The sequence below is a fragment of the Musca domestica genome, unplaced genomic scaffold (assembly GCF_030504385.1).
Source record: "Musca domestica strain aabys unplaced genomic scaffold, Musca_domestica.polishedcontigs.V.1.1 2, whole genome shotgun sequence".
NCBI classification, from domain to species: Eukaryota; Metazoa; Arthropoda; class Insecta; order Diptera; family Muscidae; genus Musca; species Musca domestica.
The window spans coordinates 23155765-23290882 of NW_026712249.1; the positions used below are offsets into that span (position 1 = coordinate 23155765).

General features: G+C 35.6%; 8 protein-coding genes across 15 annotated transcripts; 1 reads left to right on the forward strand and 7 right to left on the reverse strand.

Moving 5' to 3' along the window:
• Positions 1 to 4944: 4944 nt before the first annotated feature.
• Positions 4945 to 19635, reverse strand: LOC101901626 (serine protease Hayan). 2 transcript variants are annotated; one of them, XM_005180871.4, is made up of 8 exons: positions 19505 to 19635; positions 19189 to 19311; positions 15756 to 16017; positions 12773 to 13071; positions 12418 to 12710; positions 5610 to 5793; positions 5342 to 5545; positions 4945 to 5287 (listed from the first exon to the last, which is right to left on the reverse strand). In XM_005180871.4, exons 2-8 carry the CDS (start codon positions 19307 to 19309, stop codon positions 5139 to 5141), a joined length of 1512 nt encoding a protein of 503 aa, XP_005180928.2. In that variant the 5' UTR covers positions 19310 to 19311; positions 19505 to 19635; the 3' UTR covers positions 4945 to 5138. The 2 variants fall into 2 exon arrangements, with proteins under 2 accessions (XP_005180928.2, XP_058977978.1); XM_059121995.1 differs by having other exon boundaries at positions 19189 to 19317; positions 19505 to 19629.
• A 4190-nt stretch (positions 19636 to 23825) lies between these two features.
• On the reverse strand, positions 23826 to 50168 carry LOC101901013 (serine protease Hayan-like). 5 transcript variants are annotated; one of them, XM_059121994.1, is made up of 9 exons: positions 49909 to 50147; positions 41515 to 41822; positions 41134 to 41359; positions 33421 to 35136; positions 33136 to 33194; positions 32764 to 33062; positions 24319 to 24496; positions 24051 to 24251; positions 23826 to 23981 (listed from the first exon to the last, which is right to left on the reverse strand). In XM_059121994.1, the coding sequence occupies exons 2-9, from the start codon at positions 41645 to 41647 to the stop codon at positions 23842 to 23844; spliced, it is 2952 nt and encodes a 983-aa protein (XP_058977977.1). In that variant the 5' UTR covers positions 41648 to 41822; positions 49909 to 50147; the 3' UTR covers positions 23826 to 23841. The 5 variants fall into 5 exon arrangements, with proteins under 5 accessions (XP_058977977.1, XP_058977973.1, XP_058977972.1 ...); XM_059121990.1 differs by lacking the exons at positions 23826 to 23981; positions 24051 to 24251; positions 24319 to 24496 and adding exons at positions 27994 to 28164; positions 28234 to 28437; positions 28499 to 28682 and having other exon boundaries at positions 50021 to 50168; XM_059121989.1 differs by lacking the exons at positions 23826 to 23981; positions 24051 to 24251; positions 24319 to 24496 and adding exons at positions 27994 to 28164; positions 28234 to 28437; positions 28499 to 28682 and having other exon boundaries at positions 49909 to 50133.
• A 20809-nt stretch (positions 50169 to 70977) lies between these two features.
• LOC101900839 (uncharacterized) lies at positions 70978 to 71631 on the forward strand. The gene is made up of 2 exons (XM_005180866.4): positions 70978 to 71186; positions 71251 to 71631. The coding sequence occupies exons 1-2, from the start codon at positions 71024 to 71026 to the stop codon at positions 71526 to 71528; spliced, it is 441 nt and encodes a 146-aa protein (XP_005180923.2). The 5' UTR covers positions 70978 to 71023; the 3' UTR covers positions 71529 to 71631.
• Positions 71632 to 75527: 3896 nt separating this feature from the next.
• LOC105261655 (uncharacterized) lies at positions 75528 to 76097 on the reverse strand. The gene is made up of 2 exons (XM_011293112.3): positions 75913 to 76097; positions 75528 to 75852 (listed from the first exon to the last, which is right to left on the reverse strand). Exons 1-2 carry the CDS (start codon positions 76070 to 76072, stop codon positions 75590 to 75592), a joined length of 423 nt encoding a protein of 140 aa, XP_011291414.2. The 5' UTR covers positions 76073 to 76097; the 3' UTR covers positions 75528 to 75589.
• A 315-nt stretch (positions 76098 to 76412) lies between these two features.
• On the reverse strand, positions 76413 to 78218 carry LOC131802220 (uncharacterized). The gene is made up of 2 exons (XM_059121997.1): positions 76992 to 78218; positions 76413 to 76621 (listed from the first exon to the last, which is right to left on the reverse strand). Exon 1 carries the CDS (start codon positions 77955 to 77957, stop codon positions 77010 to 77012), a length of 948 nt encoding a protein of 315 aa, XP_058977980.1. The 5' UTR covers positions 77958 to 78218; the 3' UTR covers positions 76413 to 76621; positions 76992 to 77009.
• Positions 78219 to 92227: 14009 nt separating this feature from the next.
• Positions 92228 to 95555, reverse strand: LOC101900659 (autophagy-related protein 9A). The gene has a single exon (XM_005180865.4). The coding sequence runs from the start codon at positions 95355 to 95357 to the stop codon at positions 92913 to 92915; it is 2445 nt and encodes an 814-aa protein (XP_005180922.2). The 5' UTR covers positions 95358 to 95555; the 3' UTR covers positions 92228 to 92912.
• Positions 95556 to 103992: 8437 nt separating this feature from the next.
• On the reverse strand, positions 103993 to 111375 carry LOC101900485 (uncharacterized). Its single transcript, XM_005180864.4, has 2 exons — positions 111051 to 111375; positions 103993 to 104561 (listed from the first exon to the last, which is right to left on the reverse strand). The coding sequence occupies exons 1-2, from the start codon at positions 111271 to 111273 to the stop codon at positions 104305 to 104307; spliced, it is 480 nt and encodes a 159-aa protein (XP_005180921.2). The 5' UTR covers positions 111274 to 111375; the 3' UTR covers positions 103993 to 104304.
• A 14032-nt stretch (positions 111376 to 125407) lies between these two features.
• On the reverse strand, positions 125408 to 131743 carry LOC101900192 (N-acetylgalactosaminyltransferase 7). 3 transcript variants are annotated; one of them, XM_059122001.1, is made up of 5 exons: positions 131449 to 131743; positions 131106 to 131385; positions 130524 to 131000; positions 129111 to 130326; positions 125408 to 125619 (listed from the first exon to the last, which is right to left on the reverse strand). In XM_059122001.1, exons 2-4 carry the CDS (start codon positions 131305 to 131307, stop codon positions 129233 to 129235), a joined length of 1773 nt encoding a protein of 590 aa, XP_058977984.1. In that variant the 5' UTR covers positions 131308 to 131385; positions 131449 to 131743; the 3' UTR covers positions 125408 to 125619; positions 129111 to 129232. The 3 variants fall into 3 exon arrangements, with proteins under 3 accessions (XP_058977984.1, XP_058977983.1, XP_058977982.1); XM_059122000.1 differs by having other exon boundaries at positions 131442 to 131743; XM_059121999.1 differs by having other exon boundaries at positions 131106 to 131743.
• Positions 131744 to 135118: the final 3375 nt, after the last annotated feature.

Genomic DNA, 135118 nt, shown 5'->3' on the forward strand with positions numbered 1-135118 from the left:
TATTTTTTTCATAATTCATACTAAGAGATTTGTTCGAAACATTGTATATATTATCACCTGGAGTTGTTGGTATACCTTTGAATTATTATTATCAGCCATAGTTCTTCTGTATATTTCTTTGTTTCTATGTCAGCTTATTGCTTTGCTTCTTATCTCGATTCTTATTTCCGCTGAATTTTTATCGTTTCTTGTCTGTTGCCCAAGTTTTCTTTTCGTATCATAGATTTCTATGTCCATCCATAAGGATCTGTGAGAAAAATTTCCCGATTGGCATCTATTATTACTTTGTCTACCCTACACCATACATCGGTTTTTTTCGACTTCCAAAAAGTCGATAGTCGATTTTTTGAAAACTTACAATAATCGATTGTTAAAAAATCGAAACCTCTTTACATCTTTCCCTTAGCTCCTAAGTACCAGGTTCTGTACTTTCCCCATTTCAGGAAATTTCCCTTGCACTAGCCGTTCATTATACGTATCTAAAAGTAGTTGTGGTCATTTGAGCGCAATCTCCTTCATTACCTAGTTTGGTATGCCGTCTGGACCAAGTATTTTTACCGAACTTAATATTTATGTTGCCACAACGAGATCTTCTCTCGTGAAGAGTGGTATACTCGTGTATGTCTTGCTTCTTCTTCCACACGGGCATAACTGGAGAAAAGAGTTCCAACAATGGGCCTTTCTTTGTTTTAGTTCATCGGCGGTATTGGGTTTTCCCAGTCAGCATTTTTTGAAATTTTCAATCATATTCGAGTCTTTTTTGACCCGGTTGCGCGATTAAAAGGCTGGAATATGAGCGCATTTTCTGATCATAAAAGACTCATTTGTCGGGAGAAAAACGTGACCTCCCGCGGCTCTTCTAAATAAATCGCATATGAATCTTCCTCTAGATTAGTTAAGAGTCTTTTTCGACCATTTTCTGATCATTCTACAAGTCTTTTTCGAGTCGTTTTCTAATCATTTATTGCGCCAAAACGCTTAATTTTTGAATCTTTTTCGAGTCTTTTTTAAGTCATTTTCTGGACATTTATGAGTCTTAAGTGAGTAATTTATTAGTCTTTTAAGTGTCATATATTACTCATATGTATATTCATTTCGGAGTCTTTTTTGAGTCCCCTTTGTCTTAATTTCGAGTCATTTATGAGTCTTATATGAGTGTTTACGATTCTACGAATCACGTACGTGATTTCTAAATATTCGGATGTATCGTACAAAAAAAGAATTTGATTATATATGTTCATATAAAAAATTATTTTAAACAATTCAGCTTTTATGATTATAATTTGTACTGTTATTTCAATGAATGCGATTGTAAAAAATATAGTAAAAAATTAAATAAGAAAAAATAAAAAAAAAATGAAATCAAAAAATTAAAAATCAGGAACAATCAGGAACAATGCAATCGTGCCGTTTTCTTTTTGTAACGCGGTCTCAAGCGTGAACAAAATGTGTTTGTAGGATAGTGTTCATATCCTTCTCGTTGCTTGAGTATTTGAGATGACAAATATGACAAATAAAATATGTGCAAGCCTGTCCATTTACCAACTTACTTTTGATTACTGTAACTAAATAACACTTCTGCACTCAGATTTACCCTGCACCAATTCATGTTTGTAGACATTTTCTTCATTTTTCTCATATTGTTTTCCTTTATTTTTGCAAAATTAAATTTTCTGCCTCTTATTTACCATCGTTTTTATTTTAGCCTTTTCTATTTCTGTAATTTAACTTGCTGACATTCTTTATAAAAACCAGTAGAGAAAGTCTTAAAGTTGGGCGGGGCCGACTTTATGATACCCTACACCACTTTGCTAATTTAGTAGAGCTGCGCATAACAATTAAAAGTTTTTACGGGACAATTTAATCATACACGCCATGATTATAATTATAATTTAAAATTCAAAGAACTAAATATACCGAAGCATTTGTATCTTTTAAATTCGGACTTGTATTGCCCATTTGGTGCACAATTAATTTGAAATCGGACAAAAATATATATTGGAGCTATATCCAAATCGGAATCGATCTCGATAAAATTTGGCAAAGATATTTCTGAGCTGTATTTGCTGTATTTCCCAAAATATTGTTGTTACAGAGTGCATATTACGGCGGTGGTTAACAAATATATCTGAACCGATCTTTACCAAATTTGGCATACTAGCTTCTAGACTCAATTCGGTCGTATGTGCCAAATTTCATCCAATTTGGGCAAATATAAGACGTTTGTTGCACAATAAAAGGTAAATCGGACGAAGTTATATATGGGAGCTATATCCAAATCTGAACCGATCTTCATAAAATTTAGCAAATGTATTTCTGAGCTGTATTTGATATATTTCCCCAAATATTGTTGTTGCATAGTGCATATTACGGCGGCGGTGGACAAAAATAACAAATCGGATGAACAATATATATGGGAGCTATAGCTATATCTGAACCGATTTCGATCAAATTTGGCTTACATATTTTCAGGCCTAATTTGGATGTATATGCAAAATTCCATACAATTCGTACTGATATTACACGTTTGGTGCACAATAAAAGGCAAATCGGACGAAGATATATATGGGAGCTATATCTAAATTTTGACCGATTATCTCCAATTTCAATAGGGTTCGTCCTTGGGCCAAACAAAAGATCTTTGCAAAATTTCATCTGGATCGGGCAATAAATGCGACCTGTACTTTGTTTACAAAAATACATGGACAGACGGACGGACGGACATGCATAAATCGACTCAGAATGTGATTCTATGCAGATCATCAAAAGGAACTATGGGTCTATCTCGTTTCCTTTTGGCTGTTACAAACAAATGCACAAAGACATAATACCCTGACCACCTTGTGGTGTAGGATACAATTAATAAATAAAGAGATTAACGTACACTTTTCATATTTTTCACTTTTCAATATTATACACTTTTGCTGTTGACGCCTCCACGCTCTTTTTATAAATGAACAATAATTCAACTTTTTGATAGTCAGCCCAGAAACAAAATGATCCTTGCATAACAAAACAAGCAGCATTTATGCACTTATCTGTGCAAAATATCATCAAAAAATACATAATTTTGATCACTTTTCAAACAGCTGCAAGATCTGTTTAAGACTAATCATTTTTCAATCTCTAGATGATTGTTATACGATAATAAATAAAGGAAAAATTGTCACATTTTGCACAACTCAATGATTGATTTGCGATTCTGCTAAATGTTGTTGTTGTTGTATATTAAACTGATCTCTTTTTACTCATTAGAGAGAGTCAGTTTCGAGTCGCTTTTCGTTTATACAAGTCAGTTAATCATTTTTTGGCCACCAAAAGGACTCGAAGAAGACTCCCCAAAGTGATTTTTTCAAAAACAATCTTCCAAATGCTAGCTGGGTTGTGACTTAACTTACCGATAACGGTGTTAAAAAACGTGCCGAAACGCTTCCCACATTTGCCTTTGATTTTCATGGAGATTTTTTTTCTATGTTCTTGGCTTCAGGCTTACAGGTTTCTTTCATTTATAGCGTCGTTTTGTTCTTGTGTACCGCTTCTCTTTTTTGAGACCCTCTCATCTGGCTATAATCTATACATCATTTAAAAGTATTCTTCGACAAATATTGCATACTTGACCCATCTTGTTTTGCTCAGAGGGCAAGGTACTAATTTTAGTTTTATTTATTTATAAACACTGTTAGGGAATATTGTGAGTCAGAGAGATGAATACAAATTTAAACGTGAACATTTTTGTTTATTTCTTTTTATGTGATCGTCAAACTGCACAACCAACGGACAACGGAAAGACACATGTGAGGCACACCTTCAGCATGAATAATAAACGCCAACAGTTATTAACACACTCTCTCTCTCTCTGGCTTAGGTCTGCAGAGAGCCCATTAATGCCGACTTTAATGATAAGAAGTTTGCTCCCAATGTCAGCACATTACGCATTTAAAGAGACTTAAGATTTAGTCAGTTAGGCGAAGTAATGCCGAGAGGTTGTCTTTTGCATAGATAAAAAATCGACCGATCACATATTTATCGATTTGGGTAACGATGAAAATGCTCTTCTGTTTGTTTTGTGTACTCTTCGCGTCCATTCCGTTATCGGAGGCAATTAAGTATAGTAGGTATTTGTTTGATTTTTAATATTTAATAATTTTTGTTAATTTTGTTTTATTTTTTCTTATTTTGTTTTTAATTTCCCTTTAAGAAAATGACGATTGTGTGACCATGATGTCTCCCGGTCTTTGCAAACCATGGAGTGAGTGCCCTCTCATAAAGGAATTAATTGAATTGACAATTTATAACGTTCGCGAAATTGACCATTGTGGCTTTGATACCAGGGAAGAGTTAATTTGTTGTCCCATAAGGATTCCTGCTCCCATGGAAAACGATCCAATTTTTTAATTTGTTTTTATTATATTAAACTACAGTCATTCACATATAAAGTGGGACACATTTAAATATTACTTAGTTGGCTAATATTATTCTAATTAATTTTTTTTTTTTTTGAATTTAATTTGTTTCAAAAATTTATTTACATTTTCTTCTTTACAATAAAACTTTTATTATTCTTTAAGCATTTTTTTACCATGTCCAACGAGGTTTTTTCTAACACTTTCTAATCAATCTGGTAACCTTATGATCACCTTCAAAGTGGGACATCCGCAATGTTTCTAAATTACCGTTATTTTTCATACGTCAACTACGCATAATGACATTAGACCAGTGCTTCTTGATATTTTGTTGTAATAAGTTATTAATTTTGCGAAGAAGCTTCATCGGCTGGCGTATTAGCAAAATAAGTTTCCAAATTTTCAGACAACTTTTTTTATTTTTGTTATTCTAATTATTTAATAATGTGTCCATTGAATTGTAACAAACATAGAAAACAAATAAATGATCTAATCTAATCTTAATATAATAAAAATATTTTTTTTAATTTAAAAATAATCCCTGCTTAATGTTAAACCTTTAATGGTCTGTTTCTGCATGACGATTTAAAGATGAACTCGAAAGAAAAACCCCCATTCCTTGTATGATTTTTCTTTATAAATTTTTTATTTAATTTAATATAAAAAATACTTAGGTTTTTCTTTAAGGATCCCTTTTGAATCGTCATACAGAAAAAGGTTTTTAAATATTCTAAATCACTTTGAACCTTCGCCACTATTGGGCCATACGATACTCTCTATAAAATCCAAATACGATGCCACTCTGGTGTAGAGACCTGGTGTTCTATTGCCACAACTGAAACCAGAGGATACCACAGCCACTATTTTATAGCATTTACGGATTTCTAGAAATCGGAAAATAATATATTAACTTTAAACATGGACATTTTAGGACTTACCATCCACATCTACAAATAACGGACCCCCCGAATCACCCTGACAGGCGTCTTTTTTCTTTTCCTTATCTTCGGCACATAGCTGGGTACTAACAATGCCTCGGCGGTTACGTGACACCAAACCGTATTTGACATAAACCGCATTGCATTCGTCAAGGGGTTTCACGAATAGGGGGATTTTCAGTAAAATGTTGGAAAATACATTACCTAGATTTTGGGGGAAACATTTAGATATAAAAAATGGTTATTAGGTCAAGTGGCGAAAACTTACTTCCCACAGCCACTGAACCCCAAGCGGATACCCAATGTTGTACATCTGGCCCGGGATCTGTGGGATCTGTATTCAAACATGCCGGATAGACGTACTCATTGAAGGTTACAGGTCTTTCCAATTCCAAGACAGCAATATCGTTGTAAGCTGACAATAGCGAATAGTCATCATGGATATGGACTTTCTAAAATAAACAATATTAAAAATAAAGGAATCATTCAAACCATAAGTCAGGAATTAAATGGGGTTATATGCACCACAAAAGACGACATAAAAATATTAATAATGCAAGTGGAAAAACCCGCTACAAAAACAAATAATTACGGGTAAAATCCAGTAGGTTATGAAAATAGAATTTAAAGCAGAAAACAAATGCATCGGCGTTTTGAAAGTTAACGTAAATGTTGGGTGGGGGTCAAATTTCCCTCTCTTCCACATCTATGTATATAAAAGAGTAGTGAAATAACTGATTGGAAGCTTTAAAAAGTCGTACTTGTATCTATTAAATGGTACTAAATTTGGTACAAAATGGAATTTGGATGAGCCGATGCTGCAGGAATTCTGAAATTTGGAATGTGGATCACTAATGGAGTGCAGGATAGACGCACCAAAGGGTTATTGGAAATTCGAACTTTACATTTGTAACTTTGTAACTCTTTGGTTAAAGGTGAATGGATGAACCTGGGATTTTAAAATTTTGTATTGGGATCCCTGTTCGTAATTGATTTGTAATAAAGAGTTGGTTTTGGAAATGTGTACTACAAATGCACGAAATGTACTAAATAGTGCTATATTTGGTACAATTTGGTATTGGGTGAAAATTGGTAGTAGGGTCGCTGTTTATATGTATATATAGAGGTGGTTTCGGGAATGTGTACCATAATTGTAGGAAAAGTACTGAATGGTACGATATTTGGTATTGAGGGAAAGAATAGAGATTAAATTCTGAAATTTTATATTTAAAATATTCATGGTATCTGTGTTTGAGATTTGGCGGTGGTTTGGAAATGCGTCATATATTTGTACGAAAGGTACTAAAGTTGGTATTTGGTGAAGGGGTAGATCTGGAATACCGAAGACCCTTTTGGTATCTGTAATTGAGATTTGTGTGTGGGTTTGAAAATGTGTACTATAATTGTTCGAAAAGTAATTGTAATTGGGTAATGGGATAGGGCTGGAATCGTAAAATTTGAGATATGGAGGTGGTTTTGGAAATGTATACTATAGTCGTTCGAAAAGCCCTGAATGGTACCATATTTAGCATCGGGTGAAGGGATGGAGATAAATTTATGATATTTGATATTTAGATTACTGATGGTAACTGTGTTTGGAATTTGGAGGTGTTTTGGAAATTTGTACTATATTTGTACGAAATGTATTAAATGGTACTAAGTTTGGGTTTGGGTGAAGGGAGAGCGCTGGAATCCTCAAATTTTATACTGAGCTCTCTTTTGTTATCTGGAATTGAGATTTGGAGGTGGTTTCGGAAATGTGTACTAAAAGTACTGAATGGCTCTGTATTTGATATTGGGTGAAAGAATGGAGATTAAATTCTGAAATTTGTTATTTAGATTATTCATGGTATCTGTGTTTGAGATTTGGCGGGCGTTTTGAAATGTGTACTACTATTATTGTACGAAAAGTACTAAAAAGTACCGCATTTAGAATTGTATAAAGGAATAGATGTTGAATCCCGAAAATATATAGTGCGCTACCTTTTGGTATATGGTTTTGAGTTATGAAACTGTTTTGCTAATTCGTACTAAAGTTGTACGAAAAGTACTAAATGTTACTATATTTGGTATTGAGCTTAAAATTTGTAATTGGAGTCCCTGATGGCATCAAGTTTTAAGATCTGGTTTTGCAATTGCGTGCGAAAAGTACTAAATGCAACTAATTTTCGATTACTGCTGATTTCTAGCATGGAGATATGTAGATTTTTTTGGAAATACACAATAAATGTTACTAAATTTGGTATTGGATTACGGAATGAAGCAGACATTTTGAAATTTAATATTGAGGACACTGATGGTTTCTAGGTTTTCTAGCGGCTGTGAAATAGTTCTGGACAGAAACTATTGGGCAATGGTTTTACTAATATCCTCCTCGAGAAACTTCAGATTGAAAGATTTTAAACACTTTTTGGTGTAAAAGACATTCACACATTTGAAGCATTTTCCTATTATTCTTGCCGAAAAAGGGAAAACTTGAATGTTATATAAAACCTTAAAAGTCTACAATTTTAGTACCATGAATGGAGTTTTGATAAAAAAAAAATCTCTAGCTTATCAAGTTGGCCAAAGTTCGGTCAGGCCGAACCTTTAATTCTACACCATTTTGAGGGAAAGCAAAAGTTTCAAATAATTCCGATAAATAATGTCGCAAAAATCATCAAAATACCGAGGATATACGAAGACGTGAACGTGCGTACATAATATTTTGTCATACCATTATATTGGGACCCATATGTAGACATGAACCTGTATATGCATATTCGAGCACGATATTTGAATCAATTTCGGCGAATAATATCATTAAAATCATCAAAATACCGAATATCGGGAGTAACCGTATATGGGGGCTATACGAAGACGTGGATCAGCATACACATATTTTGCCATAGGCTGTAGTACCCATTTCGAACTTTAAGTACGAAATTTGAAACAATTCGGGTAAAATAAGTCGTAAAAATCTTAAAAATTGAGGCTATGTGCAGACATGGACCCACAAAAATTAAACGATTCCGGTGAATATTGTCACGAAAATCATCAAAATACTGAAAATAGGAAGGCTAGGTTTGGGACCCAAAAATGTACATTGGCAACATTGCTTTATGTTTATATTTAGTCTATTTCTTAACGTCTTTGCAATCGGTTGTGAATTTCTTTTGTGGCAATTGTTTCGCGTTTTGAATTGTTTCGCGAGTATCGTTGAGTTTTTGATGTTAACAAACGCGTAGTGTAAAAAAGGTTAAATTAAAATATTTTGTGAATTTTGTCTTGAAAGGTTTAAGTGAAAAAATAAAAGAAAATCCCTTAGTTTCCGCCAAAATTGGATGCCGGCTTTCGTTGGTTATTTTATGTGTTTGTTTCTCTTACTCGCGAGAGAGCTAATTCGGTTTGCCTCCTCTGGTCCCACAAAAAATAATGATTGGCAACATTGTTTTCTTTGCCCTCAATTAGTTTGTTTCCTGTCTTCATTGCAATCGGTTGTGAATTTATTTTATGGCATTTGTTTCGCAAATTCGTGAGTGTTTCGGTTAATTTGTGGCAATAAGAAACGTGAAGTTTTAAAAAAAAGTTCAATTGGAACATTTTTCTGAATCGTATGTTCAAATAATCCATTTATATAATCAAAGAAAATTATTTTCTTTCGATCAAATTTGTTTGCATATTTTATGTGTTTGTGATTTTGTATGCCTCATTTCTCTTATTCGCGAGAGAGCTTAATCCATATGCTCTTCTCACAAAAAATTCAAATTGGCAACATTGTTTTATTTGCCCACAATTAGTTTGTTTCCTGTCTTCATTGCAATCGGCTGTGGTTTTCTTTCGTGGCAATTGTTTTACGAATTCGTGCAAGTTTCGATTAATTGTTGTGTCTAAGAAACGTGTCGTGTTAAGTAAAAATTAAATTGTAAAAGATAAATTAATTTAATTTTAAAATATTCCACGGAATTAATAATAAATATAATCTTTATTTTCGATCAAATTTGATGCCGGCTTTCATTGTCGATTTTATGTGTTTGTTTACGTTTTTGTTTTGCCCAATTCTCTTACTCACGAGAGAGGCAATTTGTGTTGTTCAGTTTGTCTCCGCTCGGTTGACGTCGACTTCGATGCACGTGTTTCCTTCTCTGCTACTGCTAAGTCGTTGTTTGTGTGTGGTTTGCGTAAAAAAAACAACGCCTTGTTGAATGGAGTGATGGTGTTTCAAAGCTAAGGTAAGTTGTGTTATTTTATAAACTGAGAAGACTGATGGCTTAGCTCTTGTTTGTTACAAAAATAACCGACTTTCATGATTTTTTATCCCCTCCACCATACATAGTCTGGAGAGTATATGAAGTTCACCATTCCGTTTGTATAATAATAATAATTTTAGACCACACAAAGAATATATATTTTTGATCAGCGTGAAATTCTAAGACGATTCTAGCCATGCCCTGTTGTAATCAAATCCAAAACGAGTTAAAATAGGATGCTAAAATTTTTTTGCACAGATCTGTTATTTGTAAAGTTCGAAGATGGGCTATATAGGTTCACGATGTCGAGTAACCCCCATATAACGGTACTCCTCGATATGCCACATTTTTCAATGGAATCGTTTGAAATTCTACGCAAGGATTTTATTGATGTACTTTACCCCCTTAAAGAAAATAGTCTATATAGGCCTAAGGTATCATAAAACCCCCATACAACGATACCCCCCGATATTCGATATTTTGATGAATTTAGCCACATTTTTCAATGGAATTGTTTCAAATTTCGTATTTAAAGTTTTTAATGGGTACTACAGCCTCTGACAAAAAATAACTTATGCAGGTCCACATGTTCGTATAGCCCCCATATAAGGATACCTCACGATATTCAGCAGTTTGATGACTTTGGCGACATTATTCACAAGAATTGTTTAGAATTTCGTATTTGAGGTTCAGAATATGTACTACAGCCTATGGCAAAAAATTATTTATGCAGGACCATATACAGGGTTAGATGAAAAAACGACAACCGAATTCAGACTGCTGTCATTTCTCAGCCACTCGTCCGACAGCGGATAAAATCATTCTAGTGAAAGCTGATTATATGGTTTACAAGCGTACAAAAGCACTTTGGTGAGAATTCTCCAGAAAAAAAGTTATTCGTGATGGAATTCAAGGGTGACAGTGCGATTTTTTTATATTTGGATGGAAAACCACAAGTGGCTTTCGTTAGAGCACTCTAGCCTTTAAATGGGAATAAATCTTTTGCATCTCGTACCATCGCTCATTTCCGTGACACTGGTAGCGTAGCCCGACGTCAATGAAGTGGACGGAAGAAAACAGCAACAAAAGCAGAAATGGTTCGAAAAGTAAAGAAGCGACTGGATCGAAGCCTGCAGAAACGTCGCTGTGACCAAAAAATGGCTCGTGAGCTGAACATATCGCAATATTCCATTCGGCAAATATTGAAAGATGAGCTCGGGGTAAAGCCATTGAAATTCCAAAAATTGAAGAACTTACGCCGCAGCAGAAAAAAAATAGACTCAAAAGAGCTAAAGAGTTGCTTCGTTTGGCCGAAAGTGGTGAACTGCCGAATTTGTGTTTCTCCGATGAGAAAACATTACTTGTCCAGCAATTTGTAAACAAAACAAAATGATCGTGTTCGTGTTTACTTGCAAAAGAGGTCAGCTGAAGATGTGCACCTTCGGTTGGCCAACAGAACTCAAGCGCCGGCAATACTGATGGTGTGGGCCACCATAAAAGCCGATGGTCGCTCTCCGCTCGTATTAATCGACCATGGCATCAGAATAAATGACGATTATTATCGCGAAAATATTCTGGAGTGCAATAAAGCCGTGGGCACGCAAACATTTTGGCCGCAGACCTTGGGCATACCAACAGGACTCAGCATGTGCCACCCAAGAATGGTTACAAAATGAGGTTCTCGCTTCATTTCCAGCGCACAATGGCCACTATTTTGTCTGGAGTATTTTGGAAAGCAATGTTGGCACTAAAAATACCAAAGTGTCGATCACCTCAAGAAAGCGCTTCGCCGGGAATGGGTCAAGATGCCGCAGAGCAACATTCGAGCAGCGTGTGACGGTTTCATTGGCCGTATAAAGGGCATAATTCGTGGCAAAGGTGACCAATTCGAACAAATCTAAACTTATTCTAAAACTTGATGCTATTCCCGACATTTTTTGCTTTCATTCAATATTCATTTGAGCGGTATTTTGCTACGAAATTTTTTTTAGTTATTTTTGAAGTTTCTTCCAACCTGGCTGTATTTTAATTTGTTTTCGATATCATAAAGGGAAAATCGGTTATGATTCTAAAAACTTTTTAATTTTTTCCCGTTTAAGAAGAGGTACCCAGAAGGATATATCCTAACGATATATCCTACCTTCACACCAGATCTTGTGTCAATAAAAATAATCGGATATGTGAAATTTGAAGACAATTGGATTCTTATTTCCCATTTCATGAGAGTTCTAATTATTCAAAATAGTGACCCGTTGTGAGAGGGGTTCCAGAAGGGGTGATCTGCAAAATTCCGTTTTCACACCAGAACTTGTGTTGGCTGAAATATTGGAATGTGCTAAATTTGAAGACAATCGAACTCTTATTTCACATTTTATAAGAGTTATAATTATTTCAAATTATGACCCTTTGTGTGGGAAGTACTTCATGGAGTGGGCCGATATATTCCATTTTCGCACCTGTCCTAGCACTGAAGTAAATATTGTGATTTTCAAAGTTTGCACAAAATGACAGACGGGCGGGCAGACACCCCTAGATCGACTCCAAATGTCCTGAAACGGATTTGGTCCAAAGAGACCTAGGGTCTTTGATGAGACACGTTTTGGCCGTACCAAGTGATATATACCCTATGGAGCCGGGAGCATATGGCTGAGGGTATAAAGAAAGTATTTTTAAAGGTCTAATGGCACGTTTTGGCCGTAACAATAGATATATACCCTATGGAGCCTGGACCAAATGGCTGAGGGAGAACGTGTTTTTAAAGGTCTCCCAGTCTATATGACAGGTATTGTAAGGAGCCTTTCATCCATTCCCCACAGAATACATTTTTGAAGATCTTCCGTATCTTACCTTAATATTCACTTTCACCGCCTGTTGCATTTCCTCGGGATTTGAGAAATTTGCCACACCGAGGAATACAAAATCCGGAACTATATCTGTTCTTGCAACGCAATGGGCTGCCGTCAAGACAAAACGGGATTCGATTAAACTGCCACCACAGAAGATGTTGAAACCACCACGACTGTCGTTACGGCTGTAACCGATGGCTGCCAAATGGGGAAACTCACCCAATTCGGCGGGTATGCCATTTAAAATGTGTTCAGACAGGCTGGGTTTACGGCCGGCCTGTAAGCGGCGACATGCTTAAATTAAAAACATACAAATCATAAAATAATAATATTGATAAAAAGCCAAGAGTATTCACCTCTAACGGCTGGCCTCTCTTTGGAGGATGCATCCTCTACGGGGACGACTAAACGTTCCATTTGCTTTTGTTGTTGCGATTTTTGTTTTTCACTCTGTAAAAGGCGTTCCCATAACATCTCCACGGAATCCGCTTTCTGTCTGGCATTTCCTGTATTCGAATTCAAACGATTTGGCATCGCTGTGTTAATTTGGTTTCTTTCAGTTGGCGTCTTGGAAGTGTTGGCAATATTTGTTGAAATCCTGATATTATGGCTAAAAGTAATTGTATCCGTTCTACCTTCCCTATGGCCTCGTTCTCTGTAATAATGAGTTGGAGGTTAATTGTGAATATGTATTTAGGAAAGAATGTATTTACGAAGAAATAATGATTTAAAATTGTTGAAGATTATGATACCCTACACCAATTTGCTAATTTAGTAGAGCTCCACATAACAATTAAAAGTTTTTGTGGGAGAATTCAATCATACACGCTATGATTATTATTATAATTTAAAGTTCAAAGGACTAAATATGCCGAAGCACTTGTATCTTTTAAATTCGGACTTGTATTGCCCATTTGGTGCACAATTAATTTGAAATCGGATAAAGATATATATGGGAGCTATATCCAAATCGGAACCGATCTCGATAAAATTTGGCAAAGATATTTCTGAGCTGTATTTGATATATTTTCCTGAATATCGTTGTTACGGAGTGCATATTACGGCTGTGGGTAACAAATACAAGAAATCGGATGAACATTATATATGGGAGCTATAACTATATCTGAACCGATCTTCACCAAATTTGACATACTAGCTTCTAGACTCAATTCGGTCGTAAGTGCCAAATTTCCTCCAATTTGGGCAAATATTAGACGTTTGGTGCACAATCAAAGGTAAATCGGACGAAGTTATATATGGGAGCTATATCCAAATCTGAACCGATCTCGATAAAATTTAGCAAAGGTATTTCTGAGCTGCATTTGATATATATACAATACCAAATATTGTTGTTACAGAGTGCATATTACGGCATCGGAGGACAAAAATAACAAATCGGATGAACAATATATATGGCAGCTATAGCTATATCTGAACCGATTTCGATCAAATTTGGCATACTTATTTTCAGGCCTAATTTGGTTGTATGTGCAAAATTTCATACTATTCGGGCTAATATTACACGTTTGGTGCACAATACAAGCAAATCGGACGAAGATATATATGGGAGCTATATCTAAATTTTGACCGATTATCTCCAATTTGAATAGGGTTCGTCCTTGCGCCAAACAAATGATTTGTGCAAAATTTCATCTGGATGGGGCAATAAATGCGAACTGTACTTTGTTTACAAAAATACATGGACAGACGGACTGACGGACGGACGGACATGCATAAATCGATTTAGAATGTGATTCTATGCAGATCATCAAAAGGAACTATGGGTCTATCTCGTTTCCTTTTGCCTGTTACAAACAAATGCACAAAGACATAATACCCTGACCACCTTGTGGTGTAGAGTATAAAAACTACGGGAAGTGTGGAAGATTTCTTCAATTTTATCCATTAAGTCTAAGTCAAAAAGAATACAGGGAGAGATAAAAAAAACAGCAACAAAGTCAGACGCCATAATTTTTACATCTTTCTTTTTAATTTTCTTGAATGAAAGCAAAAAATATCGGAAATGGCATTAAATTTTAGAATACGTTCGGATTTGTTCGAATTGTTCACTTTTGGCACGAATTATGTCCTTCAAACGGCCAATGAAACCGCCACACGCTGCCCGAATGTTGCTCTGCGATATTTTGGCCCATTCCCGGCGAACGCTTGCTTGAGGTGATCGACACTTTGATATTTAGTGCCAACCTTGCTTTCCAAAATACTCCAGACACAATAGTCCAACATATTGGTATCCGGAGATTTTGGTGGTGGCCATTGTGCGCTGGAAATGAAACGAGGAACCTCATTTTGTAAGCATTCTTGGGTGGCGCGTGCTGAGTGCGATTGTGCTGAGTCCTGTTTGAATGTCCAAGGTATGCGGCCAAAATGTTTTCGTGTCCAAAGCTTTAATACACCCTCCAGAATATTTTCGCGATAATATTCGGCATTTATTCTGATGCCACGGTCGATTAATACGAGCGAAGAGCGACCACCGGTTGTTATGGCAGCCCACACCATCACCATGGCCGGCGCTTGAGTTCTGGTGGCCAACCGAAGGTGCACATTTTCAGCTGACCTCTTTGGCAAGTAGTAAACACGATCATTTTGTTTGTTTACAAACTGCTGGACAACGAATGTTTTCTCATCGGAGCGGAGGAAACCAAATTCGGCAATTCACCACTTTCGGCCAAGCGAAGCAACTCTTTAGCTATTTTGAGCCTTTTTTCTTCCTGTTGGGGTGTAAGTTCTTGCACTTTTTGGAATTTCAAGGGCTTTACCCCGAGCTCATTTTTCAATATTTACAGAATGGAATATTGAGATATGTTTAGCTCACAAGCCATTTTTCGGCCACTGCGACGTTTCTGCGGGTTTCGATCCAGTCGCTTCTTTACTTTTCGAACCATTTCTGCTGATGTTGCTGTTTTCTTCCGTCCACTTCCTTGACGTCTGGCTCACGGGCCATACACGAACGACGGTACGAAACACAAAAGATTTATTCACATTAAAATGCTGGAGTGCTCTAACGATGGCCACTTGTGGTTTTCCAGTCACATATAAAGATATCACACCTATCACGCTTGAATTCCATCACGAATAACTTATTTTCTGGACAATTCTCACCAAAATACTGTTGTACGCTTGTAAACAATATAATGAACTGTCACTGAAATAATTTTAACCGCTGTCGGACGAGTGGCTTAGAAATGACAGCAGTATTAAATTGGTTGCAGTTTTTTCATCTCACCCTGTACACTTGTCGGCAAAACCGATTGATGCTTTTTAAATTATTTAAATTTATTTTATTTTAAATTTATTCTTAGTTTCGATAGACCTAGTTACCTATTTCCTTCCGTTGTTGATCTTAGTGTTGTTGTGGTTGTTGTCGTTGATGTTGGTGTTGTTGTTGTGGCTGGTACTTCCATGAAACGCATTTCAGTTCTAAGAATCGGGCAACAAATCAATTCCTCATAGATTCCAAAACCACATCTAACTACGTCATAGATTGTGTAGATTTTTTGTTGCCTCAGTGTTCGCATTATGGGGCAATCTGACCAAGTTTTACAAATACCGGTGGAATTTTTCGTTAGGCAGGGATCATTTTCTGAAGAAAAAAAAAGAAATATTGTCATAAGAACAGGGAGAAGAAAAAACCAATAAGGAAAAGTCACAAGTCGGGCAGGGCCGACTATGTGATATCTTACACCACTATGCATATTTAGTAGAGCTCCCGTAACAAATAGGTTTATTTGAAGTAGATCATACCACCTATCAATATTTGGCTTTAGAGGAGTTATAGTTTGGTTTAAGAGGGAACTACTATATGGGAGGCATATCCAATTCTGAATCGATTTTCACAAAATTTGACATAGAGATTTTTATCTTTTATACCAAATAGCATTGCTATGGAGGGCATAATATCACTTCGAGAAGGATTATATTAAAAAAATGTATATCGGAGCCAAGTGCCACCAAATGGAAATGTACGTCCCGAAATGCACTCCATTTGGGCTGATATTAGCCATTATTTGCACAATAAACCTGAAATCGCATTAAGGTTTTATATGGAAGCTATATCCAAATCTTCGCCCATCTCGACAAAATTTGGCAATGGTAATTCCAAGCTCTATAAGATATCTGGTACCACATATCACTGTTGCGAATGCATATTATGTATGTGAGGGACATTAAACTCCATATCCGATGAGACATATATATGGGAGCTATGGCTATATCTGAATCGATTTTCACCAAATTTGATGTACATGCTCCTAGACTGAATTCGGTCGGATGTACCAAAATTCAGGTAATTTGAACTGATATTAGTCTTTTGGCGCACAATTAACCCGAAATCGTTTGATGGTATATATGACAGCTATATCCAAATCTGAACCGAATAAAAAAATAATATTTGGCAGAGGTATTTCTGGTCTATATCTGATATCTGGAACCATATATCATTCTAGTGGAGTGAATATTACGAATGTGAGGGACTTAAAGACCAAATCGGATGAAACATGAGAAAACTGCCCCCAACTTCAGACTACTGTCATTTCCAAGTCACTCGTCCGACAGCTGTTAAAATTATTCCAGTGACAGTTCATTATATTGTTTACAAGCCTGCAAAAGCAAATTGTTTTGAATTTTCCAAAAAAAAGTTATTCGTGATGGAATTTAAGCGTGAAAGTGAGATTTCTTTATATTTGGGTGGAAAACCACAAGTGGCAATCGTTAGAGCACTCCAGCATTTAAATGTGAATAAACCTCTTGTGTCTCGGACCATCGCTCGATACCGTGATCCGATTTTCACCAAATTTGGTGTACTTGCTTCTAGACTAAATTATGTCGGATATACAAAAATTGTAGGTCATTTGGACTGATATTGGATTTTTGGCGCGCAAGTAACCCGAAATCGGTGGATGTTATATATGGGAGCTATATCCAAATCTGAACCGATCTTGAAAATTTGGCAGAGGTCTTTCTGGGATGTATCTGACATTTGGTACCAAATATCATTGTTCTAGAGTGCAAATTACGCTTACTTAAAACTCCAAATCGGATGAAACATATATATGGAAGCTATAGCTATATTTGAACCGATTTTCTCCAAATTTGATGTTTTTGCTTCTAGACTGAATTCGGTCGGATGTACCAAAATTCATGTTGTTTTGGCTGATATTGGCCATTTAGTGTACAATGAACCCGAAATCGGTTGAAGATATATATGGAAGCTATATCCAAATCTGAACCGATCTTGATAAAATTTGGCAGATGTATTTCTGGGCTGCATCTGATATCTGGTATAAAATATCATTCTAGTGGGGTGTATATTACGAATGTGAGGGACTTAAAGACCAAATGAAACATATACAGGGTGAGATGAAAAAAAAACTGCAACAAAGTCAAACGCCATAATTTTGAAATATTTTTTTAAATTTTATTAAATGAAAGCAAAAAATATCGGATATAGCATCAAATTTTAGAATTAGTTTAGATTTGTTCGAATTGGTCACCTTTAGCACGAATTATGGCCTTCAAACGGCCAATGAAACCGTCAAACGCTGCCTGAATGTTGTTCTGCGGTATTTTGGCCCATTCCCGGCGAAGCGCTTGCTTGAGGTGATCGACACTTTGGTATTATTTAGTGCCAACCTTGCTTTCCAAAATACTCCAGACACAATACGGATTGGTATCCGGAGATTTTGATGGCTATTGTGCGCTGGAAATGAAGCGAGTAACCTCATTTTCTAACCCTTCTTGAGTGGCACTTGCTGAGTGCGATGGTGCTGAGTCCTGTTGAAATGTCCAAGGTATGCGGCCAAAATGTTTGCGTGCCCAAAGCTTTAATGCACCCTCCAGAATATTTTCACGATAATATTTCGTATTAATTCTGATTCCACAGTCGATTAATATGAGCGGAAAGCGACCATCGGCTGTTATGGCGGCCCACACCATCACCATGGCCGGCGTTTGAGTTCTGGTGGCCAACCGAAGGTTCACATTTTCAGCTGACCTCTTTGACAAGTAAACATGATCAAACCTGTTGGACAACGATGTTTTCTCATCGGAGCGGAGAAAACCAAATTCGGCAGTTCACCACTTTCGGCTAAGCGAAGCAACTCTTTAGCTCTCTAGAGCCTATTTTCTTTTTGTTGCTGTGTAAGTTCTTGCACTTTTTGGAATTTCAGTGGCTTTACCCCGATTTGATCTTTCAGCTCACAAGCCATTTTTCGGCCACTGCGATGCGGGTTTCGATCAACCATTTCTGCTGATGTTGCTGTTTTTTTCCGTCCACTTCCTTGACGTCGGGCTACGCTACCACACAAAAGATTTATTCACATGTGTGCTCTAATGATAGCCACTTGTGGGTTTCCAGCCAAATATAAAAAATCTCACTATCACGCATGAATTCCGTCACGAATAACTTTTTTTTTACAAAATTCTCACCAAAAATGCTTTTGTACGCTTTTAAACAATATAATGAGCTTTCACTAGAATAGAAATGACTACAGTCTGAAGTTGGTTGCATTTTCTTCATCTCACCCTGTATCTAAATTTGAACCGATTTCCACCAATTTCAATAGGGTCCATCTTTGGGCCAAACAAATATTGTGTGAAAAATTTCATCGCAATCGAATAATAAATGGACTGGCATGCATAATTCGACTCAAAAAGTGATTCTATGAAGATTCTCAAATGTGACTATGGGTCTGTCTCGCTTCCTTCTCTATGTTGAAAACAAATGGTGTAGGTTATAAAACCACTGTGTACTTACCATATGCTGCTGCGCCACCGGGAATGTGTATATGCAGTATGATTATAGTACTCAGGATCAGGGAGGTCGAAACTGATAATATCCCTCGTCCAAAGCGAATACCTTGCATTTTTGTATACATTTCTACAACTAAACGAGACAAGCGGAGGTGTTCACAAAAAAAAAAAAATAAAAACATTAGCTGTAAACATTCAATTATTTACAGACAAGTGATTTGTTTTTATATATAAAAAAAATATATAAATAAATTTATATACACAAACGACCCGATCAAAACAAAAAATCCCAAACCAAAAAAACGTTGAAAATAAATTACGTTTGTTGTTATTTTTTTTTATTGGGATTTGTTTCTTGATTTATAACCGGCACTCATAGCTCGTAAGACGGAATACGAGTACGATCACCACCACCACTCTCAAACACGTCTCTCACTCAACTGACTCCGCCTGATGATTTCAACTTATACCGGCCGCATGCTGGGCAACACAAAATCTGTTGTTTACGTCCATTCAAATCTCACAGCTGAATCAGCGCTCAGCTGATGATCAGAGCTAGTATTTTAAAGCTGTCAAACAAAAACTAATTGGGAAAAGATAACCCAGAATCAGCAATGATATAATTTCTAAAAAAAATAAATATTTATAAATAAATAAAAATTATAATAAAGAATACAATGTATTTAGAAACAATCAAAAAAAGATCAAGGACTATTGACCTTTTTGGTCGTGGAAAAATGTGCTGAAATCTAGCCACTAGGTTTCTCTATGGTTACTTTTGCCATTCAAATTTCAGCTACATTGCTCCGTAAGAGTATAAAATAATGCAGATTTTTGTTTTTCTTGTTTCGCCGTGAACTATGTCGTTGCGAAGAAAATAAGGTTGCCAGCATTTTTCCCCCAACTGATAAGAGTTCCACGAAAAAAAAAGGAATCTCTCTATACTTTTACAACAAGTTGTAATGTTGAAAAAGACTTATTGTTATATTCTACCTCGCAATGAAGTCGTGGGATTCTGCTCTCTCAATATGACGTTACCAATGCGATCACTATCACTCTCCAAAAGAGAAGAGAAAAAAAAACGAACCAGTTTATTGGTGTTTATTTATGGGATCTTGCCATTATTGTTCTAAAAATACATGGGGAGATTTCCAGGTTATGCTCTAAATAGGAAATTATAAATGATTATCGGAAAACAAGCATTTTTCTACCGTTCGTCAAAAAATTACTTATGCAGGTTCACGCCTTCACATAGCCCTTATATATAACGGTACCTCCCAATATTCGGTATTTTTATGGTATTACAGACATTAGTACAGGGTGAAATAAGAAACTGCAACAAACAAACAAACGCCATAATTTTTACATTTTTATACCTCCACCATAGTATGAAGGGTGTATTAGGTTTGTCATTCCGTTTGTCGATTTTGCGATGTCCGCCCGTCTGTCCGTCTGTGGAAATCACTCTAGCTTCCGAAGAAATTGAAGTAGATTGATAAAATTTTGCTCAAATGTATATTATGTCTGCAGGACTTTTGGTATTGAAAATGGGCCATGTAGGTCCAAATTTTGGTATAGCCTTCATATAACGGTACCGCCCGATATTCGGTATTTTGATGATTTTAGCGACATTAGTCACCGGAATTGTTTCAAATGAGTTATTTGAAGTTCGAAATGGATACTACAGCCTATGATAGAAAATTCTCTGTGCAGGTCCACGTCTTCGTATAGCGCCCATATAACTGTACCTCCCGATATTCGGTGCTTTGTTAATTTTAGCGACATTATTCACCGGAATTCTCTCAAATTTGCTATTTTATGTTCCTAGTGGATACTACAGACAGAACATTGTCTGTGCAGGTTCACATCTTCATATAGTCCCCATATAACTGAATCTTCCGATATTCGGTACTTTTTTGATTTTAGACAGAAAATTGTCTGTGCACGTCCACCTCTTCGTAGAGCCCCATATAACGGTACCTCTCGATGTTCGGCATTTTAATGATTTTAAGAACATTTTTCACCAGAATTGTTCGAATCTGATATTTGAAGTTCGTAATGGATACTACAGCCTAAGACAGAAAATTGTCTGTGCAGGTCCACGTCTTCCTATAGCCCCCATATAACGGTACCTCCCGATATTCTATATTTTGATGATTTTTGCTACATTATTCACCGATTTTTTTTAAAGTTTCGCATTTGAATATTTTAATTACTTATGACAAAAGTTACCTATGCAGGTCCATGTCATCGTATAGACCCTAATGTAACAGCTACATTCGGTATTTTTAAGATCTTAACAGAATTTTTAACGGATTTTATTGTTTTTGAGAATTGCCAAATTCGTTCCAAATGGTGGAGGGTATTCAAGGTTCGGCCCGGCTTACAGCTTTTTACTTTTTTTTAAAGTTAATTGAGTGAAAGCAAAAATGTCGGAAATGGCATCAAATTTTAGAATAAGTTTAGATTTGTTTGAATTGGTCACCTTTGGCACGAATTATGGTCTCCAAACGGCCAATGAAACCATCACACGCTGCCTGAATGTTGCTCTGCGGTATTTTGGCCCATCTCCGGAGAAGCGCTTGCTTAAGGTGATCGACTCTTAGGTATTTTTTAGTGCCAACCTTACTTTCCGAAATACTCTAGATACAATAGTCCAAAGGATTGGTATCCGGAGATTTTGGTGGCCATTGTGAGCTGGAAATGAAGCGTGGAACCTCATTTTGTTACCATTCTTGGGTGGCGCGTGCTGAGTGCGATGGTGCTGAGTCCTATTGCAATGTTCAAGATCTCCGGCCAAAATGTTTGCGTGCCCTATGCTTTAATACTCCCTCCAGCATATTTTTGCAATAATATTCTGTATTTATTCTGATGCCACGGTCGATTAATACGGGCGGAGAGCGACCATCGGCTGTTATGGCGGCCCACACCGTTATCATGGCCAGCGCTTGAGTTCTGGTGGCCAACCGAAGGTGCACATTTTCAGCTGACCTCTTTGGCAAGTAGTAAACACGATCATTTAGTTTGTTTACAAACTGCTGGACAACGAATGTTTTCTCATCGGAGCGGAGAAAACCAAATTCGGCAGTTCACCACTTTCGGCCAAGCGAAGCAACTCTTTAGCTCTTTTGAGTCAATTTTCTTTCTGTTGCGGTGTAAGTTCTTGCACTTTTTGGAATTTCAATGGCTTTACCACGAGATCATTTTTCATTATTTGCCGAATGGAATATTGCGATATGTTCAGCTCACGAGCCATTTTTCGGCAACTGCGACGCGGGTTTCGATCAAGTCGTTTCTTTACTTTTCGAACCATTTCTGCTGATGTTGCTGTTTTCTTCCGTCCACTTCCTTGATGTCGTGCTACGCTACCATTATCACGATAACGAGCGATGGTCCGAGACACAGAAAAGATTTATTCAGAGGTCGAAAAATGAGCAAGGAGTGGCCCTTACATTATCGGGCCATGTTGAACGGATTTTTTTTTTCACAAAAATTGATAAGGAGGACATTGGTAACATTGGGGCCGAGGCTACATCATGGCCGAGATTTTCTACTATTAACCTCATGAAGTGTACTTTCAAATTCGAAAATAAACGGAACCATTTCGAAAAAAAAAATTTCCAAACCCTTTAAAATATTTTGCATAAACTCAGCTGGGGTGCGACTTTAACCCTAAAACCGGGTTTTCGTTTTTATTGATTTGTGGTCTATAGATAAGCCTTGGAGTTTCAGTGTATTCTAAGGCCAATTTTGTGAAGAATAATTCTATAAAGTATATTGATCTGATACCATCATATCTTAGGGGAGCTTTTGAAAGTTTTTTGAAAAGGCCCAAAAGACCCCTTTAATGGCTCGACTAAGTATTAATTTGTATTACCTATGCCTGTATTTGCCAGTAATATTACAGAAGATGCTGTAAACATAAAATGCCTGGTTTCCAAAGAAATCTGGAATGTTTTTAAATATTAAAAAAGGGGCTGGGTTACGTTCCGCAGTTAATTTTTTTTCCAAACGCCATATTTTTACCTCTTCTTTTAAAATCTACTCGGGTTTTCTTGTAATTTTGAAATGCTGAATTTTGTCCCAAAGTATATTTAGTATTTCGGTGGTTAGCATTGAATACATGAACTCGATACAGTATATCTTTCGGCGTTTCGGTGTAATCCCTAGATGATGGTGCCGCATTTGTCACATAACCTGTGAGGTGCTTGTTATTTATAATGCGTAAGAAAAGTTAAATAAATTAGGAGAAGCGAAGCAAGTGTGTAGTACTTAGTTGCAAACCACGTTTTTATTGAATTTTATTTATTATTTTTATTTATAATTGATACACGGGTGATTTTTCGGCAGATTTTTTTTTTCGAAATTTTCTAAAATTATTTTGGAAAAAATCTACACATGCCTTTGAGAGATTTCTCGTAACCTCATAAAGGGTATATATCATTTGTAGTCGATATAAGAGCCCTCGGTAAAAATAGTTTTGTGGCGTACTGCAAGTTCATTTCACGTGCAGACGCCGGATAATTCGGAGGTACATTTCAGTGTAAAATAAAAACAAAAATTTTAAAAATGTTTTTTGTATTTTGATCGACACTTGTATCACTTAAAAGTTAAATATAGTTTTTTTCGAGATTACTTCATTTCCTTTACATTTGATTTAATTGAAACCATTTGGCCACACAATACTTTCGATATAATCCAAATACGAAGCCACTCTTGTGTAAAGACCTGGAGTGTGGCTGGCACAATCTTCTCCGGCCGACACAACGCCAATCAAGCTATAATATTTTATGGTTACTAGAAAAAATAATGAAAACAAAATTATTAAAAAATTACAACTCCATAAAAAAATTCGGCGCCACTTACAATCCAGTGCCAAAATCAGTGGCCCTCCCGAATCACCCTTGCAGGAATCCTTCACTTGATTAGCATCATGAGCACACAACTGGGTATCTAGAATGCCCTCTCGAATGCCACGCAAATCATGATCCTGGAATGCCCTGCGACAAAGATGCAACGGAACAATCTCCAATACAGCGCTCAATAAAACCGAAGATGTTGTCTTGGCTATTCCAAAAAATGTAAAATAATGAAATTCCAATTTTTTTAAATTTCTTGATTTTAATCAACCTACTCTTAGAATCTGTAAAACCCCAACCGGTAACAAAGGCCGAACCCTGGGGATCCCTTTCATCGTTGTTCAAACATATAGGATATATGTTCTCCGTATAGGTCACCGGCCGTTGTAATTCTATTACGGCTATATCGTTGTATGTGCGCGATGATCTGTAATCGTTGTGGAGATGGACTTTCTGAAAATAAAAACAAAAACGAAAAAAAAAAATATAAAGAATGTAAAAAATAATCAATTTAACTGCCTTCTGTCAATGTTCGATTATTTGAATATATTTTGACTTCTGTTATGATTATTCAAATTGTTGACCCTCTATGGAGTAGGTTCCAAAGGAAAGGGAGTGTGAAATTTGATGCTAACATTCTTTGAGCGTTTTATATTTCAAAAATTTTGAATCCTATTTGGGGGATGTACCAGAAGAAATAGTCCGATCTATACTATCTTTATAACAGATCTAGGGTTGATGAAAATATTGAGATGTACCAGGTCTGAATGGATTCAGATGTTAATTTCGTGTCTTATGAGATTCATGGGGATTCAAAAATTTGACCCTTTGTGGGGGAGATACCAGAAGGAGTAGAGCGATATATCCCATCTGGATCTGGTGTTAGAGAAATAATGGGATGTGTGAAATGTGAAGAGAACCAGATGCTTATTTCGCATTTTAAAATCGTTTTGGTTGTTCAAAACTTTGACCCTTGGTGAGGGAGGTACCAGAAGAAGTGGTCGGATCTCTTTATAGCAGTCCATGTGTTAATGGAAATATTTAGATGTACCAAGTCTAAATGGAATCGGATGTTAATTTCGTGTTTTATGAGTTTCATGGAAATTGAATATTTTGACCCTTTGTGGGGGAGATACCAGAAGGAGTGGACCGATTTATTCCATCTTCACACCAGACCTTGGATTAATAAAAAAAATTGTGATGTGTGTAATTTGAAAACAATGTGGCACTTACATAAGAGTTATGATTATTCATAATTTTGACCCGTTGTGGGGGAGGTACTTGATGAAGTCGTTCGATATTGTCCCAACACTGGTGCAAATACAGTTTGAGATAAAAAAAACTGCAACAAAGTCAAACGCCATAATTTTTGCATTTGTTATTTAATTTTATTCAATGAAAGCAAAAAATGTCGGAAATAGCATCAAATTCTAGAATAAATTTAGATTTGTTCAAATTGGTCAACTTTGGCACGAATTATGGCCTTCAAACGGCCAATGAAACCGTCACACACTGCCCGAATGTTGCTCTGCGGTATTTTGGCCCGTTCCCGGTGAAGCGCTTGCTTGAGGTTTTCAATACTTTGGTATTTTTTAGTGCCAACCTTGCTTTCCGAAATACTCCATACACAATAGTCCAACGGATTGGTATCCGCAGATTTTGGTGGCCATTGTGCGCTGGAATTGAAGCGAGGAACCTCATTTTGTAACCATTCATGGATGACGTGTGCTGAGGGCGATGGTGCTTGGTCCTGTTGGAATGTCCAAGGTCTGCGGGCAAAATATTTGCGTGTCCGAGGCTTTAATACACCCTCCAGAATATTTTCGCTATAATATTCGGCATTTATTCTTATGCCACAGTCGATTAATACGAGCGGAGAGTGACCATCGGCAGTTATGGTGGCCCACACCATCACCATGTCCGGCGCTTGAGTTCTGGTGGCCAACCGAAGGTGCACATTTTCAGCTGTTTACAAACTGCTGGACAACGAATGTTTTCTCTTCGGAGCGGAGAAAACCAAATTCGGCAGTTCACCACTTTCGGCCAAGCGCAGCAACTCTTTAGCTCTTTTGAGTCTATTTTCTTTCTCTTGCTTTTTTGGAATTTTAATGGTTTTACACCGAGCTCACGATTGCGTTTAGCTCACGACCCATTTTTCGGCCACTGCGATGCGGGTTTCGATGAAGTCGCTTCTTTACTTTTCGAACCATTTCTGCTGATGTTGCTGTTTTTGTCCGTCCACTTCCCTGACCTCGGCCTACGCTACCAATAACACGGTAACGAGCGATAGTACGAGACACAAAAGATTTATTCACATTTTAATGCTGGAGTGCTCTAAGGATAGCCACTAGTGGTTTTTCCTGCCAAATATAAAGAAATCACACTATCACGCTTAAATTCCATCACGAATAAGTTTTTTTTTTTTTTTTCTGGAAAATTCTCTCCAAAATGCTTTTGTACGCTTGCAAACAATATAATGAACTGTCACTGGAATAATTTCAACATTTGTCGGACGAGTGGCTTAGAAATGACAGCAGTCTGAAGTTGCACTCTGTACAATTTAAGAATTTATTTCATAGAAAAAAAATCAACTGAGACTAATTTTAAATAGCAAAGGTCAATTCAGGCAATCTTATTAATCATCTATAAATTTAAAATAAGAATAAGTGTCAATTTTTATACCCTCACCTTGAAGTGGAGGATATATTCCGTTTGTAACATCACTAAATATTAATCGTAGACCCCACAAAGTATATATTCTTGTTCAGTATAAAATTCTAAGTCGATTTAGCGATGTCCGTCTGTCCTTCTGTCTTTCTGTTGAAACCACGATACAGCCCACAATCTTTGACGTAGAGTTTCAAAATTTGGTAGAACAATTTGTATTGTGTCTAGGATGCTTTGTATTAAAAACAAACCCGATATTCGGTATTTTGATGATTTTTGCCACATTTTCTACGGTTTTTTCTATTAGTTGGTATTTGTAGGTCATAATGGATTCTAGCTCCGGTGGCGAAACATTATATATATATAGGTCCGCGTTTTTGTATAGCCCCCATATAACGGTACCACCCGATTTTCGGTACCTTGATGATGTTCACCACATTTTTCCACGAATTTGTCCAAAAATTGGTATTTGTAGTTCATAATTGGTTCTAGCTCCGGCGGCTGACATTGAAAATTCAGACCCACATTTAACGATACCCACCGATACTCGGTATTTTGATAATCCTAGTCGCATTTAACCACGAAATTGTTTTAAATTTGGTATTTAAGAAGATTTGGTAAATGGCAACCTTGAAGTATAAAATTATCTATAGAGGTTCCCGTTATGGTATGGTTATTAGCGGAGAACGACGGTAATGTTTACCGGAGGGTAAGGCAGGGAATACCTAGGTTACGGAAAGACCAATCCTCATCAGTTCCTTTGTTTTTTGTCTGGGACATTCTCCCCAGAATTTATTTTAAAAATAACTTCTATGACAAAAAACATTTTTTTACCCAAGTGATGAGATCGTAAGATCAACAGAAGAGGAACCAAAGAATTAAATAAAACTAACAATCTTTTGGAAAGTCTTCTAAATCTTACAACCGCACTTATAAACATTTACATCTTTCTCCACTTGTTATGCTTTCGTTCTACCTGAACGAAGTAGCATAACCATGTTAGTTGGTTTTGTCTATTTTACCCAAACGGTCTTACAAGTATTTGTAGTTTAAAGTGGAACACCTTTAAATTCAGATATTTTTATATAAAAATATTTCCTTTACCCAAAGGTGGAGGGTATCAAAAGTTTGGCCCGGATAAACATAATGTTTTTATAATTGTTTTATTAAATTTTATTCAATTAAATATACAAGAAAATTATTATCACACTTAAATATTTTATTATTTCTTATTAAAAAATTAAGACTTAAATTCAATATTTATTTTTTTTAATTTTTATTACATATATATCTTTGGTACTAGACACATTTCCATCAGACACTACCATTGGGCCACACAATTTGTTCTATGTAATCCAAAAATGCTGCCACCCGGGTATATAGACCCGGTGTGGTGTTGGCGCAACCAAATCCAGCTGAGACCACACCGACTATTTTATAACTTTTCAGGGATTCTAGAGAAAATCAAAAAAATAAATATTTAACATTTTCTCACTTCAATTCCCTCTCTCTCCCTTTCTTACCATCCACAACCAATACCAATGGGCCACCCGAATCACCCTGACACGCATCCTTAATCAGATCCTTATCTTCGGCACACAGCTGGGTATCAATAATGCCATCTTGAATTTGTCGTGTCAAGCCATAGTCGACAAAACTGGCATTACATTTGTCAATGGGTGTGACAAACAGGGGGGCTTTGAGTAGAATATTTGAAAAGGCACGAGCTGAAAAGGAGATCATATAATTATTTAATAAAGTTCTCATAAAACCCTTACGAATACTTACTTGCTGTATTTATTGTCCCCCAGCCAGATACCCATAGTCGGATATCGGTTTTGGGGTCAGCAATATCCGAATACAAACATATGGGGTATATTAGTTCAGTAAATGCCACCGGCTGCTCCAATTCCAGCAGGGCAATATCATTGTAAGTACGGCGCTGTGAATACTCAGGGTGGATATGGACTTGCTGTAAAAGAGTGAGGAGATATTTTTGAGAAATTGATTCGTTTTTCTCATCGGAGGTTGTTTACCTTATGGAAGCAAACTCCATTGCGATGAAATTCGACGATTAAGCGTTAAATATGTAAAGTGCATGTGATGAATGTTCAACAAAGTGCTGCCAAGTTGCAATATGAAGTGAGTTGTAGTCAGTTGTGTTGCATACTTTTAGGGTGGTTTTTTTACATGCGGCGAATTAATGATGATTTCCTTCACAATCTTGGCACAAAAGTGTTGTTATTTTTTAATGTTTTAATTATTAATGTTTACATGGCACATATACAATCGAAAAGCGGTTATATGACGCATTTTTCGAATATATTTCAAACATTGATTCAAATTAGTACTCTTCAATTCACAAATTTATATGAGAAGGTATGGAATGAGTTTGTATATACATTTAATATTTTAATTCCAGATAGTAAGAGAAATCTTCAAATTTGAGGATTCCAATCCTATCCCTTCGCCCAATACCCACCATAATATGGAGGTTATATTAAGTTTGTCATTCCGTTTATAACACCTCGAAATAAACATTTCAGACCCCACAAAGTATATATATATATTGATCAGCAAGAAATTCTTTGTCGATGTCCGTCCGTCTATCCGTCTGTGGAAATCAAACTAGCTTCCGAACTAAATGAATAAGTTGATAAAATTTTACACAAATATATTCTATGACTGCAGGGGTTTGGTATTCAAAATGGGACATTTAGGTAAATGTTTTTGTATAGGCCCCATATAATGGTACCTATCTATTTTCGGTATTTTGGTGATTTAAGCGATAAAATTCACCAGAAAATGTTTGGTATTTGAAGTTCCTAATGGATACTACAGCCTATGACAGAAAATTGTCCGTGCAGGTCCACGTCTTCGAATAGGCCACATATAACGGCACCTCCCGATATTCGGTATTTTTATGATTTTAGCGACATTATTCACCTGAATAGTTTTTGACAGAAAATTGTCTGTGCAGGTCCACGTCTTATTTGAAATTTTAGGATTCCAAATCTACTGGTTCACTCAAAATTTACTAAGAAATTTTGAAACATATAGTACATATAGGTACGAATTTCCTAAACTACCTAAATTTTTCAGTCCTAGAATGCAATAGTAATTTTATTTATAAACTTCAGAATTCCAGCTCTATCGGTTCACCCAAATCGAAATTGTACCAAATTTAGTAGCATTTAGTACTTTTCGTACAAATTTCGAAAACTTCCTCCATATCTCAATCCTATATTCGGCCAGTAATGTTAATTTCAAATTTCAGGATTCCGGCTCCGTCTTTTCCTCCAAATTCAAATTGTACTAAATTTAGTACGTTTAGTGCTTTTCGTATACGTGAGTACACACCTCCAAAACTGCCTCCTTACATCGATCCTACTCCTCAGCCTTGATTTCCATTTCAAATTTAATGTTTTTAGCTCTAACCGTTCACATTGTTCCAAATGTAAAAGTTCTAGCTCTACCGAATACAAAGGGTACCATATTTAGTACCTTTTAATAATTTACGTACCTTTCAAGTATGAATTTCCAAAAAACCCAGGCAAATATCCTGGGAACTTTTGGTAATGAAAATGGCTCATATTGATCCTGGTTTTATTATGGCCCCGAAGTTCGTAATGGGTACTACATCCAAAAAAAATAAATAAATCCTGTAGGATTTATTTATAATGTAGCCAAATTAGTATTTATTTAGTATTTTGACGATTTTAACAACATTGTTCAACGGAAAAACTTCGAAGTTGGTATTTGGTGTTGACAATAGACACTTCCATCTCTGATAATAATTTATTTACACCGGTCCACATTTTCGTACATCCCCCATATAACTTTAACTTACGATATTCGGAATTATGACATGGGGATAGGGTAATACCGGTCAGACCCACTGTGTGAAAATTAGGATACCTAGGGATGGTCATCAAAGAAAATTTGAAGCTCATGAAACACGAATTAACATCAGATTCCATTCAGGCTTGACACATCTCAATATTTCTATAAACACTAGATCTGTTATGAAGATGATTGAGATCGGACCATTCCTTATGTTACCTCCCCCACAAAGGGTCAAAGTTTTGAATAACCAAAACGATCATAAAATCCGAATCCAGTTCTATTCAAATTACACACATCACAATATTTTTATTAACCCAAGGTCTGGTGTGAAATTGGGATATATCAGACCACTCCTTTTGGTACCTCCCCCGCAAAGGGTCAACATTTTGAGTTCATAAAACGTGAAATTAATATCCGAATTCATTCAAACTTGGTACATTTCAATTTTTCCATTAACACAAGATTAGTTATAATGATGGTAGAGATCGGACCATTTCTTCTGGTATCTCCCCCACATAGGGTTCAAGATTTTGAAAAACAAAACGCTCAAAGAAAGCGGAATAAGCATCCAAATCTCTTCAAATTTCACACATCCACATCCTGGTACATCACCCACAAAGGGTCACAATTTCCAATACTTATATCTCTCTTAACTTGCGAAACAAATCGGCGATTCTTTGCTATATCTAAATATTTCTCTCAACCAGAAACCTGAGATGAATATGAAATTTATGATTTCGCATAAAATTGGATATAAATGTTGGATTTCCTTCAAATTCTGCAACAATACCACCAATACCAATATTTATATCTGTATTAGATAAAGTATGAAAATGGAATACTTCGGTCCCTGATATCTGTTACCACATATCTCATATAAAATATAGGAAGTAGTCGATATAGTCAAAATCTGCCACGTTGTAATATTTTTATCAGTCTTAGGTCAGATACGAATCGGAATCAAGGCTGGAGGTATAAATCTGTCGGCAAATGATACTATTTTACTTGTTTTAGGTTACTTTGTGATGTAAACTTTCAAAACTCCGATACAATGACCTCTACCTTCGTAATCTGCTGAGTTTTTCCCATTTTTATACCCTACACCACAAGGTGGTCAGGGTATTATGTCTTTGTGCATTTGTTTGTAACAGGCAGAAGGAAACGAGATAGAGCTATAGTTCCTTTTGATGATCTGCATAGAATCACATTCTGAGTCGATTTATGCATGTCCGTCCGTCCGTCTGTCCAAGTATTTTTGTAAACAAAGTACAGTTCGCATTCATTGCCTGATCCAGATGCAATTTTGCACAGATCATTTGTTTGGCCCAAGAACAAAACCTATTGAAATTGAAGATAATCGCTCAAAATGTATATATATACCTTCGTCCGATTTGCCTTTTATTGTGCACCAAACATGTAATATCAGCCCGAATAGTATGGAATTTTGCACATACAACCAAATTAGGCCTGAAAATAAGTGTGCCAAATTTAATAGAAATCGGTTCAGATATAGCAATAGCTCCCATATATATTGTTCATCCGAATTGTTATTTTTGTCCTCCGCAGCCGTAATATGCACTCTGTAACAACAATATTTGGGGGAATATAGCAAATACAGCTCAGAAATACGTTTGCTAAATTTTATCGAGATCGGTTCAGATTTGGATATAGCTCCCATATATAAGTTCGTCCGATTTACTTTTTATTGTGCACTAAACGTCTAATATTTGTCCAAATGGGATTGAATTTGGCACATACGACCGAATTGAGTCTATATATATTGTTCATCCGGTTTGTTATATTTGTTACCCACAACCGTAAACATAAAGTCGGCCCCGCCCGACTTTAAGACTTTCTTTACTGTTTCTTTTTTCGTTACACTGTGTTATTAAAGAAAATAGATCTGTTGTTGAAAGCAAAAATCAGAAAGTCAACTTTTACACTTGATTACTCATATTTAAGAAAATCCAATATTATGTCTGAGAAATGTTAATTTTGTGCAATAATGGACGTTGTGGTATACAAAAAAATGGCATAACATGGGTTAGCTTTTCCAAATGAAATGTGTACATACACATATAAGTTCGTTAAAACAGTATGTACATTATATCTCAATATTTTCCTTATTTAATATGTTAATGATTTGTGAGATGTTATTTTTTCATTAGTTTACCTTATTTCATTAATTTTCCCCTTCTTCCACTTACCTTTATTCTCATCTCCACTGCATTGGCCATCTCCTCGGGATTTGTGAAATTCACCACACCCAGACGAACAATCGATGGTCTACGATCTCTGGATGCAACACAATGGGCTGCTGTCAAGACGAAACGGGCATCGATTAAACTACCACCACAGAGGATGTCATAGGGACCCTGGTCATCATCACCGATACGGCCATAACCGATGGCAGCCATGTGGGGGAATTCACCCAATTCAGCGGGTATGCCACCCAAGATGTGTTGGGACAAACTTGGCTTGAGGCCTTCCTGTATACGGCGACAAGCTAAAAGAGAGAGAGAGAGAGAGAGAGGAGTTTGAAATTCAATATTTCTAGGGACAAATTCATTTGTTCTTACCTCTCACTGCCGGCCTATCATTGGAATTAGGTCTCGGATTGGGATCGGGTGTTAGATTGCTATAAAAAAAGGGAAATCAAATAATTTGATGCAACCAATTGCATTTCAAAAGGATTTCGGGGGAAAAACAAGCGATAGTATGATTTGATATAGAGAGAAAGAGAGAGAGTGCATAATTTCATGAGAATAAACATAATTTTGAAAGGAAACAAATGGTTTCTAACTACAATGAAAGGAAGTTTTTTCTGTTGGGGGGGAGGAAGAGAAAAGGGGAATTTAAAGCACCTTATCGAATTATTGTCCTCGGCAAAAACAACTTCATCCTCTGGTGGTGGCCTAAATTCAAAAGGCTTAAAGGGATCCAATACTTGAGCGGGTGGCGTTTGAATGTTGGGTGATTGGGCGCCACTTGGTGGCAGCTGTACAAATCCAGAGTTGCCTTGTTGATTTGAGGTTCCTGGTCGTTCGGAGGGTCCTTGTGATCCTGTTTGTTGTGGTGTTTGTACAAATGCCGAGTTGCCCTGTTGATTTGGATTTCGGGGAAATTGTGAACCGCTCTGAACGGGATGTTGTGGAAATTGTACCAGCTGAGAATTCGTCTCAGTTTGTCCATTGGGGAATGAAACCTGATGAGTTGGCTGTCCCAGAATTGGGGTGGATGGCAGGGAATGAGAATCTTCCTGTTGTCCTGGTCTCAAAGGAAACAAAGGATGCTGTGGTGGCTCAACAATGGCCGGATTTTGATTCCCAAATATGGATTGTTGGCCTCCCTGCTGATTTGAGGTCATAGGTCTTGACCTGCCGTTTTGATTTCTCTGATTCTGCTGGTGTTTCTGCCACATTGTATCTATAAACTCGGCCTTAGCCTTGACAATATCCATGCCAGAATTGATGAGATTTTCATAGACTTTTTGTATGGGATTGAAGCTTGCCGATGGCTGGGTGGATGTGGTACTGGGCCGCGATTGAGGTTCCAGATTATTTTCCATCACATACGATTCCATTACGGGTATGGTATGGTGGGAAATTATCTGGGAGGGATCTATGATTTCTACTTGATCTGCAGGTGCAACCCACACAACTTGGGGACTGGATCCTGCTGCCACAAGATCGCCCTGTTCAATTGCGGGCTCAATAACAAAACCAGGATTGACAACCGGAACTGGAGCTACTCCAAATTGATTTGGAGAGTTCCAATTATTTCCAGGATTTGGATTATTTGGGAAGCCATTGAATTCATTTGGCCTTACGCCACCATTGTTATGGTCGGGAAACGAAAACCCCTGGCCACCAGATCTGCCAGTCCATCCATTATTGTTGGGGCCACGACCTCTGTTGCCCTGGCCTCTATTGCCACGATTACCGGGAGAATTTATAAAAGGATTGGAATTGGGAAAGTTTGCTATTTGGCCAAGCCCCGTATTTCCTTGGCCCCTATGTCCCTGGCCAAGACCAATATTACCCTGATTCCAATTAGCACCTTGGCCATTATTTTGGGGAAACGCAAAGGGTACATTTGGAAAATTCCCCTGATTCCCATTGTGACCATTGTTTGGGGGCATCACCAGGGCTCCATTTTGGAAATTTCCATTATGCGGATTTTCTGGACCATTTCCCGGATTAACATTCCACTGATCCACAACTTGTTCCTCCAATGGCTTGGCTGGAGCTTCATCCGAGTTTTGGTCAACAGATTTCTTTTTATTTTCCCGCTTTTCTGCCAACAATTTTGTCAAGTCTATATAGTCCACGGAACCATCTAATTTTTTATCTCCAACAATTATGGGCTTAACGGTAGTTGTGGTTGTTGTTGTCGTTGTGGGTTTTGTAGTTGTTATAAAATCGAGCCAAAAATCTGGCTTCTGTGTTGTGGTGCTTGTTGTTATTAAATCCAACCAAAAATCAGGCTTCTGAGTTGTTGTCGTGGTCGTCGACGTTGTTGTTGTTTTTTGTAATTTCTCCAAATCATCCAACCAAAAATCTCTTTGTGTTGTTGTTTCGCTAGACGACGATGTTTTGTGAAGATGATGATTTGTGGCATCATTTTAAAGCATAGTGGGGAATTGCACCGGAGGGATGGGTGGGAGCGGATGGGAAAGAAAAGAATCAATAGTTTTAAGTAAATACTACCATCTACCAGGTTAGTTTATAGAAAAAATAACATTTTGATGATATTAAACAAAATTTTGAAAATATGAAATCGAATGATTTGTAGCGTAGATATGGGAAATTTTGAGGCAGCATTTAACAAACACTTGAAAGGGAATTTCCTATGAGCTGGCAGTTTATAAAAGCTGTATAACTAGAAAACGACTATTTTTTAACAAAAAAATATTATTATAACAGTTATAATAATTTATAACAGTTGTATAACACTTAAAAAATCTCGTAAAAGAGAATCTCCGATGAGCTGATGTATAACTGGTTAAAGGAAGTTTTCTTGGCAATACATTAACATTATAACACTTGTAATCCATTTATAACAGTTGTATAACACTTATAAAATCTTATATAACATCTACAAAACCGTTGATAACACCTATTTTTCAAATAAAATCATTTTAGAACAGTTTACAAAGGGTATAACACTTGTATAACAGTTATAAAACTGTTATATTATCATAAATATTTCCCTCCAAATTTGCAGTTCAATGTTTTCTTGTCTTGGAGATGTTCGGATAACATCGTTCCTACCACCTGCCAATTAAAACAACAAAACCATCACTGAAATTTCCATCAATGGAAAGAAAAATTGAAAGGACTTCTCTCTATAGAAGACCTGCTAAAAGCTTCTCAATTTTCTATCTGTAGAAAACCATGAGAGGTAATTTCCGATAATACATAATTAACAATATAACAGTTGTAATGCATTTATAACAGTTGTATAACACTTATAAAATAGTTTATAACATCGACGTAACCGTTGATAACAGCTATTTTTCAAATAAAATCATTTTAGAACAGTTTTTAAGGAGTATAACACTTGTATAACAGTTAGAAAACTGTTATATTTTCATTAATATTTTTCTCCAAATTTGCAGTTCAATTTTTTCTTGTCTCGGAGATTTTCAGACACCCTTGTTCCTACCACCTGCCAATTAAAACACCACAACCCCACAGAAATTTCCATCAATGGAAACAAAAATTGAAACGACTTCCCTCTATAGAAGACCTGCTAAAAGCTTCTTAATTTCCTATCTGTAGAAAACCATGAGAGTTAATTTCCGATAAGCAATATTGATACAGTTAATGATAATTGTGTAATGTTTAACAATACAAAACCATTTTAACAGTTATAAAACATATCTAAGAGTTCTATAACACTTATAAAAACTTTATCGCAAAGGTTTCATTACGCATGCAAAACGAATCTGTAGAAGCTTGTCTATATTCAATAAAATTTGTGTAATAAAAAACCCGATGTTTTTCAAAGGGCTTCAGTACTAATTGGTATATGTATAACACTTGTATACAAGTTATATAGTACGTAGAACGTATAGCAAATTATTATATCTGATATATTACCATATAAAACGACTTTATAACAGTACATTTACTGTATAAAAGTTGTATAACAGTTATGAAAGTGTTATAATTTAGTTATAATATAAGTTATTAAATGTTGCAATTTTATTTTTTTAGGTATTCCATCTGGGAAAATCGATGTTTAAGATTGTAAGTACGTTTTTTAAAGAATTTGTAAAAATTATAACAGTTATAAATGCTTTATAATAGTTGTATAACACTTATAAACAACTACATAATCGTTAAAAATAGCTATTTTCCCATATAAAATCGTTTTAAAGCAGTTTACAAGGAGTATAACACCTATATAACAGTTATGAAACTGTAATTTTTGCATTATAAAGAACTAAAAAAAAAAAACATTGAAAAGAGCTATTTTCACCGTATAAAATAGTCGTATAACGTTAACAAGGAGTATAACACATGTATATACAGTTATAAAACTTTTACTTTTGCATTAACTTTTTTTCAAAATATCCAATTCAATCTATATCTGACTTTTCCTCAGGTCTAAGTCTAATAAATTTTAGATCCACGTATAACACTTGTATAATAGCCCTGTATAATGGAATAAAATCATTCCTAGGCAGTTTATAAAGCGTATAAAACTTGTATAACAGTTATGAAACTTCTTAAATTTCTTCAAATTTGAAATTAAATTTGTTTTTTTTTTAATGTTGAAAGTTGTTATCTATGTCTAGGAGAACTGTTAAAGGACGTCTTATCCACAGACACCCTGTTGGAAAGGGTACTATTGTCAAAGTGCCTTCGAAGATCTTCAATCTACACAAGATATGATGGAAGATCTTCCAAAATCTTTGAAGAACAGCTGAAAGATCTTCAATTCACGAAAGACCTGGTAATCACCCCATACAAGACCTGCTGATGGATAGTGTTTCCTTTTAAATAACCTTTCAGAGATTCAGTTGAGAGGTCTTCTATCCAAAGGAAATTAGGTGATCTGTTGGAAGCTCTTCAATCGATGGAAGACCAAAAAGACCTTTTTAATAAAAAAAATTGTTAGGAGCTCTTCTATCGATGGGAGAACTTTAGAAAGGTCTGCATTTGTTAGATTTGTTGAAAGTTTTTCTATCAATTGAAGATCTGTTAAAAGTCTGCACTTGAGGTACCAGAAGGTATTCACAGATATATATCATCTTTACAACAGATCTTGTATTAGCAAATAATTTCGCGTTTTATAAGCGGAGGTACAGGAAAGAGTGGACCCATCTTCTCAGCAGATTTTGCGTTTGTACAAAAAATGGGATGTCTGAAATACTAAGAGAACCGGATGCTTATTTTGGATTTTATAATCATTTTGGTTTTTCAAAATGTTGACCCTTTATGGGGAGGTACCTGAAGGAATGGTCCGATCTCTACCATCTTTCTAACAGATCTTATGTTAATAGAAATATTGAGATGTACCAAGTCAGAGTGGATTCTGATGTCAATTTCGTTTTTTGAGTTTCATGGATATTCGAAATTCTGACCCTTTGTGGGAGAGGTACTAGATAAAGCGGACCGATATTTTCCATTTTCGAAGCAGATCTTGTGTTAGTAGAAATAATGGTATGTGTGAAATATGAAGAGAACTGGATGCTTATTTCGGATTTTATAATAATTTTGGTTATTCAAAGCTTGGAGTGGACCGATGTTATCCATTTTTGCCCCTGATCTACCACCGATGGAAATATTAGGACTTGCAAAATTAGAGCAAAATCGGATAATCGTTTCTCCTTCTGTGCAGTAAAATATTTTCTTTGAAAATTTCGACCTTTTGTAGGGGAGGTACCGGCAAGAGTGGACCGATTTATTCCATCTTCACACCAGACCTTGAGTTTATCAAAACATTGGGATGTGTGTAATTTTAAGACAATCGGATTCTTACATCACATTTTATAAGAGTTATAATTATTCAAAATTTTGACCCTTTGTGGGGGAGATACTTGATGAAGTGGACCGATATTGTCCATTTTCGCACCTGACCTAGCACTGATGCAATTATTAGGATTTGCAAAGTTAGAACAAAATCGGATTATCTTTTCTCTTTCTGTGCAGTAAATTATTTTCTTTGAAAATGGTGATATTTTGTGTGGGAGGTACCACGAGGAGTGTTCCGATATTGCCCATCTCCGATATCGATCTAAGTTTGATAATAATATTACGATGTACCATGTTTGGACCAAATCTGATACTCCCTTCGAGGGTGGACAGACGGATCATTAGATCGACTCCAAATGCCCAGAAATGGATTTTGTCAAAAGAGACCTGTGGTCTAAAACCGTTATTTCGATGAGACACGTTTTAGCCGAGTCAAATTATACTGTCCATTATCCTACCAGACCAAAATCGGATGATCCTTTCTTATTCTATGACGTAAATTATTTTCTACGAAAATGCTAAAATTTGGTGGGGAAGTCGCCAAAGGGTGAATCGATATTGCCCATCTCCGAACTCAATCTAATTTTAATAATTATATTACAATGTACCAAGCTTGGATCAAATCGGATACTACCTTCGAGAGTTATCGTGAGCACCAGACAGATAGACGGACATCGTTAGATCGACCCCAAATGTCCTGAAACGGATTTGGTCCTAAGAGACCTATTTTCTAAAACCGTTATTTAAAGGCGGCACGTTTTGGTCGTATCAAATGATATATACCCTGGCTGAGGGTATAAAAAATATGTCAAAAGGTCATGAATTGAGGAAATATATTTTAAAAGTTGTTTTATCGTTTGAAAACCCCTTTCAAAAGCCTGCAATTAATAGAACGCTTATTAAAATCTCTTTTATCGACAGAAAACCCGTGGAAAAGCCTTCCATCTATAGAATATCTTGTTGAAATATTTTCAAGTCATCAACAGTATTGTTTCTATTAAAAAAAGGAAAGTCCTCCCTGTAAAGTAGATCCCTTAAAAGGACTTCTATGTAATGGCGACCTTCTAAAGGATTCACTTTTAATAAAAAACAAAACCTTGAATTTCTACAAAAAAATCCTACCAACCGGACGATTTTCCTTTCAAAAGAAGACGTCTCATAAGAGTCCGATTGACTTCAAATTTTGCAAATCTAAATATTTCTATCAATGCAAAATCTGTTATAAAGAATAGATAGGGAGGTACCACTCCTTTTGGTACCTCCTTCACACCGGGTCAATATTTTTAATAACCATGGAGCTTATAAAAAGTGAAATGAGCTTCCGATTACTTTCAAGCTCGGCGCATTTCAATATTTCTATCAACACAAGACATGGTGTGAATATGAAATACATCGGTCCACTACTTCTGGTACGAAAAAAGTATCCAATTCTTTTCAAATTTTGCACATCCCAACATTTTTACGATTGCAAGATCAGGCGTGAATATGAGATACCAACAGAACCCTCAATATTAAATTTCGGGATTCCAGCTCTATACACTCACTCAATACCAATTTTAGTAACATTTAGTCCATTTCGTATTTTTTACACTGAGGACTCTAGCCCCATACCTTCAATCATTACCGAATTTACTACCATTTAGTACTCTTTCGACAAAAATAGTAAGTATCTGCAAAACCACCACAAGAGACCTCAATATCAAATTTCTGTATTCCAGCCCTATTCCTTAACCCATTTTCAAATCTAGTAATTTTTTTATTTTTCGTATAATTTTAGTACTCCTTTGCAAAAACGTTCCATATCTCAATCCTAGATGCCAAAAGTTATCGCGATATAAAATTTCACGGTTTCAGCCATATTCCCTCACCTAATACCAAATTTAGTACTCTTCATGCAACGTACGCAACTACGGTTCACACACTTGGTACACATTTTCAAAAGCACCTTCATATATCAAACTAGCTTTCCAATCTTGATTTCCTACCCAATTTTCAAGTTGTACATCCATCGAATACATGAAAAAGGATTATTAAATTTCTATCCCTTCAAGTATTTGCTAAAAATATATGAATGTGTTAGTAACCCCAATACCTACAACACAAAATGGGGGGAGGGGGGTTGCATTTTATATTTCGTTGATAAAACAATTGCATTTACTAACCCATGTAAACTTCTTCCAGCCTTGCTCTTAAATAAAAAATCGGGACAACAAATAATTTCCTCATATATATCAAACCCACAGCGGATAACCTCTTCGACTCTATACTCGCCATGGTCTATTAAAATCTTAAGAATGGGGCAATCACCCCATCTTTTGCAAGTGCCAGATTCTGATTTGGTTTGGCAGCTATTTGAAAGTACAAAAAAAAAGACAATGCACTCAGAAAGCAATCGATTAAAAATGATGAGCAATTAAGAATTCAGTTTTTTCCGAATTTCAATTTCATTCCGCTTTCAAGTGTTTGTTAAATAAAAAAAAATCAAATAACAACCAATTTTAAATCAACAAATTATCTCCTTTTAACACAGCAATGTGGTGAATGGAGGAGAAGCATTTATCATCATCGTCATAATTCGCTTGGCATACTTACATATTTGGTCTGGGTGGCCTCAATGTGGTTGTTGTCGTCGTCGTTGTGGTTGATGTTTCATCGGCCACAAGTGGACAGCAGATCAATTCTTCGCGTATACCAAAACCACAGCTAACCACTTCTCGTTGAGTGTAAACATTACGCTGTATAAGGGTCTTGATGACGGGACAATCGGCCCAGGTTTTACAAATGCCGGGTGTATTCTTGGTCTCACAGGGATCATCTTCTTGAAAATGGACAATAACAAGGACATAACAAGAACATAAAAACACACACACACAAACACAATAAAACATTGTCCATTCCATTAGTAAAGAGATTTAGAAAGGGGAAGAGAGAGAGAGAAAGAGAAATTTAAGCAGAAAGAGAATTTCTACTTACCATATGCTGCCTGTGAGAGAGGTATCTGTTGCAACAGCATCACCATGGCGACAATTGTCAAGCTGATCTCCGTAGTCGTTGTTGTTTTCCGGCTATCATTTTCTTTGTCTTTACTTTTTGCCTTCGTCTGCATTTCTAATCAGATTCCTGCTAATCGGTCGGAGTCTGTCGATGTTGTAAATTGTTGTTGTTGCCCACCCGCTGCTTAGCTTTTTTAATTGATTACAAATTGATTCATATATGCTGGAAATTATGACGTTATTAGCGTTCGATGGGCAACTATGAGATTTGCGGAATTTTTCTTTGTTCTGTAATTCGTAGAAATATTGAAAATGTAATTATTGATAGGCAACATGAAGGAATTCTGAAAACAATAGAATTGCAAATAATACGATAAGGAAGAGGGAAACATAAGCGACTGTCGAATGCTCTAAAATCTAATAAAGGAAGCTGATTTAGCCCTATCCATCTGTTGTAATCATGCTAGAGTCAAAACGAATTAAGTTAGGAAGCTAAAATTGTGCAAAGATCAGTCTTTTGTCTGCAGGCAGGTCAAGTTCGAAGGTGAACTACATTGGACCATGATATCGTACATACCCCATGTAACCGAAACTCCCAATATTCGGTATTTGCATGATTTTATCGACATGTTTTATCGGAATTGTTTCAAATTTCGTATTTGAAGTTCATAATGGCTACTACAGCCTATGACAAAAAATTGCGTATGCAGGTTCACGTCTTTGTATAGCCCCCAGTATTTGATATTCTGATAATTTATGGATATTATTCACCGAAAGTTTTTAAAATTTCGTATTTGAAGCTAGTAATGGGTACTACAACCTTTGACGGAAAAAATTCTATGCAGGTCCACATATAACGGCACCTCCCTTTAATCGGTAATTTGATGATATTAACTAAATTTTTACCGAAATTGTTTCAAATTTCTTATTTGAAGTTGGTAATGGGTACGACAGACTATGAAAAAAAATTATTTATGCAGGACCACATCTTGGTATAGTCCCGGATTTTTTTTTTTTTTTTTTTTTTTTTTTTTGACATTTTTCATGTTCCTTCAAAATGGTGGAGGTTATTAAAAATTCGGCTCAGTCGAACTTTCCTGCTTCTTTAATTGTTCATTATAACCTCTACCATTTGGTTGCAGAGGGCATATATCATTTCATACGGCCAAAACGTGCCTCACCGAAATAATGGTTTTCTGCACTAGGTCGCTTCAGCACATTTTAAGTCCATCTAGGAGTGTCCTTCACTCCGTCTGGCTGGCTTGTGCGCACTATAACTCCCGAAGGGCACATTTGATTTGGTTCAAACATCGTACCTTGTAATATTATTATCAAATTTAGATTGAGTTCGGAGATGGCCTTTATCGGTTCACTTCTTCTGGAGTCTCTCCCACAGAAGGTGACAATTTTTACAGAAAATAATTTACCACATAGAACCAGAAAATATCATACAATTTCGGGCAAAGTTTGCAAATCCTAATATTTCTATCAGTACTTAGTCAGGTGCGGAAGTTGACAATATCGATCAAAGGATCAAAATTTTCAAAAATTACAACTCTTATAAAATGTAAAATAAGAGTCCGATTGACTTCAAATTTTGCAAATCTCAATATTTCAACCAAAGCAAAATCTGGTATAAACAATGGATAGATCGGATCACTCCTTTGAAGTACCTTCTTCACACCGGGTCAATATTTTGAATATCCATGGATCTTATAAAAAGCAAAATGCGGAAGCTCATTACCTGCAACCTCGGCGCATTTCGATATTTCTATCAACACATGATATAGTATGAAGATGAAATACATCGGGCCACTACTTCTGGTACCTCCCCCAAAACGGGTTCAACATTTTAAACTCTCTTCAAATTTTACACATAGTCGATATAGTGGATCATATTTTGACCCACTCCTTTGAAAAACCCCTAAAGAGCTTTACAAATATTTGTCGATGTAGTTTTATTACTTTTTGTTTAAAAATCTAATAATTTCGAAATTCGAATTTCAATCGATAACTCAAAATGCATTTTCTTAACACTGAATTCACTGAGTTGTGACACTCTTTGAGTAACTTTTTTTGTGTTTCCCAGTGTCACACAATTCCAATCTTTGTTCGCAACTCTCATGCCTAGCCAATGAAGGGACAGCTGAGAATGTTAACTGGACAACCTGTTCTTTGGTACAAAGCCCTTTCGCGAGACTCATAAAATATGCCACTTTATTCTGGTTGACAAAAAAAAAGAAGTGAAAGAAACACGTTTTTGGAGGCAAAAAACCTATCCTTTGTCCAACTAAAAGAATTCTTATCATTTTTTCTTAATTTACAAATCACAAAGAGGGGCGTATCGAATATTCTGCTTTTAAAAAGTTTGTTTTTACAACAAACTTTTGTGAATGTCTGTAAAACAAAGAACATTTTTTGTGTATAGGATGTAAATAAAAAATAAAAATTAACAACAAACAAAAAGTTATTAAGAACACTGAATTGAGCTACTTAAACCGGATTTATTTTTATGTTTTGTCTCTTCTTTTTTGCTTCATATTTTTTTAAACAAAACAATGAAACATATAGCCTACTTACTCAAAAATCAAAAATAAAATTCGATATCGAATATTTCTTTCTTTGGCATTATCTTAAAAAAATGAAGTCGTGAGAGGGATTTGGTAAAATTAGCAGTTAAAAAAGTAAACCCATAATTTTCACTCGAAATATATATACATTTCGATAATAAAGGGAAATTATTAAAAACCAGTAAAGAAAGTCTTAAAGTCGGGCGGGACCGACTTTATGATACCCTACACCACTTTGCTAATGTAGTAGAGCTCCGCATAGCAATTAAAAGTTTTTATGGGAGAATTCAATCATAAACCCTATGATTATAATTATAATTTAAAGTTCAAAAGACTAAATATGCCGAAGAATTTGTATCTTTTAAATTCGGATTTATATTGCCCATTTGGTGCACAATTAATTTTGAAATCGGATAAAGATATATATGGGAGCTATATCCACATCGGAACCGATCTCGACAAAATTTGGCAAAGATATTTCTGAATGTCGTTGTTACGGAGTGCATATTACGGCTGTGGGTAACAAATATAACAAATTGGATGAAGAATATATAAGGGAGCTATAGCTATATCTGAACCGATCTTCACCAAATTTGACACACTACCTTCTAGACTCAATTCGGGCGCATGTGCCAAATTCCATCCAATTTGGGCAAATATTAGACGTTTGGTGTACAATAAAAGGTAAATCGGACGAAGTTATATATGAGAGCTATATTCAAATCTGAACCGATCTCGATAAAATTTAGCAAAAGTATTTCTGAGCTGCATTTGATATATTTCCCCAAATATTGTTGTTACAGAGTGCATATTACGGCTGCGGAGGACAAAAATAACAAATCGGATGAACAATATATATGGGAGTTATAGCTATATCTGAACTGATTTCGATCAAATTTGGCATACTTATTTTTAGGCCTTAATTTGGTTGTATGTGCAAAATTCCATAATATTCGGGCTGATATTACACGTTTGGTGCACAATAAAAAGCAAATCGGACGAAATTATATATGGGAGCTATATCTAAATTTTGACCGATTATCTCCAATTTCAATAGGGTTCGTCCTTGGGCCAAACAAATGGTGTTTGCAAAATTTCATCTCAATCGGATAATAAATGCGACCTGCATTTTGTTCACAAGAATACATGGACAAACGGACGGACGAACGGACTGACATGCATAAATCAAGTCAGAAAGTGATTCTATGGAGATCCTCAAAGATGTAGGTTATAAAAAGCAAATTCATCATTTTCACTCGAATTATAAATATACCCTATTACACGTAGTGGAAAGGGTATTATGTATTTGTGCATTTGTAATATGAAGAAGGAAGCTAGTTGACCCCACACCTAAGATGGTTTCGAAATGCATTTCTGTGTATGTCCTTGTCGTGCAGTATAACTTTGAAAAAAAAACTAGGAATAATAATTGCAATCATAAGTCCGATTATTAATAGGTTATATCGTTTTTGGAAGAGGTACCAGAAGAAGTGGACCAACATATCTTCGTACAAAAAATGTTGACCTTTTTGGTGAGAGATACTAGGTATTGAGGTCCAAAATGATAAAAGTCTTATTAAAGGAATACCACAATCCTCAATGGCCATTCGATTGGTTCTATGTGAGATACGTGTGTGATTTTTGTTTTTTTTTTTTTTTTTTCATTTTTTTCCTATTGCAAAAATGGAACTTCACTTAATATTTTGAACTATTGTAAAGGAGGTACTAGAAAGCGATATACTTATATTTTCCTTTTTTACAAATGCTGTAAAATAGGCGAAAATACGGTTCGATGTTCTTAGTTTGATAAATGTTAGACATTTATTTTACGAGAGTTTTTATTTCTCAATATTTTAGCCGTTTGTGCACTATATACCAGAAATAGTGAACCGATATGTCCTATACTCACACTAGATCAGTAGTTGGAAGAAATATTGACTGTACGAAGTTTGAAGGAATTTTTTTTTCACATTTTATTAGAATTATAATTATTCAAAATGTTGAATTTTTTTGTGGTAGTGCCATCACACCAGGTCTTGTGCTGATAGAAATATCGGGACGTGCCAAATTTTAAAATAATCGCATGTATGAAGGAGTGATCCATTATACCCTATCTTCATCTAGAGTTGGTAGAAATATTAAGTTTTTCGAAATTTGAAGATAAAGTTATGATTATTCAAAACTTTGATCCTTTATGTGGGAGATACCAGAAGCAGTGGGTCGGTAATCATAATTTTCTCACCCAACTTAGACCTGATAAAAATATTGTTATATTCGAAATTAAACCGATATGATTAGTTCTCTGTGAAGTATTCAATTTTTACAGGTACCCCCACCGGAAGGGGAAGTTGTGGACCTATATTACACAACTTCAAACTTGATATAAGTTTGACGAATCGTATGCTCCTTTCAAAAGTTATCGTGCACAGCAGTCAGCCAGACAGAAACTTTTGCCGTGGGGGAGGTTCCAGAAAAAATGGTCCGATCTCTACCATCTCTATAGCAGATCTTGTGTTGATAGAAATATTGAGATGTACCAACTCTGGATGGAATTGAATGTTAATTACGCTTTTTATGAGCTTTATGGATATTCAAAATGTTGGCCCTTTGTGGGGGAGGTAACAGAAGGAGTGGACTGATATATCCCATCTTCAAATCAGATATTGTGTCAGTAGAAATAATGGGATGTGTGATATATGAAGAGAACTGGGTGCTTATTTTGAATTTTATGATCGTTTAGGTTCTTCAGAACTTTGACCCTTTGTGGGGGAGGTACCAAAAGTAATGGTCCGATCTCTATTATACTTATAACAAATCTTGTGTTGATAGAAATATTGAGATGTGCCAAGTCTGAATGGAATCGAATGCTAAATTCCGGTTTTATGATCTTCATGGATGTTGAAGATGTTGACCCCTTTTGTGGGGGAGGTACCAGAAGGAGTCGACTGATATATTCCATCTTCACATCAGACCATATTGCGATGTGTCTAATTTGAAGACAATCGGACTCTAATATCACAATTTATAAGAGTTATAATTATTCAAAATGTTGACCCTCTGTGGAGAACTTACTCGATGGAGTGGGGCGAGATTGTCCATTTTCGCACCAGACCTAGCATTGATAATACTAGCACTAATACTAGAATTTGCGAAGTTGGAGCAAAATTGTATTATCCTTTCACTTTCTGTGCAAGATATATATTTTTTTTGAAAATGTCGACCTTTTGTGGGGGAGGTACCAGAAGGAGTGGACCGATATTGTCCATGTTTGAGCTCGATCTAAGTTTGACAAAAATTTTACGATATAAAAACATTTTCCAAAACATACGATCCTTGATTTTGGGTCGTAAAAAATACTCCTTAAAATAACGGTTAAATTGAGGTTGAAGCTCTGTGGTTGTTTAAAAAAATAAAAATTCTCGATGCTGGTATGTGAGTTATTGAATTCCGCTATTAGTGTTCCTTTATTCTACCTCTGTCAGTGTTTTACATATTTCTCAAATCCAAGATTATTTCACCGTTTGACGTTTTCAGAAATCCTTTAAAATCTACTCCAAATTTTGTTATACCACATTCCGTTTGTAACTCCTCGAATTACTCATGTCAGACCCAACAAAGTATATATATATTCTTGATCAGCGTAAAATTCTAAGTTCATTTAGCGATGTCCGTCTGTTTGTCTGTCTGTCTGTCTGTTGTAATCACGTTATCTTTCGAACGATTTGAGATAGAAGGCTAAAATTTTGCACACATGTTTATTTTTCTCCCGATATTCGGTATTTTGATGATTTTAGCGACATTATTAACCGGAATTGTTTCAAATTTGGTATTTGAAGTTCGAAATGGATACTACAGCCTAACACAGAAAATTATGTGTGCAGGTCCATGTCTTCGGTATTCGGTATTTTAATGATTTAAGCTCTTATTATTCACCGGAATTGTTTCAAACTTGGTATTGGAAGTTCGTAATGGGAACTACAGTATGTGACAGAAAATTGTCTATGCAGGTCCAGGTCTTTGTATAGGCCCCATATATCAGTACCTCCCTATATTCGGTATTTTGACGATTTTGGGTACAATACCCACCGAAATTGTTGGAGATGTTGTATTTGAACTTCGCAATGGATGCTACAGCCTGTGACAGAAAATTGTCTATGCTGGTCCAGGTCTTCGCACAGCTCCCATATATATTGGTACCTCAATATATGCGATATTTTGATGATTTTCTCTACATTATTCACAGTTTATTTCAAGTTTCGAATTTGAATATGGTAATGGCTAATGGCCAACAATGCCTATGTAGGTCCACGTCGTATAGACCCCAATATAACGGCAATATTTGGTATTTTTAAAATTTTAACAGAATTTTTAAGTATTTTATTTTTTGAAAATTTCCAAATTCGTTCCAAATGGTGGAGGGTATTCAAAGTTCGCTCCGGCCGAACTTACTGCTTTTTAACTTGTTTGTAACTGAAAATTTCCTTAAAATCTACGATCAAAGCTATTAAAAAACAAGTAACAAAACAGCTAAGTTCGGCAGGGCCGATCTTTTAATACTTTCCACACTTTGGAAGCAATTTTAAAAATTTCAAAAAATTACGAAAAATGCCGTTATAAATTTATTCGGAGGCTATACGAAGACGTGGACCTGCATAAGTAATTTATTGGTCATAGGCTGTAGTACCAAATATTTGTAATATTTAATCATTAAATAAACGAACGATCGTGGAGACAGTTCATCTTCTTGGAAAATATAAAAAGTGCGATGTAATGACGTATGTATTCACTTGTTGGTTGGTTAAGAATGTCATTGCTTCTACCTACCGCCCCTTTAAGGGTTAATTAAGAAGAAGCCGTAAAACAAGTAACTTTTTTGTTGTTAAAATTAACTTGAACTGAAGTGTATGGTTTTGTTGAACTTTTTTCCGATCGTTTTATATTTGTCGTTTCACAATATCAATACTCGTGTTTTGTTAATAAATTGTATATTATTTATTCAAAATATTCTTTTGTTGGTTTTTTTTTTTTTCAATTCGAAAATACAAAACACAGATAAGACTTTAGTTGTTCTATATTCCGTTATTATTTAATTTCACTCAATATTGAAATCAATTTCATGTTTCAACAAGATCACTAGATTATCATGTCATTGGGATATTTTTTGTAATGCTCCAGATTTGTTTTTGTTTTTATTGAGAATTTTTAATTGACCGGATTTTTCGATGAGCTATTTTTTTTTCCCGTATTTCATTTCTAGACATATTTTTCGAAAAAAAAAAAAGAAAAGAACCTCGGCAGTTCGATTATCTATGAAATGGAAATACAAAAACCCCAATTGATCATCATCATCATCGCCACCGTCAACACTGCGGTCATTGTTGTTGGCATCACACACACACACACGCACACGACTGGCACTCACAACACACATGTTTATATATTCAAGAATCTTTGTGTGTATGTTTGTGTTGTTTGATTTTTTTCAACTTTTGTTGGTGGTCAATCAAAGCCACAACAAAAAAAATTTAAATTCAATAAAAATGTATTTTGTTTAAATAAAACAGCAATAATAACAACAACAACAACAACCAGAACATCAACAGAACAACCACTAACTATATAACAGCCTCCTCACAATTAAAGCTTCATCTTTGATAATATTTTGTTTTTTGTTGTTTTATAGAATTTTTTATATATTTTTTTGTGTTTTTTTTTTTTTGTTACAGACAAAGATGCTGTAGCCATGATGTTTAACAAAATAATTATAATTATTTTTTTTTTTTTTTTTTTCAATGAATAATTACTTTTTTCTTTGTTTTGGCAGGATTTTGTTTTGTTTTTTATTTATTTTCTTTTTTTTTATTGAAAAAAAAAAAACACGTATCATCAAAAAAAATATTCAATCGCCACGCATACCCTGCAGCAGTTATCTTGCCAATAAATGTTTGCCAAAATGTAACGTAAGTCCGACTCGCAACCGCAGCACAACCGCTCTGAAACACGTCTCTCAAACAACTGAAACTGAAACTGGCTGACAAAACTTCAAACCGAATGCCGGTCAATTTGATAGCCAATAGCGAGATCATTTGTTTACCTCCTCAATTCATAGCTCTGCGGTGAAGCACAGCTTTGAATTGCTTCTCAAACTCAAAGAGATGCCAGATTTTATTTTTCGCGACCGGAAATATGTGGAATAAAGGCAAGTTTAGGTTGAAATCATATTTATATACCCTCAGCCATATGGTTATTATTTTATATATCCAAATAATACGGTTTAGACTCTAGATCTCTTAGAACCAAATCGGTTTCGGAATATTTAGATTTGATCCAGGGGTGCTCATCCGTTCGTCTGTCTGGATGCAGCCCACGATAACTCTCGAAGCGAGTATACGATTACGTCCAAACGTGGTATATTATAATATTATTATCAAACTTAGATCGAGTTCGGGTAAAGGCAATATCGGTATATTTCTTCTGGTACATCCTCCACAAAAGGTAAACTTTTCCAAAAGAAAATTATTTACCTCTTAGAACAAGAAAGTATTATCCAATTTTGTGCAAACTTTGTAAATTCTAATTTTTTTATCTGGGCTATGTCAGATTTTAAAACGGACAACATTGGTCCACTCCATGAAGTAGCCACAAAGGGTCAACATTTTGAATAATTAAAATGTGAAATAAGAGTTCGATTGTCTTTAAATTTCTCACATCTCAATGTTTCTACCAACACAAGATCGGACATGAAGAACGGATCTCTGCTTCCTGTACCTACCCAAAAACGGGTCAACATTTTCAATAACCATGAAGCTTATAAAACGCAAAATGAACACCCGATTACTTTTAAAGTCATGACATCCCAATATTTCCTTCAACACAAGACCTTGTGTGAAGATGGGATACATCGGTCAAATCCTTCTAGTACTTCCCCCACAAGGGGGTTAACATTTTGAATAATATTTACTCTAATAAAAATTAGAAATAAGCCTCCGATTTTCTTCAAATTTAGGATATATCGGTCAACTCCTTCCGGTACCTCCCCCACAAAGGCTTTAAAATTGTGAATATCCATGAAGCCCATAAAACGCGATATTAACATACGATTCTATTCAGACTTGGTACATCTCAATATTTCCATCAACGCAAGATCTGTTATAAAGATGGTAGAGATCGGACCATTTCTTCTGGTACCTTCCACACAAAGGGTCAAAGTTTTGAATAACCAAAACGATCATAACATCCGAAATAAGCATCCAGTTCTCCTCATATTTCGCAAATCCCATTGTTTTTACTAACACAAGATCTGCTGTGATGATGGGATATATCGGTTCTCTTCTCATCCTACCTCCCCCAAGACGGGCTAAAATTTTGAATAACCATGAAGCCCATAAAACGCAAAATTAACAACCGATTCCTTTCAAACTCGTCACATCTCAATATTTCTTTCAACACAAGATCTGGTGTGAAAATGGTAGATATCGGTACGCTGCATCTGGGACCTCCCCACAAAGATTTTAAAATTTTGAATTTCCAAAACGCTCTTAAATTTTCAAATTTGTCATTTATCCGAAAATTTTCACCAATACAAGATCTAGTGTGGAGATGGAATTTTGGTCCACTCCTTCTGGTACCTTCCCACAAGGGGGTTAAAATTTTGAATACCTAAATGCATCTGACCATTTTCAAACTCGGCATACCCCGATATTTCTACTAACAAAGGATCTGATGTGAATATTGAATATGTGGGAACACACCCTCTGGTACCTCCCCCACAAGGGATTTAAAATTTTGAATAACCTAAACACTCATAAAATGCGAAATAAGCATCCGATTCTATTCAAATATCTCACATCCCAATATTTCTACTAACACAGAATCTGGTGTGAAGGTGAAATATATCGTTTCACTTCTTTTGGTACCTCCCCCACAAGGGGGTTAGAACATTAAATAACCTAAACGTTTATAAAATTCGTAATAAGCAACTGATTCTTTCTAAACTTCACACATTCCAATATTTCCACTAACAGAAGATCTTTTGTGAAAATGGGACACATCGGTACACTGCTTCTAGAACCTCCCTCCCCACAAAAATTCACAAATCAGCAATTCTTTTCATGTTTTTTCTAACTATTTCTCTCAATCAGAGACCTGATCCATCTGGTATCTCCCCTCAAAAGATGACATTTTAATTAGACAATGACATTCATATCAGGATTTCAACTTGACCCTTTCACCCAATACCAAATGATGTAACTTTTAGTACTTTCTGTGGAATTATAGTAAGATTTTTCAAACCCACCTCAAAATCTAAATGTTAGATACCAACAGAGATCTCAATATCAAATTTCGGGCTTCCACCCTTCACCCAATACCAAATTTAGTACGTATTTCCAAAACCACCTATTTATTGGAAACCTACCACCAACAGGGACCCCAATAAAAAAATATATTGTTTACAAGTGTACAAAAGCATTATAGTGAGAATTTTCCAGAAAAAATGTTATTCGTGATTATTCAAGCGTGATAGTGTGATTTCTTTATATTTGGCTGGAAAACCCCAATTGGCTATGGTTAGATCACTCCAGCATTTAAATGTGAATAACTCTTTTGTGTCTCGTACCATCGCTCGTTGCCATGATACTGGTAGCGTAGCTCGACGTCAAGGAAGTGGACGGAAGAAAGCATAAGCAGAAATGGTTCGGAACGTAAAGAAGCGACTTGATTGAAACCCGCATCGCAGTGGCTGAAAAATTGCTCGTGAGCTAAACATATCGCAATATTCCATTCCCCAAATATTGAAAAATGAGCTCGGGGTAAAGACATTGAAGTTCCAAAAAGTGCCAGAACTTACACCGCAACAGAAAGAAAATAGACTCAAAAGAGCTAAAAAATTGCTTCCCTTGCACAGTGGTCGCTGCCATTGGCCAAAATTCAAGAAATGAAAATCAGATATTTATTGTCAAATGTGTACAGATGAACTCTTAAGAGGTTTAACTTTTTAGAAAACATAATAATCTTGGCTTCATTCTAACGGGACACTTCGAAAATAGCATCAAAAAAGAGAAAATATAGTTAGTTGCTTTTTTCAGTGGAATCAGTAAAAAAAAAGAGTAAAAATAGATCTGTATTACAAAATTAAATACATTTTAAAATGACAATTCTTGGCATAATTATTGAAAAGCAAGGTATTGGCTTATTTTTAGTGCAGTAATTTGTGTGTTTAGTAGTTGTGTATAATATAGACGATGTGAGTGTTCTGAGTTGCCTTTAAGATTAATTTTGAAAATAAAATTGGATTTCAGTTAAAGTTTTAATTGTTTTCCCCCCTGAATCCTCCAATGTGATTTTTTTCACGCCATTAGTAATGGTCCTAAGATTCAAGAAGTGCTAATTTAACCTTCAGATTTTGTCAGATTTGTATGTTATGTCCAATATACTGAAGTGACTTCGCTCCAATTTTGTCAGTTCTATGGTGCTAGTGACATAGAATATGTATTTGTTGTTTGGGATTGATAAGGATATAATTGAGGGGTGTTCAATAATGTTGCCTTCTGGGTATAAAATGCCGAAAATTTTAAGGCCTTTGCACTGGAGACGGCTAAAGAGTTAACAAATAGATATCCATGGCACTATCTTTCACCCACAGCTAATAAAATTTTAATACATATAAATTTGTCATTGTATCGATTGGAGAATTATAGGAGGTGGCCGTGGAGTCTAGAAACAAAGATATAAAAATGTTTCGACTAAATCATACGCGAAAAAATTATTAATCATCTTCTTCTGAGCTGTCCCTTTTATAACGGGACAGCGAACGTTTCCAATCAATAAAAAATCTATATTATTAAAATCTGCATTTGATTTACTTGAATAACACTGAAATTTATAAATATCAATTAATAACTTTTATTTAATTTTATATTGAATTGTTTATTTTGTTTACAAAAAAAAATGTCTATTTTGTTTACAAAAAAATAATCAAATTTGGAATTTCGATTTATATAAATAATACTTCTATTTTTGGAGGTACCTTTACAGGGGGACCTACCTGAAATAAAAGTAACACTATTTTTTAGCTCTTTAGAACGTAAAATGTCAAATAACAGAACAATCTAGTGTAGAAATGTGACAAAAATTGGGCAAATAAGCCTTATTCGGGAGGTACGTTGTAAGGGGACCATGCCAAAACATGCATCGACCATATCCATTTTGTCACATTTTTAATTTTTATCCAATCAAGGTACCATAACCAAAGAATCATATTGATATCTGCACTGAAAGTATTTTTGGCCGCTGTTTCCATACAACCTCGACCACTGTGCCTTGGTGGAAAGTGGTGAAATGCCGAATTTGGTTTTCTCCGCTCCGATGGAAAAACATTCGTTGTCCAGCAGTTTGTAAACAAACAAAATGATCATGTTTACTTGCCAAGGAGGTAAGCTGAAAATGTGCACCTTCGGTTGGCCACCAGAATTCAAGCGCCGGCCATGGTGATGGTGTGGGCCGCCATAACACCCTATGGTCGCTTTCCGCTCGTACTGATCGGCCGTGGCATCACAATAAATGCCGAATATTATCGCGAAAATATTCTGCCTTGCGTGCCTTGGACATTTTGGACATTCCAACAGGACTCAGCACTTTCTCGCCCCATTTCCAGCGCACCACTAAAATCTCCGGATACCAACCCGTTGGACAGTTGTGTCTGGAGTATTTTGGAAAGCAAGGTTATCGATCACCTCAAGCAAGCACTTCACAGGGAATAGACCAAAATACCGCAGAGAAACATTCACGCAGCGTGTGACAGTTTCATTAGCCGTTTGAAGGTCATAATACGTGCCAAAGGTGACCAATTTGAACAAATCGAAACTTATTCTAAAATTAGATGCTATTTCCGACATTTTTTGCTTTCATTCAATAAAATTAAAAAAGAAATACAAATTATGGCGTTTGAGTTCTACTGCAGTTTTTTTATCTCGCCCTGAACAGTTAGCCTGAGATTTTCAGTGCCCCTTAAGCGTAAATTTTGCTTATTTATGTACCTTCTAAGATGGAAATGGGCCTCATCACTTATGATTATTTTTGATGAAAATTCATCTTCTTCTTTTGGTGGTGATTAAGAATGGCTTGAGTCCATTTTAGACGCAGCTAACAACTGAAGCACCATATGGACTTTGTACGGAAACATCTTTAAATCTCGTACCAAAATTCATGGTAAGGACCGGTGACTGATACCCATTATCGTGGCATGTCGTCTAGTCGATGTCGGCGGGGCTTCCATAACATCATCTGCTACAGCAGCAATATTCTCTACAGATACTCCGGATACTCCGGGATCTGCCACTCCTGCCAGCATCTTTTGTTGTGCCAGCCTCTTCGAGGCGATGGACTAAATGTTGCAGTGTTTCATCAGTAGGCATTAGACGGCCGAGAAATCTGCGACGAAATTCACGTTGAGTCAATGTCACCGACAGATTATTGGTCAAAAAAATAGTCACCAACATTCCACGTTCTGGAGCAGTGTAGCGTAAAATTGTTTATTAACGTGTATTTCGCATGTGTTTACTACAAAAATTTCAAATTTCAAAACAGAACTGACATTAAGGGCCAATCTTAAAATTTATAGCATTTTTATTTATTTAAATTTATAGCCACCTTGTAGAAACCGCCTAAAAGCTGATTTCTCTACAGAAGACCACTAAAGGGTAGTCAATCTATAGATAATCTCTAAAAAGTCTCCTAACTATGAACGACTTCTAAAAAGTATTCAAATCTTAAGGAACTGTATTGCCAGTTCATTACTTCGATGAAAAAAAAATACCCACATTAAATTATTGCAATCTGGCAATACTCTGCACTTCCCACAAAATGATGCAGTCATTAGCCAGTTCTCAGAGAATCATCGGCATGCATCATGCTCCATTCATCGATCAATATCTCACCAAACCGCAGTGGTCACTTAATAGCAAAAAAAAAAAACTAAAACCATACTCTTTAAAAATTTGCCGTTCATTTTGAGAGTAGACTAAATATAAAATTAAAATTTTCGGAAACTAATAAAATTATGTAAATTTTTCAATATTCTATTAAACAATTTTTGAAACTTTTAAATGCTCATATTTTGAATGACTTGCAACAAGCATTTTTTATTTGTGTCCAATATGTTAACTTCTTTCCTAAATCTGCACCTCTCCCATCATCTCGAAATTTTTTTATTTATTTATTTATTTTATTTTAATTTTTTATTTATTTTTGTTTTTTTTTTTTTTGCTAAATTTGAGCAGAATACTTATGTACGTCTCCGCTAAGCCATGTCCGGTTTTTACATTCGCTCAAACAATTACGTATGAGATACGTACGAATACGAAACGAATTATTGGCAAGTTAACGTCGTGACTATGTAATTAAGCTAAGCAAGCACACACAAGCGTACACATGTGCCATGTCGCGTAGTACATTTTTACTGGAATATATCAATACAATTTGTATTTTAATTTTGTCTTTTTTTTTGACGAAACACACATCGCCGCTAATTCATTCTGCATTGTTGCTAATTTTGTTCCTAAAATTCTTTATTATTATCAATACTACAATTGTCGGTATAAAAAGAAAAAAACCCCGACCGATATGACTCATTCGCCCTGACCACCACAAGAAGTCTACAACGCTTTGATGACGGATTTCCATTCATTCATTTACCTATCCATTCATCCCATCATATGTTTGTTATCCGCCAATTCGCCAAGTTCTGAAAAAAACTAATTCCCATTCACAATTTATTTAAACATTGCACGTACACATATGGTTTAATATCCTCCCGATTTGAGAACGTGATCTCATTTGAATTTGAGAACATTTAGAGCGACAAGAACAATGGCATGGAGCACACGACCCTAACAGAAAATATTGGTCGTGTGACAGACGGGGAATATTTTAAATGCGACAAAGCCCCTTATTGTTGCTATGAGGAACACATCTTCATAAAGACGTCATTTCAAGATCCTGAAAAGTTTCTTAAGTCTTCAATAGGGAGGTATAGAGGCTAGTCTTTACGAATGTGAGAAAGATACCGACAACCCATGCAAATTTCCAAAATTAAAAAAATTAAAAGAATTGGATACTCAATTAAGGCACACTTACCGATGGGCGTATGTCGAAACTACAACTCTGTTAATTCTAAGGGTTTTCTTAGTAAACCCGTTAAAAAACTAGTAAGGAAAAGTCAAAAGTCGGGCGGGGCCGACTATATGATACCCTAAACCATTATGCATATTTAGTAGAGCTCCCGTCACAAAAAGATTTATTTGAAGTAGATCATACAACCTATCAACATTTGGTTTTAGAGCAGTTATAGTTTGGTTTCAGAGGGAACTAATTTATGGGAGGATTATCCAATTCTGAATCGATTTTTACTAAATTTGACGGAGACATTTTTATCTTTTATACCAAATAGCATTGCTATATAGAGCATGATATCACTTCGTGAAGGATCGGAGCCGAGTTCCTCCAAATGGAAACGTACACTCTATTTGGGCTGATATAGCCATTATATGCACAAAAAACCTGAAAACGGATTAAATATATTTAGGAGCTCTATACAAATCTTAGCCGATCTCGATAATATTTGACAAAGGTATTTTCGAGCTCTATAAGAAATCTGGTACGATTTTCTCCAAATTTGATGTACCTACTTCTAGACTAAGTTCGGTCGGATGTACCAAATTTCAGGACTTTTGTGCAGATATTGGCCATTAGGTGCACAATAAACCCAAAGTCGTTTGAAGATATATATGGGAGCTATATCCAAATCTGAACCGATCTTGAAAAAATTTTGCAGAGGTATTTCTTGGCTGTATCTGATATCTGGAACCAAATAACATTCTTGTGGAGTGCATATTACGAATGTAAGGGATTTAAAACCCCAAATCGGATGAAACAAAGATATGGGAGAAATAGCTATATATAAACCAATTTTCCCCACATGCCTCAGGGATAAATTTCTTCGGAAGTGCCAAAATTTAGTTAATTTGGGCTGATATTAGCCATTTGGTGATATTGGCCGAAATCGGTTGAAAATATATGTAGGTGCTATTTCTAAATTTGAACCGATTCTCACCAATTTCAATAGAGTTCGTCCTTGGGCCAAACAAAAATTGTTTGGAAAATTTTATCTCAATCGGATAATATACGCGACCTGCATTTTGTTCACAAAACTACATGGACAGATGCATAAATCGACTCCGAAAGTGATTCTACGAAGATCCTCAAAAGTAACTATGGGTCTATCTCGTTTCCTTCTCCATGTTACAAACAAATGCACAAAGACATAATACCCTTACCACTATCCGGCGTGGGGTATAAAAATAGTTTACTGCACAAAAACTGAAAGGAAAATTCGATTTTGGTCCAACTTTGCAAATCCTCCACTCCACTCCATCAAACACGTCCCCCAATACGGTAAAAAATTTTGAATAATTATAACTTTTATAAAATGGGATGTAAGAGCCTGATTACACACATCCCATTATTTCTACTAACACAAGATCTCCTGTGAAGATGGCATAAATCAAAAGTGGATATCGTTAGAGCACTCCAGCATTTAATATGAATACATCTTTTGTGTATCGTACCATCGCTCGTTAACGTGATACTGGTAGCATAGCCCGACGTCAAGGAAGTGGACGGAAAAAAACAGCAACATCAGCAGAAATGGTTCGAAAAGTAAAGAAGCGACTTGATCAAAACCCGCGTAGCAGTGGCCGAAAAATGGCTAGTGAGCCGAACATATCGCAATATTCCATTAGGCAAATATTAAAAAGCTCGGGGTAAAGCCATTGAAATTCCAAAAAGTGCAAGAACTTACACCGCAAGAGAAAGAAAATAGACTCAGAAGAGCTAAAGAGTTGCTTCTCTTGGCCGCAAGAGGTGAGATGGCGAATTTGGTTTTCTCCGCTCCGAAGAGAAAACATTCGTTGTCCAGCAGTTTGTAAACAAACAAAATTATCGTGTTTACTTGCCAAAGAGGTCAGCTGCAAATGTGCACCTTCGGTTGGCCACCAGAACTCAAGCGCCGGCCATGGTGATAATGTGGGCGGCCATAACAGCCGATGGTCGCTCTCCACTCGTATAAATCGATCGTGGCATTAGAATAAATGCCGAATATTATTGCGAAAATATTCTGGAGGGTGTACTGAAGCCTTGGGTAGGCAAACATTTTGGCCGCAGGCCTGGGACTGTCCAATAGGACTCAGCACCATCGCACTCAGAACGCTCCACCCAAGAATGCTTACAAAATGAGGTTCCTGCGCACAATGGCCACCAAAATCTCTGGATACCAATCCGTTGGACTATCCGTTGTCTGGAGTATTTTGGAAAGCAAGACTGGCACTAAAACATACCAAAGTGTCGATCACCTCAAGCAAGCGCTTCGCCGGGAATGGGCCAAAATACCGCAAAGCAACATTCGGGAAGCGTGTGACGGTTTCATTGGCCGTTTGAAGGCCATAATTCGTGCCAAAGGTGACCAATTCGAATAAATCTAAACTTATTCTAAAATTTGATGCTATTTCCGACATTAAAAAACCAATCTGTCGCACTGTATTATTAATGTGAAATGTTGTCCGTATTTTTTTCCACCTTCGACTAAAAGTTTCCCCAGAATCCGACAGCGATCCTACCAAATATCACCAGGAATTTTGGCTATACTCTCCTGCTGGCTATCTTCTTCAGTGATGCAGCTGTTTTAATGTGGATATGGCTAGACTACTTGTGTTCGCATTTGATGAACCTTTTGTAGTAAATCGACTTTGTAGGCAAATATGGTTTAGGCTTTGACGTATTCGGAAACTTATATTTTATATTGTCAAAAAATATTTATCATTTTGAGTTAAGAAAAGAATTACTTTAAATTCACCAAAGAATACCTCCATTTACTTTATGATAACCTTACGCGATTTTTTTCTTTCCGTTGAGAAAGTTAAACCTCTTCCAAATACGATGCGTAACTCGTCCATTGACCCTTGAAATTATAATAATCTGCTGCACTGGCATTTGTATATTTATACCCTACAACACTATGTGTTGGGGGTATTATAAGTTTGATTGGGCCAAAAATTATGTAACACCTCGAAATATTGATTTCCCATATAGGAAAGTATATATGGATCTTCCTAGCTCGCCGAGCTGAGTCGATCTAGCTATGTATGTCCGTCCGTCCGTCTGTCCATGTTAATTTGTAATCACTCTACAGGTCGCAATTATGGCCCGATCTTCACGAAATTTAGAATGTAGGTGGGGCTTGGACCAGAATAGAACCCTATTGCTTTTGGAGATGATCACCAAATGTTTAGGGGTTGAAATGGACCAATTACTGAAAAAATGTCGGATTTTGCAGTAGCTATACAGGTCGCAATTATGGACCAATCGACGCGAAATTTCGCATGTAGCTAGAGTTTAGGGCGGGGAAGAAGCCTACTAATTTGGGTGGTTATCGGATAATATTTAGCGGGTAAAATAGACCATATCTTTTGTGTTGAAAAAAATCAAAATTTTTCATTAAACCGTGAATATTTTAAATCCCTGCGAAATCACAAAGCCATCACAAGGTTACTTCTGACTTTACATTGATGTTATTATCCAACAAATCGGATATATAGCAAAATATGTGCGATATATATGTCTATCAAAGAAGATATGCTTGAAACATCTCTTATATGTCGAGAACGGCTGAACTGATTTCGACAGTTCTCATTAATTCAGAATAAAAAAATCGCATAAAAATATCTCTCTAAAGATGAAAATATTGATTTTGTAAAATTTTCTCATATTTTTTCAATTTTGTCATATTTTTGGCATATTTTCATTTTGAATTAAACATTTGGTAATATTTCTACAGCTAACAAAACTAAGTAGTTAGGATATCAGGATATCATATACAGATCGCATTTATGGCCCGATCCTTACGAAATTTTACATGGGGATAAGATGAGGGTCAGAATAGAAGCGTACTCTTTTTTGGAGATGATCGCCATATATTTAGGGGTTGAAATGGACCAAAAAACTGCAAAATTGTCGGCAGGTCGTAATTATCGCCCGATCCTCACGCACATTTGAATGTGGGTTACCGGACATTGCAAAAGCCAAGCAGTTTTGGATGGCCATCCAAAAATATTCAATGTGTGAAGGAGTTTGTCAACTTTTGTAGACAAAATAAGAAAATGTCCATTCCAGTGACTTTTTGGAGAATTCACTTCTGACTATTTCATTAACGCTGATTTCGTTGAAGAATATAGTCAAATGTCTGTATCTCATATAGACGCGTTTCAGTCAAAAACCAATAATAAATGTTAATCTTTTGCAACTTCTGAGAGATTATAGGTCTTTGGGAAATATTGGTTCCAGATCTAGGAAGACCATTTCAGTTCAACATCTATCAATAAATTGGAAATGAGCAAATTAGTTTAAGTTGCTATTATTCGAAAATTAGAGAACGAAACCTGATGGTTTTCTTTTATTATTTGTCACAATATCTTGTGGAATTCTTTCGAGTATCTCGCCTATATAAACTGTATGGTTTATTATAGTGTTGTAGGGTATTCAACGGTCGGCCCCGCTCGACTGTAGCCTTTGCTTACTTGTTTTATCTTATTTTATTTTAATTCTGAATAAAATATCAATAAAAATGAAATTATATATAATACCAGATTTTTTAAGGAGTGATGATTGTTAGGATTTTTCCTGCAGTTGTGTGAAAAGCTTCTTAACCCCCTTCGGATGAAAATTTCAAATAAATGGTAGGTATATACATAGTTTGATAGAGAGATTCAGTATTACTGATGTGGATCTTTTGACATATATTTTGTGGGAGGTGCGGAGATGTGCCTAATAACCGACATGGAGCTCTAGGTCAACAATTGAAAATATTTTGCGGAACATCATGGAAACGTGTTCAATCTAAAGGTTAAGCTACCAGATGATTACATTTTTTCTGAGTGTGCCCGACTTCTGACTCTTTTGAAAAATAAAAACAATTTCAGTCAATGACTAGAAGAAACTGATATGGCGGGGCCAGCATTATTGAACAATTTAGATCATATTTTCGAAAGAACCTCCACGATTTTCATTAATTTTTTCATCTTTTTAACTGATTTCAAAAATTTTGAAAACATCAAAGATAGGAGTTGTTGCATTTAATTTTATACAATCCTGTTAGAAAGCGAGGATAGCCTCAGATCTGCATTTCAATAGTATTACGAAGCTGTTCTACCTTTTTATTGTATATTTCTTAAACATTCCAGAAAAAATATAATTTTCGGACTCAATATTAATTGAGCCCTCATGCAAGGCTGCCATTATACAATTTAAATTGTTCTCAAAGTAAAAGTAGGTTGGCTTATTATTATTATTATTATTTTTTTTTTTTTTTTTTTTTGTAATATATATATTTTTGAATTCAAAATTTAATCTTTACACATCAACAACCACACATCTGTATGCATACGGCTAGCGTATTTTCCCGCATCATATGTGATGGAAAATAATAATTTCCATTAAATTACAATTTTGAGTGATTCCCCCTTGTATAAATTACATACTAATGCATCATCGTCAATTGATTGATTTGATACAATTTTCAAAATAAAATAGCTTGTTGCAAATTTAAATTTTCAAATTATGTGTAAAAATATTAGTAATAGGTTTACTTTATTCTTCATTGAAATGATTGGAATGGATATGAGCAGTCAATCATAGGCAATTACTTTATTATACACTCAAAGAAAAATGTCGTTAAACAAGTTGAAAATCATCAGTCGATTTTGCCGACAGATGTATAACCTCAACATATGTTCGATTATTTAAATATAGATTTTGACTTCTGTTATGATTTTTCAAATTTTTAATACCATTTAAGGTTCCGAAGGAATGGGCCAATATTGGCCATTTCGTATAGGTTCTAAATAAATATATAAACTATAAACTATATATAAACTATATTGGTTAATTCCTTAGCTTGACATGAGATATGTGATAATTTTTAGATAGTTGACCGGAGTATTTTATTTTCACAACTTATCTAATACAGTTAAACATTTTGGTATGGACAAAATTTGAAGGAAATCGAACATTCATATCCAATTTTATGCGAAATCATACATTTCGATAAATAACATATTCATATCAGATATCTGGTTGAGAGAAATATTTAGGTATAGCAAGTTGTAAAGAAATTGTAAATTGTGACCCTTTGTGGGTGAGGTTCTGGGCTTGCAGATATATATCATCTACACACCACCTCTTTCGTTAGCAAAAATATTTGGATGTTTGAAATTTGAAGAGAGTTGGATGCTTATTTCGCTTTCTTAGAGCGTTATGTTTTTCAAAAATCTTAAACCCTATGTGAAGAAGAAATGATGTGATCCCTACAGATCTTGTGTTGATGAAAATATGCTAAAAGTAGCAAGTCTGAGTGGAATCGGATGCTTATTTCGGTTTTTATAATATTTTTGTTATTCAAAATTTTTACCCTTTATGGGTGAGGAGTAAGCCTATATGTTCCAATTTTACACCAGACCTTGGCTTAATTAAAATATTGCGAAGTGTACAATTTGAAGAAAATCAGGAGCTGAGTTCGGATTTTATGATGATTTTTGGTTATTCAAAACATTGACCCTTTGTGGAAGAAATGGTCCGATCTGTACCATCTTTATAACAGATCTTTTGTTGATGGAAATATTGATATGTACCAAGTCTGAATGGAATCGGATGTTAATTTCGTGTTTTAAAAGCTTCATGGATATTCAAAATTTTACCCTTTTTGGGGCAGGTGCCAGAATTAGTGAACCGATATATTCCATCTTCACAACAGATCTTGTGTTAGTAGAAATAATGGAATGTTTGAAATATAAAGAGAACCTGATGCTTATTTCACGTTTTATGACCTTCATGGATATTCAAAATGTTGAAGAGGAACTAGAAGGACTACCAGAAGGTATGGTCCGATCTCTACCGTTTTTATAACAGATCCTGTGTTGATGGAAATATTCTGATGTGCCAAGTCTAAATGGAATCGGATGTTAATTTCGTGTTTTGTGAGCTTCATGGATATTTAAAATTTTGAACCCTTTCTGGGGCAGGTGCCAGAATTAGTGGACCGATATATTCCATCTTAACATCAGATCTTGAGTTTATAAAAATATTGGGATGTGTGAAATTTTAAGATAATCGGATTCTTACGTCACATTCATAAGAGTTATAAATATTCAAAATTTAGAACCTTTGTGGGGGAGGTACTTGATGAAGTGGACCGATATGGTCCATTTTCACACCTGACCTTATGTAAATATTAGGATTTGCAAAGTTGGAGCAAAATCGAATTAACCTTTCTCTTTATGTGCAGTAAAATATTTTCTTTGAAAATTTCGGCAGTTTGGAGGGGAGGTACCAAAAGGAGTGGACCGATATTGCCCATCTCCGAACTCGATCTAAGTTTGAGGATAATATTACGATTGACCAATTTTGGATCAAATCGGATACACCCTTCTAGGAATTGGTATTTGTAGTTCATACCCATCGATATTTGGTATTTTCATAATCATAGTCACATTTATCGACGAAATTATTTCAAATTTGGTATTTTAGATGGTTTCGTAGATGGCAATCCTTGAAGTATAAATTTGTCTGTAGAGATTCCCGTTTTTGTATGGTCTCCATATTACGGCCTAACCTACTTTATTGTTTTCTGAAAAGTTTAACAGTATTATCCAAACTGTCTTATTGGTATTTATAGTTTAAAGTAGAACACTTTTAAATTCAGATACATTTTTGTTAAAAATGTTTTCTTTACCCAAAGGTGGAGGGTATTAAAAGTTCAGCCCGGCCGAACCTGCATTATTGCTTAAAACACTATATATCCAAAATGTTAGGATTCTTCGGAATCTTAATTCATAAGTGTAATCATATGTGAAGGATGGGGGAACTAGCCCCTCTATTTAGGTTACTTTGCAAAATAAAACACAGATACATGAGTCTCCTATTTTTAGCTCTACTTTCATAATCTGCTGGATTTTTTCAGTAATTGTAGAAAACATTTTTAAATTTTATTGCACAGTGTAATTATCCTCAATCTTTAATATAGCTTTAATATATAACTATATTAAAGATTGAGGATAATTAAATATATCCACAAATTGAAGGCATATATTTATTTTTCAACGAACATTTTTCTTTGAGTGTACCATAATTATCTAAAAACTTAATTTTAGACATATATTTTGCTGTAAAATTACTAAAGCAGCATCATACAATTATTGAGTCAACATCGCTTTTCTTTCAATTCAGGTCAAGTTCTAAAAAAATCATCTTCATCGGTAAATCATAATTGGTGTCTATGAGTTACTGATAAATGCCATTGATTTCATTTGTAATTTCCGTTGACTGACAGATTTTCACAGCAAATAGAATACAATAAAGGGGAATACAATGAAGTGTTAAAGGTTAGATTTTGAAATTAACTTCCACAGAAGCCCACCGACACACACAGAAGCACAAAAAAACCAAAATTGAGCGATTGATTAACAATTTTGAGAAATGTTCCCTGAAAATGTATGTTCTTGGAATAGTTTTATGTGACTCAAGTATGAGACTCTGATAGAGGCAAAAAATGGTGAGAGAAATTCTCATCTCCCCGCTTTTAAATAAAATATTCTTTAGAAAATTTAAAGAAAACTCTTCGGTATAGGCATATGGTGTATGGGTTGCGGGTTTAGTGACAATGAGAACGAAACTCTATAATAAGCAGGAGGAAGGTATTTTATATTCTCATGGGATTTATCGCTATTCTTTAATGTGACGGCCATGAGTGGCACATGATTCCGCTATTATTGCCTAACCAACGATATCCAGACCTGATGTCATAAGCCGTAAGGATCCTCAGACAAGAAGAATATTTTATGTACGATCGCCCATCTACTTTCAACCATGGAAGAAACTCAAGGCTACAACTTTAGAGTAGCATCATCATCAATGAAGTTGTCAATGTCACTTTAATTTTTTCAAAGGATTTCGCTGATGAAATCTTGGGAAAATATCGAGCCTGGGACTATTAAATAAGCTAACCGTAAAGAACGTTCGCATTTACGAAATCCACAACATCAGGGTGAGATAAAAAAACTGCAACAAAGTCAAACGCCATAATTTTTATTTTTTTTTTTAATTTTTTTTTTTTTTTTTTGATTGAAAGCAAAAAAAATATCGGAAATAGCATCAAATTTTAGAATAAATTTAGATATGTTCAAACTGGTCACCTTTGCCATGAATTCTGGATTTTAAAAGGCCAATAAAACCGTCACACGCTGCCCCAATGTTGCTCTGCGGTATTTTGGCCCACTACCAGCGAAACGCTTGCTTGAGGTGATCGACACTTTGGTATTTTTAGTGCCAACCTTGCTTTCCAAAATACTCCAGATACAATAGTCCAACGGATTGGTATCCGGAGATTTTGGTGACCATTATGCGTAACCATTCTTGGGTGGCACGTGCGAAGGTGCTGAGTCCTGTTGGAATGTCCAAAATCTGCGCCCAAAATGTTTGCATGCCCAAGGCTTTAATACACCCTCCAGAATATTTTCGCGATAATATTCGGTATTTATTCTGAATTCATGGTCGATTAATACGAGCGGAGAGCGACCATCTGCTGTTATGGCGGTCCACACCACAACCATGGACGGCGCTTGAGTTCTGGTGGCCAACCGAAAGTGCACATTGTCAGCTGACCTCTTTGGTACACAATATCATTTTGTTTCTGGCACTTTTTGGAATTTCAATGGCTTTGCCCTGAGCTCATTTTTCAATATTTGCCGAATGGAATATTGCGATATGTTTTGCTCACGAGTCATTTTTCGGCCACTGCGACGAGGGTTTCGATCAAGTCGCTTTTTCATTTTTCGAACCATTTCTGCTGATGTTGCTGTTTTCTTCCGTCCACTTCCTTGACGTCGGGCTACGCTTCCAGTATCACGGTAACGAGCGATGGTACAAGACACAAAAGATTTATTCACATTTAAATGCTGGCTGGAGTGCTCTAACGATAGCCACTTGTGGTTTTCCAGCCAAATATAAAGAAATCACACTATCACGTTATTCCATCACGAATAACTTTTTCTCTGGAAAATTCTCACCAAAATGCTTTTGTACGCTTGTAAACAATATAATGAGCTGTCACTGGAATAATTTTAACAGCTGTCAGACGAGTGGCTTAGAAATGACAGCAGTCTGTAGTTGGTTGCAGTTTTTTCTTCACACTATGTAATATCCACTGGATCTATGAATAAGATTTACGTGACGTATACGCTATGGAAACGACATTTCAAATCGATCGGATTTTATAGTCTAAATGCTCTTTTGGTTCCTATATTTCCAAGGAGTTCCAAAAAATCGTATCCAACTTTTTAATATTATCCCTTATTGATAGCAAATAACATATATTTTAATTGTTATACAGACCAAGAATGCGACTTAGACAAATTAAAGCATACTTTTAGGCGTCGTGGTTGTTACCTTTTTGAATTGTAAGGTAATTTGCTTTGCTGCAATGAATATTAATTAGCAACAAAACAAATGTGTTTCATTTTTGTCTTATCAGTAAGAAAATGTACATTACAAGGGGTATGGCAGAACCCCTTTTTAGTCTTACATATACATTTACAAACAGTTCGTATAAATAATTGAACACAATTTAAACATTTTCATGTTAAAGCTCTATTGGTTCAATTGATTACAAAACAAGAATAAAACAAGTAAAAAAACATTAAGTTCGGCCGGGCCAAACTTTTAATACTCTCCACCTTAGGGTAAAGAAAACATTAGAAGAAATGTGGCAAAAACCATTAAAACGCCGAATATCGGGAGGTACTGGTATATGGGGGCTATACCAAATCGTGAACCTACACATGCAATGTTTCGCCAAAGGAGCTAGAACCCATTATGACCCGCAAATACCAATTTTTAGACAAATCAGTGAAAAAATATGACAAAAAAAATTAAAATACAGAATATCGGGAGGAACCATTATATGGGGGCTATACCAAAACGTGGACCTATACATGCAATGTTTTGCCAAACGCACAGGGACCCGTTATGACCTACAAATACCAAGTTTCAGACAAATTCGTGAAAAAAATGTGGCATAAATCATCAAAATACCGAATATCGGGAGGTACCGTTATGTGGGGACTATACCAGATAATAGATAATGTGGGCTGTATCGTGATTTCAACAGACAGACGGACATCGTTAAATCGACTTAGAATTTTATGCTGATTATGAATATATATACATTATGGGGTCTACGGCGAATATTTAGGGATGTTACAAACGGATGACAAAGTTAATATACCCTCCTTTCCAAGGTGGAGGGTATAAATATTAGTCGGTTTTGCCGACAGATCTATACCCTCAGCCAATGTTCGATTATTTAAATATATTTTGACTTCTGTTATGATCATTTTAATTGTTGACTATTTATGGAGTAAGTTCCGAAGGAATGGGCCAATATTGTCCATTTCGTATCGGACCTAAAAAAAAGATGATACTAATATTGTGGGTACCAGCATTATATTGTTTACTTCCTATACTTGATATGAGATATGTGATAATTTTTAGAAAATATTAAAAGTGTGCCGAGGTACCACATATAGTCGATCGAAGTATTCCATTTTCATATCTCATCTGATACAGATACAAAAATATTTCTCTTCAATTTTATTCGAAATCATAAATTTCATATTCATCTCAGGTATTGAACAATGTGACCCTTGTTGTGGGTGAGGTACCAGAAGGGGTTCGCAGATATATATCATCCTTACAAGAGAACTTGTGTTAGGAAAATTGTTTGTATGTGTGAAATTTGAAGAGAGTTGGATGTTTATTACGCTTTCTTTGAGCGTTTGGTTTTTAAAAATCTTCAACCCCATGTAGGGGAGGTACCATAGGAAACGGCCGATCCATCCCATCTTTATAACATATCTTGTGTTGATGGAAATATTGAGATATACAAAGTCTGAATGCAATCGAATGTTAATTTCGCGTTTTATGAGCTTCATGGATATTCAAAATTTTGGCCCTTTATGGAGGAGGTACCAGAAAAAGTGGGCCAGTATATTCCATTTTCACAGCAGATCTTATGTTAGTAGAAATAATGGGATGTGTGAAATATGTAGAGAACCGGATGCTTATTTCGGATTTTATAATCGTTTTTGTTATTAAAAACTTTGTTCCTTTGTGGGGGAGGTACTAGAAGGAATGGTCCGATCTCCACTATCTTTATAACAGAACTTGTATTGATAGAAATATTGAACTGTGCCAAGTCTGAATGCAATCGAATGATAATTTCGCGTTTTATGCGGCTTCATGGACACTCAAATTTTTGACCTTTGTGGGGGAGGTACCAGAAGGAGTGGACCGATATATTCCATCTTCACAGCAGATCATGTGTTAGTAGAAAAAATGGGATTAATGAAATATGAAGAGATCAGATGCTTACTTCGGATTTTATAATCATTTTGGTTATTCAAAATTTTGACCCTTTGTGTGGGAGGTACCAGAAGGAATGGTCCGATCCCTACCTTCTTTATAACAGATCTTGTGTTGATGGAAATATTGAGATGTACCACGTCTGAATGGAATCGGATGTTTATTTTTCGTTTTGTGAGCTCCACGGATATTCAAAATTTTAACCCCTTGTGGGGATGGTACCAGAATACCGACCGATATATTCCATCTTCACACCAGACCTTGCGTTAATCAAAATATTGTGCTGTGTGTAATTTGAAGGCAATCGGATTCTTACATCAAATTTTATAAGTGTTATAATTATTCAAAATTTTGAACCTTTGTGGGAGAGGTACTTGATGGAGTGGACTGATATTGTCCATTTTCGCACCTGACCTAGCACTGATGCAAATATTAGGATATGCAAAGTTGCAACAAAATCCTTTCTCTTTCTGTGCAGAATTTTATTATTTATTTTTTTTTTTTCAAAATTTTGACCCTTTGTGGGGGGATACCAAAAGGAGTGGACTGATGTATTCCATCTTAACACCAGACCTTGGGTTAATAAAATTATTGAGATGTGTGAAAGACAATCAGGCTCTTACATCACATTTTATAAGAGTTATAGTTATTCAAAATTTTGACCCTTTTTGGTGGAGGTACCAGAAGGAGTGGACCAATATTGTCCATTTTCGCACCTGATCTGGCACTGATGGAGATATTAGGATTTGCAAAGTTGGAGCAAAATCGGATTATCGTTTCTCTTTCTGTGCAAAAAAATATTTTTTGACAATGTCAACCTTATGTGAGGGAGGTACCAGAAATAGTAGACCGATATATTTCATTTTAACGTCAGACCTTGGGCTTGGAAAAATATTGTGCTGTGTGTAATTTAAAGGCAATCGGTTTTTTTACATCAAATTTTATAAGAGTTATAATTGTTCAAAATTTTGAACCTTTGTGGGAGAGGTACTTGATGGAGTGGACCAATATGGTCCATTTTCGCACCTGACATAGCACATGATTATGACCTTGATTGTGTCTCTCAAAATATTTTTAAGAAATCCGCTATTATGGCCAAGATTCTCTGTTGATCTTTAAAAAGAGCCATGATTTCCATTCTGATAACGAAACTTTTTCTCGGAAATTTGCAGTTCATTTAATTCCTCCCACTGTGTCATGTACCTCTAGCTTAATTAAAGATGCACAAAAAATTTTCAACTGATAACATTTAACAAGTTACTTCCAAGAACTTCAAACAATACTTACATCGGCTGTATCTACTCATCGGTAGCACCACATCAGATATAAGACCCCTGTTTCAATTTCAAAACGAAACAATAATAAAAGCAAACTTCAAAGAATAAAAACCCCTTCAGTATGACAGCGCGATTTGGAATAACTGTGTTTTTTATATTGGCTACCATTACCACCATTAGCCATGCCAAGGCTATTGTGGAGGAGAATGGCAAACAAACATTCCTGCAACAGATAACGGGACGTAGCTCTTTTGATCGTTACACTTTGGGTCAGGAAGTTGATGGTAAGCTCTACATTTTTTATTTATTTATTTTTGTTTTTAATATTGATAAATTTGTTTCTTCCAGGTGCCAGAATCCTCTACTCCTATCAGTATGAACAATCCTTTGATAGTGTCCAACCTGAAATTTCACTAGACTATGATTATCCATCGGCCGATGTGCCAGTGAATAATAATGTCATTGTAACACAAATTGTTTTATACGTTGAGGCTTCGGATGATGCCACCACCCAGGCTTACACCACCAATGGAGGCATTGGCCAAAGTTCGATTTCTTTGCAAATTGTAGCCAAGAATTCGACTTATTTGCGTTACATGGTTGTCGTTTATGGTAGATCTGTGTAACTCTAGGAAATAATTAATAAATAACAAGTAACAAACAAAAAGGTATCAGTCGGTTTTGCCGATAGATGTATACCCTCAGCCAGTATTCGATTATTTAAATATATTTTAACTTCTGTTATGATTATTGCAAACGTTAACCCTCTATAGAGTGGATTCTGAGAGAATGGGTCAATATTGTCTATTTCGCGTCGGACCTAAATAAATAGGATATAAATATGGGGCAACTTGATAACAGGTTGATAACTTCCTTCACTTTACATGACACATGTGATAAATTTTGGAAAATGTTAACATTTGCGTGGCATAGTCGACCGAAGTATTCCATTTTCATGTTTCATCTAATGCATATAAATCTATTGGTATGGGAAAAAATTACAAGAAAATCGAACATTTATATCCAGTTTATGTGAAATCATAAATTCCACATTCATCTCAGGTTTCTGGTTGAGAGAAATATTTAGATGTAGCAAGTTGTAAAGAATCGCTGACTTGTTTCGCAAGTTCGGACAGGTAAAATGATTGAATATTGTGGGTGAGATGCCAGAAGGGGTTCTCAGATATATATCATCTTCATAACAGATCTTTTGTTAGCAAAAATGTTTGTATGTGTGGATTTTATAAATGTTCTGGTTATTCAAAACTTTGACCCTTTGTGGGGGAGGTACCAAAAGGAATGGTCCGATCTCTACCGTCTTTATAACAGATCCTGTATTGATAGAAATATTCAGATATGCCAAGTCTAAATGGAATCGAATGTTAATTTCGCGTTTTATAAGCATAATGGATACTCAAAATTTCGACCTTTTGTGGGGGAGATGGCAGAAGGAGTGGACCGATATTATCCATATTTTGCACTTAACCTAGAACTGACGCACCTAACCTATTAGGATTTGCAAAGTTAGAGTAAAATTGGATTACTGCTTCCCTTTCTGTGCAGAAAATATTTTTATACCCTTCACCATACTATGGGGGTATATTCATTTTGTCATTCCGTTTCAACGAAATATTGATCTAAGACCCAACAAAGTATATATATTCTTGATCAGCGTAAAATTCTAAGACGATTTAGCCATGTCCGTCTGTCTGTCTGTCCGTCTGTCTGTCTTTCGAACGAATTGAGGTAGAAGGATAAAATTTTGCACACATGTTTATTTTTCCAGTAGGCTGGTTAGGTCCACGTTTTCATATGTGCAAGCCAACGTCTTCGTATAGGCCCCATATATCAGTACCTCCTTATATTCGGTATGGGGACGATTTTAGATACAATACTCACCGAAATTGTTTGAGATGTCGTATTTGAAATTCGTCATGGAAGCTAGAGCCTGTGACAGAAAATTGTCTATGCAGGTCCAGGTCTTCGTATAGCTCCGATATAACGGTACCTCCCTATGTACGATATTTTGATGATTTTGGATACATTATTCACCGTTTATTTCAAGTTTTGAATTTGAATATGGTAATGGCTTGTGACAAACAATGCCCATGTAGGTGAACATCGTACAGGCCCTAATAGAATTTTTGGCGGATGTTATATTTTTCGAAAATTTTCAAATTCGTTCTAAATGGTGGAGTGTATTCAAAGTTCGGCCCGGCCGAACTTACAGCTTTTTTACTTGTTTTAGACATTTTGTGCGGGAGGTACCAGAAGGAGTGGACCGATATACTCCATCTTAATACCAGATCTTTTCCAGGGTTCATAAAAATATTAGGATGTGTGAAATTTGAAGATAATCGCACTCTTACATCACATTTTATGAGAGTTATAATTATTCAAAATGTTGACCCTTTGTGGGGGAGATACTTGATGAAGTGAATCAATATTGCCCATTTTCGCACCTACTGTAGCACTGAAAGAACTATTAGCATTTGCAAAGTTGGAGCAAAATCGGATTATCCTTTCTCTTTCTGGGCAGTAAATTAATTTCTTTGAAAATGTTTACATTTTGTGGTGAAAGATACCGATATCGCCCATTTTTGGACCGATATTGCCCATCTCTGAACTTGATCTAAGTTTGACAAAAATACTACAATGTACAAATTTTGGATCAAATCGGATACTGCCTTCGAGAGTTATTGTGCACAAAAGCCAGACAGACGGACGTACCGGATTTGGTCCAAAGAGACCGATAAGGCACATTTTGGCCATATCAAATGATATATTCCCCTTTCTAGCCATATGACTGAGGGTATACAAATCGAGGAATACGACCTTGATGGTTTACCTGAATATATTTCTAAAAATGTCGTCGATTACAACCTTGATGGTCCCTCTGAATTTATTCCTAAAAATATCACCTATTATAAACTTGATGGTCTCTCTAAATATATTCCTAAAAGATCCATGATTATGGACTTGATGGTCTCTTTGAAAATATTTCAAAAATATCCACTAACAAAACCTTAATAGTCCTTATTCCTAAAAATATCGACGATTTTAACTTTGATTTCTTCTTTGGAAATACTTGTAAAGGCAAGTTTTGTCATAAGTTATTACAATATTTAAATGCGAAACTTGAAGAAAAATCTGTTTATAATGTAGCTAAAATCATTAAAATATCGTATATGGGGGGTACCGTTATATGGGGGTTATACGAAGACGTGGACCTGCACAGACAATTTTCTGGCATGGGCTGAAGTATCCATTACGACCTTCACATGCCGTATTTGAAACAATCCCGGTAAATAATGTCGCTAAAATCATCAACATACCAAAATTCGGGGGGTACGGTATATGGGGGCTATATGAAGACTTGGACCTATATGGCCCATTTTCTGTTTTATGCTGCAGTATCCATTACGAACTTCAAATACCAAATTTGGAACGATTCCGTTAAATAATGTCGCTAAAATCATCAAAATACCGAATATCGGGAGGTACCATTATATAGGGGCTATACGAAGACGTGGACCTACATAGATTATTTTCTTTCTTAGGCGGTAGTATCCATTACGAACTTCAAATACCAACTTTGAAACGATTCCGGTAAACAATGTCGCTAAAATCATCAAAATACCGAATATCGGGAGGTACCGTTATATGGGGGCTATATGATTTCTTGGACCTACATGGCCCATTTACGAACTTAACCTGCCTACTGGCAAAATATACATGTTTGCAAAATTTTAGCCTTCTATCTCTATTTGTTCGAAAGATAGCGTGATTACAACAGACAGACAGACAGACACACGGACAGACAGACAGACAGACACACAGACAGACAGACGGACATGGCTAAATCGTCTTAGAATTTTACTCTGATCAAGAATATATATACTTTGTTGGGTCTGACATGAGTATTTCAAGGAGTTACAAACGGAATGACAAAATTAATATACCCTCCATAGTATGGTGGAGGGTATAAAAATATCGACAATTATAACCTTGATGGCCTCTCTGAAAACATTCCTAAAAAATGGCCATGATTATGGCCTGATGGTCTCATTAAATATTTTTAAGAACAGAACGATAAGACCTTTATATTCTCTCTCTGAAAATGTTCTCAAAATCCACTATTATAACCTTGTCGGACTCTCTGAAAAACTTTTTTAGACATCAACGATTACGAACTAGTTTGTCTCTCTGAAAATATTCCAAAAGGTTCATGATAATTGTCCTAGGGGTCCGAAAGAACTCTTAAAGAATCCACGATTACAACCTTGATGATCTCCCTGAAAATTTTCCTAAAAATCCACGATTACAAAATTATTGAACTCTCTTAAAATTCTCTCAAATAATTCACCACTATGACCTTGACGGCCTCTCTGAAATTATTTTTAAAAAATTAACGATTACGATCTAGATTGTGGCTGTAGACCTAATTCCTAAAAAACTCACGATTATAACCTTAAGGGTCTCGTTGAAAATACTCTCTTAGAATCCATCATTATAACATTGATGGTATCTCAGAAAATATGCTTAAATCGACAAATATTTGTACAATTCAGCAGGATCAACGGTGGTGGAATCATCGATCCTTTAGCAATAAAATACAAATTAAATTTCATATAATTGCAACTGCTCCACTTCGGTATCTTTACTTTACGTTTCCAAAATCAAATCATTAAGCTTTTACACCAAAAACAATGACCATGTAACGTAATCTGGCCGTATTGTAACCCACAACTCTCAGGCCAATCGAACTTTGGTTAATACCGCCGGCCGTAACAAATGCTGCACTGGTGCCACCTTCATCCGTCTCCACCAAGAGTAGAATTTGTGTTATCTTATTGGCCTGGGGATCGTTGTAGGCATAATTTAAATAAACTTCCTTTTGGGGTCTGCTATAGGCAAAGTTATACTGATAGGTGATCATAATATAGGCACCTGAAAATGAAAAAAAAAACGGATGAGAAAAAGTCTGTTTTCCAAATTGTAATACATTACCTCTAACTTCCCTGCCCAGGCCATAATGATCGAATACACGTTCTGGCAGGAACTTATCCTGGGCCGCCAAACCTGATGCATCATCTGCAGTAGTTTCATGGATTGTGGTGGCAATCAGAGCTGCTGCCACTATGGCCAGTTTAGTAATTGAATTGAACATATCGGAAATTCTTTACGAAATGAGATACCATGAGCCCTGGTTTGACGATATTTATACCGAACTTATTTTAATATAATTTTTATTACTCCATTTAGGAAACGTGTAGTTGTTTAAAAGTTAATTATTTTAATCTTTTGTTTTAATGAAGTCGTGAGGGCAATAAACCCAGTAAAACTATTTTCTGAAAAATTAAAGTGGTATTTTTGGTCCTATTTTGAAAATGTGACTAAAAACTCCTGTTTTTAGGCTTACCTTTTTTGCCTGTTTAAATTATAAGAGATATATTTTTTTGTTTCAGTTTTAGTTCAGTCTTTTATTTAGATTTTTGGGGTAGTGCAATTTAGTTTAAGTAGTATTATTTTGGATAATTTATATTTGGGTTTTAATTCACAAAGTTTTATTTTAATAGATGTTAAGTTTTAAGTTAAATAGTTTTAATTCATTAGTTTATAATTTTTAGCACATAAGTTATATAGTTTCACAATTTATTTTTCACTTTTTAATATTAACAATGTTCTTGGTTTTTTTGTAGTGTTGATTAAATGTTCACTGTTTTTTTTTGTAAAATTACAAGATTATTAGGTTTTGTTCACTAACACTTGTCACACGGGGGGGAACTTGTTTTCGCGACGGTAATTACATGAGAACTGATTATTGCCAAATTTGCATCGTCACATCAAACCTGTTTTGGCTGTTGACGATGCTTAGTTATTAGAATTCAGCATTGGAATTTACCGGTGGCTGCATAAATGTATGTGTGTATGTGTATGTATTTACATTATTTACATCATTTTGTTATGATGCCATTTATGCGGCCGCCGGTAAATGCCCAACCAACAGTGTTGGGCAAATTAATAGCAATATTATGAACATTTTCTGGGCCCCGAATGACAAGTGTAAGTATTCATTTTTAATATACCATAAGGATCTTCGGTCTTCAGTTCCTCGGCATGTTCTTGATTGGCCCAGCAAACACGTAGCCCAGTTGTGTGTTGTAGGCCAGGACATCTCCAATTCCAGCTGCTGTACACCCATCTTTCCTTATGGCGGAGTACGTGTCCGCTCCCAGTTCCACATCGATCGGACTATTTCCTCTGGGATCAGGGTCAGCTAAGGCGTAGCTCGTGAAGCATCTAGTGGGGTCTTCAAGTATTGGGTCCGAGTAAATGCGTCTTGGGAGATCTTCGATAATTACGGCATTTACCTTCAGACTCCAAGTACTGTTCATGCGGCGGGGCGAAACTGTGAAGGTGGTGAATCGCTCCCCTTTGTACTCTCGCGACTGCAGACCCAGGCGACGGAACGCGGCGTACGAAATCTTAGACATCGTCGCAGATTGGCTAATAATGGCTCGCAGCATACTGAACCCCTCCATGCCCTCGGCCGTTATGCGTACCATCGCTGTTGGTACAAACACCAAATCCCATGCGAAGGCTGGGGTTGTAATGGCCTCGATGTTGAGGGATACCTCGTCCAACTGAGACGCCCCGTGCAATAGGGTATGGTGCCGGTCGTTGCATCTCCGGCAACCAGTTAAAGACGGGCAGTCGGGGGCCAAATGACTTCTCGCCAGGCAATTTCGGCAATACCCCCGACGCTCCACGGTCTCATACCGCTGGAAGGGCGTCTGTCTGCGGAACCTCTCACAGGCACTGAGGGCATGGTCATCTTGGCAGAGCCCACATGAATATTGCCAGTAGCTTGGTCTTTCTTGGCGTTGGCGGGGTCTTACGTCGGATCGACTTCTCTGTCGCCTTTCAGGGGATGTGGAACTGGGACGATGGATGGGTCGATTGGCGCTTCTTGCTGTGGGACGGGCAGGTGAGTCTGGGCTACGGTTGCGATCGTCCAGACGGTAGTCCTGGTTAGGCAAGTAAGCGGCCATATCTGAAAAGAAATTGAGGCGAGTACTAAATTCTTTTTTGAGTGGGAATCCGACTAGTCAGTCGGAAAACAATTTGACAATTTTTGTAATGGGTCTGCTAATGTTGCCACTTGCCGTCCGTATGTCTACAACCCTGGTATTTTGGTCACTACCTGGATACGTTTTTTCGATACGACCTAACTTCCATTCATGCGGAGCCAATCTATCATCTTTTACGACAACTAAATCTCCTTCTTTGATGTTCTCCTTTTCATATTTCCACTTAGTCCTTCTGTGAAGTTCGTGAAGATATTCTAATTTCCATCTGTTGCAAAAGTATTGTGAAATAACTTTGAGTCTTTTCCAACGATTGACTAAGCTTAAATCTGTATCTGAAATGTCTGGTTCAGCTGGGGTAAGAATAGGTGTTCCTATTAAGAAATGACCAGGTGTCAAAGGGGAAAGGTCGTTTGGGTCGTCGCTAGCAGGACTTAAGGGTCGTGAGTTAAGGCAGCCTTCAATTCTTGATAAAATAGTTGTAAATTCTTCAAAAGTGAAATTCATTTTTGGGATACTTTTTCGTAAATGAGTTTTAAATGATTTGACGCCAGCTTCCCACAAGCCGCCCATGTGCGGAGCACCAGGAGGAATAAATTTCCAAGTAAGATTTGAGTGAAATTATTTTGAATTGTGCTATTTTGAATATTCTTCATGAAAGCTAGTCTATCTCGCTTTAATAGATCAACCGCTCCCACAAAGTTTGTTCCGTTGTCCGAAAATATACAAGACGGACAACCTCGCCGACTAATAAACCTAGAAAAAGCGGCAAGAAAGGCATATGTCGACAAATCGCTTGTTGGTTCTAAATGTATAGCCTTAGTGGCGAAACAAACAAACAGGCACACGTAGCCTTTTGTAATAAAGCAGGCTCTTCCTGAATAACTTTTAATGTTAAAGGGTCCTGCAAAATCTACCCCTGTGTTTGTAAAGGGTCGAGAAAGAAAAGTGCGTTCAGGTGGTAGCGAAGCCATTATTTGAGTTTGGGTTTGTTTTTTGTGAATTAAGCAGATTCGACATTTTCGTATGGTTTGTTTGATAAGCGACTTGAGTCCGAATATCCAGAATTCGGACCTTAATACTCGGGTCATTAATTGATTACCCCCGTGTAAAGTAACCTTATGAGTGAATTCGACTAACAATTTGCTAAGTTTTGCGCCATGTGGTAATATTATTGGGTGACGTTCGCTGTAGGTAAGGGCTGGCGATTGTACCAATCGGCCATTTGCTCTAATAATACCCTTTGAGTCTAGAAATGGGTTGAGTGTCAACAGAGGACTTGAAGGAGAAATTTGAGTCTTTTTCATAAGTGCGTTGTATTCGTCTGCATATACGAATTTTTGTGTACGAATTATACAAGATCGTTTTCCATCTTGGATTTCCTCTGATGTAAGGTCGTTTGCTGAAGTGCGAAGGTGTTGTCTATTTACTCCAGTATTTTTCCAGAGTCTTAGGGCATATGCGTATGAGCGATAAATTTTAGATAAAGAGGAGAAATTTTTTAAAGGGTCTTCCTTTTCCGCGAAAAGGGTCATGACTTTTGCCGTTTTGGCTTCCAAATTTGTGTCATTGGGATTTCATACGATGGCCAACGGTCTTTTGGCATTCTGAGCCATTGAGGTCCCTGCCACCAGAGATCACTAGTCTTTAGCTCTGCAGGCGAACATCCACGGCTCGCAATATCAGCTGGGTTATTTTCCGAATCAACATGTCTCCAATTTTCTTGTCCAACATTATCAGCAATTTCCGAGACTCTATTTCCAACAAATGTGCTCCAATGACAAGGAGGCTTTTTTAACCATGCTAAGACGATGGTAGAATCGGTCCAAAATTGTGTCGAATATTTTGATATTTGTAGGCTATTCACAATGGATTTAGCTAATTTTGATAGTAATACTGCCCCGCATAACTCGAGTCTGGGTATTGATAATTTTTTAATAGGAGCGACACGAGTCTTTGCTGCTAATAAGTATGTATGCGTCTTATGGTCAGTATTTTCCACCCGAATATAAAGAGTGGCTCCATATGCGCTTTCTGACGCGTCACAAAATCCATGAATCTCTACAGAACCATCTAGCGTGTATTGAATCCATCGAGGAACTCTCAGATATTCAATATCTTTGCTATTTTTGACGAAATTGTTCCAGTTCATTTGTGTTATTGGCTTTAATTGATCATCCCAGTCAATTTTGTCTAGCCAGATTTGTTGCATTATTAACTTAGCTACGACAACTACCGGTGCCAGCCATCCACATGGGTCAAACAATTTGGCTATCGTTGATAAAACTTCTCTTTTTGAAGAAATATTTTTATTTTCCATTGTGGGTGGTGTGAAAGAAAAATAATCGCCTGAGATATTCCATCGAATTCCAAGGGTCTTAGTTGAAGCATCTTCGGAAATGTCTAGCCAATTGAGTGGTAGCAAATGTTCATGTGGAATATCTTGTATTATTTTGCGATCATTTGATGCCCACTTCATGAGTGTGAAACCAGCAGAGTCTAAAGCAGCAGTTAATTCTTTTCGAGCTTTTATTGATTCATCTTCAGTGTGACCGCCAGCTAATACATCATCAACATATAAATTATTCAAAATTATATTTGCGGCTCTAGGGTATGATTCTTTTACATCTTCTGCTAGTTTAAGAAGAGTTCTCAATGCTAAATATGGTGCGCAGTTAACTCCAAATGTAACTGTTAGCAGCTCATAATCTTCTACTGGGTTTTCCGGAGACTTTCTAAAGAGAATTCTTTGATATTTCGTTTGCTTTGAATCCAAAAGTATTTGGCGATACATCTTTGTTATATCTGCATTGAAGGCATATTTAAAAAATCTCCATTTTAGAATTTGTAGTACTAAATCCTGTTGAAGAATGGGTCCAGGATATAGTATGTCATTGAGACTTGTTTTGTTTGATGAAGGACAAGAAGCGTTAAATACGACTCTTAACTTCGTTGTGAGTCGATCTGGTTTTATCACAGCGTGATGTGGTAGATAATAATTTGGCATTTTATCTATTTCATTCGGATTGATTTTCCTCATATGACCAAGTTCTAAGTATTCTAGTATTGAGGCATCATATTGTTCTTTGATCTCTGGTGTTTTCATAAGTTTTTTCTCCATTCTGTAGAATTGAGCTAGGGCGATGTTTCTGGAATTCCCCAATTCCTCGCATTTTTTGAATGGGAGAGTCACCACATATCTTCCATCCTTGTTCCGTATTGTTGTTTCAATGAAGTTTTGTTCACAAAATTGGTCTTCTTCTGACCGTAAAACTTTTTTAGGGGTCTCTTCCACCTCCCAAAAACGTGTAAGTACTTTCTCTATTGAAGTTGTATTTAGAAGTGATATTTGTTTTCGTTGAAGGATGCTTCCTGGTATGGGTCCTCCAACTATCCATCCAAATTTGGTTTTTTGTGTTAAAATTGATCCAAATGTTTTCATTGGAGTTCCAATTGTACATATTAATGGTCCTATGTCCATTCCAATAAGAATATCGATTGGTTGGCTAACGTAAAATTTCGGGTCAGCCAGTTCTAATGCTGTTACATCTCGAAGTTGTGATTCATCTAAGTTTTGTGGTGGTAGATTTGAAGGTAAGTTCTTTAAAACTGGAGCCCAAACTTCCAGTTTAAAGCTAGGGTCATATTTGGATCTCATAGTAAACAAGCAAGATTTTGTTGAAGTTTCAGAAACAAATTGACTTAAGCCAGTGACATGAACTAAGTTGCTCCGTGTAGGTAACTTCAAAAAGTTTTTCATCTTTTCCGAAATAAAGGTGGATTGTGATCCTGAGTCTATTAGAGCTCGGGCATCGTAAAGTTGTCCTTTGGTTGCAATTTGTACTATTGCTGTGAAGAGTAGTGTTCCTCCAGATTGTCGCTCACAAATTTGCTTATCTTGGAGGGTCAAAGTAGTAATAGTAGTTGGTTCTAGGTTTGAAGTGGACTGTATTTGATTTGTAAGAGCAGAAGCACTAGTACTAGGTCGTGCTTCCACTCGAGCTAGGTATGAGTTGGTTGTTTGGGTTTCCGTTCCCTTGTGTAACAAAGTATTGTGTTTCATAGTACAAATACGGCAGCCAAAGCGACTTTTGCAATCCTTTACTCCGTGATTTGATGACAAGCAATTGTAGCATAAGTGTGAAGTTTTCACGATGTGAATTCTGTCATTCACACTCTTTTTCAAAAATTCGCTGCAATCTCTTATGAAATGATTTGATTTGCAGACTTGACAAGTTTGAGTATTTTTCTGTTTATTTTGTTGAGGTAATATTACATTAGTAGGTCTTCCTCCAAAGTTGTTTGTATTTTTTGAGACATTTGTTTGAAATGTTTTCAAAAATCTAGGCGTGTAATTGTTAGTTGGTTTTTGTTGAGCAAATTTCGATGTAGAGGGCTTTATATTACCAACTGATTCCAAAGTTTTGAATTTGTTTGTTAAGAAAGCGTCAAACTGTTCCCATTTTGGAATTTGTTTACAATCGCTTAATGAGTTCTCGAATTCTTCTAAAAAGCCTCTAGGTAATTTTGTTGAACAAATGTATATTAAAATCGGATCCCATCCTTTAACATCGACATCAAGCATCCCCAGTGTCTGAATGCTGCTATTTACCGTGCGTTGTAGTTTTTGAATAGAGTGACTTGATTCAGCAGAAACTCCAGGTAGATTAAAAAGTGTCTTGATTTCTTCATTAATTTGCATTCGTTTATTCTCGTAACGATCTGTGAGATTTTTCCATGCTAATGTAAATCCATCATTAGTTAGTGGGACATGTGAAATAATTTCTCTAGCTTCTCCTGCTGTCTTTTGCGTTAAATGGAATAATTTTTCGACATTGCTTAATTTTGAGTTGTTTATATAAATTGCCGAAAATAGATCTCTGAAAGTTGGCCATTCTCTATAACCACCTTTAAATGTGTCTGTATCGCATGGAGGTAGCCGCGATACATTAGTAAAATCCACTTCCCTTCCTTGTTGTGACATCTCTGACTCTCTTTTCATTTTTTCCTGTGTCTTTTCATCCAAAAGATTTTGAATTTGTCCATTTATTGAACTCAGCGCTTTTTTGTACGATCCCATGGTATCCATATAGTGCTTTCTCAGTTTATTTTTATCGATCGGCTTTCCTTCCTCTTCTGGAACATAATCCCGACAGTCTATGTAGGCTCTCTTGACCTGGTCCCATGCAGAGTCCAACTCCATTCGTGTTGTTTCCAAAGTATGTACCGTGTCATCAGGTTTGGTTATTGAAAAAATTGAAATATAATCCAGAAGATCGTTGACGCAATTTGTGAATTTATCGCTTAACGTTTTATCCATTTTGAAAACTGAGCGTTAACCTTTACGAAATTTTGTTGGTTTACAAAAAAGAAAAGTTGCCCAATGAAAAGGACTAACTGGGTTTAGAATTTAAACTTTTATCCAAATTTTTATTTTTAAAATGAGGATAAGTTTCTTTCTCCAATATTTGTCGACGAAAACGATCTTATTTTATTGGTTTGAATCAAATTATATTTCGTTCCTTTCAATAATTTAAAATTTTTTTTCCCAAAAATTCAAAAATTTTCTTTATATTTGACGCCGGACTGACTTGATTAAAAAATGTTTGCTGGGTTGCCAGAAGGGTCAAATTTTCGCCAAAATGAGCAAAAAGGAAAATAAAATCTCTTAAAGTCCACTTACAGGAGGATTTTATTTTTGCAATTCGACAAATAATCAAAAGTTTTTAAAACAAAAGTGTTTAAACGAGAATTGCAAAGCAGAAATTACCAGAGATGTTTTGCTCAGTAACAATTTTTTCCAAAAAAAAAACGAGAGTCTAATTTGATTGTCAACGAGGAGTTGAAAATTCCAAAATTGTGAAAATTTGTCTGATTCAACAAATTTTCTAAATTCGCCAAATTTTTTCGATAAAATTCGCAACGAGAATTAGAGAAAATTATGTATGTATAAATCCAAATATTTCAGCAGAAATATTTCAAACAAATAATTTGGGTCAAAAATCCAAAAATTTGAGCAAAAATTTCCAAAAAATTTGATTTGGGTCAAGGTCCAGATATTTCAGCGGAAAATTTTATGTCCCAGCAAAATATTTCAAAAGAAAATAATTTGGGTCAAAATCCAAATATTTTCAGCATAAATTTCAAGGAATTGCAGAAAAATTCAAGAAATTGCAAAAAAAAATCCAAGGAAGAAATTTTTCCCAAAAAGTCGTGTAATGTGTCACAAAATCAAAAAAGTATACCAGCAAAATATTTCTGCGAAAAATGCAAGAAATTAATTTTGGGTCACAGAAAAATTTTTAAGCTCCTTAGAGCAATAAATATTGTGCTAAATGGGAAAAAAGGTTAAAATTAGAATAAAAATAAAAAATTGTAAATATATGGGATCGATTGTATGTCTGTCCACCAGACTCCGATATATAATTTGTTCTCCAAAATTTAAAAAAAATTTGTAGTTTAAGTTTCTCATGTATGTCTGTCCACCAGACGCTTGCTTGTTTGCCAATTTTTTTTTTCAAAAAATTCAAATACGTTTGTTGGTTTTGTATAACATGTATGTCTGTCCACCAGACGCTTGCTTTTTTTTCAAAAAATGTTTCAAAAAAATTTAGGTTATTTTTCGTCTGTCCACCAGACGCTATTTTTTAAACGGGTTTTATTTACTCGTTTATGTATTCGGATGACGCCAAATTTGTCCAAAAAATATGGCGACTATATATTGCAAGTGACGCTTTGTTTCAAAATTTGTATATAAAATTGTTGCAATATGGCGTTTATGTGCTTTCTTGGTGACGCCAATTTTCCAAAGTTTAAAGCTTATGTGTTTGTGTCAATATGGCGCTTATGTATTCGCCTGAACTCCACGTTCAGAAAATTCCAAAATTTTTAGTATATATATATTTGTATATGGCTGAAAATTCCCGTTTTTCAGAAAAGAATATGTCTGCCTGTTTTTTACCGGGTCAAAAGCCAAATGTCCGTCCAGAAAAATGGCTCAAAATTGGGAAATTTTCAGTCACTGTGTCAGAGTGGGCAACTAGCAGCTTTGAATATGGGTCAAAGTGTTATTGCAAATTATGGGAATATGCGGGTCAATGCAAATATTAAAGATTTGCTTGCTCCCGAAATGCCCTTTTGTGTCAAAAAGAAAATTTCACGAGTACTCACTTTGGATTTTTTTTTCCGGGTCTCGATGTTGTACCTTGTTTGTTGTTGTTGTGCTGCGCGTGTCCGTCCGCTTCTCCTTTGCTGCTGTTTCCACAATTGTCCTGGTTGTTGCTCTTTGTGTCACTGTAAATTGTCTCTTGAATATTACTTTTTAACGTCTCTTCTGTAACACTGTGTATTGTCTTCTTTTGTATAAAAAACTTTTTATCATTTTTTATTAATTGTTTAGATTTTATATTTTTTAAAATTGAAGAAAAAATTTAATTTTTCTAAAATTTTAAAAATTTTATTTTTTTTGTAACACTGTGTATAGTCTCTTTTCGGTGCACTGTTCACTGTCTATTTTTTTTGTAAATTTTTGTAATTATTATTTTTTTTTTTTTCAAAGTTTTTTTTTTCTCAACACTTTTTTAACTTTGCACTTATTTTTGAACCCCACTGTATTTTTTTCCTATTCTTTCACTGTTTTTTTTTCTGTCCGTCCACTCACAAAATTTTTTTCGTTTTTAATAATTTAAAAAACTTCACTTTTTTAATCCGGCTCTGGAGGACCAAATGTTTTTAGGCTTACCTTTTTTGCCTGTTTAAATTATAAGAGATATATTTTTTTGTTTCAGTTTTAGTTCAGTCTTTTATTTAGATTTTGGGGTAGTGCAATTTAGTTTAAGTAGTATTATTTTGGATAATTTATATTTGGGTTTTAATTCACAAAGTTTTATTTTAATAGATGTTAAGTTTTAAGTTAAATAGTTTTAATTCATTAGTTTATAATTTTTAGCACATAAGTTATATAGTTTCACAATTTATTTTTCACTTTTTAATATTAACAATGTTCTTGGTTTTTTTGTAGTGTTGATTAAATGTTCACTGTTTTTTTTGTAAAATTACAAGATTATTAGGTTTTGTTCACTAACACTTGTCACACGGGGGGGAACTTGTTTTCGCGACGGTAATTACATGAGAACTGATTATTGCCAAATTTGCATCGTCACATCAAACCTGTTTTGGCTGTTGACGATGCTTAGTTATTAGAATTCAGCATTGGAATTTACCGGTGGCTGCATAAATGTATGTGTGTATGTGTATGTATTTACATTATTTACATCATTTTGTTATGATGCCATTTATGCGGCCGCCGGTAAATGCCCAACCAACAGTGTTGGGCAAATTAATAGCAATATTATGAACAACTCCCATTAATCGGGATCACAGCAAGTCAAAATATCCCTCTAAATTATTTGTCATAAAATTCTACCATAGGTCTTGGAAGACATTAAATGGCAGGAAGTCATATAAAAAACATTTTAGGGTTACAGTCTTACTTCATGTGAGTTCATGCCAAATTATCCCACAAAGCACCATCCTAGAAGGATGACGTCAAAGACAAAAATATTCCCCATCAAATTTCACTATAAGTCACCAATGAAAGGAAATCTCCATTTCCATTGAATACCATAAAAATAGTTACATCAATGTTTCCAAAAAAAACTCGAAAATATGTTCTCATGTATTGTAAGCGTACAAAAGCATTTTGGTGAGAATTTTCCAGAAAAAAAGTTATTCGTGATGGAATTCAGGCGGGATAGTATGATTTCTTTATATTTGGCCGGAAAACTACAGCCAAAAGCACGTCACGAGCACTCCAGCATTTAAATGTGAATAAATCTTTTGTGTCTCGTATCATCGTTCGTTACCGTGATACTGGTAGCGTAGCCCGACGTCAAGGATATGGACGGAAGAACAGCAACATCAGCAGAAATGGTTCGAAAAGTAAAGAAGCAACTTGATTGAAACCCACGTCGCAGTGGCCGGAAATGGCTCGTGAGCTAAACATATCACAATATTCCATTCGGCAAATATTGAAAATGAGCTCGATGTAAAGTCAAATTCAAAAAATCGCAACAGAAAGTAAATAGACTCAAAAGAGCTAAAGATTTGCTTCGCTTGGCCGAAAGTGGTGAACTGTGAAATTTGGTTTTCTCCGCTTCGATGAGAAAACATTCGTTGTCCAGCAGTTTGTAAACAAACAAATCGATCGTGTTTACTTGCTGAAAATGTGCACTTTCGGTTGGCCACCAGAACTAAAGAGTCGGCCATGGTGATGGTGTGGGCCGCCATAACAGCCGATGGTCGCTCTCCGCTCGTATTAATCAACCATGGCATCAGAATAAATATCAAAAGAGCTAAAGAGTTGCTTCGCTTGGCCGAAAGTGGTGAACTGCCGAATTTGGGTTTCTCCGATGAGAAAACATTCGTTGTCCAGCAGTTTACAAACAAAATTATCATGTTTACTTGCCAAAGAGGTCAGCTGAAAACGTGCACTTTCCATTGGCCACCAGAACTCAAGCGCCGGCCATGGTAATGGTGTGGGATGTCATAAAAGTCGAAGATCGCTCTCCGCTCGTATTAATCGACTGTGGCATCAGAATAAATGCCAAGAGAGTTAAAGAGTTGCTTCGCTTGGCCGAAAGTGGTGAACTGCCGAATTTGGGTTTCTCCGTCTCCCATGAGAAAACATTCGTTGTCCAGCGGTTTGTAAACAAACAAAATGATCGTGTTTACTTGCCAAAGAGATCAGCTGCAAATGTGCACCTTCGGTTGGCCACCCGAATTCAAGCCATGGTGATGGTGTGGGCCGCCATGATAGCCGATGATCGCTCTCCGCTCGTACTAATCGACCGTGGCATCATAATAAATGCCGAATATTATCGCGAAAATATTCTGGAGAGTGTATTAAAGCCTTGGGCATGCAAACATTTTGGCCGCAGACCTTGGACATTCCAACAGTACTCAGCACCATCGCACTCAGCACGCGCCACCCAAGAATGGTTACAAAATGAGGTTCCTCACTTCATTTCCGGCGCACAATGGCCATCAAAATCTCCGGATACCAATCCGTTGGACTATTGTGTCTGGAGTATGGTGGAAAGCAAGTTTGGCACTAAAAAATACCAAAGTGTCGATCATATTAAGCAAGCACTTCGCCGAGAATGGGTCAAAATACCGCAGGGCAACATTCGGGCAGCGGGTGATGGTTTCATTGGCCGTTTGAAGGCCATAAATCGTGTCAAAGGTGACCAATTCGAACAAATCCAAACTTATTCTAAAATTTGATGCTATTTCCGATATTTTTTGCTTTCATTCAATCAAATTTGAAAAAAAAAAGTAAAAATTATGGGATTTCTTCAACAGAAAGCTTTATGAGTGTTTATGCAAAAATCTCCTAAAAATCTTAATTTTAAAAGAATGACTTCAAAGACAAATATATTCGTCATCAAATTTCACTATAAGTCACCAAAGAAAAGAAAGCTGTATTTCCATGGAAAATGATAAAAATATTTGTACCAATGTATCCAAAGAAAAAACCAAATATATTGCCTAACTTTCTTTATCAATTTTTCTTCGGCCTGAAAAGTAACATCAAATTTGATATTAGGCAAATGGTGTCAAAAGAGGAAATATTCTGCACAAAATTTCACTGTAAATCTCAGAATAATGTATATATCTATGTGTTGGGGCAACCCACATTAACAATATGGCATCTCATGTTGCAACATCCTATACGGCAACGCCCATATAATAGGACGCCGTGCTACCGCCATTTTAGCTTGCTCAGTCTTGTTTTGTCTGTCACTCGAGTCTGACTCACTACATTGTAACTTCTTCATTCCTTTTTAAATTAGTAGCTGTGAACGCTCATCATCCAATAAATCTTTACACCTTTAGTATTAACAAACATTGGCTTTTATTTCAAACTATAAAAGTACAACAAAAGTGGCGACGAGGATAGTGGAAATTGATCAATAATTGCACACACAACAATCCGCAAAAATGTCTCAAGACATAATTCTACAATTGTTAACAGAGCAACAAAAAGCAATGTCGCAACAAACGCAACTGCTAAAGCATATGGCTGATCTTCTTCAAGCACAAGGAGCACCAAATTCACCCCACTCACCACAAACATCAAATTCATCCAAAGCAGCACTAATGGAATCACTAGCACAATCAATGACAGCATTCGTATACGAGCCAGAGAGCGGTCTGATATTTCAAGCGTGGTACAACAGGTTTGTGCATGTTTTCGAAAAAGAAGCAAGCTCACTCGAAGAACATGACAAAGTGGCCTTGTTATGGAGAAAAATGTCGAACCAAGTACATGAAAGATTTGCCAACTACGTATTACCAGCAAAACCTGAAGACATGACTCTAAAGGATACAGTAGAGAAACTCAAGAAACTCTTTGGTAAAACAGAAACACAAGTCTCACAAAGATACAAATGCCTTCAGCTAGCAAAAGGCGACAGCGAAGATTTCAGAGAATACGCAAGCAGAGTAAACCTACAATGCGAACTATTCAAAATGAAAGAACTGAAAATCGACCAATTCAAATGTCTCATTTTCGTCTTAGGACTCAAGTCAGCAAAGGACAACGACATAAGACTTCGCTTACTAAAGGTACTGGATGATGAAAACACTACAATGAACCTAGATCAACTAGTAGACGAAACACAACGAATTCTAGATCTCAAATCGGACAACATTCTCATTGAACATCAATCAAAAATCGTCTGTTCACTCAACAAGCACGCAAAAGACTTTAAGAAGCACAAAACACCCAATTCACCCTGTTGGTATTGCGGAGACCTTCACTACGTCAAATTTTGTCCTTTCCAGAAACATAAATGCACAACATGCAATCAAGTGGGTCATAAAAATAACTTTTGCAACATCGCTAAGACTGGTAAGAATTTCAAATCATCGTCTGAAAACAACCAGAAAGAATTCAAGAAATACAGCAATTCAAGGAAATCATTCAAAACTAAGGCAGTTTTCAAAACACACAACATTAATTTCCGCGACTTAAGGAAATACACAACTGTCCTAATTAACAACAATCCTGTAAAACTTCAAATTGATACTGCATCAGACATATCAATTGTATCTATCAACACATGGAAAGCTATAGGTAAGCCTAAAGCCTACGAAACTTTTGACAACGCTAGCGACGCAAACGCAAACTCAATCAAGCTCCTAGCAGAATTTCAATGTGACGTCACAATCGACAAAACATCAAAAACATTAAAATGTTATATAACAGATATAGAAAAACTCAATATCATGGGAATCGATTGGATTCAAGCATTCAATCTATGGCAGAAACCAATAACCTCATGGTGTCATCAAATAAACTTCGTTGATGAAATAGCAGAATTGAAAACGAATTATCAATCAGTTTTTGATAACAGTACCCCAGGTCTGTGCAAAACAAAAGTCAACAATCACGAAAAACCAGCAGATGACTTTATAGTGGCTTCAATATCATTCGAAGAAGACATACGTAACGAGATAAATGAAACTATGTCAGTTCTCCCAGTATCATTTAAAATGATCGTCGATGCAACAACAAAACACACGGATTTACAAATGGTCCTCAAATACATTCAAACAGAATGGCCAGAAAGCAAGAAAAATATTAACCCATCAATTATTCAATTTTTCAACCGCAAGGAAAATCTTTCAACCTTCGATGGTTGTATTCTCTTCAATAATCGTATAGTAATTCCTAAATCATATCAGAGACAAATCTTACAACAACTTCACAGAGGACACTTATCAGCAGAACGCAGCAAAGCCATCGCCAGAAGTTATGTTTATTGGCCAAACATCGACAAACAAATTGAAGACTTTGTTCGGAAATGCAAAAATTGTCAACATGCGGCAAAAAGTCCAGTAAAAACAAATCTTTGCCCATGGCCATTAACTTCACACCCTCTTGAAAGGATACATATAGACTATGCTGGTCCAGAAAAAGGTAAATATTATCTTCTTATCATCGACTCGTATTCAAAATACCCTGTTATATACGAGACAACAACGACAACCACATATGCAACATTAAAAATGTTAAACGAATATTGTGCACTCTTCGGAAATCCTGAACAATTGGTCTCGGACAACGGAACACAGTTCTGTTCAGAACAATTTGAGAAGTGGTGCAGCAAAAAAGGCATTAAACACACAAGGACTGTTCGTTTTCATCCAAGTTCAAATGGACAAGCCGAGCGTTTCGTTGATACACTTAAACGTGCATTAAAAAAACTAGAAGGGGAAGAAACGCCTACGGAATCTCTCCAAACCTTCCTAGAAGTCTACAGATCCACACCAAATCCAAATGCACCAGAAGGTAAGTCTCCAGCAGAATCCTTCATCGGAAGAAAAATGAGAACGGTCTTCGACGTTCTAAGGAAGCAACAATCGCCTGAGTATAACGTCAATCACAAAATGGAACAGCAGTACAATACCAAACACGGTACCAAAAACAGAGAGTTTAGCAACGGAGAATTGGTCTATGCCAGAAACTTCAAAGGAAACAAAAGTTACTGGACAACAGGCGAAATAGTCGAGCGTAAAGGGAAAGTCATTTACAACACTCTAATCGACGTTGGGGACAGGAAAATTCTAGTACGAGCTCATACTGATCAACTTCGACATAGAGAATCGGTAGAGTCAAGCAGACAAGAACGACAAAAACTACCATTGGACGTACTACTTGAAGAATTCGAAATCGCTTTGCCTAACCATCAAGAACATTTTGCAACTCCAACAGGTTCACCAAACTGGACACCTCAAAGAATAACAAGTCGCAGACAACCAGTCGATCCTATTTCAAGATCACCTTCTCATCTTAAGGAGGGAGATGTTGGGGCAACCCACATTAACAATATGGCATCTCATGTTGCAACATCCTATACGGCAACGCCCATATAATAGGACGCCGTGCTACCGCCATTTTAGCTTGCTCAGTCTTGTTTTGTCTGTCACTCGAGTCTGACTCACTACATTGTAACTTCTTCATTCTTTTTAAATTAGTAGCTGTGAACGCTCATCATCCAATAAATCTTTACACCTTTAGTATTAACAAACATTGGCTTTTATTTCAAACTATAAAAGTACAACACTATGTATAATAGTTTTCAAAGAAAATTGGATTTAAGAAATAAAAGTGTCGAAAACTCTCATTCATTCATTTTTGTTTACCAAATATTTCAAACAAAACACCATTTTAATTTTAACATAATTCATTTTATTAGTAGTGAAATATCATCAATAAACTTTGTTAATACATTTTTTTAAATTTTTTTTTCATTTATTTATTTTTTTTTTATTCTCTCGTTTTCGTTATAAACCTATTAGAGTCGTGTACTTTGTTTGTTTTCTTCGTTTATGGCATTTCACATTCAATTTAAAGATTTGAGTTCAAAATAAAATGATCACTACCAAAAAAAAAAAACAAGAACTTTCGTACATACATTACATCACTTGAATTACATTATTTAAAAATATAATTAGAAAAAAAAAGTAAATGAGAAACATATCTACATACTTAAGTTTAAGCGTTTTTTGTTTTTCATTTCATCATCGAACTGTAGAGAGTTAGGCTTCATTGGTGTTCGTTCGTTTGATTTGTTTTGTAGAAACTTTGCGTTCACCCGTCCGTCTATCCCATCCAGGAGTAGTAAAATCTCCCATCATTCGATTTCCTTTAGAATCTGTTTGTGAGCGAATCACTTGAGTATAGTTTGTAGAAATTTTCCATGGAAGTTATTTCATCAAATGGGATAACGATTCATCACGACGACGACAAAAACAAACAACAACAAGTTGTGTTTATTTTTGATCATTTGACGTGCAGACGATGACATTGATGCTGATGCTAATGATGACTTAAATCCAAATTTGTTTATGCTATGACCTTAAACCCAACAGAGGAGTTGTTTCCGCTGCAGCGGAGGCAGAGTTTGTGGTGACAATGGTATCCGTTGAGGTACCAGGTCTTATCACATTCACCTCTGTGCCAGGATCTGATGGTGGCTGGTGGTGTTCATCGCCTTCGGCAATAAACATTGGGTTTTCTTGTACAGTTTTGTGATGCATTTCATGCAAATACAGGACACTGAGACACATATCGGCTACGGTTAAATCTTGAGGCTTATCATAGCATGCTGCACTGGCGGGACCATAGAGACTGCATATTAACGACTCTGATGGCCCATTAATGCTACCCTCCATTTTGGAGGCCCCCAATATTTTGGCATTTTCATCACGGCGCATAGTGCCCATCATGCGTCGCGAGACACTCATATTGTCCTGCATACGTGAATGTTCTCCCAGGCCCTGCTGTAGCATTTGCTCAAAATAACACTGGCAGTGATTTGGATTTTGGCCCATTGCCTCCTCACCATTGTGGACATTGTGATGGAACAGCAATGACTTGGCAATCGATGAGTATTCATTTCCAATAGTGCCAAACGACACCAAACTTTCCGTCAGGGGATTCAAGGTGAATTCCTTTTTCTTAAGCTTACTCAAATCGGTGAGGGCATTCTGGCGGACACCATTTACAAATTGCACGGCTTCGGGAGGCATTTGCCATTCAGGATTAGTCAGCGTAAAACGTAGCAAAGACAACTCCGTCTTGCCATTATTGCCAGCCGTTTGCATTTTTTCACCCAACGGCACATCGGCGTGCAGGGAAGACATCTCACCCGGCTGCCATTCTGGATTGCCATGTTTACGTACATCCATCTGGGCAAAGGAGCAAACATTGCCCACACCCCTCACGGAAACGGTGAAGCTACGGAAAAATTTAACAATTTCCAAAGCCTTTGGACGAAAGACAAACAGCAGCTGGAAAGGCGTCACAATGGGACTCAGTATCTCATTGATAAAATAACTGGCCTTAAATTGGAAGAAATTTCCAAATTCATGTCGCACCATCGAGGTATGGGCTTGATTTTTCCAATTTGCTGGCAAATAATGGACATGAGCCAATATAGCATTCATCAATTGTTCCGGGCACCAAATCAAATTCTCGTTGGGTATACAGTTGCGACACACCAGTCCAATGGCAGACAACAGAGTGATTATCGTCAATACATGTTCCACTTGGAAGACATATTCATCATAAATACCCATGGCCAATATCAGCAAAAGCATGCCACCGGTGATAAATAAAATATTCCTGGCAATCACCGCCAACAACGGTGAGGAGAATGAGTTTAAATAACGATCCGCATACTCATAGGCCCGATTCAATCTGGCATCCAATTCATGATCCAATTCATTGAAATGCCTCAAATACAATCTGCCGTAATTCGACCAAGTTCTCATGCCCAAGGCTCCCGGTTCCTTTTTCAAGATATTTGCATAGGTAAATGAAAAATACACCAATTGCCAGATGAAAATAATTGGAGCAAACACCAGATTTGCTATAGCTACCCACAAAATCAGTTTTGACAGACGATTGGCCAACTCTCGTTGATTACCCCTCACCGAATAGTCATCGTGTAGCTGCCAGTTATTTTGAAACGGTGATCCTGGACTGCGAAACAATATCAAATCAATGTTAAACAGCAGTCCCCTGCTCAGCGTCACCACCTCCCCCACAATAGGTAGGGTAAAACGTACAGGCAGCAAATTCTTATTCATCAAGGCCACCAAATAATTCTTAAAACGCAATATCCGATGATAGATATCCAAATCCGTTAAATGGTCTTTATCAATGCACATATGCTGTTCCGCCTGGACCTCACGCACCTTCTTTTTAATCTCATGCCAAGTGACATTATCCAAATTGCCATCCTCGATGTGCAGGGCTGTGTTATAGAACTTCTTAATGTCCCAATACTGGGAGATGTGATACAGCACCTTGATAGTGCGTATTAACAAATACAGAGCTGCCACAAACAATATCGAATAGGTGAACCCATTGAAATTGTCCACACACACATCCATGGGTATTATAACATCATCTATCGTTATCTTGGTATGATTGTCCGCTGGCATGGTGTGACCAAACAGTACATCATGATTAATACAATGGACGGCGAAGGTTACCAACCACACAACAAAAGCAAATTCCACCAATTGGAAAAACTCCTCCAGCACAATTATCAGGAAACCATGCTTCTGATGATAGTGATACATTCGCGTAAAGAACGAATCTAAATCTTCAATGTGATTCCATCGTGCCCTATTGATTTCGGGCACTGTGTGCAAAAGAACACCACTGCTTCTTGGTGTATCTTCCACATCGTTCGCTTCGTAGGCATGACCTTCAGTCATAATTTTATGCTGCTGCTGCTGCTGCTCTTCATTTAACGTCTTATAATTCACATTCGTATGGGCCATCGACGTTCGATCTGACGTAGACGCACAAATTATTATTGAAATGTTTTCTTTGAATTCGAAATATATTCTATGTTTCGCTGCTAGATGATGATGATTTCTTTGTTTTCAGAAACAACAACTCAGAGAGTTGAGAGAGTGAGTACAAGAACAACACAACGCACAACAACACTTTTTATTTTTACATAAACAGTCGTTCGACAGCTGTTGTTTTTCTTATGCATAGGGTTATGTAGATCGATGTGTGGAATAATCGATGAGAAACGATTTGTTTATCGAAACAAACATATGTTGATGTATGTCGTCGATAAATAGGGTATTTATACGTTGTGGAGCGTTTATACTTTTGAAGATTAACGTACTGGGTTATTTATTTATTTATTCTTTCACTTGTAACACAGAGAACTTCATGGCATGGATAATGTATTACCATGGCAGAAGAATACAGGTAGATGCATCAACGCTTGGGAGCATTGGTATGTCAAAAAATTTAAATGTTTTTCAAATATAAATAGAATTTTATATGTTTTCTTATACTACGTCATTCGGAGGCTATTATAATTCGCGATTTTCAACAATTTTTACAAATTCAAATAACTTTTCATTCAACATATTCAATTACAAAACTGGTTTGACAGTTCATTGTCCCAGCAGCTGTGTCGACGCGTCTACCTATAAGCATTATAATAAATACTAGTCATTTCATGGTTGAAGATTGCAGCACAACTGCGGGGACAATGAACTGTCAAACCAATTTTGAAATTGAAATTGCTGAAAGAAAAACTATTTAAATTTGTAAAAGTTGTTAAAAATACGTATCATAGCAATCTCCCATTGACGTCGTACAAATCTACTTAGTTTTGAAGAAACATTTAAAAAAATTTTGATCTGACATCGGCCCGTAAAATACAACACTGTTGTCATTTTTATCTGAACGAAACGTGAATATTCTGCACAAAATGTTTTGTTAAATGAGATCGAGTGAATGGAACAATTTTGACAATTGAGTTACTAGAAATTTGGAAAATCGTACTGGAAATAATTACACACTAAAAATTATCCGTATCTACAGCAGATTGGAGAACAGCTGTTTTCTGGCCAATGCAAACAATTGTTACACATTTTAGCCAATAATTAAAAGGTCGAAAAAAGCAGTGAAAGTATGTTTACATCTACTAAATCGAGTGAGTTTCAACTGTCAATTTCATTGAATAAACGTCAATTTAAATCCGATGGATTTTAGAGTCGGTGGCATTGACGGTTGAAATCTACTCGATTTAGTAAGTGAAAACGTACTTTAACCCATGGTACAATGAAGAGAAGGTAGGCCAACTTTGAAAAACATGCAAGTATAGAGGTCTACCTGTTTGGCTTGTAATGTCAGAATTACTATCAAAACAATAAAAAATCAAACAACTTTTTGCATTTATTTTTGAATAAATAATTGAATGAAAGGTCAACACTTCTTTTCAAAAACATGTACTACATATCTCTAAAGGATTATTTCGCTACAAAAACTCTAGATTTTGTCGATGCATGCGGTGATATAAACATTTTGAAAACACCCGAATTTGAATGTTTTCTGAACCAATTTTTTTATTAAAAAACAAAAAACAGATACATAAACGAATAAATATGACATATTAAGCCATGAAAATAAAAAAAAAAAATTAAAATCATATGGTATCACAGCCCTACCTTGATATCATTGTACCATGCTTTAACCAATAATTATGAGCTTTGGCGGAGATATTCTGGCTGGATGCGATGGAGATCTATTTCAAGCCTCCCATGAGCGCCAAAAGTATGATGAGTTCTTGATAGCCATGGAAGTCCAATTTTAATTTTTGGAACTTTACTTTTATATGGGGGCCACTAGATCGTTAATATCTGTACCCACTAGGACAATGTGTGCCTGGATTAAAAAATCGGCTTTTTGGACAAAGGAATTTTAGATTGACATAGTTTGATTTCGGCCCTAGGCTTCTTTCTTATTTTCCGAAGAAGACAGTCTGAAAATCGTTTCATGTATTCTCACCTTTACCTTGTCAATGTCAAGGTTCCCATCTCTAGATTTACAGGGTGATATAAAAAAACTGCAACCAAATTCAGACTGCTGTCATTTCTAAGCCACTCGTCTGACAACTGTTAAAATTATTCCAGTGACAGCTCATTATATTGTTTACAAGCGTACAGAAGCATTTTGATGAGAATTTTCCAGAAAAAATCTTATTCGTAATGGAGTTCAAGCGCGATAGTGTGATTTCTTTATATTGGAAGCGGGCATATCCGCTGTATTTCTGTAGTCTTACGAAGCTGTTCTACCTAGTTCGATTTTGGCCCTAGGCTCCTTTGTTCATTTCCGAAGAAGCCAGCCTAAGACTTAAGCCAGCCAGATAAGCATATTTGGCTGACTTAAGTCATTGGCTGGCTTCTTCGTAGATGAACAAAGGAGTTTTAGGTTGACTTAGTTCGATTTTGGCCCTGGGCTCCTTTGTTTATTTCCGAAGAAGCCAGCCGATGACTTAAGCCAGCCAGATAAGCGCTTTATGTATTTCCAGCTTAAGACTTAAGCCAGTCAAATAAGCGCTTTATGTATTCCCACCTTAAGAATGATTTCATACAAATTAATAATATATTAAATAAATTAATAATATATTAAATCTTAATAACCCGCCGTATTCTACCTAGTATGCTTCTACAAATTAACGTTCGTATGTACATATGTATTTCCGTATTGCGCAGTTTCTTTTGAATTTTACTAATTCGACGAAATAAAAAGAACCCTTTGCCGATAAAACAAAAGCCCTAGTACTTTCCCCCAAATTAAATTTCTTCGGCAAAAAAACAAACAGCAAAATATTGCGATTGTGGTCATTCACAGTTTATGGTCTTAAACGTTATTTATTTACCCTCGTATCATTGATTGGCGATCAATTTTTAATTAAAATAAGATTGTCGGCCACAAATGTTATCTACCAAGTCCGTCGCATATATAATATTATTGACGACAATGGTTTATGATAGGGATTATTAATTTTTTGCAAGCGCAATAAGGTATCCCAAACCAAAAAAATATATATATTTAAATAATTAATTAAATAAAAAAATACGTATTTACATTGAATTGGAAAAACGGTATCACGAATAATGTGCAATTCTTTCCTTTTCGGGTGTTCCCTTTGATCGCAAAATTTAACAATTTTTACGAGCATTTTACTTTCGGACTAAATTTTGGGTGAAAAAAAAGAAAAAATTATTCAATATATGTACATGTCTATATTCTGCAAATATGAAAAATAAATTTGTACTACAAAAAAGAAATAAAAAAATACCACGCACAGAAACAAGTGTTTTTTTCGTCTTTAAATGGCAACTGTAATCTTCATGAGCGGTATCATCTAGGTATATGAACTATTAATCGAAGTTCATGATAATACATATTATAGATGTGTATAATCCGGTGTTTGCAGGAACAAACTAGTTTTACATAGTATAAATCGTTATACTTAGTCTGGTAAAATAATATAGGGTAAAAGTACGTTTGCACTGATAAGAGTGGGTTTTATTTTGTTAAAAATTGTAAATAGGCTCCTACAAGTTAAGCTGGAAATACATAAAGCGCTTATCTGGCTGGCTTAAGTCATCGGATGGCTTCTTCGGAAATGAACAAAGGAGCCCAGGGCCAAATCGAACTAAGTCAACCTAAAACTCCTTTGTTCATCTACGAAGAAGCCAGCCGATGACTTAAGTCAGCCAAATATGCTCTTTATGTATTTCCAGCCTTAGTAACTATTGTTTTGGCCCTATTATTAGTGGACGGAACAAAGTCATATCTTTCATATTTCCTCCACAATTATAGACTTTTGTGATGTGGAAACCCTTCTCAATATATTTCTATTCTCTTAGGGTGAACAAATATAAAGCGCCATTTGGCTGGCTTGAGTCATCGGCTTTCTTCTTCGCAGATGAACAAAGAGTTTTAGGTTGAGAGAATACATAAAGCGCTTATTTGGCTGGCTTAAGTCATCGGCTGGCTTCTTCGGAAATGAACAAAGGAGCCTAGGGCCAAAATCGAACTAGGTTAACCTAAAACTCCTTTGTTCATTTACGAAGAAGCCAGCCGATGACTTAAGTCAGCCAAATATGCGCTTTATGTATTTCCAGCCTGAGAATACATAAAACGCTTGTTTGACTGGCTTAAGTCATAGGCTGGAAATACATAAAGCGCATATTTGGCTGGCTTAAGTCATCGGCTGGCTTCTTCGTAAATGAACAAAGGAGTTTTAGGTTAACCTAGTTCGATTTTGGCCCTAGGCTCCTTTGTTCATTTCCGAAGAAGCCAGCCGATGACTTAAGCCAGCCAAATAAGCGCTTTATGTATTCCCAGCTTTAGTTCGATTTTGGTCCTAGGCTCCTTAAGGTGAGAGTACATAAAAAGCTTTTCTGACTGGCTTAAAGTTGGGAGTACATAAAGCGTTTATTTGGCATAAGTCTTCGGCTAACTTTTTCGTAGAGAAACAAACAAAATTTTAGCTCGATTTGGACCTAGGCTCCTTTGTTCTTTTCCGAAGAAGCCAGCCAAATTAGCGCTTTATAACGGCTTCTTAGCGCTTTATAACGGCTGCCGAAGAAGCCAGCCGTGACTTAAGCCATTTAAAATAGCGTTTTATGTATTTTCAACTTTAGTTCTTTCCCGATGAAGCCAGTCCAAATAGCGTTTTATGTATTCTCACCTTTATTTGTGTAAAATATTTTGTGACACCTAAAAATTGTAAAAGTTTTTGTTTCCGTTGTAATACGTTATCTAATTAATAAAAATCTCAAGGTTTTCTCGCCTTATATTTTAGCTAATAATATCCAGAATTAAAATACAGGGTGAGATAAAAAACTGCAAAAAAGTCAAACGCCATAATATTTACATTTTTTTTTTTTAATTTTATTGAACGAATGCAAAAAATGTCGAAAACAGCATCAAATTTTAGAATAAGTTTAGATTTGTTCGAATTGGTCATCTTTAGCACGAATTAAGGCCTTCAACGGTCAATGAAAACGCCACACGCTGCCCGAATGTTGCTCTGCTGTATTTTGGCCCATTCCCGGCGAAGCGTTTGCTTGAGGTGAACGACACTTTGGTATTTTTTAGTGCCAACCTTGCTTTCCAAAATACCCCAGACGCAATAGTCCAACGGATCGGTATCCGCAAGATTTTGGTGGCCATTGCGCGCTGGAAATGATGCGAAGAATCTCATTTCGTAACCATTCTTGGTTGGCGCGTGCTGAATGCGATGGTGCTGAGTCCTGTTGGAATGTCCGAGGTCTGCGGCCTAAATGTTTGCCTGCCTAAGGCTTTAATACACCCTCCAAAATATTTTCGCGATAATATTCGGCATTTTTTCTGGTGCCTCGGTCGTTTAATGCGAGCGGAGAGCGACCACCGGCTGTTATGGCGGCCACAAGGTGCACATTTTCAGCTGACCCCTTGGGCAAGTAAACACGATCATTTTGTTTGACTACAAACTGCTGGAGAACGAATGTTTTCTCATCGGAAAAAAACCAAATTCGGCAGTTCACCACTATCGACCAAGCGAAGCAACTCTTTAGCTCTTTTCATTCCATTTTCATTCTGTTCTGGTGTAAGTTCTTGCACTTTTTGGAATTTCAATGGCTCATTTTTCAATTCTTGCCGAATGGAATATTGCGATACGTTCAGCTCACGAGCCATTTTTTGGCCATCGCCACGCGGATTTCGATCAAGTCGCTTCTTTACTTTTGGAACCATTTCTGCTGATGTTGCTCTTTTCTTCCGTCCACTTCCTTGACGTCAGGCTACGAGCGATGGTACGAGACACAAAAGATTTATTCACATTTGAATGCTGGAGTGCGCTAAAGATAGCCACTTGTGATTATCCAGTCATATATAAAGAAATCACATAGTATCACGCTTGAATCCTATCCCGAATAACTTTTTTTCTGGAAAATTCCAACCAAAATGCTTTCGCACGCTTGTAAACAATATAATGAGCTGTCACTGGAATAATTTATTTTTCATCTCACCCTGTATATAAAACAGAGTTGTTCAAGGACAAGAGCTCTCTCGCCAGTCTAATTTCTCTTAAGGTGAGAATACATGAAACGCTTTTTTGACGCTTTTGCTCAAGTCATCGGCTGGCTTCTTCGGAAATGAACGAAGGACCTAGGGCCAAAATCGAACTAAGTCAACCTAAAACTCATTTGTTTGTTACACTACTTTTCCGTTCCCGTACTATTTCACTTATTTTTTTCTGAGAGCATATATACAATTTTAAAGCTATAAATTCTTCTGCGTTGTTTAACATAAATTGTTAAACCATTTTTTCTATTTCACCGATAAAATCAATTTAGCATGTCAAAATTATTAGCTGATAAGGAAAAATCTCCCATTTATGATAATGAGAATATTTCTTCGTTGTTCAGTTAGTGATTGGAGTTGAACGATATCGTCGTCATTCGCTTAAAAAAATTGCAATTGGAAATGAAGTAATTAATTTATAGTTATGGGTTCGAGAAAACACATAGAACTAAAAAGGTAACATTTGGCAAATATATATGTATGTTTAAATTTTTTTCATTCCCATTAAGCCTGTCATGCTTAATGGGAACGCTTTTTAAGTATTCTTAACTTTTTTGACTGGCTAAAGTCATCAGCTGTCATCTTTGTAAAAGAATAAATGAGTTTTAGGTTGACTTAGTTCAATTTCGGCCCATTAATTTATATTTGTTAACCCTACACTCCTTAAAGATGAGAGTACATGAAAAGCGTTTTTGACCGGCTTAAATCATTGGCTGGCTTTTTCGTAAAAAAAACAAGGAGCATAGGGCCAAAGTTGAATTAAGTCAACCTAAGGGTGGAAATAGATAAATCGCATATTTGGCTGGCTTAAGTCATCGACTGGCTTCTTCGTAGATAAAGAAAGGAGTATTAGGTTGACTTAGTTCGATTTTGGCCCTAGGCTCCTTTGTTCATTTCCGAAGAAGCAAGCCGATGACTTAAGCCAGCCAGATAAGCGTTTTATATATTCCAACCTTTAAACTCCTTTGTTTTTTACGAATGAGCCAGCCCTTGACTTAAGCCAGTCAAAAAAAGCTTTCTTTATATTTTCACCTTAACAATCCAATCAGGCAGGTCCGAATAGTTTCCTTACTGAAGCAGTCATCGATAAACCAATACGGCATGAAAAATCCACTGTAATAGTTTTGCCCAACTACGTTATTTTGTATTGGACACGGATTGACCACAATTTGTGTGTTCCCGCACTTTTTTTAATAGTAAAACTAGTAAAAGAGATAAATGTTACATTCGCTCTGAGACATTATTAAATGTCAAAATTTGATAGAAATCCTTTAAAACCTACATTTTAGTCAATCAAAGCTGGCAACACTGCCCCAATTTTGGTCTGTTCCAGAACCTGCAAGAATCTACTAGTTTTGCATGTCTGGAACAGAGCAATAATGATGTGACATGCCATAATGGAGTGTTAAGGTGGGAATACACGACTTAAGCCAGCCACCTTAAAGCTTCTCTCGAATCCTGTCGCTGTTTTCCCTTATAACTTGACTCTAAATGTGAGAGTAAATAAAAGCTTTTATTTGACTGGCTTAAAGGTGAGAGTACATAACAGGCTTTTTTGACTGGCTTAAGACATCGGCTGGCTCCTTCGTAAAAAAACAAAGCAACGTAGGGTTAACAAATATAAATTATGGAAAGAAATTGAACTTAGTCAACCTAATGCTCCATTGTTCTTTTACGAAAAAGTCAGCCTATGACTTAAGCCAGTCAAAAAAGCCTTTTATGTACTCTTACCCTAAAGGTGAGAATACATAAAATGCTTTTTTTAACTGGCTTAAGTCATAGGCTGGCTTCTTCGTAAAAGAACAAAGGAGCCTAGGGCCGAAATTGAACTAAGTCAACCTAAAACTCTATTGTTCCTCTAAGAAGAAGCTAGCCGATGACTTAAGCCTGTCAAAAAAAGCCTTCTATGTATTTTCACTTTAAGTCAATGGCCGGCGTATGGCAGAAGAATACTGGTAGATGCATCAAAGTTTGGGAACATTGATATGTCAATTTTTTAATGCTTTGTCAAAAATAAATGTTTTTTTATACGTTTTTTTATACGACAATTCGGAGGTCTTTATGATATGTATTTTGCAAAAATAAATAAAAACAATTTCAATAATTTTTCGTTCAACATTTTCAATTCCAAAATTGGTTTGACAGTTCATTATCCCAGCAGCTGTGTGGATGCGGCTACCTGTATTCTTCTACCATGAATGAAGTAGTTTTAGGTTGTCTTAGTTCGATTTTGGTCTATCATTTACAAGTCCTTGTTCTTTTACGAAGAAACCAGTCGATGACTTAAGCCAGTAAAAAGGCTCTTTATGTACCTGCACCTTAATGCTGCGATGCCAAGCTGTATTACCAACTTGAGGCTTGCACACCACCCTTTATCTATTTAACAACTCTTACGTCAAAATTTATCCAAAATTATGTAAAAAAATTGTAAACGCCGGTGTAAATAAACGCCCTGTCAATATTTCCCCAAGTTTTTTTAAAGATTCAGTTTTTTCACAAACATTCCTTCGTCACACTTCATCTTCATCCTTTTTTAAAACGTATGTATTTTGTCAAAAAAATAAATAAACTTATATAACTATTTTTTTAAACATCTAAAATTAACAATAAATAACAACTAGATAATGTCATAACAAAATCTTAACAAATACTGTTCACATTTGATTCCTCGTGTGTGTGTATGTTTTTTTAATGAGACATTTTTTTGGGGGATTTTTGTTGATACTTCATCACAGATCTTTGTTTAAGCCATTTGGTTAATTTTCTATTTCATGTTTTAGTTTTTGTTTTTTTTACATATTTACAGTGTATTTTGGAATTGGACGGTTTGCATTTGAATCAATAACCATAAATGTAAATTTGATAGCCGAAGTTGGATGTCTTATTGGCCACCATCAGAATCTCAGCACATGATTTACGAATGCCGCCATCAACGATGTATGCATCAGCTGCCAAGGAGGAGATATAGGTATAGATTGAGATGAAACTAATGTCATTGCCATTGCAAGCGTCACTTGGATAACGTAACAGGACTTCAACGTCTTCATCGCGGGTGTACTGGGTCTCATCCATGAAGGTCAAAATCAAATGGTCACCTGAAATGATGGATTAAGGAGGGAAAACATGAATTAAAAACTTGTAAAGCCATGTTTACGTTAGCCTACTTTAAGAAGATTTATTTGAAGTATGAGTAATGTATATGACAATTTTAATCCAAATGCAGTGGGGTAACCCATTTATATGTAAGGGTACTATAAGTCGATTCATTGTTTAACAATTTGCATCTCCCATGGCTATTTTAATAATACGTTTACAGTTTACCGGACTTAAAGGTGAGAATATATATGAAATGCCGTTTTTGACTGTCTGAAGTCATCGGCTGGCTTATTCGTAGAGGAACAAAGGATTTTTAGGTTGACTTAGTTCGGTTTTGCCCCTAAACTCCTTGGTTCTTTTCCAATGGAGCCAGCCGATGACTTAAGGTGATAATTCATAAAATGCTTTTTTGACTATCCTAGGTCATCAGCTGGCTTCTTTTGAAAAGAACAAAGGAGCCTAGGGCCAAAATCGAATTAACTAAACTTAAAACTACTTTGTTCCTTTATGTATTTTCACCCTAAGGGGGTAAAGCTGGCTAAAGTCATCGGCTGGCTTCTTCGTAGACGAATTTTCTTCGATTTTGGCCCTAGGCTCCTTTGTTCATTTCCGACGTAGCCAGCCGATGACTTAAACAACCTTAAAAGCATGTTTACATTTACGAAATGCACTCGATCTCAAATGTCAATTCCATATCGCATGGCAGAAGAATACAGGTAGTCGGATCGACACAGCTGCTAGGACAATGAACAGATTTTGATATTGAAAATATTGAATGGAAAATTATTGAAATTTGTAGAAATTGTTGAAAAATACATATCATTATTTTTTGACAAAACATTTAAAAAACTGACATATCGATGTTCCAAAGCGTTGATGCATCTACCTGAATTCTTCTACCATACCATATCGTATACGTCAAATAATATTCACTTGATTGAGAGTGACGTGACATATACGCTTTAGAATCGACATTTAAAATTGAGTGGATTTAGTAGTCTAAACGTGCTCTAACAATATAATTAAACTATTGAGAAACCCAAACAAAATTGACTTTTCTTATAGTGAAAAAATAGTTATTTTATGGCATAACAATATTTAATGTTTATTATCTGAGAAACAATTCAATTATTGCCGGAAATTTGTGAATATTTCTGCATATTTCGGCTACAAACCAGCTGTTATGAAATATCAGCTGATGTTTCTTGGCAACTCTAACTGAGTAATACTTTGCCAACCACTCAGTATTTCAAGAGTCATAATTGCTCGTTTTACTCGCTCTCATTTACGGAATTTTTGGGTTATCGAACAACATTTTGTACAAAATATTGAGTTATCGAACACACCTATTATTTGAACTGATGCCATCACTACTGTCTAACAACAAAACGCGATTGATAAACATCTCATCTTCTGCTTTTCAACATTTGTTTCTAAATTGTAAATAAACGCAGGTGCTTGATAATTATACGTTTTTTCATCAATGCATCCGTGTACATTTGTATTTCTTGGAATTTCAACAACACAATTTGTGAATTGAACAACGTGCATATTATGTACATGGGTGAACGTCATTAAATGTTTATAAGTGTAGTGTATTTCAGCGATACACAAAACTATGGTAGAAGAATGCAGATAGCCGCATCTACACATATGGTGGTACAATGAACTGTCAAAGGATATTTTTGAAGTCAAAATGTTGGTTGCAAAATTACTTAGAGAATACATAAAACGCTTTTTTGACAGGCTTAAGTTATCAGCTCGCTTCTTCGGAAAAGAACAAAGGGCCAAAATCGAACTAAGTCAACCTAAAACTCTTTTTTGTTCCTCTACGAACATGGTAGAAAAATACAGTTATTCGCATCAATACAGCAGCTGTGACAATAAAATGTCGAACGAATTTTGGAATGGACAATTTTGAATGAAAATTTATTTAAATTCTTTAAAATTGTAAAATTTTTGGCATATTAAAGTTCCCAAGCGTTGATGTATCTACCTATATTCTTCTACCATGTCTACGAAGAAGGCCGTCGATGACTTAAGGTGGGAATACATAAAGCGCTTATCTGACTGGTTTAAGTCATCGGCTTCTTCGGAAATGAACAAAAAAGCCTAGGGCCAAAATCGAACTAAGATAACCTAAAACTCCTTTGTTTATCTACCAAGAAGCCAGCCAAATATGCGCTTTATGTATTTCCACCCTTAAGCAGGACAAAAAAGCATTTTATATATTTTCACCTTAAAATCAGCATTCAGATTGTGTCACGGAAAAAATTGCAGAGGTGTATATATATTTTTTTTTCATAATTTTACAATTTCTTTGAAAATATTTTTATTTTAATAACATTTTTAAATTTATTATTATTTTTTTTTTGACAATTATACTTGAACTCAATTGTTTTGTCTCGAGGTAAACACATTATTATTATTATTATTATTATTATTATTATTATTATTATTATTATTATTATTATTATTATTATTATTATTATTATTATTATTATTATTATTATTATTATTATTATTATTATTATTATTATTATTATTATTATTATTATTATTATTATTATTATTATTATTATTATTATTATTATTATTATTATTATTATTATTATTATTATTATTATTATTATTATTATTATTATTATTATTATTATTATTATTATTATTATTATTATTATTATTATTATTATTATTATTATTATTATTATTATTATTATTATTATTATTATTATTATTATTATTATTATTACTATTATTATTATTATTATTATTATTATTATTATTATTATTACTATTATTATTATTATTATTATTATTATTATTATTATTATTATTGTTATAATTATTATTATTCTTATTATTATTGTTATAATTATTATTATTATTATTAGTATTAGTATTATTATTATTATTATTATTAATATTAATATTAATATTAATATTAATATTAATATTAATATTAATATTATTATTACTATTATTGCTATTAATGTATTAAATACTAAAGTAACTAAATCGTCCCACCCTATTCTAATTAATGAAAAAAGGCGTGTGTCTGTTTTTAATGCACTACTGCATGTTATCTTGCTACCAATAACTTTCTGTCGTCTCCTCTTTACTTCGCTCCCTCTCTCTCTCTCTATCTCTATTTCTCCCTCTGTCAAAAGTAGCATAATGATATATTACAGTTACGAAAAGCGAGTTGTTGTTCATAGCAAGATAGATAAAGAGATGCCCGAAGCAGGTAAACACTTAGAAATTGTTGTTCCAACTGTTGTAATTGTTTAAGTCCCTGAAATTTACAAGCATGCCACCGTGCCATACATAAACTTGACACCTTTCAGGCAAAAAGCAACAACAATCAACAATGTGCTTTAAATTATCAGGAATATTTGACGTATACACTCACTCTTTGGGGATATCTAAATCGGTCGTCTGTTGATCTACTTTGTAAATATATAATATTATTTGCCAACGACTAAGATTTTTATGAGACACATAGTAAACGCCTCTGTTAAGGAACAGTAAAAATGGAGTATAGAAATAATAGAGACAAAACTAAACGTTCAAATATATAAAAAGTGGTATAATTTATTTCGTATAAGCTATATAAATAAACATGTTAGGATAGGTTTAAAGAGTGCAATCTTTATTTCGTCGAATGCTTTCTGAAGTTATAAATTAAAATAATAGCCTAAGAAAAAAGCGACAGTCAGCTGTTTTAGGAAAAAAATCACAATGTAAATATGTAAAATATTCTTTAAAACATTTTTAGACATAAAAAGCCATTGGGTTACATTTGTCAATTTCATTAAGTATACGTCAAATCTGAAGTCCAGTGGATTTTATTTAAGCTAAAGATGGGAATACATAAAGCGCTTATCTAGCTGGCTTCTTCGGAAGTGAACAAAGGAGCCTAAGGACAAAATCGAACTAACTCCTTTGTTCATCTACGATTTTTTTTTTCAAAATTATTATTTGGACAGCATCTCATTGCGAAAATGTGTATTCATTAATCAATTTAACTTCATTTAAAACAGGTTCCCACCTCTAATTTGTTTACATGTCATCTTGACAATGACATGTAAAAATTCAAATTTTGGGAAAATCAATTCCACTACGGTAAAAACAATTGTTAGCACAATAGGTGTGTCTGTTTACCCTATAATTTTCAAAAATTATTGTAAATTGTTACTGAAAGTCGTCTGTTAACACAAAATTTCAACAAAAATTAAAATTTTTTTCTTTTTGATCAGCTGATTGCTTGCAAGTCCATCTGTTTATTATAACCTCCACCATAGTATGGAGGGTATATTAAGTTTGTCATTCCGTTTGTAACACCTCGAAATATACATTGTAGACTCCACAAAGTATATATATTCTTGATCAGCATAAATGTCGATTTGGAGATATCCGTCCCTCTGTGAAAATCATTCTATCTTCCGAACGAAATAACGTAGGTTGATAAAATTTTGCTCAAATATATATTATGTCTGCAGAACTTTTGGTATTGAAAATGGGTCATGTAGGACCACGTTTTGGTATAGCCGCCATATAATGGTACCTACCTTTTTCGGTATTATTGTGATTTAAGCGACATTATTCACCGGAATTGTTTCAAATTTGGTATTTGAAGTACGTAATACATACTACAGCCTACGACAGAAAATTGTCTGTGCAGGTCCACGTCTTCCTATAGCCCCCATATAACGATACCTCCCGATATTCGGTATTTTGATGATTTCAACAACATTATTTTCCGGAATTGTTTCAAATTTCGTACTGGAAGTTCCTAATGGGTACCACAGCCTATGACAAAAATAAAACGATACCTCCCGATATTCGGTATTTTGATGATTTCAGCAACATTATTCATCCGAATTGTTTTAAATTTCCTACTGGAAGATCCTACTGGATACTACAACCTAAGACAGAAAATTGTCTGTGCAGGTCCACGTCTTCGGTACCTCCCGATACTCCTTATTTTCATTATTTTTGCGACATTATTCACCGTAATTGTAACAAATTTCGTATTTGAAGTTCGTAATGGGCACTACAGCCTATGACAAAAAATTTCGTATACAGGTCCACGTCTTCGTACAATTCCCATATAAAGGTTTTCTTTCCACTTAAATGGTAGTTTTCGGATTTTTTTTTTTAATTTTTCAATTTCATTCGAAATGGTGGAGGGTATTAAAAGCTCGGCCCGTCCGAACTTAGCTTCTTTTTTACTTGTTTTCGATATCATAAGGGGAAAATGGGTTATCGTAGTAAAAACTTTTACATTCTTGCAGTTCTAGAATAGAGCGAATATCTTCATATGTTTCTTTCAAGTCCCGAGCTAAAGGTGAAAATACATAAAACGCTTATTTGACTGGCTTAAGTGATCGGCTGGCTTCTTTGGAAAACAACAAAGGAGTGTAGCGCCAAAATCGAACTAAGTCAACCTAAAACTCCCTTCTTTAAAGACAAAGCCTATGAACATGCCTCTGTTGTGACGATATTATAACAACATAGTTACCAATGTTAACTGATTTAAACCGCTAAGGCAATATGCAAATTTTTGGAAAGGTCTATGGAATAGAATTTTGAAACAAAAATTTCGAAATTTTCAAATTTTTATTTGTTATTCGTTTTTGTAATTGTGGTTTTATATTAACATGTCTCTGTCATATGCTGTTACTCTATGTATTGTAGACACAAACCATTTGCTCAAAATGCATTTAGTCTTTACCATTTGAGGTCTTTGCCTTCTTCCTCTACGAAGAAGCCAGCCGATGACTTAAAGGTGAAAATACATAATAAGATTTTTTGACTGGCTCATGTCATCGACTGGCTTCTTCGTAATGGAACAAAGGAATTTCAGGTTGACTTAGTTCGATTTTGACCCTACGCCCCTTTTTTCTTTTCCGAAGAAGCCAGTCAGAAAAACGTTTTATGTATTCTCACCTTTAAAAAAAAACGTTTTTTTTTTGCCAGGCTTAAGCCATTGTCTCGCTTCTTCGTGGAGGAACAAAGGAGTTTAAGGTTTACTTAGTTCGATTATGGCCTTACGTTCCTTTTTTCTTTTCCGAAGAAGCCAGCCGCTGTCAAAAAAGCATTTTATGTATTCTCCCCTTAAGCCAGTATGTATTCTCACTTTAATTCTTTTTTTCCGTACATAATCGGGAGTTTCTTATTAAAATCTTTTTTCATAATATTTAAGCAATTTTTTATATGTTTCGTTAATTTTGTAGTGAAATGCATTCCAAATTGCAGCACCATTAAATATATAAAAAAAATATTTCTCCAAGATTTTGATTGATTTTCATTCAACACTTCATTCCATATCGGATATTCATATCAACAAACAACAGGAAGAACATTCATTGTAAAACGATAATTAATGGGAGCGCGGAGATAATTATGTATGCTGATAATTTTATTGTTTTTGTTTTTCTTAATTGTGTGTAAGGAAATTGTAGAGGAAAATTTACGACATTTACCATCGATACGTTCGCCAGTTGTAAAAATAACATTGCCCTTGGCGTAATATTCCTTGTTGAAGACTACCGGATTGACATCCGGGTGCTGGACAAAATAACGCGTCTCATTTGTTACCGTTACAATGCCGCTATGTTTAATTTCGTCCGACGAGACATTGCAAATAAAAATACCGCTACCGGCAATGAAGAATAGGAATGCAGTTATTAAGGCGCGCGATTGCATTTCTTTGGAGGTGTTGGAAGAAAATTTCGAGAATTTTTTTTTGCACCGTTACTAGTAGCTGTTTTCACACTTATGTTCCGAGAACGATTGAATTCGACCATTGACAAAGAGAAGGTTTTTATATTTTAAAAAGGCAAAACCGATCGTCAACGACACAAACGCCGTCGTTTAATGTTATCTTTTCTTTAAAGCGCCATTAACAGTGATTGCGCGGTGTAGTAGTAAAATCCCCTTCTAAGGCAAAAGCTTTGACACTTACTAGATTCGGCGGTATATCTTTTCACATATCTGTATATAGAGGGCTTATCAGGTGGCATTAAGATATGTCGTGGAAATTTGCCATGGGTTTTATTTCAATATTGCCCCAAGTGTTTTTTTTTTAACAATATCTATTTTCTTTCGCTTTGTTGATAGCTGGGAAAGTTTTAAAATGTCTATCAGCAGAAAAAAAACAAGTGACTAAAACGTCACTCACTCATTTCAAAGGGTTATAGACTAAATTGAAAACAAGTGACAATTATAAACTAATGTATTTTTAATTTGTAAACATTCAATTACTTCAGCATTTTAGTTGCCGTAAATAGTCAGACAAACAAGTTTCAATATAAATATATGAGAATATCTAAGAATATACCCACTTGAGATTTGTTTGGGTTAATTTTCATAAATATCTTGATCTAGCGTCTATCTGAAGTGGGTCCACACTTTCAGATTAATCAGATTTTTGACACATTGTCGTACATAAACAGCAAAAAAATTAACTTAATCTTTTAAATATTTTATAGTGCGATTTAATTTAATTCCGGGCATAAAGCGATTTATTTTTCTTTGGTAAGTTAGCTAAATTACGATTAAGCAATCAATCCTAATAATATAGGTACATCCGGATAGAAAGTTGTATTTAATAGCTTTTTTTCTGAATTAAGATGAAAATACATAAAACGTTTTTCTGACGCTTTTTCTGACTTGCTCAAGTCGTCGACTGGCATCTTAGTAGATGAACAAAGGAGTTTTAGGTTGATTTATTTAGATTTTCGCTCCTTTGTTCTTTGAAGGCAGTCAAAAATGCTTTTTATGTGTTCTCACCTTAAAAAATAGTAGCATGTTTGCCAGCTTCTGATTGGTTGAATTTGGATTTTGAGATATTGCAAACTTATATTGACATTTTTAATAGATTCTGTTCCGGTATTTTCTAGGCAAGAAGATGTCTCAGAGCGAATGTAACAGCTTTCTCTCTCTCTCCCTCTCTTTCTCTCTCTCTCCCTCTCTTTCTCTCTCTCTTTACAATTCCAAGGGTGAGAATACATAAAACGCTTTTCTGACTGTCTGAAGTCATCGGCTTCTTCGGAAATGAACAAAGAAGCCTAGGGCCAAAATCGAACTATATCAACCTAAACAGAAAATTATTTTAATTATTTTTTTATTTTATTTTATTTTTTTTTTGGATTTGGATATCTAGTAAATTCAAATTGAATAGTCTAAATGGGCTATAAGTCGCCTGACTTTCAATGCTAGAGAGTGACGGTAATATAAAGGTGACAGACACATAAGCAACATGTCAATAGGTACTTCATGGCCCAACTATAAAGGTGAGAATACATAAAACGTTTTTTAATTGGTTTTTGTCATCTGCTGGCTTATTCGGAAAAGAACATAGAGCATTGGACCAAAATCAAACAAAGTCAACCTAAAACTCCTTTGTTCCCATGGTAGAAGAATACAGTTTGTCGCATCGACACAGCTGCTGGGACAATGAAATGTCAAATTGAATTTGAACATTTGAATGAGAAATTATTCAAATTTGTAAAAATTATTAAAAAATCCAAACTGCGATCAGTGTCGTAAGAAAACTTTGAGGCATTGGGAACAGTGATATGTCAAAAATTTTAATATGTTTTTTTTTAAGAAAGAAAAATAAAAAAAATTTAATATGTGTTTTTACGTTTTTTTACAGTTTTAACGAATTTTAATAATTGTTAATTGTTAACAGTTCATTGCTTTAGCAGCTGTGTCGATGCAATTACCTGTATGCTTCTACAATGGTTCATCTAATGGCAGAAGAATACAGGTAGATGCATCAACGCTTGGAAACATTGATATGTCAAAAAATTCTAGATGTTATTTCAAAAATAAGTAGATTTTTATATTTTTTCTTACACGACGTCATTCAGAGGTTATTATAAATCATTTTTCAACATTTTTACAAATTCAAATAATTTTTCATTCAACATTTTCAATTCCAAAATTTGTTTGACAGTTCATTGTCCCAGCAGCTGTGTCGCACCCATGGAATTGAAAATGTTGAATGAAAAATTATTTAAATTTGTAAAAATTGTTGAAAAACGCGAATTATAACAGCCTCCGAATGACGTAGTATATGAAAGTATATGAAAATGTACTTATATTTGAAAAAACATTTAAATTTTTTTGACATATCAATGCTCCCAAGAGTTGATGCATCTACCTGTATTCTTCTGCCATGATAGCACCTTAAGGCTCCATCAGACGGAATGTTGTTTACATATCGTGTGATACATGGACGTCATTTCAGTTGTAAAATACGTCAGTAAAGTATATACATATGTACTTTTCCGAAATTTATGTAAAATTTCTTATGTCTCCAAATTAGCTTATCGTTACAAAATTTTTGGATTTTTCCTGGATGCTCTTTTGATTGGGTATGAATAAACATAAACAAACATCACCGAAACTGCATTTAAATCCTTCTAAAACGTCGTACGCACGTAATAAATCGGGTGGATTTCAGAGTATGTTTCTCGATTTAGTAGATGTAAACCTACTTTAAGGATGTATATAGACCATGGTAAAAGAATACAGGTAGATGCATCAACGCTTGGGAATGTCAAAAATTAAAAAAAAAAAAAACAAGATTTTTATATGTTTTCTTATACTACACCAATCGCAGATTGTTATAATAGCATTTTCAATAATTTAAAAAAATTGTACAATATTTCACTCAATATTTTAAATTCTAAAATAGGTTTGACAGTTCATTGTTCTAACTGCAGTGTCGATGCGACTACCTGTATTCTTCTATCATGATGCAAGCACACAAGGTTAAGAGCACGTTTAGACTACTACTACTATTATATTCACTCTATTTCTAATATCAATTCCATAGCGTATACCTCGTATTCATAAATCCTGTGGTTATTATTTGACGTTCATGCTATGGAATTGACATTTGAAGTCGTGTGGATTTCGTAACCTTAACAAGTATAAACACGCAATACGAATTATGGCTGTTTATTTAATTGTGGATATGCTCTCATCACTAAATCGTGTATATCCAAAAGTAAATCATAAAAATTATTTCAAAGGAATCATCGCGAAAAATAACACCTTTACTTTATGATCTACTATTAAGAACGGGAGTGTGTTGAGACTAATTAAAGCGTACAATGACGCTTTAGAACTTATCTGACATTAGATTATTGTGGCGCGTTTTATATGTTTGCCATTTTTTTTTTTTTGGCACGATAACAAATATCAAGGTGTAAACTTATCAGTTCATAATTTTTAACTGATTTTAATCAGAAAACGTGTTTTTAAGAAAAAGTCTTTATAACTAGTCTATTTATGAGAGTTTCACACTTATTTCAGTAAACAAAGAATCATTTCTATCGTTATACGCAATGGCATATAAACATCATAATAAATCGGCTTTAAAACAAAATGAAAGTCTCGATTGAAAGCAGACATTGTTTTTAAAAAAAGTCAACAAATATTTCCATAGCGGAATATACAGCTGGATGCACCAACGCTTGGGAACATTGATATGTCAAAAAATTTAAATGTTCTATCAAATATAAGTAGATTTTTATATGTTTTCTTATACGACGCCATTCGGATGTTATTATAATTCGCGCTTTTGGACAATTTTTGTAAATTTAAATAATTTTTCACTCAACATCTTCAGTTCCAAAATAGGTTTGACAGTTCATTATCCCAGCAGCTGTGTCGATACGTCTACCTATATTCTTCTACCATGAATATTTTCCATAGTTAAATTTGTGATTGGTCAATTATAAAGCTTAACCTGGATAAGGTTAACTTTTATATAAATCATGTTAGGAAAATACAGGTAGATGCATCAACGCTTGGGAACATTGATACGTCATTTTTATAAGTTTTCTTATACGACGTCAATAAGAGTATGTTATGATGTGCTTTTTTCAACAATTTTGACGAATTTGAATAATTTGGCATTCAAAATGTTCAATTTTAAAATTGGTTTGACAGTTCATTGTCACAGCAACTGTGTAGATACTACCTGTATTCTTCTACCATTATATAATCAATGCTCATTATCTGTCTTTGACATCTTTAAGTAATAATGCGTTTAAAGTAATGAAAAAAGGTGTAACTTGAGCGTGTAAATGCAATAATGATGCCACATGTATGTAGCTCACAACAGTGTTGCATTTTTCACGTTTCGTTCAACATAAATTGGCAACAGTGTTGTAATTTCACGCCGAAGTCACGATTTAAGCTTTAATTTGTTTCAACCTTCACAGTTTTGTCATAAAAATATGATCAGTAATGTTTCAATTCTCATTTTCATGGTATAATTAACAAAGTAATCACATTTGCCAAATCGGTAACGTAACCTCGAAATAAACATTTCAGACCCCACAAAGTATATGCAGGGTGAGATGAAAATACTGGAACAGACTGTTGTCATTTCTAAGCCTATCGTCCGACAGCTGTTAAAATTATTCCAGTGACAGCTCATTATATTGTTTACAAGCGTACAAAACCATTTTGGTGAAAATTTTACAGAAAAAAAGTTGTTCATGACGGAATTCAAGCGTGATGGTGGGATTTCTTTATATTTGGCTGGAAAAACACAAGTGACTATCGTTAGAGCACTCCAGCATTTATATGTGAATAAATCTTTTGTGTTTCGTACCATCGCTCGTTACCGTGATACTGGTAGTACCGTGATACTGGTCAACGGAAAAACACAGCAACATCAGCAGAAATGGTTCGAAAAATAAAGAAGTGACTTGATCGAAACCCGCGTCGCAATGGCCGAAAATGGCTCGTGAGCTGAACATATCGCAATATTCCATTTAGGAAATGTTGAAAAATGAGCTCGGGCGAAAACCATTGAAATTACAAAAAGTACAAGAACTTACACCGCAACAGAAAGAAAATAGACTCAAAAGAGCTAAAGAGTTGCTTCGATTGGCCGATGAGAAACATTCGTTGTCCAGCAGTTTGTAAACAAAGTGATCGTGATTACTCGCCAAAGAGGTCAGCTGAAAATGTACACCTTTGGTTAGCCACCAGAACTCAAGCGCTGTCCATGGAGATGGTGTGGGCCGCCATAACAGTCGATGGTCCATCTCCGCTCGTATTAATCGAATAAAAATCAGAATAAATGCCGAATAATATCGCGAAAATATTCTGGAGGGTGTATCAAAGCCTTGGGCACGGAAACATTTTGGCCGCAGACCTTGGACATTCCAACAGGACTCAGCACCATCGCACTCAGTACGTAGCACTCAAGAATGGTTACAAAATGAGGTTCCTCGCTTCATTTCCAGCGCACAATGGCCACCAAAATCTCCTGATACCAATCCGTTGTGTCTGGAGTATTTTAGAAAGCAAGGTTGGCACTAAAAATGCCAAAGTGTCGATCATCTCAAGCAAGCGCTTCGCCGGGAATGGGTCAGAATACCGCAGAGCAACATTCGGACAGCATGTGCCGGTAACATTGGCCGTTTGAAGGCCGTAATTCGTGTCGAAGGTGACCAATTCGAACAAATTTAAACTTATTTAAAATTTGATGCTATTTCCGACATTTTTTGCTTTAATTCAATAAAATTTAAAAAAAATGTAAAAATTATGGCGTTTGACTTTGTTGCAGTTTTTATCTCACCCTTTATTCTTGATCAGTATAAAATTCTATGTCGATTTAACCATGGTACAATGAATTCAAGGTAGGGCAGAACTACCATATGATTTTAATTTTTTTATTTTTCTGGCTAAAAATATTCAAATTCGGGTGTTTTCAAAATGCTTATTGCGACGTATGCATCGACAAAATCTACAGTTTTTGTGGTGAAATAAACCATAAGAGATATATAGAACATGATTTTAAAAAGGAATTTTGACCTTTCATTCAGTTTTCGCGATTTTAAATTATTTATTCGAAATAAATGCAACAAGTTGTTTGCTTTTTTATTGTTTTGATAGTAATTCTGACATTACAAGCCAAATCTCTATACTGGCAATTTTTTCAAAGTTAGCCTACCTTGTATTCATTGTACCATGAATTTAACGATGACCGTCCGTATGTCTGTCCGAACGAATTGAAGTAAGCCTTTTGGTATTGAATATGGGCTATATAGGTCCACATTTAGGTATAGCCCCTATATGCGGTATTTTGATGTTTTTGGCGACATTATTCAATGGAATAGTTTCAATTTCGTTATGATAGGTCGTAACGGGTACTACAGCCTGTGACAGAAAATTGCAGGCACATGTCTTCGTATAAACCTCAAAATAACGGTAAAGGTAAAAATACATAAAACGCTAAAACGAGCCTAAGGCCAAAATCGAACTAAGTCAACCTAAAACTCCTTTGTTCCTCTACGAAAAAACCAACCGATGACTTAAGCCAGTCAAAAAAGCGCTTTATGTCTATTTTACCTTCCTTTTCAAAAGTTCCAAAATATTTTTAAATGACCGCACCCTAATATTGAACAAAAATTAATTCACGACATATTAGTCACAAAGATTTTCATAATGCGATAACATTTATATTTAGACGAATTTGTTTATAAACGTCTTTGAGTACCTATTCAAGTGTAACAATTGAACGGCATTATTATCTTGATGTCAACAAATTTAAATTCCTGACATGGTTTCTAAATATAATCGTTAAGTCAAAGCTTTTATTGTCCAAGGAATGGGTATGGTAACAATAGTTTTGGTTTAATCAGTCCAGGAAGACAAAGTCATTCTAGGTGATAAGGAATTCAAAGAATTAAGGCTCGATACTGAAACTGAAATGTAATAGTGCAAAAAAAAACTATATGTAATTAAAAGAGTTATTTTTTTATGTATTATGGACGACATTTGGTCTGTTCCAGAGCTACAAGAATGTGAAATTTTTGAAAAAAATTGGCAAAAATAGTGGATTTTTGCAGGTTCTGGAACAGAGCAATTATTTGTTTAATTATTTATTTTTTTCCATAAATAATTTAATTATTTATTTTTTTTTTCCATAAATAATTAGGGAAAATCTAAATTTAACACGAGCAACCTTATCTAAGAATGATAATTTTTCTGTTTCAATAATAAATAATTTAAATTAAAAATACGTATTATTGGGCTATTTTTAAATCTAAATGGCGCGGCGCATGTTAGTCAGCTGATTATGCTTAAAATATTAGGGCTGCCCGCGGGTGGTCAAAACATTATTGTTTTATACTTTAATTGACGTCATGGCGGTAAATTTATTTGTACACTTTGACACACATCTCAAGTAGGTTTATATATTAAATCAAATATAATGCATTTCAATTTATAAATGTCGTCTGTCAGGCCCCATAAAGAATCATAAGCTTTGTTGATTGAGTCTCCTCATGGCATGGGTTAACAAATCAAACTGACAGAATAGAGATCACTTAAGGCTCTATCACACGAAATGAAATTTTTTAATTAAAAATTTTGAGATGTGTGCTGTCATGTGTATTTCCATGTGTAGCCCAAATTTAGTACCTATTAGGAACTTCAGATACGAAATTTGAAACAATTCCAATAAATATTGTACCTAAAACCGTCAAAATATCGAATATATAGAGGTACCGATATGGAGATATTGACCTGGACCAGCATATACATTTTTATACCCTACGCCATACTATGGAGGGTATAATAACATTGTCATTCCGTTTGTAACTCCTCGAAATACTCATGTCAGATCCATTAAAGTACATATATTCTCGATCTGCGTAAAATTCTAAGTCGATTTAGCGATGTCCGTCTGTGTGTCTGTCTGTTGTAATCACGCTATCTTTCAAACAAATTGAGATAGGAGGCTAAAATGTTTATTTTTCCAGTAGGCAGGTTAAGTTTGTTAATGGGCCACGGTACCTCCCGATATTCGGTATTTTAATGATTTTAGCAACGTTTTTCACCGAATTGTTTCAAATTTGGCATTTGAAGTTCGAAATGGATACTACAGCCTATGACAGAAAATTGTCTGTGCAGGTCTACGTCTTCGTATAGCCCCCATACAACGACACCTCCCTATATTCGATATTTTCATCATTTTAGCGACATTATTAATCGGAATTGTTTCAAATTTGTTATTGGAAGTTCGTAATGGATTCTACAGCCTACGACGGAAAATTGTCTGTGCAGGTTCACGTCTTGGTATAGCCCCCATATAACGGTACCTCCTAATATTCGGTATTTTCATGGTTTTTCTCACATTTTTTAACGGATTTGTCTGAAAATTGGTATTTGTTGGTCATAATGGGCTCCAATGTTTCCCTTACCCTAATGTGGAGGGTAATAAAAGTTCGGATCGGCCAAACTTAATGTTTTTTTAACTTGTTCTCTTATAGGATGTAGTACCCATAAGGAACTTTCAATAGGAAATATAAAATGATTCCGGTGAATCATAGGGAGATCCGTTATATGGGGGCTATACGAAAACCTGTACCTGCATAGACAATTTCATGTCAGAGGTTGTAATACCGAATACAGTGTGAGATAAAAAAAACTGCAACAAAGTCAAACGCCATAATTCTTACATTTTTTTTAAATTTTATTGAATAAAAGCAAAAAATGTCGGAAATAGCATCAAATTTTAAACTAAGTTTAGATTTTTTCGAATTGGGCACCTTTGGCACGAATTGTGACCTTCAAACGGCCAATGTCCGAATGTTGCTCTGCGGTATTTTGGCCCATTCCCGGCGAAGCGCTTGCTTGAGGTGATCGACACTTTGGTATTTTTTAGAGCCAACCTTGTTTTCCAAAATACTCCAGAAACAATAGTCCAACGGATTGGTATCCGGAGATTTTGGTGGCCATTGTGCGCTGAAAATGAAGCGAGGAACCTGATTTTGTAACCATTCTTGAGTGGCGCGTGCTGAGTGCGATTGTGCTGCGTCCTGTTTGGATGTCCAAGGTCGGCGGCCAAAATGTTTGCGTGCCCAAGGCTTTAATAAACCCTCCAGAATATTTTCGGCATTTCGGCGAAAGGGCAGCGAGCATCGGCTGTTATGGCGGCCCACACCATCACTATGGTCGGTTCTGGTGGCCAACCGAAGGTGCACAATTTCAGCTGTACTCTTTGGCAAGTAAACACGATCATTTTGTTTGTTTACAAACTGCTGGACAACGAATGTTTTCTCATGGAAGAAAACAAAGTTCGGCAGTTCACCACTTTCGGCCAAGCGAAGCAACTCTTTAGCTCTTTTAAGTCTATTTTCTTTCTGTTGCGGTGTAAGTTCTTGTACTTTTTGGAATTTCAATGGCGTTACCCCGAGCTCATTTTTCAATATTTGCCGAATAGAATATGGCGATATGTTCAGCTCATGAGCCATTTTTGTGACCACTGCGATGCGGGTTTCAATCAAGTCGCTTCTTTACTTTTCGAACCATATCTGCTGAAGTTGCTGTTTTCTTCCGCCCACTTTCTTGATGTCAGGCTACTCTACCAGTATCACGGTAACGAGCGATGGTACGAGACACATAGGATTTATTCATATTTAAATGCTGGAGTGCTCTAAAGATAGCCACTTGTGGGTTTCCAGCCGAATATAAAGAAATCACACTATCAGGCTTGAATTCCATCAAGAATAACTTTTTTTCTTTGGAAAATTCTCACCAAAATGCTTTTGTACGCTTGTAAACAATATAATGAGCTGTCACTGGAATAATTTGAACAGCTGTCGGACGAGTGGCTTAGAAATGACAGCAGTCTGAAGTTGGTTGCAATTTTTTCATCTCACCCTGTAAACTTTGCTTGCAAATATACAGGTAAGTAGGGAGAAGTAGAAATATGCAGGTAATTTCTACAAGAAAATTTATAGTACATACCTAATGACACAACCCGTAAAAGGCAAACTTCAAAAGAGAACTAATGTTTGACAAATAACTCGGTTCATCGATATTAACCAGTTCTAACCTCCATACTTCATACAACCAACCATAATCCACCATCCGCAATGGGATTGGAACTGTTCGTTAGTTACACACATTTTCTATCATTTTTACCCAAACATCAAAAGTACAGTCTAGCGACAAAGTCCAAGAGAGATGTCTTTTCCGGAAGATAATCTAGAGACCACAGACATTTGAGTCACTCGGTCCGATTCCTATTATTAAATGCCAAGAAAAGGCATCCGATTTAATTGTTTTCTTATACAACCTATTACTGTTGGATCATAGTCGGTATTCTGGTTGCAATTTAAGGAACACTGATGGATATCGAATAACGTAGCATTTCAGTGTTAGCGAGTCTGATAAGGTAGAATACCTATATCGAATACGAGTAAGTGAGGGGGTGCCAATAAAATTTCCTCGGCAATCTAGGGGCCGATAGGCTTGTTGGATGTAAGGCTATACATAATCAGGGTAACAAAACTCGGTTCCGTCATTAACAAAACCCAAAAAAAGAAGTTATGTACATGTTCAGTTCTACTAGAATACCTATATTACTTTAAATTAAAAAAATCATCTTTCTTGTGAGCGAAGATAATAAACATAATGCTTAGCATCATAAAAAAGTGCAGGCAGTATAGGCATAAGGGCTGAAAAATCATTGCGATCTGTCGTAATAAAATCGACAAAATCAACCCTATCTGAAAATGTTTAAATACCGAGTGATTTTTTAAGAGCTTGATAACTTTTTTTAAAAAAAAAACGCATAAAATTTGCAAAATCTCATCGGTTCTTTATTTGAAACGTTAGATTGGTCCATGACATTTACTTTTTGAAGATAATTTCATTTAAATGTTGACCGCGGCTGCGTCTTAGGTGGTCCATTCGGAAAGTCCAATTTTGGGCAACTTTTTCGAGCATTTCGGCCGGAATAGCCCGAATTTCTTCGGAAATGTTGTCTTCCAAAGCTGGAATAGTTGCTGGCTTATTTCTGTAGACTTTAGACTTGACGTAGCCCCACAAAAAATAGTCTAAAGGCGTCAAATCGCATGATCTTGGTGGCCAACTTACCGGTTCATTTCTTGAAATGAATTGTTCTCCGAAGTTTTCCCTCAAAATGGCCATAGAATCGCGAGCTGTGTGGCATGTAGCGCCATCTTGTTGAAACCACATGTCAACCAAGTTCAGTTCTTCCATTTTTGGCAACAAAAAGTTTGATAGCATCGAACGATCGAGCGATCGCCATTCACCGTAATGTTGCGTCCAACAGCATCTTTAAAAAAATACGGTCCAATGATTCCACCAGCGTACAAACCACACCAAACAGTGCATTTTTCGGGATGCATGGGCAGTTCTTGAACGGCTTATGGTTGCTCTCCACTCCAAATGCGGCAATTTTGCTTATTTACGTAGCCATTCAACCAGAAGTGAGCCTCATCGCTGAACAAAATTTGTCGATAAAAAAGCGGATTTTCTGCCAACATTTTGGTAATAAAAGCATACTGAGCATCTTTCTCTTTGATACCATGTCTGAAATCCCACGTGATCTGTCAAATACTAATGTATGAAAATCCTAACCTCAAAAAAATCACCCTTTATTTCATCAATTTCATAATACAAATTGGTTAAGAACAAGTAAAAACATATTAAAAAAAAACATTTTTGTGCAATTCCATTTGGCGCACAGTTAATTTGAAATCGGTTAAAAATATATAGGGGAACCGAAATCGGAACCGATCTCGATAAAATTTGGCAAAGATATTTCTGAGCTGTATTTGATATATTTCCCTGAATATCGTTGTTACGGAGTGCATATTACGGCTGTGGGTAACAAATATGACAAATCGGATGAACATTATATATGGGAGCTATAGCTATATCCGAACCGATCTTCACCAAATTTGACATACTAGCTTCTAGACTCAATTCGGTCCTAAGTGCCAAATTTCATCCAATTTGGGCAAATATTAGACGTTTGGTGCACACTCGAAGGTAAATCGGACGAAGTTATATATGGGAGCTATATCCAAATCTGAACCGATCTCGATAAAATTTAGTAAATGTATTTATGAGCTGTATTTGATATATTTCCCCAAATATTGTTGTTACAGAGTGCATATTACGGCTGCGGAGGACAAAAATAACAAATCGGATGAACAATATATATGGGAGCTATAGCTATATCTGAACCGATTTCGATTTGGCATACTTATTTTCAGGTCCTATCTGATTGTACGTGCAAAATTCTATACTATTTGGACTGATATTACACGTTTGGTGCACAATAAAAGGTACATCGGACGAAGTTATATATGGGAGCTATATCCAAATCTGAACCGATCTCGATAAAATTTAGCAAATGTATTTATGAGCTGTATTTGATATATTTCCCCAAATATTGTTGTTACAGAGTGCATATTACGGCTGCGGAGGAGGAAATAACAAATCGGATGAACAATATATTTGGGAGCTATATCTAAATTTTGACCGATTATCTCCAATTTCAATAGGGTTCGTCCTTGGAACAAACAAATGATTTGTGCAATATTTCATCTGGATAGGGCAATAAATACGAACTGTACTTTGTTTACAAAAATACATGGACAGACGGACATGCATAAATCGACTCAGAATGTGATTCTATGCAGATCATCAAAAGGAACCATGGGTCTGTCTCGTTTCCTTTTGCCTGTTACACCTGACCACCTTGTGGTGTAGGGTATAAAAAAATTATGAAAATACCGAATATCGGGAGGTACCCTTATATGGGGGCTATACGAAAACGTGGACCTATACATAAAATGTTCCGCCACCGGAGCTAAGACCCATAACGAACTACAAATTCCAATTTTTAGACAAATTGTGACTTAAACCATCAAAATACCAAATATCGGAAGATGCCGTTACATGGAAGCTATACCAAAACGTGGACCGATATATCTTATTTTCGACCATCCAGACACAATGCAAACTACTGTGTCAAAGTTTAAAGCTCTACGTCAAAATATTAGCTGTATCGTGATTTCAACAGACAGACGGACCATCGTTAAAACGAATTAGACTTTTTTGCTGATCATGAATATATATACTTCATGGAGTCTATGACAGATATTCAGAAGGGTTACAAACGGAATGACAAATTTAATATGCCACCCTTTCTAAGGTGGAGGGTATAATAAACCCCACCGTTGTATAAGGAAACAACACGTTTTCTCAAAAAGATTTTCCAATATTTAATTTTATTTGTTTCATTTTTCTTTCAGACTTAAAATTTTTCTTTTTTCTTTTCGTCGTTTAGAAATTAAAAATTAGAATCTTAAAATTAGACATGTTAAAAGCTTATAAAATATTAGGAGTTCTTTTTTTGAGAGAAGTAAATAGTAATTTTGAGTGTTTTCAGTAAAGTGTATAAAGTTAATTTTTTTAATAAGATTTATCACAACAAATACAGAGTGGAGAGAAACGATTAAACTTAGATATGAAATAGGAATGAAGTGGAAAGAAATATTTTAAAAATAACATTTTTAGTCACTACGTTATCCTTCTTAAGAAAGTGGCAATGTATGCAAGAATATATATGTATTAATAATAATTAATTAATAAAAATATAATATCAACTACAAAAAAATAAAGAAATTAAAATAAAAACATTTTGATTTTGTTTTACTTAATATTAGTTATTTCTCATTTAAATGATGCCTGTGTAATTCATGATTGTAAATTCATACCCAACAAGTTTGGTTTGCCTTTCATTCATATTTTCTTTTATGGTTTTGTAATTTTTTCTTCTTGTATGTAAATATCATGCCTCTGTTGTTTATTTTAATCGTTCACTTTTTTAGAAAAAGCTAATTGATCAGTTATGTATGAAACCCCAAAATATTTTTTTTAGTTCTATGTATAATGTGTAGGTGTGTGTGTTTTTTCATTATCAAAATCGAGACAGCTATCCATTTGATGATTCGTGTTCCACAGCGTAACAATCCTGTTTTCCTTTTTTCTCTATATATTTATATATTTTCTATGTATAATTTCCTAATAGATATATTGCTTATAAAATTATTTTATAGGCCGTTTAAGAGTTTCTTTCTTTGTATCATTTGGAATACTTAACGATGATGGGCAGAGTATTGTTGTTAATGTCCATTGTGGTAATAGATAAGCGCGTGTGTGTGTGTGTTTTAGACGTCATTAAAGCTGTAATAAATCAGAATAAATTAAAAAGAAGTTTTAATACGATAAATCCTTTGTCAAGAACACAGTAAACGGGTTTTACAAGAATGCAACATTTCTTATTGTTATCTTGCTTTATTTTTTCTTCTAAAACCAGTAAGGAAACCTTAAAAGTCGGGCGGGGCCGACTACATAATACCCTACACTACTATGCATGTTTAGTAGAGCTCCCGTAACAAAAAAAAGTTTGTATTGGGAAGTTATGTGAAGTAGATCATACCAACTATGAACTTTTTTTGAATGCGTATCATGACTTTAAAGTAGTCTCAATTTGGGAACTATATCCAACTCCGAATCGATTTTCAACAAATTTGACGGAGGCTTTTGTACCTCTAGTATCTAATAACATTGCTGTATAGTGCATGATATGACATAATAATTATAATCGATAAGAATTAAACAAAAAAAGGAAAAAAGCTATATGTTTGGCCGGACCGAACTTTGAATACCCTCCACTATTTACAACGAATTTGGCAATTTTCAAAAAAATAAAAATAAATAAATAAATAAAATAATCTAAATCTATTAAAAATTCTGTTAAAGTCTTAAAAATACCGAGTGTAGGCGTTATATAAGGATCTATACGATGACGTGGACCTGCATGGGCAACTTTTGCGAAACTTGAAAAAAATAAATTCGGTGAATAATGTCGCTAAAATCATCAAAGTACCAAATATAGGGAGGTACCGTTTATGGGGGCTGTACGCAAACGTGGACCTGCAAAGACAATTTTCTGTCATAGGTTGTAGTTTCAAATTACGAACTTCAAATACCAAATTTGAACCATTCCGGTGAATAATGTCGCGAAAATCATACAAATACCGAATATCGGGAGGTACCGTTATATGGGGGGCTATACGAAGACGTGGATTTGCACAGACAATTTTCTATCATAGGTTGTAGCATCTGTTACGAACTTCAAATAACAAATTTAAAACAAACAATGAATAATGTAGCTAAAATAATCAAATTTTCGAATATGGGGAGGTACAGTTATATGGGGGCTATACGAAGACGCGAACCTAAACAGACAATTTTCTGCCTTAGGCTGCAGTATTTATTACGAACATTAAATACCAAATTTGAAACAATTCCGGTGAATAATGTCGCTAATATCATCAAAATACCGAATATCAGGAGGTACCATTATATGGGTGCTATACCAAAACGTGGACCTACATGACACATTTTCAATACCAAAAGTCCTGCAGACATAATACACATTTGAGTTAAAATTTACCAACCTACTTAATTTCGTTCGGAAGCAACAGTGATTTCCACAGACGGACGGACCTCGCTAAATCGACTTAGAATTTTATGCTGATCAGGAATATATACTTTGTGGGGTCTAAAATGTATATTTCGAGGTATTACAAACGGAACGACAAATCTTAATATACCCTCCTTACTATGGTGGAGGGTATAAAAATATTTATTGGAGCAATAAAACCGGACCGAGTTCCATCAAATGGAAAATTTCGGTTGAATATGTAAAAATCTACTCAATTTGGGCTGATATTACAAATGAGCAACGACCGTAAAATCAAATAAATGTGTATATCGAAGGCATATAAAAATCTGAACGGATCTCGATAAAATGTCCGGTATCAAATATCATTGTTGTGGAAGGCATATTACGAATGTGAGGGACTTTAACACAAAATCGGATAAAACATATGTGGGAACTATAGGTATATCTGAACCGATTTTCACCAATATTTGCTTTTGGGCTGAATTCCACCGGAATTGCCAAAATTCACTCCATTTGGGCTAATATTAGCCATTTGGTGAACAAAATTTCTGAAATCGGATAAAGATATATATGAGAGCTATATCCAAATCTTAAGCGATCTTGATAATATTTTGAGTACTTTTTTCTGAGCTGTATCTGATATCTGGTACCACAGATCATTGTTGTGGAGTGCGTATTACGCATGCGAGGGGCATAAAACCCCAAATTGGATGAAACATATATATGGGAGCTGTAGCTATATCTGAACCAATTTTCACCAAATTTGATGTATTTGATTCTAGACTGAATTAGGTCGGATTTGCCAAAATTCAGGTCATTTGGACTGATATTGACCGTTTGGTGCACAATTAACCCGAAACCAGTTGAAGATATATGTGGGAGCTATATATAAATTTGAAATGATTCTAAACATGATTCTAAAGGGCTAAACAATTATTGTTTGCAAAATTTCATCTCAATCGGATAACAAATGCGACCTACAAGAACACATGGACAGACAGAAAATGATTCTATGAATATCATCAAACTATGGGTCTATCTCGATTCCTACTCTATGTTAGAAACAAATGCACAAAGTCTTAATACTCTGACCACTATGAGGTGTAGAGTATAATTAAAATCCCATAAAATTTTTCTTTTACTCCAATGAGTTCTTTGTAAATCGCCTTAGATCATGTTCTGAACTTTAACAAGATACAACATAACGTGGAAATACATAAAGCGCTTATTTGACTGGCTTCTTCCGAAATTAAGACAGGAGCCTACACCCAAAATCGAGCTAAGATATCCTAAAACTCCTTTGTTCCTCTACGAAGAAGCCAACCGATGACTTAAGCCAGCCAAATAAGCACTATATGCATTCCCACCTTTAATATACCCTGTATTTGAATGAATAAATGGAAGTTTAACTTCGGAATTGATTGAGAGTCATTGTGCATGACTTCACTGTCCTGCATTTACTTTAATTGTCCCTTTCTTAGAAAAACCAGCAGAAGAGATCAAACGTAAATAAAACCAGTAGGACAACGCTTTCTAGTGACAAAAAAATGCTAAAATATCTCGGTGAAGTTCGGCTTCATCTGGTAAACCTCACTAATGAAAAAAAATTTATTTACGCAAATGTTATAACAATTGAAAATATATGTGGATAAAAAACCGAATCTACATTTGTTTAGACAGTCTGTTGCAAGATCCGTTTGTTCTGACCACTCAGAGCGTAGGGGTTTGATTAGCAGAAACCTATAAATCCAATAGTCTGATATGATCTATGTTAAATATATCATTTTTGAAACAAATCGGATACTCCCTCGAAATTTATTAAATACGGTTGGATTTGCATATTAGCTATGTTTGATAAGTCATATTTGAAACAAATCGGACACTCCCTCGTTATAGTTCAGCAAAAACAAGAATATCAATATCTGAAGCATGAACAGAATAAAAAAATTCAAATAATTTCTCAAAACGCAAAATGGATGTCGTAGTTGAAATTATAACAACAAAGTGGCATTTTCAAAAACACTAACTATTTCTAGTAGACGAAGTCGTACTCTTATTAATTCAATTGTTCAAACAATAAACCGGCCAAGTAGTCATTTGCATAAATATTTAAGCAACTGCAAAAAACTCACGCGCACACACACACACCCATGTTCGTCATTGACATTTACTAAACAATATAAAGAAACAACATTTGCCTTACCCATAATTATTACATCGTTAAGATTACCCCTTCTTCTGTTTTGTATGTCTGTATATGCTGCAGTCTCTGCACCTTCGTCTTCATTCATCTTCACTTCCTCATCTTCATCTTAAATTGATTGTCTAATAGTTAGGTTTGATTGGTTTAAAATACCATTGTTGATAGCCATCATTAACATCACAGTGCGCCAAAAACAATTGTTGTGTGGTGGGGTGGACAGCAACACATTTTCGATGGGCTCGATGCAATAGGTGTTTGGTGTTCTCATCATAACTCCATGGACCATCGGTTGTGCCCAAACGACAAACGGCTAATTTAATACCCTGGCGATCGGCCTCAACGCAACGTTCACCCACACCCAGTTGACCGGCAGCATTTAAACGTATCAATTGATTATTACCACCACCATGACAATGTGACAGGCCCATAATGGCGGGGGGCTGATGACCCATTGAATCTAGGCAATTTTCCGTTGCCACTGATCTCAATTCACCCCATTGCAAGTTGGCCGGTAGGGCAGGGAATTTGTCATATACATCATAGGCAATATTATCCATATACCATTGGAACGATTTACAATTGAGTCGTTTCTTTAGGGCCAATTGTTCACTTATATCACCCATATCCAAATATCTAGCCAAAGGTTCTCGGGTATAGAAGTATTCTTTGTGGGTCTCATCAAACCATGTCTCAATGACACGCTTGTAGTTAATTGTAATCAATGGTCCCTTTTTCTTGCTGGCCAACTTGCCAAAGTTGTAAGGCATAAATCCACGATACACATGGCCAACATGTGAACAGGGTACCCATTCAATACTGCCACCACATTGCCAAATTTTAAAACTTAATTCGAAATTTTCACCACCCCATACCAAGAGGCCAGGGTCATAGGCACCCAGTTCCAAAAAGTATTCACGATTAATGGCAAATAGACCGCCGGCGTGGGTGGGACTGCGATAAGGTTCGGAGTTGTGTTGTCTACGACGTTGTTCCCGCTTGGGCACCTCATTCTCCTTGTACAACATACCCCATTCAAAAATGCCACGGAAATGATTTTCACTTCCATAAACGGAACGATATTCAAATGTTTTATAATCAATGCCATCGATAATAGGCACAGTCATTACGGTGCGATCACGATAAATGGGAGCCAATAATGGTGGAAGCCAGTTTGTGTTCACCTCACAATGGGCATCAAGGAAGACTATTACTTCGCCTAAAAACAAAAAGGGTTATGCATTACTATGTTGTACAAGAAAGGAGGAAAAAATAAATGAGAAGATATATTTTCTAATAAGAAAATTTTAAACGGATATTTTCTTATCAGAAAAATTATCCGACTAATATCGAGAATTGAAATTGTTCTTTTACAACACACACACTCTCAACATGTCGTCCCCGAAACGAACTCACCTGTTGCCTCCTTAGCACCACGCGAACGAGTTCGAATCAAACCTTCCCTTTCCTTGTTGCGTATCAAACGAACCAACCCCTTAAATTGTTTAATGTAATTTTCCAACTCCTCGCCCAAATTCTTTTTATCCGAATAATCATCGACCAATATAATTTCGTGTAAAATATGCTTAGGTGTACGGTCTATGACCGAATGGACGGTACGTAACAGCACTGAAAAGCCTTCATTGTGAAAGACAATAATAACACTGGTCTTTGGCAAATCGTATGGATAATTCCAATGTTTACACTCTTCCAGACGGGTGTCGCGCACACTGCGATGCATGGAGATGTCATCAGAGGCGGCAATATTCATGCCATATTCCATTTCGGACTCATCTGCTTCGTTTTTCTTATGGGCTGGCATATGATATGCCTCGCCATTTTCACCGGGACCAACACGTTCTTCCAGCGTGGTGGGTTCAAAGTTACCCAAACCTGTAACACCAAAATGTGAGTAATTGTTTAATTATTTATGTTTTTCACATTATTGTTGTTGTCGTTGTTCACTGTATGACATTTTGTTCAACGATTGTTTATTACCTTCTACCAAAACCGGTATTTCCTTGGGTCTCCCCTCCAGACGTTGATAGTGACGTCGTCCCGTGCCAAATTTAGCCTGATAAACCTCTTGCACTCTTTTGTGGCCATCACTCCAAGTGATCAACAAATACAAAAGTGGCAAAAGTATTAGCAACAATGCCAAACGGCAAATGCGTCCATTGCGTATATTACTAATTCGCATGTTGATCTAAATTATGTTTTTTTGTTCTTTATCTCAATTATTCTAGAGAGATTCTGTAGCACTTATCAGGTCTGCTACCTGCATGAAATGGTAACAATTAATATCTTTTGTCGACGTGTCTTTCGTTTACAAACCACCAACCAATCCGACCGCCTTAACTAGGCTTAGTGACAGAAACTCTCTTCTTTGGCTGCTCTAATCGTAATAACACACTACTTTTCTTGTTGTGCTTTCTTTCTTCTTTGGTTGTTGTTGTGTTCTGTCTTTGCCAACCAAAAAGCGATGTACGTTCTCACATCTCCCAACCGGAGCACCAAAAGATCAACCCGACGTCAATAACAATGCCCATAAACATACCAACAATGCACGGGATGAATGAACGAAGGCAACTTCAAATGCGAATAAAAAATGCCGCTAGTAAATTATAAAACAGGGATATGTAGGTCGACTATCGACCAATTGAATTTGGTAATGAAAAATTTCTGCCATTGGCAAAAATTACAGAGTAGACTTTTCGTAATCGATTTTCGATGTTGAGGATGACGATCTTTTATGAAGCATTTATTTGAGTCAAATAATATGCCACTATTTAAGAGTTTCTATTTTGACGCCAAGATCAACAAGTCCATGATACGAATACATTTTTTCTTTTAGTTTTCCATTATACTTTGACATTAATATGCCTAGCCATGACCTCAAGCTTTTTATGTACTTGAACCTTTTGTTTTGCCATGGTGGAGGAATACAGGTAGATCGACACAGATGCTGGGACAATGAAATGTCAAACCGATTTTGGAATTGAAAATGTTGAATGAAAAATAATTGAAATTTGTAAAAATTTTTGAAAAATACATATCATTACAACATCCGATTTGCGTCGTATAAGAAAACATATAAAAATCTACTTATTTTTGACAAAACATTTAAAATAATTTGATACATCAATGTTCACAAGCGTTGATGCATCTACCTATATTCTTCTACTATGAGTTGCATTTTCTTCGATATCATAATGGGAAAATCGGTTATCGTAGTAAAACTTTGTTTAATCTCGTAGTTCTGGAACAGAGCAAGAATCTACTAATTTTTAGTCTGCTTCAGAACTGCAAGAATGTAAATATTTTTACTACGATAACTGATTTTCCCTTTATAGTATCGAAGAAAATTGCAAAACTAGTCGATTCTTGCAGGTATTGGAACAGAGCATTTGCGATTTTTTTCGATATCATAAAGGGAAAATCGGTTAAAGTAGCAAAAACTTTTATATTCTTGCAATTCTGCAACAGAGCAAGTTTTTGTATGCCTATGCACTGTTTAGAATAAAGAACAAAACAATTGAAAAAATCAAATTCTGTTGAAATTTAAATGTATTGCAGCTTTTGGGAAGAACCATGGTATAATAAGGAAGTAGAATAGCTTATGTGGCGTTTCCACTGCACTTGATTCGCTCTCTATTCGTTGTTTAACCCTTAACTATGAAAAAACTACCTAATTCTTCACACAAAATTTCCTGAGCGAACACTCATATTTGTACGTTGTTCAAATCAAATCACTCTCAGAACAACGAAAAAATATGTCCCATCCCTAACAAATGAGAGCATTTATCGAAAAAATAAATTATGACATTTAAAATTAAAAATAGAAAAATTTAATGAAATTTTAAAAATTTTTGGGAAGACTGAAAATTATGAATGAAAACTACAATGTTGAATGGCGTATGTACATTCAAACGAAAGTAAATTTTGTTTTCTCTCTCATTCGAGGTACGCATTTGGTCCACGAGTTAAAATTTCTACAGAAAACTGCAAACAAAATAGTCAATATTTTCAAAATGTTTCTATCGGCAGAAAAAATGTTTGACAAGTGTCTCTCCAGCAGAATTTAAAAATGGAAAAACACAAAAATGTGTTCAAAATGTCAACATTTACACAAAAAGTTGAAATCGTGAATGAAAATTGTAAAATTAATGATATAATAAATCTTTGGGAGGAAAACAATAATTTCTTCTATTCATATTAGTGAGAATTTCATGTATTTTCGTATAAATTCCCATTAAAATCAACAAACAAAATTTTTGAAAAAAGGAATTATTTTACTATGAATTACGAATCGTGCCGTAAGAACGGGTTAATTCGTGTACCTAATTCTGAGAGCGAACAACGTTGTTCGGTTTCCAATGGAAACATGCTATTAGCAAAACTGCAGAAATACAGCACTGAGGCGATGGCAGAAGTCGGGCACACTTAGAAAAAAAATTGTAATCAGCTGATGGCTCTAACTTACCTTTTTATTGTACCATGGGAAGGAGAATTGCAATTGCATTCAAAACTCGATGTTGTGAAAAAACACGTTTTTCGCGATTTTATTATATTTACAAATATTAGGAGGGTAAAAATAAAAAACAGTTTGTTGCCTTTTTTATTGGTAAATTTGAAGTTACAAGCCTCTAGCTTCAGGGTTGTGTTTTTAAAATTAAATCATTCTGCCTAACCTTGTATTTATTGTACCATGACGAAAGGCGATGGTAGAGCTATCAGCTGATTACAATTGCTCTGTCCCAGAACTTCAAGGATGTGAAAATGTTTACTATATTAAAAATAATATATATTTTTACTTTATGATATCGAAAAAAATGCAAAACTAGAAGATCCCTACACTACGCCATCTATGAACAAACTATAATAAACTACATAATATTTTTCAACCAACAATCTGGCATCATTTTTTTAGCAAAGCAGCCATTTTGTTTCAATTCAATTTAGTTTCATTCGTTTGTGTTCGTCGAACTCGTTGTTGATTGTCTTGTGAAAATTTGTATTTTTTCAAGTTAAAAAGTGTTTAAAAATAAAATAAATCATAAATAATTGTAATTTAAGTCTTTCTGTGCGGTAAGTAATTGAAGTTTATTGAATTTCGCATGAATATGTGGACGAAAAATGGAGAAGAAAAAATTGGATGTCTACATTTGTTGGGTGTGTGGAATGTCGTTCGTTCCGTTTCTTCTTTTTTATTTGTGGAAGAGGGGAGGGGTGAATTGTTGTGGATTTTTATTGTATGTATTTGTTTATTGAATTTCTTTGGTAAGACGAATGCAAACCTCAAAGGTATTTGGAGAAGCATATCATATTCTCATAGGTGGATTGAAGTTTTAAATCGCCGGATATGTATTTGAAAATCTGGTGTTAAAAATGGTGTTACAACAACAACGAATAATTTTCCGTAATTTTGTTTTCCTTTGTTTCTTGGGTTTCTTGGCGATGGACATTTATTTTTTTTGTATTTGTAGATATGCTCTGTATATGTATGGTGAAGGAACGGAACAACGGTATTAATGCTACGAGTTAGTGTATTTATGTCAATCCGACTAAAAGTAATCGAATAATGAGTAGTTGTGTAGTTTAATCAATACGGTCGACAAGATGTGGAATTTTATTGTTTATATTTTCGAATGGAAATATTTTGGTGATAACAGGTAATAAGGTGCTACTTGTAAAGATAATGAAACACACTTATTACCCGTTGACGCCATGTAAAGCCGCGTTTACACTGAGACTGCCGCATATTTTCACGATGAAGCAAGTGCATTTAACAACACTGACGAAAGGACCGCTTAGAAATTAATTCTGAAATGTATAACCATTTCCTTCATCTAGTTCTCTTCGCCCCGACAAAAATCCTGTGTTTGCTTTGAAAAACCATAGTCTGGAGGCCAAATCGATTTCTAGATCCTAGTTATTTAGAATCGTTTGAATTTATATAAAATGTCAGTCAGCTGATCTTTCCAGTTCGGGATAGACTACAATAGTTTCAC

Excerpts from the sequence above, each read along its gene's own strand:
- LOC101901626 (XM_005180871.4), bottom strand. The coding sequence starts at position 19,309 with ATGTATACAAAAATGCAAGGTATTCGCTTTGGACGAGGGATATTATCA. Across the intron at positions 16,018-19,188 it reads CGGTGGCGCAGCAGCATATG|AAAATGATCCCTGCCTAACG; the intron begins GTAAGTACACAG and ends TTTTTTCTTCAG. Across the intron at positions 12,711-12,772 it reads AGAGAGGCCAGCCGTTAGAG|CATGTCGCCGCTTACAGGCC; the intron begins GTGAATACTCTT and ends TTTTAATTTAAG.
- LOC101901013 (XM_059121990.1), bottom strand. The coding sequence starts at position 41,647 with ATGCAGACGAAGGCAAAAAGTAAAGACAAAGAAAATGATAGCCGGAAA. Across the intron at positions 33,063-33,135 it reads TGATAGGCCGGCAGTGAGAG|CTTGTCGCCGTATACAGGAA; the intron begins GTAAGAACAAAT and ends TCTCTCTTTTAG. Across the intron at positions 28,438-28,498 it reads GGGGACAATAAATACAGCAA|CTCGTGCCTTTTCAAATATT; the intron begins GTAAGTATTCGT and ends TCTCCTTTTCAG.
- LOC101900839 (XM_005180866.4), top strand. The coding sequence starts at position 71,024 with ATGACAGCGCGATTTGGAATAACTGTGTTTTTTATATTGGCTACCATT. Across the intron at positions 71,187-71,250 it reads TTTGGGTCAGGAAGTTGATG|GTGCCAGAATCCTCTACTCC; the intron begins GTAAGCTCTACA and ends TGTTTCTTCCAG.
- LOC105261655 (XM_011293112.3), bottom strand. The coding sequence starts at position 76,072 with ATGTTCAATTCAATTACTAAACTGGCCATAGTGGCAGCAGCTCTGATT. Across the intron at positions 75,853-75,912 it reads CCTGGGCAGGGAAGTTAGAG|GTGCCTATATTATGATCACC; the intron begins GTAATGTATTAC and ends TTTCATTTTCAG.
- LOC131802220 (XM_059121997.1), bottom strand. The coding sequence starts at position 77,957 with ATGGCCGCTTACTTGCCTAACCAGGACTACCGTCTGGACGATCGCAAC.
- LOC101900659 (XM_005180865.4), bottom strand. The coding sequence starts at position 95,357 with ATGGCCCATACGAATGTGAATTATAAGACGTTAAATGAAGAGCAGCAG.
- LOC101900485 (XM_005180864.4), bottom strand. The coding sequence starts at position 111,273 with ATGCAATCGCGCGCCTTAATAACTGCATTCCTATTCTTCATTGCCGGT. Across the intron at positions 104,562-111,050 it reads AACTGGCGAACGTATCGATG|GTGACCATTTGATTTTGACC; the intron begins GTAAATGTCGTA and ends CCATCATTTCAG.
- LOC101900192 (XM_059122001.1), bottom strand. The coding sequence starts at position 131,307 with ATGCGAATTAGTAATATACGCAATGGACGCATTTGCCGTTTGGCATTG. Across the intron at positions 131,001-131,105 it reads AATACCGGTTTTGGTAGAAG|GTTTGGGTAACTTTGAACCC; the intron begins GTAATAAACAAT and ends TTGGTGTTACAG. Across the intron at positions 130,327-130,523 it reads TGGTGCTAAGGAGGCAACAG|GCGAAGTAATAGTCTTCCTT; the intron begins GTGAGTTCGTTT and ends TTTTGTTTTTAG.